Source organism: Callithrix jacchus, chromosome 15 (genome assembly GCF_049354715.1).
Source record: "Callithrix jacchus isolate 240 chromosome 15, calJac240_pri, whole genome shotgun sequence".
NCBI lineage: Eukaryota > Metazoa > Chordata > Mammalia > Primates > Cebidae > Callithrix > Callithrix jacchus.
The window spans coordinates 53,476,019-53,620,197 of NC_133516.1; the positions used below are offsets into that span (position 1 = coordinate 53,476,019).

Consider the following 144,179-nt stretch of genomic DNA (forward strand, 5'->3'; position numbering starts at 1 on the left):
AAATAAGAAAAATATAGTCTAGTCTTACCTTATTGCTGCAAAAGGCTGGAATAAAAATTATCAACTTATAGAAGCAACTTTCACATATATCTGAACATCAAACACAACACACAGTATAAAATCAAAAATAACTAGAACAGAAAAGTTTTCAGTCTGACCTTAAAAATACTGAGCAAATCACTAGATGAAGCCAGATCAAAAGGAAGGGCATTACACCAGCTTGTAGCCAGATGTGAAAGGGTCCCCAACTGCACAGGGCACAGATGGTATAAAATAGGGGGTGGGGGCACAAGCATATCCAAAACATAATCAAACAAACCTGGTTCAACTTACACAGGTAAGACTATTCTAAAGAATTAATAATGTTCAATGCAACTGATAAGATTTTAAATTTGAGACAAATGATGTCAGATGTCTCAAGCCAAAGTGTGCTCACTAGTTTAAAATTTAAAATTCTTTTGTGGAATCACTGAAACAAATTTTCCATGAGAATATATTCAAAGTCATGGTGACTCGTTTTACATGAATACTGAGAAGAGAGTGTTAAACAAAAACAATGGTTATAAGCCACATTATCTGAGAACTTTGGGAATAATTTAATGTATACCCACAAAATTAATACCTCTATTTGAAAACAGAAACCCTATAAGTTTATTAAAATGCTCACAGTCCTTTAATATTCCCCATTCATCATGTAAGGTAAAGTGCTAAAATTAAAATTTTCACCTTAAGCCTTCATTAGAAGTTGCTCCTTCATATGTTAAAAGATGGGAGGTAGCATAAATTTTCTATGGAAAACTCAGAAACACTCAATTTACTTCATGTTCAGTTGTATAATGTAAAGCTGACACTTTAATAAATCCCAAATAAACATTTGTCCCAAAATAAAAGTTCAAGAAAAATTATCTGACTTCAATTATTAGAAACTTAAATTTTCATAAAGAAATCTTGTGTTTCTTTAAATGAGTGGGTAAATTTTTTCAGGCAGCAACCAAAACCAAAACATTTAACACAGATTCTTTCCATCTCATGATTTCTAAAGGACACAAAAACAGAATATCCAAAGGCTCTTGTATTGGATATTCTAATAAGGTACACTCAACACACACATATACAATGTGACTCTAAATTTCAGTAGCAATGATGAACAAAAAAGTATTGACTTCACAATGACTTTTGCTTATCACTCACATAGTTTAGGGCATACTTATTTCTTTGACATTTCTATGTATTAAAGGATCTCTCCAGTTTAGTAACAGCTTTGCTAAGCTATGTTTTGAAAGTGACAATTAATTTTAGTGGAAATTCATTCCCAGGCTGCTTTGATAGTCATTTGAACAGTTTTGTGTTATTTTACATGCAATTTTATAGCTCTATAACGTTCATTTAATCTTGTTCAATGATGCTGAACCCCAGATGCCATAAGACATTATAGAAAGTAGTTACTGCACATATGGAGTAACTACTTTTCTGAACATTAATTTCTTTTCTCTTAACAGGCTGAAATGGTATTAAGAAAAGAGAAAAGCCACCACTCTGTATTAAAGTCTTTATATTATGGATTTCCAGAGATGTGTTTCTATGACTGTTGTGGTCCCAGCCATAAAGTTCTTATTTACGAGCATCATCTACTCAAGTCTCAGTACAAATGGTTTTCTCCAGCCTGCCTTCATAAGATTGTTGGTATGATACATTAGAATTAGGTCACCTGATAGGGGTTAGGGTTGGAAGAATTTCCTCATTTGTCTTCTGTGGGAGTTGTATAAAATCAGGGGTTCTCCAAGAGTGATCTGAGCATCATCAGCATTGGAATCACTAGGGCACTTGTTAAAAATGCAGATATCCTCCCAGACTTCTAGGGCTGGGGTCAAGAAATGTGCATAATAAGTATCTGAGTAATTTTTCTTCATGCTAAGGGGTGAGAAGCACTGGTAGATGATCTCAAAGGTCCCTTCCACTCTAAAATTCTAGGAGTCTCTGAGCTTTCCTTTAAAAATGGATTCATGTCAGCAACATGAAAGAATTTCTAAAACACGAGACAGTGACTTTTGGCCTCAGTGAGTCAACCTAAATAAATATTCTTAGATTTGGATGCATAAGTAAAAATAATAGAAAGTAAAATCAGAACAGTATAATCCGACATGAAAGGAAGCTATCTGGGATTTCTTCTTGGGAGTAGAGGGGCAACCCACTCTAACTGCTATATATGAGCACAGATTCAAAGGGACTTTTCACTGCACCTCAGTTCCTAATTTTTTCCACGTCACCCTCTGACTCCTCCCAGCTGTTGAGATTCAGGCTTTTTATAATCCTGAGTCATCAAACTCTTGAGTAATTTTAACTGATCTCAATATTTTCTTTTCAGAAGTAAACAATTCACAGGCAGTCCTCTACTTTCATTTGTAATGAGTAAAATCTTACAGAAACGTACAATACAGGTAAGGTGAAGGATAGACTTACATTTTTAAAGGGAAGTTCCATATTCAGAGCTAAAAAAATCAACGACTAATTTTCTCTTTGAGCATAATATTTGATGAAATATTTCCCATATTTCCTATATGTGAGTTTATTCTTTTTCTTCCCAACCACTTGGCCCAATGAGAGCCTAGGATTTGAGATATTTTAAGCACATCTGGAGCAATCTAGCTTTGACACATTTTTATTAGGTGCATGAAAGCTAAATGTCTTATTGCCAAGTATCATTTTTACATTTTCTCATCAAATTTTTATAAAAGCATAGGAGCAAAATGCAGTAGGATCTTAAAAGAATTCCACAAACATAGCTGGATAAATTCTGCTGCAGAGCCAGAACTGTTGGCTGGAAGGCAGCGCCACCATGTGATCATTCCAAAGGCTGCCAGTTTTGTCTAAGGACACAAGTTGGGATCCTCTGAGTCAGGCAACTAATAGCAAAAGCCCACCTCCTGTCATAGGAAGGTTATTTTCAAACTCCAAACCCCAGTACCACTTCTGTCTTTGAGAGGGAGAAGGACGAGCTGTTTACAAAGAGGACATCTGATTAAGGAGTCAATTCAGTGGCCAGATTGGATCAGATATTTAGTGCTTGATTAGGGTAGCTAGTGGGAAGGTTAAGGTGGACAGATTCTGAGTACTCTCCATTTAAGGACACCTGCACTGGGATGCAACTTGCAGACTTCAATGCCCAGCTCTGTGGCTGGCTAGCCCTATGTCGTTAACAGGGGACAAGTTTGGTCAAGGCTCAGTTGGTGGACCATATACTATGTCTATAGGTCCCAATTACAACTAAAGCTTCTCAGCTGTAAAGTCTTGTGACTGTGTGTCTGGTGTAGACGTGAGCTAAATTCAAGAAGATGGGTGAGAGAGAGTCAACTTAATCTTATTTGAAGTTTATTAGAGTTCTGTTTTCATGTTTTTGCTTCATAAAGTGTACCATGAATCTAATAGCAGTATTATATTAAATGTATATGTTTCCCCTTATTTAAGAAATATGGAAAAGTTGGGGGGAAAGAGGAAATCTTAAAACTAAGTCAGCAGTGCAGAAAGTGCTTACAAAAGACAGTCGAAATAAAGAGAAGTTACTTTAAATTAGTATTTTTTGTCCTTACTTTCCCAATGTAGGCAACTGCCTATGATACAACAATCTAGGGAATAATGGGAGAAGAAAAAGCATATTAGTTTCAATCAGATTTCCTGGCATGTATCACAGACTCTAAGGAATTACAAAGACAAAAAAGCGAGCTCTTTGGTTTCTATATGGTTCTTTGCAGAGTCCAAGGCTGCACCTGCAAGCACTTGGCTGAAAAGACCGGGATTCTGCTGGAAGTTTGTACTTTCCCCACATCGGCCAAGATGGGTAAACTGCCTTAACACAAAAGTCACATGCCCCACAAAATATTTCCTTCTATCTCAAAAGAGTATTAGCTTCTTTAATCTAAGAAGGTAATGAGAGGTTTTTAAACTGATTAAATCAGCTTAGTTCATACAAAGTCTATTATGACTAAATATTCAATTAAAACAATTTCCAAACCAAAACCTGACAAAATCCTCTCTGAAAGTAATTTAGATGATAGGTTTTTAACATTAGGCAAATTAAATCCTTCTCACAGTTGGTATTTTTAAAGGGTCAGAAACAGTTGCAGAAGTTCACTGGGGCAAAAATCTACTTTGTGTGCTAGTCATGTTCCAAGATCATAAACAACAGAAACTGGAAATATTAACGTGAGCCTAACATTCCTATTTAATTTTATTTTTACTTCAAAGGCTACATACATGCAAAAGTTGAACATGTCATCACAAATACTTTAAATAAAGTTCAAAAAATAAAAATACTTCGAAATCCATTTACTTATGGAAATATATATGACAATATAGTGAAGACAATTATATCCTTTTTTTCTAATCTATCAGAAAAATACTTATATTATAAAAAAGAATTTTAATTCATGTCCAGAATAATTTTTTAAAATCCTTGACTCATAATTTTAAAACAAGTTAACTGATAGTACAACATTTGGAGAAACAAGTCCCAGGTTTTTGCTAATCGGATCTGATATTCTTATACTTCATTTTGAAATCACTAAGGAAACTCAAGTTTAGAAAAAAAGCATTTTTAAAAACGATGATGATAAAGCATTATGGCTGAGGTGGTTACTAACCAAGTGAAGGGCACAACTTTTATAAGCAGATAATGTTGAATCCTTTAAAATGTTTGAGTGGAAAATTTTATCTACAAACACATAGTGGAGGCTTAAAGTAGCCTCGACTCTCTCTGCTGGTCAACACTGCAAGAGGAATTAAAACTCCTGGGTACAGTGAAGATTTTCATCAGTGCACCGCCCTTTTGAAAAATGTGAGCATGCACTAGCTCCCATAACTCCAAAATCAAGCCAACCAGGGAAGTGTCTTCGAATGGCCTGCCCTTTATCAGGCAAAAGCAGCCAGAGGCTTGGCAAAGTCAGGAGAGGGGAATCGCCGTATTCTGAGAAATCTCCATGGTCCAGAGGATGACCATTTCCTTCTAATAAAACCAGTATTTCTTTGGTAGCATAATACAACATATATCAACAATCCCAGTGATTAATATGAGCAGAGTGTGCTCAAAGTTCAACTTTGTAAATGTTCACATTCATCCTGGCAATGAGATTTAACTTCCTGTACCTACACGAAAAAGGGCGGGACAGCTGCCCAGGCTGGAAGACTATCGATGATGAGAATTGACACACAATGTGAGCAGGGAAAGGGATCATTCAACAAAATGTTAGCGTTGACTGGGAAAGCCCTAAGTGGGCAAACATACCTGAATTCTGGAAGGAGCTTAATTCAAACAATTAAAATATCACCTTCTCTTTAAATCAGAAACATCAGGTTTTCTATTGGAAGAAATCCCTCGCTACCACTCTAAGCCTTTTGTTGAAAAGCACACATTGAAATTCGGGTTAGAAATGTTTCCACAGAGGGTCCAAAGACTTAGAGCTTGATTTATATCCTGATACTGAATTGTGACTATAGTTTTCATGTTAGGTAATCCAACTATTATTTTCCTCTTATCGCTAAAAAAAAAAAAGTTTTTAAAAGGAAAATTAAAGATGTGTGTGCTGTCAGTGCAAAATCAGATTAAGTATGGTTTTTCTTTTCCCTGGGACAGGAAACAACAATGCCCAGCTCACAGTACGTAGGAATATGTCACAACAAATAATCAGAAGACGGGTTTCTCCAAGCTAGTGTCCTCCTTGTACAGTGCGGTATTCAAAAGCAGTCTTGTCACGATTATGCATATTCTCATTAACTAGGTACAGCAGAGCTACTTAAAGGGAAACCGATTTCTTGTGCCTCAGTGAAAGGGGAGTGTAGAAAACAATAATTAGGCTGAATAAGGAATTTTAAAGGGCAAAAAAAAAAAAGCAGGGTGAAAAGAACAGAGAATTTAGAAAGCCAAAAAAAAAAAATGTTGTGTGTGTGTTTTTTTAAGCAAGTAATGTGATGGTAGAAACCCACACAATCTCCCCCCACCCCACCTGCCACTTTGAGTCCTAATTGCCCATCTGCAAGGACAGAAACCCACTCTAAATTGACCAGCATCGGCTTCGGCAAGTCTTCTCTTCACTCTCCCTCCTGTTAAGACCGTTTCCAAAACCAATCAGCAAAGGACAAAGAATTCTTTACAGAGTGCAATTAGTGTTTTCCACGTCCACCTTCAAAAGCATGATGCTCTTCATGGGCTAAAGGACAGAAAAAAAACAAAAAAGAAAAAAAGGAAAGAAAACTTTAAGCAAAGGATGGGCCAACCCTCCTCTAGGCATCTCATTCAGCTTCCCCAAATGTTGGCAAGAACTCAAATACCGTTGTTTTTTGTGTTTTTTTTGTTTTGTTTTTTTTGGCCAGTAACTGTTAGCTAAGGCGTGCATTTCCTGAGAAACGTAATAATGAAAATTAAAACAAGGAATAAACAAGCAATGGGCATGCTGCCTGTTTCTTCTTGCTGTGCCTGGGAGGATGAGTCATCTTGACAAGCCGATGAAGAGAGTATGTTGGGCTGCAAGCAAATGCCACAGGGGAAAATGTGCCCCACAAAATGCATTGTGGGGGGATGGGGGGCGCCTGACACAACCCAAGACAGAGCCACTCACAAGCCTATCTTTAAAAATAAACTAAAAATAAAACAAAACAAAGAACCACACCAGGGTGACAGCGATTACATCTAGGTGCCCCTGCTCCCTACCTGTCAACACTCTCCGTGGGGAATGAAGTTTCATAAATTGCTAAGTCTTATTTTTCCAAATCATGTTCCCCACCGCCCCCAATAGATTTTCAGCCCTATCGTCTGGCTTGCAAAATTACTAATTTTAATTAGGAATTATAGAATTTTTGAGATGGAGTTTTGGTCTGTCACCCAGGCTGCAGTGCAGTGGCACAATCTCAGTTCAATGCAACCTCCTCTGCCTCCTGGGTTCAAGCAATTCTCCTTCCTCAGCCTCCAGAGTAGCGGGATTATGGGCGCACGCCAGAATACTCAGCTAATTTTTATATTTTTAGTAGAGACAGCATCTTACCATGTTGGGCAGGCTGCTCTTGAACTGCTGACCTCAAGTGATCGACCCGCCTTGGCCTCTTGAAGTACTGGGATTATAGATGTGAGCCACCATCCCCCAGGCAGAACTCTAGAATTTATTAACTTTTTTGAGACAGTCTTGCTCTGTCACCCAGACTGGACTGCAATGGTGCGATCTTGGATCACCACAGCCTCTGCCTCCCGGATTTAAGTGATTCCCCTGCCTCAGTCTCCCGAATAGCTGGGACTATAGGCACATGCCACGACGCCCAGCTAATTTTTTATATTTTAGTAGAGAAGGGGTTTCACCATGTTGGCCAGGATGGTCTTGATCTCCTGACCTTGTGATCCACCACCTCGGCCTCCCAAAGCGCTGGGATTACAGGTGTGAACCACTGCGCCTGGCCAGAACTCTAGAATTAAAAAATATTATGCTACCAAAAATATTTCCGAAGACTTAACATTGTTTAAAGTAGAAGAGGGCACTGGGAGACCCTACAAAATTCATAACATTTTCTCTAAGGCAAAAAAACTGAGCGTGAGAATCTACCTCCTGCATCTGGTTAACCATCACCAGGAAGCCAGGTCTGATAAAGCTGGGGTGATTCAGGACTCTGAGGGCTTTGTTCCCCAACATGATACCCATACAAGCAATGAATGGGGTTCTAGGGAGGCAGATGGGCTGGCCCATTTCGCCTTTTAAGCCCCTTCCAATTCTGTGTGGTTTGTTAGTTTGCTTTTGTTTTTGAGACAGGGTCTTACTCTGTCACCCAGGCTGGAGTGCAGCAGCATGATCTTGGTTCACTGTAGCCTTGACTTCCTGGGCTCAAGCAATCCTCCCACCTCAGCCTCCTGAGCAGCTAGTATTACAGGTGCGTGCTACCGTACCTGGCCAAGTTTTGTCTTTTTGGTAGAGACGGGGTTTTGCCATGTTGCCCAGGCAAGTCTAGAACTCCTGAGCTCAACTGATCCACCCACCTTGGCCTCCCAAAGTTCTGGGATTACAGGCGTGAACCACTGCACCTGGCCTCTGTGTTTTTCATATGGAATAAATTCTTCAGACTACTGCTAGGGGGTGGGTGGAGCAGGTCTATTTTCTCTTTGACATCATATTGGATGTTCACCCTAACCTGCTCCACACTTGGATAAAATATTGGGAGAGATGCACTTTATACCTCCCAGGTCACCTCAGCTTGGCCACACTCCTAAGGGGGGCCTGAAATCTGAACTGATTTAGTAGAACATTTCTCACAGCTTTAACTTTACAAATATTTCACATTATGTGTGTGTGCGTGTGTGTGTGTGTGTGTGTGTGTGTGTATGTGTTTGTGTTTTCTTTTTAAGAAAGATATTTAGGGAAGACACCAAAGAAAACATGGTTTGATCTGCAAGGAAATTATACTATGCTTCAGGGTCAAGTAGAGATATCATAGAACTACAGTGACCCGGTTTCCAAATAATAAATCCAGATACACAGACTATCCAAAGTTCAGTATTACTTCTAGGTGTGAGGGGCAGTCTGGCGTGGTCACAGTTGCATACTACAATGTTGATGGGTTAAAGAGACAGTAAAACAGAACATTCGGAACTGGGAGTGCCTAATGAACAGAATTCTGTCAGCCTTAGGTTACTTTGGGTAGAAAGGGATTACAAAATTGCTCTAAACCTGGAGTTGGCAAACTTTTTCTGGAAAGGGAAGAGAATAAATATGTGTCTTTATGAACCATGTGGTCTCTGTCCCAATTATTATTATTATCAACTGTTGTGTTGTTGTTTTTGAGATGGAGTTTCTCTCTTGTCACCCAGGCTGAGCACAATGGCCCAGTCTTGGCTCACTGCAACCCTCACCTCCTGGGTTCAAACTATCCTCCTGCCTCAGCCTCCTGAGTAGCTAGGGTTACAGGTGCCTACCACCATGCCCAGCTAACTATTTGTATTTTTTAGTAGAGATAGGGTTTCACCATGTTGGCCAGGGTGGTCTCGAATTCTCAACCTCAGGTGATCCGCCCACCTCGGCCTCCCAAAGTGCTGAGATTACAGGCGTGAGCCACCATGCCCAGCCTCTGTCTCAATCATTAACTGCCATTGTAACACTAAAGCAGCTATAGACAATATGAAAACAAAAAGGTATTGCTCTATGCTAATACAACTATTTATGGACACTAAAATTTGATATTCATATAATTTTCATGTGTCACAAAATATACTTTTTCTTTTGATTTTTTCCAACCATTGAAAAATGTGAAAACCGTTGTCAGCTACACCTATATAGAAATGGGAGAGGGGAGGTGAAGAGAGGGGGCAGATTTGGGTTCCAGCTTCTTGCTCTAAGTATTTCTCACTCCAGAAAAGACCTTTGTCACTCAGCTGTTCTCAAGAACTTAGCAGAATTGGCCAGGGTGGGGCTGGTCGGGGAGTGGAGACTGCATTGTGAGTTTCTCAGTCAAATAATCTGTATCCAAATCAAAGGTAAGTTATCAATGGCCCAATCCCCATCCACCTGCTAGAGGCCATGACTGAACATGCTTGGGTTCTTTCTAAATGGAAAATCTACAGTCCCCTAGCTTCTGTAAACTTGGGAATACTTACACTAGGATCCTATTAACCAAACCAGAGTAAAAGCATGAATTGGCCGTTTCTAACTTAACGTCACCCTGCTGTGAAAAAGATTTCAGCTCGAACCTCATTTTTCCAAATCATTTCTGCAGCAAATGGTGTATGCCCTGCTGAGTAAAGGACTGCCTGCTTTGTTTACAATAAAGAGAACTACTTGTTTTTTCAAATTCAAATTTTTATTTGAACAATCTTTGAGTTTTTAAATGTTAACTTATGCCCTTAAAATATGAATTTCTGCTGAGACCCTTACTTAATTCTGTATGACGTATTTTGCAATGGTCTCTACCTCTGGAGTATCTGTTTGATTCAACTGGCCGAGCTGCAGTTTTCTTTCCCTTCGTTTGGCTTTTTTCTTCCCCGGAGCCATCACAACAGCTAAGCAGTGAATCATCCTGCCCTTTGTCAGTCTTACCTGATTACTGCCATGGCCTTAAAAACTAGCCTAACCACTCTGTGGCCTTATGATTTGATAAAACAGTATCTTATTATCTGTGTTGAGCCTGCTACTAACCAATGTGCTACCTGGAAACTTAATCATAGAATTTTGAAGTAGAAGGAACCTTGGAGATCATCTAAGACCAACCTCCTCCATATTCAGATTAGAAAGTAAAACAATGAAAAGTTGTCACTTGCTCAAGGGCACACTGGTGAAGTGGGACAAAAATCCAAAGTGCCTGACTTAACTATTGCAAATTGGTGTTCACCTCTTTCGAGTCAAGTGTGGAGCTGGTTCAAAGGTAGGAAAAAATGTTTTAGCCCCATACATAAATGCCAATGAAACACACTTCCTTCTGTAGAGTTTCTGCTAGTCTTGTGAAATAAAAAAAGAAAACCCCTTGATGCCTTTTCAGTTAACATCTGGGGTGAAAATACAATGAAAGTATCCCTAAGGAATAAAAATGGCATCAGCAAATTTGCAACTTCTACACTGCACAGCCAATAAGCAACTTCTGCCCTGCCGTTTCTGTGTCTCCTTTATTTAAACTTCCATTTAAAATTCAGAATATCTGCAGTGCCAGATCAGTCCCGCTGCTTAACATTGGAGTCATTCGGCCTGTAATTATATGGTTCCTTACAGGGAGGCCTTAGTGTTAATATCCTCTGTCATACTAGGATACTCACAAAACAAAATTTTCTTTTTTTATCCGTTTTTGGCAAAGAGTTAGACAAAGTGAAGCAATGATGAAACATATTTTAGCAATTGTAAGATGCACTCCTCACCACTACCACACATATATATTTGAAGACCTCTGGTACCGATAATGTGTTACAGTTTAATTGAGAACCTTTTATTTTTCTTTTTTAGTAATACTAAAGTAATGGAGCATCTTATCTTCAAGAGCATCGTAGAGTCAATGAAATACAGCAGTTCAAAAAATGGGTTATTGACTCTAAGAACAGTTTTGATATAGGAAATTTACCATACATGTATAGGGCTGTCATCCTTTTCTCTAACTCATCGTTAAATGTGTAACCTGCAGTTTGGTCTACCAAACATTGGTTTAATAGCACTAAGCTGTTTTCATTATGAAAAAGAAGACTTTTTCAAAAGAGCACACAAAAGCAATGAACATGAATCATGATGGAAACAATGAGTCCACACACCTATTCATACTGTTAACATTTCACCACTAGGCGTGAATTCTCTCTCAGTTCTGTGTCACAGTCATTCATAATGAGGAAGTATTAGCATTTCAGTAGAACATTCAATCATGCCTGTGCTCAGAATGTATTTCTTCTGCAAATACAGATGTTATACATTATAAATTCCTGTTTATGACGGGATGATTGAATATCTACCTGCCAGTTTGTATAATGACATTTTTGTTATTGTTGTTTCCAACACAATGTAATTTTCTTTTTTGAGAATCACAAATTTCAGTTCGGGTACAAATTTTTGAAATAACAAATACAATATTTGTTATTTTCTTTTCTGATCCACATAGGTAGGCAAGAATAAAATCTCATTTTAATTTCTGAGACTAAGCTTTTTTTTTAAAAACACTTAAATGTAGTTTACTGAATTCTTTTCTGAATTATCAAATTTCAAATGAGTCTGCCTTCACCGCATTTGCAAAACGGTTTCTATCGTTAAAAGTATGATAGAGTAAGCTAGATAGAGTAGTAACTGGAAATGAAGCACTTACGTTTATAAAATACTGCTTTAAAAGTTATGTGGGGCAGAAGTTCATAGATCTTTTCTAAAACAGTCGCTTCACCCACTAAAGAGGCATTTACATTCCAGACTTGGACGACGTCTTCTCGATCCCGAACACTGACACTAACTCCTATTACTTCGTCATCTGAGGAGAAGACAGGAAAAAATAAATGAGAGATACGTTCAAGCCAGTCTGGCTGTTTCTAAGAACCTAGTCAGTTTATCTGAAAGTTAAGGATAAGATGGAAAAAAGAAGGTGGCACAAGACAACTGGTAAGAAATAACTGTTTCTATGGGGAATCATTGGAAGAAAGCAAGTTAGTGAACAAAAGCTATAGCAGTCATATCACATTTATCCAGGGAATTACATAAAGTGTTCCAGCCAAATGCATTTTCCAGATAAGTAATTTACCCTTTTTAACATTACCAAAGCGTTGTGACTATTTCTTACTCTGTTTTGACGAGACTTTTTCTAAAATGGGTTGCATAATTCCCTGCCCTCTGAAAGCCAAGTGAACTGAAATGAACTTTTCCTTGATGCCTTGCTGTCTCTGTTAAAGACAGCAAGAATTTCTCCTGGCTTCCTGCCAAGCTTTCAGGGACCCTGGAGTGGTCAGCACTACATGCCCCGGCACTAACTGGACCCAGATTGTCCATTCTCAGCTGCTCAGCTGCTTTCTGTGGTTTACTTGTCTGCTCCTTTCCTGTGAATTCTTCCTGCTCTCTCTGATGCCTCCCTCTAGAAATCCCTTTTCTGGTGTTGGGCATTACACTGTGAGCTAGAGACCCAATGACCATCTGTTAGTACTGTGTACAGAGTGAGAGTAGTCTTCTCTGAGTACAGCTCTGCTATTCTAGGATCGTCCTTCAATGAATGAATGTTAAGGCATTTATCTACATTGATTAAGGTGGGCCTTTTTTTAAAAAACAAAATTCCAGATTAGGGCTGGCTTGTACATAGTGGAGAATGGCAGATGGATAGTAAGGTGTTATACTGTTTTATTCTCCCTTGCAGTCACTTTGTTAACACTAATTTGCAGCAAAATGAAAAGAACACAAACTTTTGATTCCTGGTTTTCCTTTTTCATGACATGGTAATGAAATAGAGTCAACTCTATGGACTTTCATAAGCAGCAACAATAAGTAATATGTGAGAGATAAGCATTATCAATATAAGAAAAGTTTGCTTTAGTTAGTATACTCTGCCTAATTTGCTGGCCTCTATAAATCTAAATATTCATGCCATCAGTTTTTCTAGTTGTCTTCTGGAAGTTCAAACATTTTAGTATTAGGATATAATTTAAATAAAAACATATCCAATTTAGTGCAGTAATTTCTCCATTCTTCCCTTCTCCTTCTCCTCCTCTGTCTTCTTTTCTTTTTTAAAATGAATTTGATCCTGGCTAAATGTGTATGACTTGACATTAAATAAGTCAATTTATATAAATACTCAAAACAGGTCAAATTAGCCTCTGATATTAGAAGTTAGACTGGAGGCTACCTTTGAAGGAAGGAAAGACAGCAGAGGAGATTGCTGGGGGGCTGGTAATGTCCTGCTTGTACATCTAGATGCTAAAGTTATATGCTTACGTTGTGATTATTTATCAAACTATACACATACAACGTGTGTATTTTTCTGTGTATCTGCTACATTTAAACAAAAGAGTCAAAAAAGATAGTACCTTATCACGGCCATTCACAGAAACTTTTTATCCCATCAAGAAAATATTATTAGGTACAGATTCCTTACTTTGTAATTTACATTTTAAAAATAGTCTTGCCAGAGCTCAATGTTATATTTTATATGAAAATAAAAATCATCAAATAAGAAGGGAAGCTTTGCAGTTTACCACTTTCAAGAGTGGCTGTGAAGTCACGAGATCACCCTTTTGGGGAAATGTTCATGTTTCCAGTCTTTTGGCGTTACCTATTTCTACCCTATTGGTCAAAGCGGGATAGAACTGATGGATGCTGAACACACTTAACTGTCAATATTTCAGTTTGGTTTGGCTCTCGGTAACCAGACATAGTTACTAGCACAGCACTTTCACAAATGGCTCAGTTAAAAAAAAAGGCTGCAACTCTTATCCAAAGGCAGATCTATCAGCAAACATGTAATATTCATAAGGAGAATCAACCAGCAAAACCTTGATTATTTTAGGGTACTGGCAACATAAGACATTAGAGCTGGGAGGAGCCACTGCTTAAAGATGAGGGGAGTGAGGCCCAGAGAGATTAGCTGACTTGCTTAAAGTGGCAGAGCTAGTTAACAGAAGAGCTAATGGTTAATAGCTAACGGTGCTCTCATGTCCCAAGTCAACCACAAAACAACTGGTCTTCTCTACTCAATACTGGCTATTCACTACTATCTTAGACTATTTTTCCCTGGTTCTGGAAACAGGAATAATTGATGCAGAAAACCTCCTCTCTCAGGGATTTATGTGTTTATAATTATACACGGGATACATTTTTGGCTGTATATTATCAAGTTGCTAAATACTCCCTATTAAAACAGAAGGAATCTGTACTTACAGACAATTTTATCTTAATCCAGGTCTTTTTTTTTTAAATCAGGGTCTAGCTCTGTCACCGAAGCTGCAGTACAGTAGTGTGATCATAGCTCACTACAGCCTCTACCTCCTGGGCTCAAGTGATCCTCTCACTACAGCCTTCCAAGGTGCTGGGGCTATGGGTGGATGCCACTGTGCCCAGCTAATTTTTGCACATTTTGTAGAGACAAGGGTCTCTCTCTGTTACTTAGGGTAGTTTCGAATTTCTGGCCTCAAGTGATCCTCCCATCTTGGCCTCCCAAAGTGCTGGGATTACAGTCATGAGCTACCAAGCCCAGCCCAGGTTTTGTCTTGAGTGAATAAAAAGTAGTATAACAAGTAAGCAAAACAAAAGTGGACTGATTGGAACTCCTTGTGAGATGAATCTGAACTGTGCCCCAGGACTGGCAAGACCTACAGGGCTCTCAAACATAGCCCCATCTAAGACATCCGAGGGACAACTGATCATTGTCATTAGCTAAAAAGAAAAACTTAAGTGGAAGTTGGGGAGGAAAAATAGTGTTCTAAATGTTACTTCAGGAGCATTCAGAAGGAACTACCCAAAAAGAAAACAAAACTTTAAACAAGCAATTAAATTCTGCTCTTCGAGTGGGTTCATCATAAACACAAAACACTTAAAAATACGCTGGGTATTTGAAAATGGTCTCCAAAAAAAAGCCATGAAGAACTTCTGTCCTATCCTCCACCGTGAAATTGTGCGTAATAATGGTGAGCAGTCCCCACCAACCACTCTAGTCCTCTTTGAGCAGGGGACAGAGAGAACAAGAGGAAGGGGTTGGGATTGAGAAGGACAGAGAGGATTGTGCTTGACCACCTACAAACTTCACTAGACACCAACATTTTCCCCTTCTGGAAGAACTGGAACAGATAAAGGGAATCTACTTTGTGTTAAGAGTCCAGCTAATGTCAGATTTTTCTTTTCTGCCTATTTATTTTGGACAGATGATTACAGATACTATTAAGTTGAGCTAGGAGGGAAAAATATACGTGAATATATACATACATGTATAAATATAATTGCACATATGTAAATATACATATGGACATAGGCATACATATCTAACACTAAACACCACAATCACATGAAAGAAAAATTGAGTAACTTTGTAGTTCCAAAATAAACAACTTCAAAACATGTAAAGCGTCAAACACATGACCACAAACTTATGCAAGAAACAAGCACAAGCCAGGAGCACACGAAGCAGGGCCGGCCAAAGCCGTGGGCTGCTTTACCTGCTGCGGCACAGTCTGTGAACTGTTCCCCGATGGTTGCCAGCAGCAACTCTTTCCAAACTGTGGACTGATGTGGGAAAAGAATAAAAAACAAAACAAACAAAACACACATATTTTTAGATAATTGTCCTCAGGAGCTAAACAAGTTATGTTTTCTTCAACTTCGTATGTACTTTCTGTGCCTATATTTAAAGTCCACAGACACCTCCAAATCCTAGGTGCAAACATTTATTATAGTGGTATCTTTTTCACTGGTTTACAAGTAACTTTACAGATATAAGTAAGCCAAAGTCTGGCAAAAGCTAATCGCTAGTGAAACCCCTGTTGAAATTCAGAAGAATTTCTAGGGAAAATGTATTGCAATGACTTAAAAGTGTCCAATTTCTTTACCTCTCACTGATTCAAAACATAGAAGCTGATTATATGTGGATGCTATTAGTAAAATTTTTCTCTTGAAAATCCTTTTTTTTTTTTTACAATTTATGAGGTACTTCAAAGGTTACACAAGTAAAGAACTCTTAAGGATATTTCTTGTTTATGAAATACTAGAGTCTTGGGAAATTCCATTCACTTGAGGCAGACTGTCTACGGGAGGCAACAGAACTGTATGTAAGAATGTATGTAATTTCCCTGGAAGGTTCAGTGCGCGCTCTGGTCTGCCTCCTACCAATGAGAAACATTGGAGTTTCTTTCTCCTCGTGATCTGCTAGTGCCATCCAACAGATAGCCACATTATTTCCACTCACATTATTTCCTTTGAAAAGTTCTTGGTCCCATTTATCCTCCTTCCTGTGGTTCACAGGCTCCAAATTGCCCCCAAACTGGGTTTAAATCCAGAGAGGCTACTTGCTATCTGAAAACCAGGTGGGTTAACGACCTCTCTGACCATTAGTTTCTTTAGGTGAACAGGAAAATAATAATAGGACTGACCTTCCAGGGCTGCTCTGGGTATAAAATTAGTCAACAAGTGTGCTCAAAGGGCTTAGTACAATGACTGCAATAAAAGGCCTTAACATTTAAGATCCATGCCATAAACAGCTGCGTGTTTGCTGTATTCCAAGTGCTCAATGCATATTAACTATAATAATAGTGTTTATTATTATATCCTGACAAGCTTAAAGTCTTGCTGAATCTTTAACCAAGACCATAGTAGTTAGCAAGAGAAGTGAAAGTGACCTTTCATCCTTTTCTTTTCTCTTTCCTAGCCCGTCCCTTCTAGTCTCCCACCTAGGAAGCATTGCTTCCGTTTTCTAACTGTCCAGCTACAGTCCTTTAAGCTGTTAATGATGAAATTGAGAGTTGGGAGAGGCCATTAGGGGAAAGGAGACTTCACCCTTCTGCTTTGAATTCAGACAAGTTTGGCCCACAAGACTCCCACTGGTTGATGATAAAAAGTAGGCTAAACTGCCTGGCATGAGGGCACTTGCACGTATATGAAAGCATTATTATTTGTGACTCAGTGCAGCCAAGTGAGCTAACAAGGAGAGAGAGGACAAAAGTGCCTTTCAGCTGCTTTTCAAGGAATGCTGACATCATGATTACTTCTGCTAGAGTTCAAAGTCTAGTGTGAATAAATAAAGAACACGGAAAGGCAAAAAGTGTTCATAATGAAATTTTAAGAACACCTTATATTCTCTCATTCTCTTATATTCTCTGCTCCCCTGATATTTTTTATTATGTAGGCCAAATAACAGTAAAACCTTGGAGCTTCACATCTTGACTAATAGTTTGCACCTTTGACAAATAAATCTGGTCATATCTTTAGGTAAGTACTTATAGGAAAATGACTCCAGCTCAAGCATATGGGTCCCTGGAGACATTACAGTTCTTTGAGGTTATCCACATGAAAGAAACCAAGAAAAGGTGAAACTGGGCAGCATTTCCCCTTTGTCCATTTCCAAAGAAGCTTTTTGGTTTTCCAGGGCTTAAGATACCTGATTTTAGTGTTCACATTCATTTCCAGTCAATATGATGAATTAGAGCTCACTCTGGGAAATCTGGGTTTCTGAGACTTGACCACTACAAACCAGTATCCCACCAGGTCATCACACCCTCCAGGTTCTCATCAGCCCCAGAGGGAGATGGAGCAGAGTCTCTCATGAAACCCCAAAGGATGGTGAAATGCCAAGCCTCCCCATTCTCTGCACCATGATCATTCTCAGAACTGCTTTTGCTCCTCCTGTAGAGGAGCGATGAGCCTTTGGAAGGAAAGATCCTGCTTCGGATTTCGTAAAACCAATTTCCCATAAAGACATTCACCCAGCTTTTCTGTGAAGTTCACAGGCATTTACTCCTGCAGACCGCATCATAGAGTCACATACTACACCACGTCTATGGAGAAGCACAATTATATACTTTCAAGGTGACAGTGTAAGGCAGAAAATCATCGAGGTCAGAACAGAATTTCTCACCCTCAGCCTATTTGGGGACTGCGAAGTAAATAGGCTGTCTGCAAAGCACAGAATGCTGATGACAAGCAGTCAACAACCCCAAGCCTCGCTGGTTCTAGACAAGGATCAGAAAGAACCTACCGTGCTGTCCTTGGGGACTTTCATCTTCCATACGCCGCCCTTTGCATTACTCTCCTCTTCCCTGGGCCAAAGACCAATGTTTAAAGTTAGACTCAGGACTAAGTGATTCTACATACATTTAAATATCTCTACATATATTTAGTTTAACAACCGATGACCTTAAAACAAAAATAACTGGGCATTTTTCTTCTTTTTAATTTTAATTTTTTTATTGTGAATACATAATAGTTGTACATATTTAAGGGGTATATCTGAATTTTTTTTTTAAATAGTAGGTCTTATTCTGTCACCCAGGCTGGAGTGCAGCAGCATGATCATAGCTGCCTGTAGCCTTGAACTCCTGGGCTCAAGCAATCCTCCCACCTCAGCCTCCCAAGTAGCTGGGATTGGCACGTGCCATCACACCTGGCTAATTAAAAAAACTTTTTTTAGAGATGAGGTCTCTCTCACTTTGCTGCTCAGACTTGTCTTGAATGTCTGACCTCAAGCAATCCTCCCACCTTGACTTCCCAAAATGCTGGGATTACAGGGCTAAGCCACAACATCTGGCCTACATGTGATATTCTGATACACGCATACAATGTGTGTGTAATGACTGAATCAGGGTATTTATCTATCCATCACCTCAATCCTTTATCATTTCCTTATGTTAGGAACAGTCCAATTCCACTCTTTCAGTTATTTTGAAATCTATAATGAATATTGTTAAGTATACTTACCCTACTATGCTCCAAGATCTCATTCATTCTAACTGTATTTTTATACCCATTAATCATCCCCTCTTTATCACACCCCATCACCTGCAACTTCCAGCCTCTGGTAATTATCATTCTACTATCTTTCTCTGTCAATTAAGGTGTTTTCTTTTTCTCTTAGCTCCTACATATGAATGAGAACATGAGATATTTGTCTTTTCATGCCTGGTTTCTCTCACTAAATATAATGTTCTCCAATTCCATCATGTTGTTGCAAATGGCAGAATTTCATATTTTTGATGGCTGAATAGTATTCCATGCTATACATGTACCACACAGTCTTTATTCATTCATCTGCTGATGGACACTTAGGTTGATTCCGTATCTTGGCTCTTGTGAATGGTACTGCAATAAACATGGGAGTGTAGATATCTCTTCGACATACTGATTTTCCTTTCTTTTGGGTACATACCCAGCAGTGGGACTGCTGGGTCATGTGACAGTTCTTTTAGTCTTCTGAGGAACTGCTCTCCATAGTTGGCTGTGCTAATTTACATTTCCACCAACAGTGTACGAGGGCTCCCCTTTCTCCACACCCTCACCAGCATTCACTACTACCAGTCTTTTGGATAAAAGCCATTTTAACTGGGGTAAGATTAGACATTTTAAAATAAACTCTCCCCCAGTCCTTTTGTGGGAAACAGAAGCAGATGAAAGAAAAGGAAGGACCTAGGGAAAGAAAGGGCAGAAAGTGGCATTCAGTGTCTACATGGGCAGGGAGGGCAATGGGACTTGAGATCCTCATCCTCAAAGGGTTGGTGCAGAGAGCCTCCCTCGACTTTGGGATTGACAATGAATACGGCTGCTTCATACATGTGAAGGCCCTTAGACGTCAATATCACAGTCACAACACTGTCTCATGTGATTCTCCTATCAACCATGTATCAAGGCCTCATGGTAGTCCCTGTAAGGGACATCTGCTCCCTTTCTGGTAAGCACATCCCAGTTTCCCTCTAAAGAGCCACCTGCCCCCTACTCTTCTGTGAGATCCACTCAGGCAGGGTTGATTCCACATCCTGGCTTCAAAGATGGGCTTGTGACACAGGCTAGCCTATGAGAGTACTGCCTCTTCCTAGTCCTTGTGATTGGCCAGAAATGGAAAAGAGACCCAAAGTGGGACAATGAGAGCCAGCCTGGGATTTTATCCCAGCTGCTGAGTGCCGACATTGGTAAAATTGCAGGACGTAAGACTGGAGCATATGAAGGCCACTTTGCCACCTCAGATGGTAGATAATTAAACCAAAAATTAAATCAATGTAGGATAAAGCAAAATAATTCTGGTGGGAAGCATCAGATTCCTGATAAAACTGGAGCTGGATCTGTCAGAAACTGGCCCTACCAGTGAACTTCCCAGTCACAAGTTAAAAACATATTCCTTTTTTTTTTTTTTGGCTCAAATTAGGTTTCTGGTGGCAGGGCGTGGTGGCTCATACATATAATCCCAGTACTTTGGGAGGCTGAGGCAGGCAGATCACTTGAGCCCAGGAGTTCAAGACAAACCTAGGCAACAGGGTGAAACCCCATCTCTACTAAAAATAAAAAATTAGCTGGGAGTGGTGGCATGCATGTATAGTATCAGCTACTTGGGAGGCTGAGGTGGGAGGTTCACCTCAGCCTGGCAGGTCAAGGCTGTGGTGAGCTGTGATGGTGCCACTGCACTCCAGCCTGGGTGACAGAGTGAGACCCTGCCTCGAAACAAAGAAAAAATAAGGCAAACCAATCAACCAAACAAAAAACAGAAAAACAAATTAGGTTTCTGTCATTTGCTACTAATCAAGATGAGACACATTTCCATTTTATTAACGAGTAAATAATTCAGAAAGACTGAATGACGTAAGGATTTATTACTAATTGGAACTCTAGACTGGGCAAACTAACCTACTGTCCATCTTCATCACTATATCAAGCTATTAAAAAAGTAGGACACCTACCCCCCAACCCTGGGCCATGATTGGTATCACAGACTTTCTATGTGGTCCATGTGAGACACATGTCTCAGGTGATATGATCTTTTATGAGGTTCACAAACATTTCCCTCCCACCTTGACCTTAAATTACACAATAGACGCTTACCAGAGTGGTCGTCTCTCTCCTCTCATTAAATGATAACTACATCTCAGAGGCAGGCTAGTCACAGGAGGGATATTATTGTATACACTCCAGAATATCTTTAAAAGAAAAACAAACACTTTGTATAATATACCCAGTGTTGATTTATTATGCTGCTAGCTTATAAAATTAATGCATTGAAGAAACATTTTTATTCTCATTGTTGTATCCATTCAAAATAGATTTTTCTCAGTATCCCTTCTAATTCTCTGTTAGAAAATGTATACGACATTAAACTGGACTTGGTGGCTCATGCCTGTAATCCCGGCACTTTGGGAGGCTGAGGCAAGCAGATCGCTTGAGACCAGGAGTTCAAGACCAGCCTGGGCAATGTGGCGAGAAAGAATGTGGCGAGAAAGAATCAAGGCTGCAGGTGAGCCAAGATTTCACCACTGCATTCCAACCTGGATAACAGGAGTGAGACCCTGCCTCAAAAACAAACAAACACAACAACAGCAAGTAAAGCATGTTCCTTGCTGATGCTGTGCCAAGTTCTATGTTTCAGGAAGCTATGGTTATTAAGCAAACATTCCTATGCAACATGTCCACACATAAAACTAGAAAGCAGTTTAATAACGATTTTTGACAGCTAGATAGTATCTACTAAAGCCTTTAGTACTGAATATATGTACTGAACATATTTGTAACTATTTCATTACAATAGACCGTCTTCTCCCTAAGCCTGGAAGGAGTCAGTGATGCTGGGGCTTGGGGGTTGAGGGGTAAAGGAAATGGCAAAGAGAAACCACCTTAGACACTCTGTTTCCCTCTTATCTCGCCTGCTGCTAAAGCAACATGGAACAGCTTAGGCGTCGAAGCAACAAGCTGCGCAAGATACACAGTGTGACAGACAGCATGTCTGTGTCTTCCCCAAATTTATACGCTGAAACCCTAACTACCAATAGGATGGGGTTAGCAGGTGGGGCCTCTGGGAGGTTATCAGGTCATGAGGGTAAGCACCACCATGATGAGCTTGGTGTTCTTATGAGAAGATGAAGAGAGCCAGCCCTCCCTCTGCCGCGTGAAGATACAAGAAGGTGGCTATGTACAAACCAGAAGAGGCCCTCACCTGGATGTGCCCATGCTCACACCCTGTTCTCAGACTTCCAGACTCCAGAACTGTGAGAAGCAAGGGTTTGTTGCATAAACTGCCCAGTCTATGGTATTCACTTATAGTAGCCTAAACTAAGACAGGGTAACTGGTAAACAGAAATAGATTACACAAAAATAATAAAGTAATAGTAATAAAACAGGAAGAGTCTCAGCAAAGACAAGTGGTCTAGAACTGTCCTCTGTGCCAGGCATTGTTCTATAAACATTTCCACGTTTATGCAACTTATCCTAATGACAGTTTTAGGAGCAGGTGTGATTGTTAGCCTTGTTTTAAAGATAAGGACACCAGGCAAAGACGAACCTGCCCAAGAGTCACTGTTTGGTATGACCATTAGGATTAGGATGAGGACTGAGGCTAAGAAGAAGAAAATGCTTCCCCACTTGTTTGGAGTAGGTCATAGAATTACTATGCTATGAATGCTATGCACAGAATTACTGTGCAAACAAGAAATATTTTTCTGTGTGGTGAGGTAAGCATAGGGTGATCATCTATGTCTCCCAGTGGGTCTGAGGAAATCAGTATGAATAAAAGAGCAATTAGAAAAATCAATCCTGGGGCTCACAAATTGAGTCACATGGGTGGGATGGAATTTTATCTATGCTGAACGATAATCCTGCTGAGATGTTCAAGCCTGTTTTGTGTTAAAAAATAATAAAGCTGAATTAACTGCAAAGGTGGCAATAATGAATTATAAGATCAAATTGAAGGCAAAAAACCTATAGGATGATAGATGTATTAATTGAGAACTCACCTTGGCGCCCTCTACTAACTGGTGCTAGCGTCGGGAGGAGCTGAGCGCTACTGTAAAAACAGTAGTTCCTCAAACACGCATCTGCCTTTATGGCGGTACCTATCCTACAAATGCTTTGCTATCTGTGCCAATAATATTATTCCACTATTTCAGTTTCTGTCTGTGGTGTGAGGGTGGGTAGGCTGGGCTGGAATCTGAACCCAGGCAATTTGACTCCCAAACCTCCGTTCCTAACCACTCAGCTATTTTCTTTGAAGATATTACCATATGTTTTTTGGCACATCTTTCTCCAATCTTAGCAGCCAGGAATCAGATGGCGAAGCCACAGAAAGAGGGACACCTATTGAAGATGTTTTCCTACCAGTTAAGATGCACATAATTCCCGAGAGGCTGGTGGTCAACTCCAGTGTAAGAACCCGCTTACGACGTGGCAATGACCTCTGTAGCATTTAGGCACAGGAGTGAAGTTAAGATGAAAACCCCTCCCTAAGGTAAAACTAAGAGGACTTTGGTGCTGGCAAACTTCAAGTCTCCTTAAAGACATCACAAACCAAAATTCCTGCCATCATATCCCCGTCAAAGTTGTTAAATCTTGACGTTTCTCTTTTTTTGAGATGGAGTCTCGCTCTGTTGCCCTGGCTAACAGTGGTGCAATCTCGGCTCACTGCAACCTCCACCTCTCAGATTCAAGCGATTCTCCTGCCTCAGCCTCCTGAGTAGCTGGGATTATAGGCATGTGCCACCACACAGGCTAATTTTTGTATTTTTAGTAGAGATGGGGTTTCACCATATTGATCAGGCTGGTCTCGAATTCCTGACCTTGTGATATGCCTGCCTTGACCTCCCAAAGTGCTGGGATTACAGGCATGAGCCACTGGGCTCGGCCAAATCTTGACATTTTAACATAGCATTTAAAGCACAATGAAAAAAATAGAACAAAACACTTCTTCCATTTCAAAGATCAGAAAAACACTCTAAGGATCATGCTAAGGACTGGAGCTTTAGAAGCTTCTCTTGAAAACAAAAACAGACAACTGATTGATTCTGTTTGGCAAATTTGACAGGAAGAGATTACAGCCCAAGAAGATCGGGGATAGACTGAACATATTCATTAAAGCAAGTATTTGTACATTTGTGCTGAGCACAAAATAGGAGTGAAATATCCAGTCACACCATTTTTAAAAAACCCTATTTAAAAAGCATGTGCCATGGTCTGTTTCCCTGTTGCAAACCTCATCCAATGTGTAGAATATTTGTGAAGTATGTCTGCTGGTGAAATACCTACAGGAAGGAATCTAGCATTACTCAGCTTCTAAAAACCTCTTCTGCCCTTGCAAAAGTAAAAGGTCTGTTACAGTGGAAGCCTGGTGATTCAAGATTATACTCTCTGGAACACATCTTGAAAATGGAAACACTTAAATTTTACTACATATAAAACCTTACAACTAGATTTCAAAAGCCATTAGGCTTATAATTAATTGTTAGGCCTGCAAATAGAAGATTGCAGTAAAACTAAGCACAATGTTTATTAATGATGGTTAAATACTTTTGTAAAAAGCCTTAATAATCACCCTAGGACTAGAAAAGGTATAAAAGTTGAGCATCATTCATTCAGTCAACATCTGTGACCTTCAGCTGTGAACAGGGCACTGGGATGAGTCCTTGGGGAACTGAGCTGAATGCAGGAGAATCAGCTTTGGACCACAGCAATCCACTCCTTGGTGGGTATGTTCTGGAGCACCAATCTGGCACCTCTCCTTGAGAAACTGAGGCAGGGAAGACACCTGTCCAGTGGAGTCTAATAGCTGGATTTAAGACCTAGGTTCTCAGGACAACCTTCACAGGCCATGCAGTCCTTAAAACCCAAGTTGCCTCCTCTGTATAAGGATACAGCTATTTCAATGGAAAATGTAATGATGAAATGCAAAGTGAAAGCACTTGCTAGGCCTAAGGAAGGAAGCAAAGTATGGTTAGACCCATTAATATGCTGACCACTTGACAAATCCCCAATCTATTAGTACTGATTGGAGCAATTATGCCCCCCCGACAGTCTTCTGCCAAATAGACAATCATTCATCACCAGGAAAGCTGGCAAATTTCCTACTGGAATGTTCTGAAGAAAAAGAATGCACTTGGAAATTCTTCAGAAGAAAAGATGCCATGTGCTGACAGACAACAAAGTGATATGTCTGTTTTGTAAAACAAATAAAAAACAAAACCACTCAGCAAATACACCTCCAAAAAAAAAAAAAAAAATCCAAGATGTATTCCAAGGTTGTGGCATGTGTAGCAGGAGAGTATTCTCAAAAAATAAAACAAGTATTTTTGCTCATTAGGTATTACTGGTTGCCTGGGGCTTCCCACCAACTGAATCAGTGGTATTTATGTACAGGTCCAATGGAGTCTGAACTGAGTAGGCTACTGAAGAGCTTAATGGACGTTTTTAACTCACAGCAGACACAAAAGCTGAAAGTGAAGACCTTCTGATTTACAAGAGCCAGGTACTCAAGAGAGAAATGGGTTTTCCTTTGAATTCCAAAAAGGGCTTGGCTTAAAGAGAGAGCCCAACTGTGGAGTTGTGATCACAGAGTAGACAGATGTGACAGGATGTGAGGGTAATTTCCCACCACATAGAAAGTCAGTTATGAAGAAACAAACTCTTGAGTTTAGGGGTTAAAAGCGTGAAGTGAGAGGAGAGTAGGGTTAAAACCCTGAAAGGATGGGAGAGAGCCCCACCCAAAGTTTGGGGAGCCCTAGAGCAAAACAGTGTGGAACCTGCTTCCTGGTGCAGCCCATGAGGCTCCAACACTCCCAGAGAAGACCCCCATTCCTACAGTGTTGGGCAATATGGCAGCCAGGTCTGAGAACAGCTGTGAAGGCAGGAGCATTATTCTTGCTGGGCGGGCCTACACAACCTTATAAAGTTTCCCTCCTTCTGGTGGGGTAGGGGGAAGGCAGCCAACATTTCCTAAATTCCCAATCTGAAGCTTAAAATAGCTAGAAAGCCTATGGAGAGTAGGGCCTGGGGTCTGGATGTGGGTGTGTACAGTAGGGGGTCTTCATGACATGAGGTTACAACAGGACCAAAGGTGGTGGGCATGGCCCAAGGTCTGGAGGGGCCGGGGTATTTCTGCATATGCCTGCTCATGTGGAGAAGGAAAACAGGGTGGTCATTTTCCCCAAAAGAGACTAAAATTGGAAGAGACTCAGTTTCACAGATGAAGTGACTAAATTACCTTTAATTGACAAGGTCCAATCTCGCCCCCACCCCAATACACACACACAATGGCCCTCCACTGAGAATGTGGAGGAACACAAACAATTTAACTTCAGTTACATTTCTGTATAACTGGGTTGTAGCTATAGATGCTGATCCTATTATGCATATAATGAATAAACTAAATGATGGATAACGAATCTTGTTATACTCGATGTGAAGTCTGTGCTAGACAGAACTATGAGGGGGACCTGGCTGCAGGCCTTTCTCTTTCTCTTTCTTTTCAGTGTTGGGTTTCTTCCTCTCTCCTCTCAGGCCCTTCCCTTCACCCAAGCGGTTCACTCCAGGTCATTCTATTACAGGACACCAGCCGCCATGGGCTGTCCTGTTGTGTCCTGGGCAGCAAGTACTTGGAATCAATCTTTCCATCATCCTCTAGGATCAATAATGACCTATAAAACCTCTTCTTCTGAAGGAAGAGCCCTCATTTCCCAAGGGTTTGGAAAGCAATCTGCTGCCCTAACTTAATGATCCATAACTGCACAACCACAGTCAGGCAGCTTGACCTGCTGATATGAAATGAAGTCTTGATATCATTGACAGTACACGGGATAAATGTGGCATGTGCAGGGGTAACACTTTCTTAATTTTAATAGGTTATATATATTCTTTGTGAAGACTTTCTGTTTATGATAAATGATGCTGAATTTCCACTTATAGAGGAAATAAGAAGTTTGTTTCATGCAAATTTAAATAAAAAGTCAATTTATAAGAAATAATGGGTAGAATGTAGTATAAGTGAGACAAGCGTGGCAAGATCTTGAAGGTGATACATCAAATAACAGATTTGAGACAGAGTGCTGTACAGGAATGAGTTTTCAGGGGTGGAATTTTTAGTCTTGTAGCAGGTCAGACAGAAAGAAACTATGGACAGACAGGGCGTGGTGGCTCACGCCTTTAATCCCAGCACTTTGGGAGGCTGAGGGGGGTGGATCACGAGGTCAACAGATCGAGACCATCCTGGTCAACATGGTGAAACCTCGTCTCTACAAAAAATACAAAAAAAATTGCTGGGCATGGTGGCTCGCGCCTGTCATCCCAGCTACTCAGGAGGCTGAGGCAGGAGAATTGCCTGAACCCAGGAGGCGGAGGTTGCAGTGAGCCGAGATCGCGCCATTGCACTCCAGCCTGGGTAACAAGAGCAAAACTGCGTCACAAAAAAAAAAAAAAAAAAAGAAAAGAAACTATGGACAAAGGAGATTTCTCTTGCAAATCACATCTGGCAGGTAGCTCTTCATTCTTTAACAGGTAAAATAGGGCTTGTTCAAAAGCTGTGTTCTGGTCCCTCCCCCCCAGCCCCCAGAGATGTGGGTCTTGCCATGCTGCCCAGGCTGAACTCGAACTCCTGGGCTCATGCAATCCTCCCGCCTCCGCGTCCCGAGTAGCTGGGATCACAGGCAGGAGCTAAGGCACCCAGCTAAAAGCCATTTTCTATCTTGCACTGCAACCGCTGAGGATGCAAAACCACAAGAGAAATGTGGGAAATTTGGACAGGTTCACAAAAGAGTAAAAGAATAAATAAACACCTGGAAAACACACGTAGAGGTAAAATATAATTTTTCAAGAAAGGCAGGAAAGTAGAAATGAATTTAACTCTACGCAGAGAGAATTACTGTTGAGTGTGATGAAAGTATCCACGTCGAAGGTTTCCAGGTCCAAAGAAGGCTGAGCCTCCTCCATACCTCAATTAGGGGGAGTAAAAGAAAGAGAACTGGACTGGAAGTGGAGAGAGTTCCAGTCCTAGAGACAAGGCATGATTAGCTCTTTCCACTGAATGCTTGAGCCACTTATCTCCAGTCTCAGTCTTCTCAGCTAATAGATGGGGTAACAATTCCTCTCCCAAACCCGTTTACTTTGATTTGCAAAAGGGCCTCAAAGTATAAAAAGACACTTATGTCTTTATATAAGGCAATCATTAATATCACATGATTTTTAGTTTTCATCCAAACACATATGGGAGGAAAACATAAATATGATTGGAGAAGCAGTTTTTTTTTTTTGTTTGTTTGTTTTTTTTTTAGAGATAATGGAGTGAGAGTAAATGAATCAACATACAGGCCAAAGTGATTCATGCTTATAATCCCAGCACTTTGGGAGGTCAAGTTGGTAACACAGCCTGAGACTGGAAATTCTAGACTAGCCCGAGCAACATAGCAAGACCCTATCTCTACAAAAAATAAAATAGTTCAGCTGGGTATGGTGGCACATGGCTGTAGTCCTAGATACTTGGGAGGAGGCTGGGGTGGAAGGATCTCTTAAGACCAGGAGTTTGAGGCTGCAGTGAGCTATGACTGCACCACTGCACTCCTGCCTGAGTGACAGAGTGAGACCTTGTTTCTGGAAAAAAAAAAAAAAAATCAATATACAATCCTAGAATAAAATAAAAAGACAGTGGGACAAAAACATCATCAAATGACTTGCAAGACAGTATCCTGGTCATTTCTTAAATACTAAGGACAATTTATCAGATGTTATGGACACTCACAGGCTGAAATCTCCAAAGTCACTGATATGTTAAATATCTTTACATACAAAGAGGTGTTAGCCGTGGTGCAATCCAGAGTATAATCACTTGACACAAATAATCCAGGAGCAGTGGTATACAGTTTTCTGATATAAAATAGTGCTGAAGAAAGCATGAAAAGATGTCTCAAGAGAAGTAGATAAATGACGGCAGATGACCTTACCATTATTATTGGGTACTTACTGCGGCTCTTTACCTCATTGCATCATTTCATTCTCACAACAGCATGATAAAATCACCATCACAATGACTCCCAACTTATATATGAGTAAACTGAGATTCAGACAGGTTAAGTAACTTGTCCATGCTAGTAACTGTCACCTATGGGACATGAACCAAGGCAGTGTGACGACCCTAGCCCACATCCTAGCCAGATAACTGATGGAGCTGAGGGGCAGAATTCACTAACACTTAAGTAAAAGCTAGCCACATCTGCTAAGAACTATATACCAGCTCATCTAACTTCCACTCAACCTTAGGGAGTAGGCACTATTACGACATCAGTTTTACAGATGAGAAACTGAGGGAGCAGAGACAGCTGAGATAGAAAGGAGCTTCCTGATCCTTAGAGTAGTGTTTATCAGTCATTTTATCACTGTTGCCCTCTTAGCCCCTAAAAGAACCCTTTTTCCTAATTACCTATGATGAAATTTTAATACCACAGAGAAACCATATATATTTATAAACTGTGTGGACATCTATGCTTTGTACATAGCAAGAATGAGATCTGTTCAATGATCCATTCCCCATGCAAAAATCACCCTTTGATCCCACTGAGAATGTGCGGCCTACAGAATCCTTACAGGAGCAGTCTGTTATGACTCAGGAACATGGTTATTTATTTATAGAGTCTTGCTCTGTCGCCAGGCTGGAAGTGCAGTGGTGCAATATCCGCTCACTGCAATCTTTACCTCCCAGGCTCAAGCAATTCTTCTGCCTCAGCCTCCTGAGTAGCTGGGATTACAGGCATGTGCCACTGCATCCAGCTAATTTTTGTATTTTTAGCAGAGACTGGGTTCCAACATGTTGGCCAGTATGGTCTTAATCTCCTGATCTTGTAATCCACATGCCTCGGCCTCCCAAAGTGCTGATTACAGGCATGAGCCACTGCGCCCAGCCCCAAGTAGTTGATTTATTAACTTCTCATTCATTCTTTTTCTGGAAGTGCGTGCATGTGTGATGCGTGTGTGTGTGTGTGTGTGTGTGTCAGAGTCTTGCTCTGTCACCCAGGCTGGAGTTAAGTGGCGTAATCTCAGCTAACTGTAACCTCCACCTCCTGGGTTACAGTGATTCTCCTGCCTCAACCTCCCTAGTAGGTGGGACTATGGGTGCGTGCCACCACTCTAATACAGCTAATTTTTGTATTTTTAGTAGAGACTTGGTTTTACCATGTTGCTCAGGCTGGTCTTGAACTCCTGACCTCAAATGATCCTCCCAAAGTGCTGGGATTACAGGCATATGCCACCACTCTCGGTCTCATTCATTCATTCAATCCTTCAATAGTCATTGAGTGCAAGGGACCAGACACAGTAATATAGTAGTGTATGATTCCATTAATATAAAGTTCAGTAACAGAATGCATGTATGGTGGTAGAAATGAGAACAGTGGTTGCTTTGGGGGATGGAGGTTGAAGGGGCATGAAGAGACTTTTTGGTGTATGGGGAAGTTTTTCATCTTGATATGTGTGACGGTTGTGTGTGCATACCCTCATCAAAAGTTATACTTAAGAAATCTGCATTTACTGCATATAAATTATATCCCAATAAAGTACAGCTTCAAAGAAAGTATTTCCTAATATGTGCTTGCCTGGGTGCTTTAAATTGCTCCCTGATGACCCTAAAATGCTGTAAATTCAGAGGCTCTACCAAATGCCGTGGGTTATCTCATGGGGTCAGAAAAACCAAGCGAATCCCCTCATCCGACTAGTGTCAGCCCTGGAACCGCTTGCATAGTCCTGATGGTCCAATGTCATGTGGGTTGGGAAAAGTCTAATGAGACTCTGGGAGCCTCTACATGAGGACAGACCTTCAAATGAAGAGCTCTGAGGGTTATAAAATGGCTGCTGGAAAGAGGTAACAGAAGTCCCTAAATCCACAGAAGAGGAGATGCTCAGGGAGGCAACTCAGACTCTGAGCACGTTGGTTTCTCTGGATGGTGGCCCTCGAGCTGCCTCGTGGTGCTGCTTGTACTTGGCACTGCATGGTTATTCACAGCGGCACTGCTGCTCTGCTTCCCACACACTTATGTCATTTCCCCAGCTACACCAGAAATGGCCCGCAGTCAGGACTGCGTCTTCACAGCCAGCTCACTGCCCTTGGTAGCCACACGCAGCACCTTACAATCAGATTCCTGGGACTTTGTAACTATGCATGCCAAATTTTTCAACCAGATACTGTGACAACAGCCTGAAAAAAAAAATTGATCTCTGTGCTACTTCTGCATGTAAGAGGCTGCCTAAGAGACACAATCTAGATGCTGATCTATTGGAATTTCCAAGATATTAAAAGATTTAGGGATACAACAGGAAAGCTATTTAAAACCCATCCCTTCTAGAAAATTCATGGACATATGGTCAATGCAACTCTGAAGCAGCCTCAAAAGCCTTACTCTATCCACAGCAGTACATTAAACTAGAAGACAGGAGAAAATGGATAGAATCTGCTTTTGAAGAAAAGAGAAATGGGATCAACTCAATCTATCAGGTTTTTTCTTTTTTGAGACAGTGTCTTGCTCTGTTGTCTAGGCTGAAATGCAGTGGTGTGAATACAGCTCATTTCAGCATTGAACTCCTAGGCTCAAGTGATTGCCATGCCTCAGCCTCCCAAGTAGCTGGGACCATAGGTGTGTGCCACCAGGCCCAGTTAATTTTTAAAGAAATTGTTTGTAGGGATGGGGGTCTATGTTGCCCAGGCTGTTCTGGAAATCCTAGGCTCAGGCAATCCTCCCGCTTTGGCCTCCCAAAGTGCCAGGATTTCAGGCATAAGCCACTGGCCAGTTGTGTTTTTTCAACGTTCACCCTCAGAGTTGGATAGAGAAAGAACTAATAAAACTAAGAGCTTGCATTCATTGAGAATCTGCTATGTATTAGGTATTCCACTAAGTATGGTATAAACATAATCTTATTCAATCCTCACAGTAACCCATGAAGGTAGGTGCTGCCATTATACTAATTGTATAGAAATGAAAGGGGTTTCATGCCTAATTTACAATGATGGAATTGGGAGGTGAAGTAGGAAACCAAGCAGAGATTCTCCACCTTCATGCTCCACACTATCCTGCACTCCCTATGTGACCTCTGAATCTTTAATAACCCTGCAGGGAAGGCACCATTGCCTCTCACTGATGGGGAACAGAGGCACAGAGAGGCAGTGGCAGAGCTAGAGTGTGAACAGGGACACAGAAAAAGGTCTTAAAAACCTGCACTCAACCACAAGGCAGTCTGCCTTTTATGTAGGTCTATGAAAGGTTTGGGTAGTAAATAAAGGTTCAACAGGTTGCCAAGAGAAAAGCGGAGGCCACCTGATTGTGTGCTCAGCTGGCCCTGGGGTGGACTTGGTTAAGGGCAGTTGTGCCAACCTGGACCTGAGCGCCAACTCCAGAGCAGAACCCTGGACAGTGGCTGCCAGCACAACAGATTTTAAGGTGGGTGATTAGGTATCCGACGTGTGCCATGTTAATCCAGTTCATCCCTCTCTTGATCTTACCTGTACTGTATGTACTGTGTAGATTTTCTTCAGATTGGATGCGCACTCAGCTGCCGTGGCACCGGGGAGGGATCTAGGCAAGCAGGAGCAGGACAAAGACACAAACAAAACAGTCAGTGCTCACGAAACAGCCCACAGCAGAATCTTTCAGGTCTTCCTAAAAATCAGGTCTCAAAGCACAGGACTGGACATTTTGGGGATGCTCGTTAGAATGTAAAATGTGAAATTCCTACTTTGTGAAGTCGTATGTTTGTGTCTCCTAAAAATCAGCATATTTATTCTTGGAAATTTAACAACAACAACAACAACAAAACCAGTAAGTATGGATTAATAAGAAAGGGAATGGACACCTTAAGATCACATTTTAAAACATACCAAAATAACCTAGTGCTAACCAAGCATTTTCTCTAGGACTTTAGATGAGAAACTGCCTATTGTACAGATGACAATAAAAATGCAGTGTCCTGACCTAGTGACATGTTTGAAAAGTTGTTGGCAATCTAGTGGTGAATATTCAAGCACTCTTGAGAAACAGAGTGACCATTTGCCTACTTTAAGAAAAGTCAACTCTGATTTCATATGAATTTGCATGTTACCAAAACACTTGCCTTCAGAAAATACTTGCAGTTCTTTTCTCCAGCTGATTTAATCAGCTCAGCTGAACTTTGTGGTCGGACTGCATTAATCTTTAGTTTGCTATATGTTCCACTAGATGGCAACATACTACAGGTTTAGTCACCAGATACACTGCAATTTAACTGGCTTTACCAAGCACCATTGCCTGGGATGGTAAAATGACCTGGTCCCATCAAACCTTAGGAGTTCAAGACTCTCAATTCCTGCCACCTTTTCTTTCTCCCTATATTGAATTAGCAGTTCATGCTCAAAAATGTTGGGGTACAATTATATCAGCTCAAGTTACATATCACCCCCAAAATAATGCTTGAAAGCCCACCTCTGGTTCTTGGTGAGAAACAAGCAGCTTGCTGAGAGGAGAAAGTACCTTAATCACAGCTGACCCCCTAGGATCTGGAATCTATAAAAGCAATGCTCTTTACCAGACACTGACCCCTGAGACATTGTTCCCAAGGACCCTGAGTATGTTGTACTTCCTGGACAGTTGTTAAACCGCTGCTGACTGGAGATGTACACAAAACTCACAGGAGCCCAGAGGTGGAGGCGATGCCAAAGGCCCATGCCCGGGTTGGGGAAAGCTCAGCAAGAACTACAGTCCGTGAACTATGAACCAGTGAATGCTCCCTAGGAGTCAAACCTGAATATCAAAAACGCATTTCTGGCCAGCCACCGTGGCTCATGCCTGTAATCCCAGTACTTTGGGAGGTTGAGGCAGGTGGTCAGTTGAGGACAGGAGTTTGAGACCAGCTTGGCCAACACAGTGAAACCCCACCTCTACTAAAAATATTAATACAAAAATGAGCCAGAAGCAGTGGTGCTTGCCTGTAGTCCCTGCTACTTGGGAGGCTGAGGCACTAGAATCGCCTGAACGCAAGGTTGGGCCACTGCACTCTACTCCAGCCTGGGTGACAGAGCGAGGCTCTGTCTGGAAAAAACAAAAAAATGCATTTCTCAATACAGCTTCCTTATCAGAAGGTCACTAAGGAAGCACAATCACAGACTAGTTTGAGGGAAAACAAGGGACTTCCACTGGGCAGGTGCAGCGCAATAAAGAAATCCACTGTAAAGCACTGAATTTACAACTAAATTTGCTGGACACTGTTTTTAGAAAAGCAAATCCACATTAACCACCATGTGCATTTTGTTGTTGTCAGACTTTAAGCCTAAAATAACTATGTCGAAGAGTGTGGCAAAGAATGAACACTCAATCAATATCTTGCTAATGACAGTTCATGCCTGGGCCCCTGATGAAATACATCAGTTCATGTGGATTGACTGGGCTGTAGTTACTGAAGTATTGAATTGGATAGATATTAATTTATTTAATGTAGGTGTGTACGTCTTCAACTTTATTTTTTAAATGAGGGAAACAACTTAAAAAAATCTTAAACTAGGAGAGTAAACACAAAGGTTCTTCCCTGTGTGTGTGTGCGTGTGTGTGCTTGTGTGTGTGTGTGTGTGTGTGTGTGTGTGTGTGTGTGGTGGGATTCTAGGGCCCAAAAAAGGAAATATACTTTGCATTCTTTTCATTCAAAAAACTGTATATTTCAAAAACTTGTTAACTAATCTTTACTTCAATTTAAAATGGCTTGGAATGAGTATGATTTGAATGTTTGCTTCATACAGTATGGTATCAATTTTAAGCAAACACAATGTGAAGATAATACCATTTAACCTAGACAAAAAAATTACTGATGAGCATTTGTTATACACGGTTCTTTTTAAATGCCTGTGTCTCCACAGTCTGGTCTTTTACCCGTATTCCATTGCAAGAGGTAATGGTACAAAGTTATGTAGGTCCCCTCAGTTTCATTATCCAGGTTTATTGAAGAAATCATGATTCTAGAAGCTCTAAAAAGACTCTAGAATCAAATAACAACTAGGAAGTGCTTATTAGTGTAACACAACAGTGTCAACAACTAACTTGTAGTTACTGCGCCGAATTCTTGCCAGTGTGTTGAGCCTCTGACCTCCATTGCAGTACTGAATCCCTGCAACTCTGTTTATGCAGCTGTCAATGTTATTTATCATCATTTTACAGGTGAGTAGGCTGGTGCCTAGAGAGGTCTGGGAACTTGCCCATGGCCACAGATATGTGATTTGAATACAGATGACCCATCTGTGATTTCCTGCTTTTCACCCCTCACTGCTCAGCTGCACATCCAAGCCATGTATATACTTGCATTTTTAAATGGAGTTTTACAGTTGACTATCTTGGTATGTTCTCAGCAAGGCCACCATTTTTGCTGAATCCCATTTTTTTTGGGGGGGGGGGGGACAAGGTCTCACTCTTGTTGCCCAGGCTGGAGTGCAGTGGCACAATCATAGCTCAATGTATTCTCTCGGTCTCTTGGGCTCAGGCAAACCTTCTGCCTCAGCCTCCCAGCTGAGACTACAGGTGCATGCCACCACAGCCAGCTAATTATTGTATTTTTTCTTTGTAGAGGCAGGGTCTCATGATGTTGCCCAGGCTGGTCTCAGACTCTTGGCCTCAAGTGATCCCACTGTCTTAGCCCCCCAAAGTGCTGAGACTACAGAAGTGGGCCACAACCTCTGGGCCTGAACAGCATTTTCAATGCAAGACTGTATCTATATAATATTCTGAGAAGAAACAATATTAAAATAGTTTTTCCAGTGGAGCAGGGTAGGGAAGATCTTCACAAAAACCAAAAGGATCACACTCGACAACAGCTCTATTTTAACAGACTAACACCTGATGATACTGATGCATTGGGATTTGAAAGGAGATATGGGCCGGGTGTGGTGGCTCATGCCTATTAATCCCTGTACTTTGGGAGGCCAAGGCAGGTGGATTACCTGAGGTCAGGAGTTTGAGACCAGCCTGGCCACCATGACAAAACCCCGTCTCTACTAAAAATACAAAAAATTAGCTGGGCATGGTGGTGTGCACCTGTAATCCCAGCTACTCAGGAGACTGAGGTAGGAGAATCGCTTGAACCTGGGAGACGGAGGTTAGAGTGAGCCAAAATCGCATCATTGCACTTCATCCTGGGCAACAAGGGCAAAACTCCATCTCAAAAATAAAAATAAATATAAATATTAAAAAGAAAGAAAGAAAGGAGAATGTCAGACTCCATGGAAACTCAGTTTCCTAATTTCTTCATGGAGGAGGGTGATTCTATGCTCTTAAAGATTCCTTCCAGCTGCTGGGCACCTTTCTGAATATTCAGGGTTCAAAGGGGCAAAACAGGGTTGTCGGAAGTACTGACGGTAGTAAGTAGTTGGCTTGGCTGGCCAGCAGAAGGCATGGCGTCCGTTTGTGAGCCAAATCTGATTCCAACAGTCACTGAAAAACACCAGTGTGCCTAAACCTCACACCTGAACTTCATACTTGCTTAACAAGCAAAATTGGGCCATATCCACTGAATCAATTTCAAAAGAGCAAATAACCTGAGATTTTTAAACGATCTGCCCTGTAAACAGGTTCGGTCTGTTCGGAACTTGCTGATTCAAAATTGAACCGCAGCTGTATCATCTACAGTTACTGTTTCTTAAAGTAGCAGTGCAAGCTGTTCACGGCAATGCGGCAGCTTTGGCAGCCGGCAGTCACACCCCTCTTCCCTGTCACCCCAGTAGACACTTGTAGCAACTGAAGGTAAATGTTTGTAACGCGTGTCAAGAAAGGAAACATTCATTGGTATCACATATACAGTATATGCTCATAGCTTTAAAAATCTTTATCTTTCATTCATGTTATAAACCTTCCCTTCCCAGCAGAACCCTAGTCCCAACCCTGTCCCTGCGGACCAGAAGTGCTCATCTGACTGAAGGTGATGTTGCTCCCCAGAAGAGATTTGGCAATATCTAAAGACATTTTTGTTGTCACAACTGAGGATGTGCTGCTGGCATGTGGTGGGTGGAAGCCAGCTGAACATCCCACAATATACGGGACAGCCCTCACAACAGAGAATAATTGCCCCAGCCAGGATGTCCACGGTGCCCTCGCACCCTGCTGGCAACATGTAACAAAGAGTCTCAGGGGATTTAAAATGTATTCAATCAACAAAAATGTTTTATACACCTCTTACGGCTGCCGAAGATACAATGATGATCATTCTAGGAAAAGACATTTTCCCAGAGAGTTTATGTTTTAGAACCAACATCCCTCCTCTCGGAAATTCCCCAGGCTCCCAAAGGCAAAGAAACAATGTTCATATCGTCTTTTTATTCTCCTGGGACATAGAAGATGGGAAAGAAAGCTGAGAGAGGAACATACATGCTAATAATGACCATTCCTAGTAGAAGATGAAGCCAGAGCTATGGAAAATCACAGAACCCAGGAATCAGGACCCTGGTTCAGAATTTTCTGAATCATACACCGCCCTCCCACATACAACTAGAGTTGAGAACACAGCAGTGAAACAATAAATGCCCCCCTCGATGGATGAGGTTAATGAATTTGTATTGTTCCATCAGGAGTTTCCTCTTTAATAATATTAATGTAATAATTTCTTCCTTTTATTAAGCATGTATTACATGAAATAGTTTTGCAGATATTATCTCTAATTCTTACAGCGATCCCATCAGGTTGGTTTCATTATCCCCACTTCACAGATTAGGAAACTGAGGCTCAGTGAACTTGTTTTTCAGGAGCAGGTCTGGGTTTTTCTTCTGGTCTATCTGGCTTTAAGGCCCATGACCTTCCCTTTAAACTAGGCTGATTCCTAGTAATAACTGAGCAGTCATGGTCAGCACAGCATCCCATAGTGCCTCTCGTGTCAGATCCCTCCTTGGGCCCCCCTACTCTTCCTGCCTGCCATTCCTGCTTCCCCACCATACATCTAGCAATGCTGCTGGCAAGGCACAGAAGTAGAGATGCAGGAGAAGGCTAGATGCCACTAGAATCCCTGGCAATAAAGACACCCCAAAATGTAATACAAATAACACAATTCAGGAAAAAGTAAAGTGCTTGAAAGCATTTTATCCTGTTTCTTATTCTAGAAATGCTGAGACCCCGATAATTGAAAGACCACATATCATGTTGTACATGCATACACGAGCTCCTTTTATCTTCATCAAAACACCTCAGGTAAATAATAGTTGCAATCTCACTTTAAAAATAGGCAAATTAAGTCTGAAGGTGATAAGGTAACTTGCCCAAATATACACCATCGGTTAGTGGGAGATCTGGGACTTGAACCAAAGGCTACCTGACAACCATGCCCTTAGTCTTTAGTTCAAACAGCTCCTGCATGAACAACATTTGGTCTGGCACTATCATAATCACGTTCTGCACCAAACATGGCCCCAGCTGTCCTGTAGCTTACAATCCTCCATTCAGACTTTCCAAATATGCCTTCCCCATTAAACCCCACCTTTAAAGATGTAATTGCTACAGCCTAAGCTCATTAAGAAAGTTCATGGGGACAGAGGCCTCTGTAAATACCTAAAGAAATTATCTTAAATATTACCTGGCTACCTTTTATCAGGCCATAGAACAACTTAAGATTCATATGTATACCTAGAGATGCTTCTTACAAAGCAAAGAAGCTGAAAAGGTTTCTTCAAATCCTGCCTGCATCTTTGCCACTCAAAGTGCAACCAGGCAATGGGTGGCATCACCTGGGAGCTTGTTAGAGCGGCTGTCTCCAGGTCCCCATGAGACCTGCTAAACCCTAGGTGATTTGTATGTACATTAAGATTTGAGACATGCTGGCCTATATCATCTAAATCAAGTCACCATAAGAAATGCTAGCTTGGAAAGTAAACTCTAATAAACGACAGCATCACAAGACAAATGTAACAATCACCACTGTCACAAATGCATTTGTCAACACCCAAAGACATGAAGAAGAGGTTATCCTTAAATGTGAAGGATAGTTCTGTAAAAGCACTTAAATATGGGTCTTCAGGAAAGGGCTCTCTTCTTACCTCAGCAAATTCTGAAGCAGGGAGTCCTTGGCTTAATCATCTCCCATGAAACTGGCTCTTGGTTTCCTTATTTGTAAAATTAAGTGGTAGACCCAGATAACCTCTTAAGTCCTGTCCGGCTCCGATATTTTAGAATATAAGATATGGGAGAATCGTGTCCCATCCGTGCTAATGTTAACAGGAAAGCAGTGTGCAGTGGGGGTCAGGGACACCAGGACCTGTAGTCATACAGTCCTAATTCAAATCCCGTTTCTGTCCTATATTGCTGTGTGACCTGAGGCAAGTTACTTCTCTGGGCCCCAATTTTCTCATCTGTAAAATGTTGCTGATATAGCCTAATTAAATACTGTGAGAATATTGTGGATAATTATGTACAGTATCCAGTCCAGAGCTTAACACAAAGGAGTAAATCGCAAGTTCATATTAACAAGTTAAAGTGGGAAAAGATGTCTGAAACATTATACAGTACAGTACATCCAATTACTGGATACATATGCCCAATACACAGGCACAATAAATGTTTGCTGAAAAAAACCAACGATGACAATATTCCATCTTATGTGAGAGATAATTTTGTTTCAGACAAGAAAACCCACTTTAAAGAGGAAGACTTAAAAGGCAGAGCCACATCTCCAAAATGCCAGTCTTCCTCTTAGATTTATAACATCGGGCTCAGCTGTCAGAGGGAAAATCTGCACAGCCCAGTTACATGATTGAGTATGCCCCTCCACATATGCCATTCACTCCATTAAAGATGATTTCATTTTAATCACTTTTAGATAGATCTGTGGCTTGCGGCTACAGCAGCTTCCTGTCTGATCAAGTCGCATACAAAAATGGTCCAGGCCCTATTACTGACAGTTAATAATGCATCTACTGAAAATATCTACACCATTTAAAGGTTTTATTTCTGCATGTTTATTTGATTTTGATTTCTTCCTGCTTTCCTGTGGTCACTCCTAGTCTATCTTACAGCTCTTTGACAGTAGCAAGTGGGGATCCTTTCATCTTGAGATATATTAATCCTTTAGTACATGTAGGATGAGTAGAGAAGTACAGCAGTGTTCGAGTTGACAACGAAATGAAGAAAGACCAAGTTTTGAACTATCCGCATGCCAGATTACTAAACTGTTGCCACGTTCCCTGGGTTTGGAAGAAAGTAAATGATCTCTGTAATATTAAAAGCAGAAGTGTTTTTGAGCAGCTAGTACCAGGTAAGGACCAGAAATGTTTCTGAGTGAGGATGTTTAAGGCCCTCATACCTTTCTGCAAGAAGCAACCAGTGACCTGAGGTGGAAGGATGGAAGTACCCTATGTCAGAGCCTTGCCCTGCCAGATGTTCTCAGGGGAACTTCACCCCTTACAAAAATTAAAATCCTGAGCCATTTAGAGTTTATGGGTTCAGGAGGGCAAGAGTGGGAAAAAAGACAAGCAAATTTCAGATGCCAGTCACTCTCTCCCAGCCAGTCATGGCCCTTCCATACAGTCTCCACCCCAGTCTAGTCCCAGTAGGCACTCTACAAATAAGGGTAATTTTGGGGTCACGTTTGTCAAGCTCAGCCCTACCTTCTCATATCAGATTTGTTATTATGGACAACACCAGTGGAATGTATTTTGAAGTACTGCACCCTTTAGATGGGTCCTTCTAGAACTCAACATCTCTCAGAATTCTTCGTCGATACTACTGAAACATTCAGCACGTGCGACATCCCTCCTGTGAGGGCAAGACCCAAGGTATGGTCATCTTTGCAATCTTATAACCTGGAACGGTGACTGGTAAATAATATGCTCAATTGATATGATCAATACATACAGCAGTAACTCTCAAATCTGGATATCTACAGCATTTATTACAAATCTACCTCCTATCCCAGAGGTCTGAATAAGTAGGTCTGGGGGAGGGTGGGGAGCCTGTATTGTAACAAGCACAGCCAGGTGATTCTGATGGGTGGATGAGGGAATACACTTTGGGAAACACAGGCTTGGTGGAGCTAAACCATGATTGGTTGGGGTTGGTGACAGATGTATATGATGGCTCACCTTTCTGATAAAAAATAAAAGTCTGCAAATACTTTTTGAGCACCTATTTTGTACCAGGAGCTGTAATGTGCATTCCCTGGAGTCACAGACATGAAGCAGTTAGATCTATCCAAGGACAAGGCCAGTAGTCTGATGTGACCAGGAAGAGTGGACAGACTGGTGTTGCACAGTTGGGAAGTGGCAGGTGATAAAAGTTAAAGAAGAGGTGGGTTTTGGCCGGACACCTCTAATCCCAGCACTTTGGGAGGCTGAGGTGGGAGAACCCCTTGAGCCCAGGTGTTCAAGACCAGCCTGGGCAACATAGTGAGACCCTGTTTCTACAAAAAATACAAAAATTAGCTGGGTGTGGTGGCACATGCCTGTTGTCCCAGCTACTTGGGAGGCTGAAGTGGAAGGACTGCTTGAGCCCAGGAGGAAGAAACTGCAGTGAGCCATGATTGCGCCATCACACTCCGGCCTGGGCAACAGAGAGCCTTCTCAAAAAAAAAAATAATAATACACACACACATTTATATATATTCATATCTTATAAGAGGTAGATTCCAATTTAAAAAAGCAATACATGAATTTATACCATAATCTGTAAGTCCATAGTTTTCCTTTAGAAAAAAGGAAGAGAATCTTTTATTGAAACTAAAAGGGTCCTTTTATATACATACATATGTATGTATTTGTAGAGACCGGTTCTCACTCTGTCAACTAGGCTGGAGTGTAGTGGTGCATTCATAGCTCCCTGCATCCTCAAATTTAGGCTCAAAGAAACTCCTAGGCTCAAGCCTCAGCCTCAGCCTCCCAAGTAGCTGGGACTACAGGCTCTTGCCACCATATCTGGCTAATTTTTTTTTTTTTAAATAGAGACAAGGTACTGCTTTGTTGCCTAGGCTCAAACTCCTGGTCTCAAGAGATCCTCCCTCCTTAGCCTCCTAAAGTGCTGGGATTGCAGGCATGAACCATCACACCCAGCCTAAAGGGGCCCATTTCTAAAAACAAATCACCCTACCACCACCTCTCAAAGCTGCTCTGGTGGAAGCAGTGGTAGAGATCCAGAATCTCCACTGTGTGGATCACACAACCTTACAACAGAGGCCCTCTTAGGTGGTAAGAGACACAAAGCAAAACTCCGCTGCTATGGAGGGGAGCAGGGAGAAGGAATTTTGGAATGACAAAATAAGACATACGTTTGGAAGGCTAACCATGCCAGCTCAGGTGGGGGATCACTGGAGAGGAGCAGAGCTTGGGAGCAGGCAGGAAGCTAAGAGCAGGCTAGGGCATAACTGGAACTACACATAACCAGAACCTGCAAAGAGAGGACACAGAGAAGAAAATGGCTTAGACTTGGAGCAAGTTTTCCTAGGGGAGTTAACAGTATGAAGTACAGAACTGGATGGAGTAGGATGCTTGAGAGAAAGAAGATTCAAGAATCAAATGGAAATTCCAATTCTGAAAAACTGGAAGTATGGTGGGATGGTTAACCAACACGTGGTCAGCAGAAAAGAAAGAGAAAGGAGAGAAATCAGCTCAATCACTGAAGAATCAGTACTGCATTTGAAGTGCTGTGAACTTCCCCAGCTTTCAGACGTGAGTCCAGAACTCAGAACAGAGCTAAAGGCTGGAGATGGAGATTTGCAAATGATAAGCAGAGTAATGGAGCCACCACAGGAGAAGGTAAAGTCACTGCAGGTGGAATTCAACAACATCCTGGTATTCAGTGCAGGCTGGCTTGCGCTAGGTTCCAACCCAGGAGTGAAGGACAAGGCATCCGGGATGAGAACTCTACCATCATGAAGTTTACATCCTACTGGGAGAAGACCAGCCAGTGGTGGTCATGATATGGGGAAAGTAAAACAGGGTCAGGGGCGCGGGGTGTGTGTGTCAGGATGCTTGTGCCATTTCATAACAGTGGTCAGGGTCATAATATGGTTTTGCTGTGTCTCCACCCAAAATCTCATTTTGAATTATAATCTCCGTTATCCCCATGTATGTCAACGGCAGGAACAGGTGGAGGTAACTGGATTATGGGGGTGGTTTCCCCATGCCATTCTCATGACAGTGAGTGAGTCTCATGAGATCTGATGGTTTTATAAGCATCTGGCATTTTCCCTGCTGGCACTCACTTGGTCCTGCTGCCCTGCGAAGATGCCTGCTTCTCCTTTGCCTTCTATGATGATTCTAAGTTTCCTGAGGCTTCCACAGTAATGTGGAATTGTGAATCAATTAAACTTCTTTCCTTTGTAAGTTACCCAGTCTTAGGTATTTCTTTGTAGCAGTGTGAGAACGGACTAATACGGAAGGTCTGAGAAGCTGACATGTGAGCAGAAGCCTGAAGGTTAGGCAAGAGGAGGGCAAGCACTGATGGAGGAGAGAACACTCCAAGCAGTAGGGCGCATCAGTGGCTAAGGTCTCTGCTTGGGATGATGGAGAAAGAGTAAGGGGACTGATGAGCGGAAGGGTATCGCAGGAGGAAGAGTGACAAGGAGGAATAGGGTCATGGGTGGGGCAGGAAGGGCTGCAAAGCTTTATGGGTTACTGTAAGCCCTTTGGCTTTTGCTCTGGAGGCAGGGGAGGGAGGTGGTTACTCCTAGATTTTTAGGGCAACAGGAAGGATAGGCTTGCTCTTAACTGCTCTTATCTGAGATACAGATGGAAGGAGGCAACTTTGGGAAAGCAGTTGAGGAGGTGGTTCAGCACACACTGAGTCTGATTGTATATTATATTAGATATGCATGGAGGCAAAGGGGAAGAAGCACTGGATATATGAATGTAAGGTTTTGGGAGTCATCAGAATTCAGGTGGACCTAAAAGCACTGTGACTGGATGAGATCCCTGGTGTAAATGGCACTGGGAAGTGAGGACTGAGTCTTGTGCAAAAAAACTCAGAGGGAAGAGGGTCACCATAAGATCAAAAGGAAGCAGTTAGAGACACATAACCCAGAGTGGCTTCCAAGAATCAAGACAGGATAGTTTTAAATGTCCAGAAAAGGGGAGAAAAACTCTTCATCCTATACCCCCCATCTAAAATTACCTTCCTCAAATGCTGAAATCCTTAGCCATACGGTCTAATTTTTTAACCAAATAAGGACTTACTGGAGTTGACTATTAAAAATACTAATAACTTTACCGAGGAGTATTGCAATTCATCCACTGTGGGGAATCAATTTAGGTTTCTGGCTTCCTAACACAGAATTCAGACAAGCTGCTCCAGAGACTGTTCCTGGGGGGTGTGGGTGTGAGGAGGGGTTGGCAGCTAGAGAACATGGTAATGACAATGTTAGTAGTTTACACTTAGGAAGCTCCTTATGACAGGAGGCACCTGTTAGGTGTTGCTCATCATGGCTCTCATTTAATCCTCAGAACAGCCCTGTGAAAGATATCCTAGGACTATCCCATTTTACAATGAAATTGAAGCTTGGGGCAGCTAGGTGGCTTGCTCATCAGCACACAGCAGGCTGGAAGGTAGGACAGGCCAGGAGGTAGGTCACCAAAGGGGAGTTTTAAGTAGCAAGAGGTCTTTGGGTGCTATGGAACTTAAAAACTGATGTCATCTTGGTGGGGAGACATTGGCTATGCTGCAGGGAAGGCTGCCTTGGAGGGCTCTCCTGAGAACCTGATCAGTCTCTAGAATGTTTACCTGAGGGGAGAGTTACTAATGAACTTCTAGAACTCGAGGTCTTCATAACCCCAACGGGGAGGGGGGGGGTGTCCTATATAAAGGTAATGGATTCCCAGAGCAGTAGAAAAAGTTCAATAAAAATTATGAGATGATTGATCAGGCAAAACGAATTCATATGTACAATATTGGAACTCATTATAATTTCTAAATTAATATGGCCATTCTGTTAAAGATCTGGACACTGTGGCAATAATGTATTTCATCTGATGATTGACCTTCAGAGAACAAAAATGTGTAAATCAATAGTAAAATATAGTTTGTGTTTTCACTAAAGTTACTGTAATCTTAAACTACTGGTTGTAAAAGATTGTGTTATTTGTAGTATTGACATATTAGACCACTGTAAACTAATTTTAGACCTGTTTAAAAAGAAACTCTCTTGATACTGTTTCCACCAGTCAGGAGTATCCACAATTTAGAACACAAGTCCAGGTTTAACACCTTAAAAACTGACCAGGTATCAATAGCACAGTCGCAACCACCTATGCAAACAGACACATGATCTCATTCTAAGGTCTGCCAAAACCACTCTCATTATGACAGTATAATGCTCTCTTAGCATCCCATAATGAAAGTGAAAATGTTTTAAAAGAAGGAGACTCACTCCATCTCCCCCACCACCAACATTTTTTAGCCTCCGGCAAAGAAAACAGGAGCAAATGACAATTTTTATAGACGAGTACTATAAGAATCCAAAAAGGATGAGCTTGTCTTCACCAAAAAAGATGAATACCGCTTTTTAAAACAATCTTGCGTTTTATGCAAGGCCTTTTAAAACCAGGTTTGTGTGTACTAAGCAAACTTTTCAGAACACTGTCACACATTTCCTCCTATCACTTAGCCAGATGAGACACGGTTTCATCAAAATTTCCAAATGCTCTTGGGACAACCTTGAGGTGTCATCACTGGGCACCTACTGCAGGGACAGATACTAAGACGGGGCTTTGCATTCATCCATCTATTCATTTGTCAACGATTTCTGGTGTTCTTACTAGGGGCCAGGCACAGTTCTAGGTCCAAAATGTCCAAAAACAAAAAGCCACTGTTCTTTTATCCTTAACTGAGGGAGGTGTTGAGGAGCTAGGGAGACAGAAAGTAAACAAATTCATCTATAATAGATTCCGGCTGCATTAAGCATTAAGAAGAAAAAGAAGGCAGGGCAGGAGAATACAAAACGATGGAGCAACGTTTCTATTCTAGCTACGGTAGTCAGGGGGCCTTTCTGGGAACAGGACACCTGGGTTGTCCCCTGAGAAAGCCAAAATTCTCCCCCTTCCTGACAAGGTGAGGTGATGCTCACTACCGAATCTCCAGCGCGTAGCAGGTGCGTGGCTCCACTGTAGGTGTTCGGGAAATACCTGCCCAGTGGATGAGGAAGAACTGGGAAGAGGAGTCCACGGCAGCAGCGGCAGGGCATGGGGTGTGGGCGCTCGCCGAGTAGTAATTATTGCACCACTGCACACCTCCCAAGGGATGGGCAACTTTTCCGAGCGCTGTCACTGCTGAGGTCTTGTCCTGAGCTCCCAGGCGCCCCGCGGGGTAAGCAGGACAGCCCTCTCCCTGCAGCGGGGACGCGGCCACCCCAGGCTTGCCCACCCTCTCCTACCGCCCAGCCGGCACGCAGCGCTCCGCTCGGAAGGGAACCGGGTGGGGGGGGGGGGCGGCGGGGAAGTGTTGCCGAAACTTTTGGGGCTGCGCTGTCCGCTCCTGGCCCGGAGGCGAGGCAGCCGAACAGCCGCCCGGCGCGGCCCGAAGCTGGCTTCCGACCCGGCGGGGCGAGTCCCGGGCGCGCGGGCGGACGCGCTGGGGGCCGGGGTCCGCGCCGCGGCGGGGCCGGGCTGGGGCGAAGGGCTGCGCCGAGACAAAGCGGCAGTGGCGGTGGCGGTGGCGGCGGGGCCGGGGCCCCCTCACCTGTCGAGCCAGAAGGTCCAGGGCGAGTGCAGCGGGACCCCGCCCGGCTCGGGCCGCAGAGCTGACAGCTGCTGCAGGCCGAGCGGCGGCTCCGGGACGGCGGCGGCGGCGGCGCGAGACCTCGGCGGCTCCCGGGGCCCGGCGGGGGGCGCGGCGGCCGGGGGCAGCGCCATTTTCTCCGCCCCGCCTGCGAGGCCGGCGGACGCGCAGACCGCGGGGCGAGCGCGGCTGAGTCACCCCCGGCCCCCGCCCCGCCCAGCCTCGTGGGCCCCGCCCCGCCCCGGGCCCGCCGCCCACTGTCCTCAGGGCCTGGGAGCAGCGCAGAGGGGCCATGGGAGGCACAGCCGGGCCAGGGCCGCAGAACAAAGACAGGGCCACGGAGGGGTTGGGGGGCCGATCCCGCACAGGCGTGCGCCCCGTGTTGGGGTCCGACGGCCCGGCCTGGAGTGGCGGCCGGGGACGGACTAGAGGGCCCACAGGGGTGAGAGGGACCGGGGAACGGTCTGCAGGCTGGCTCCGCAGCCAGGCAAAAGGGCAGCAGGCTAGGGACAGATGGAGGGATGGATGGGCCAGGGGATGGAGCCCCAGACCCACGTGGTGCGAGGGAAGGAGGGATGGACAGACATACCAGCAGTCAGAAGGTTGGAGGGAAGGCTGGCAGATGGCTGGAGGAGGGAAGGAGAGATGGAGGGCAGATGGAAGCACAGTTGGATGTGACAGATAGATGGAGAGGGGAACCGATGGCCAAATGGATAAAGAGGCTCCAGTGCCCGCAAGTACAGAACAAAGGGCAAGACAGAAGAACAAAGAAGAGAACCATGACTGGGGCATGAGGTTGGAGCAGATGGACTTTGCATTCCTCTTGGTGAGGACATACTACTTAACTCCGCTGATTTGAAGGGGCTGGAGCCCCCAGACCATCCGCCAGAGCCACCCTGTGACCACAGTGAGGGCCTCAAGCCTGGCTTAAAGTGTGGCCAACTTCAGAGGACGTTTCCCCAAATCAGCCAAAGTTCTCCAGATCTGCCCCAAAGCAGCAGCGAGTGGGGAGGAGGAAAGCCAGCAGCTGTGAACACAGAGTGCTCTGCTTCCTGTACCCTTGAGCACCCAGGAAGTCTCTTTGGCTGTGAGATTCCAGAGCCTAAAGTAGGAGGGACCCTCCTAACACAGCTCCTCCCCAGCTCTCTGTCACTTTCTTTTTCAAAAGAAAAGCTGAGGCATGAGGCATGTGAACACACATGCATGCCACAACTGGCACGGACATCGTCTTTACTCTTGCATTTCTAGATAGTTCCTCTGTGGCCTAACGTGTTCTGTTCATGACTTGAGCATTCGCTGGGATGGAAGAGCTGCAAAACAAGATGGGTTCAGGGGCTTCACCGTATCATAATAGGCTGTCATGAATCCAGAGTAGATGCCCTCCCTGAAAGGTAATCAAGGTCACATAAAATGACAATAATAAAAACAAGGCTGCTCTTTGTAACCCCTGGTTTAAAGTTAGCTTCTATACAACATACAATGCTGGAAGGAATGGCAGATGTTATAAAATGCTTTTGGTTAGATGCATTTATCTTGTTGCTTAATATCTCCTTTTATTTTTCCAAGAAACATTGTATATGGCATTGTTTAAACTGTTCTGAGCACTTTACCCTTACTAACTCGTTTAATTCTTAAATCAATGAGGAAGATACGATTAACTCATTTTACAGATGAGGAACAGAGATAAGATTAAGTTAACCCCAAGGTCACAGAGCTAGCAAGTGGGAGAGCTGGGATTTGAACATAGGTATAGACTCCAGAGTCTAGACTTTCAACTGCCAGACTCTCCTGCCTCTCTACATGGAAGATTAACAAGTCCACATGGTAAAAACAAGCTGTGAATAATAGGTCTCCCTCCCAAGACGATCAATCTTCATTCCCAGAGAAAACCGCTAGCAACAGTTTTCTTCCAGAAAAATACAAGTATGCACATATAAGCATATATCTAGATTTATAAGTTATAAATCTATATCTTTCTAATAATCGAAATAGAAGCATTTAATACCAATTCTGTACCTTCTTATTCTACTTAGTATTATATCCTTAAAGATTTTTCTACTTCAAAACATATAGATATACTCTATCTTAAGGGCTGCAACGTAATTCATTGTAAAGAAGTAATATAATTTAATTCACTAGTTTCCAACATTTATGTGGTTTCTAGACATTTTCTTATATAAATAATGCTACCATAAGTATTTTTATATTTATGTCTTTCTTCATCTGCACAAGCTAATCTCAGAATAAGTTTGGAGAAGAATTGTTGGCTGCATTTAAAAATCTGATACATATTGCCAAATTGCTCTGCAAAGTGGTTACATGAGTTTATATATAGCTGATTTATAAATAATGGTTGATTCTGAAAATTCATATTTACTAAGTGACATATCTGTATAAAATTCCAAGGCATGGGTAGAGAGGAAGTTTTGCTTTCTAATGATTAAAACTAGTCAAACTGTCAAGTTTAGCTCCTTCCTTATGTCCTTTAACAGTAACTGCAGCAAAAAAGGGCTATTCAAGAATTTTTATCTGCAGTTTCTATAAAAGGGAATGTGTACCACATGAAAAATATCCCTCCAGAATTTAGAACTAGGAAGAGCCTGGCAGTTTTTCTTTACTGAGTAGCAATTATATACCTTTCTCTCTTTTTGCTTTGGCTTCCAGGCCGCTCATAATTACATTTGGTGTACAATCACCACACCAATATTAGCCAATGAAGAAACATCATTATTTTTATATTTATTCCTATTTCTATTTTAATGACCTAATAGCATATATGCACCTTACACTGTGAACCCCTTAAGTTTATTTTGGAAGTAGGCGGTATATATGAATAGATAAAATTTAAATGACCTTACAATTAATAAAAGAGATAAGACAAAATGGCTAAGGAGGGAACAATGGGTGCAACATTCCCTTCCTGTTTGAAATGTGTAAGAGACTTAATTATTTTTATTCCTCTTAAAATCATTCTTAGAAGATAATATATTAGCAAAATTTCCCTCATCTGGGATCTGTATGGCAGGAATTAGAATTTCAAGGAAGAAAGGGGACTTAGGGATTATCTAAGCAAACCCATCACTTTACAAATGAGGAAACTGAGGCCCAGAGAGGTGAGGTGACTTACCCGAGGCCACAGCTCTAGGAAATGACAGAGGCGGGACTAGAACGTGGGTAGCTTGAGGTCCGGACCAACGTGCTCTCCCACTGCATAACACGCAACACAGACGACTTGGGGTGGCAGAAGAGAGGAAGAGAAGGTGACCCCACAGCCCCTAGCAACGAAAACAACAAGAGGACTTGAGGCACTCATAAATAATTAAGCAATTAGCTGCAGCAGCTACTCCCCTCCCCTCCAGCATCCAGTCACCAAGGCAACTTGGGCAGGGTGCCTGCTGGTTGCCTAGTAACTGTGTGGTCTGCTCCCCTGACATGCTCCCTAGACATCAAAGGATTTGAGAGCTGGAAAGAACCTTAGACAGGGATCACTATTCCAACACCTTCATTTTCCAAATGAGAAGAGAGGCTCAGAGAAGCTGGGTAACCTGCCCAAGGTCACACAGCTATTCAGAGACACAGCCAGGTTCCATTCCCAGTTGCTTTCTATTGCACCAGAGCTGCCTCAGGGGGGGCTGCAGATGGAGGAGAGGGGGAAATCTCTCTACAGTTCCAAGAATGAGAAAGTCAGAGCAAGCAAGCAGGCAAGAAAGAGACAGAGACCTGAGCACTCGTATGCAATTAGCAGGAGCTGGTAATCCCATCAGCCCAACTTTCATCATCACCATGGCAACATGGGTGAGGTGGGTGCTGGTTGCCTAGCAACAAGTGGTCCTCTCTCTTCTACTCACATCCGCTCCGAGAGTCACAGGAACAGTAGAATGATGACGTTGGAAGGGAAGGCTGGGGTACTAACCCAGTCTCCTCTTTTGCCAACAAGGAACCTGAGGTTCAGGGACACTGGAAGTCACACAGCCACAGAGTTATCTAGTGGCATTCCCTTCATTGATGGCCTCTGTCTCAACACTTTGGGAAGGTAGCCTTCCACTCCAAAAAGGCAGAACATGGGAGGCAACTAGCCAGTGATTTTCTTGAAAGAAGATACTTCTACCACTTGTCTAAATGGTGGGGATGCCACAGACAAAACTTGGCAGTGGATGTGCATAGGAGGTGCTATGCTCAGTGGTCACACACATGCTCTCTAATGTCAGAAAACCTGGGTCAAAGCCAGTTCTCCCTAAACCTGACAAGCTTCCTATCCTCTCTGTGCCTCAGTCTCCGCATCTGAGGACTGGATGATCTAATGATCTCTACCTCTTGAGTTATCAGGATTAAATGAGAAAATGTGCATGCCAAGTGCCTGGGATATAGTAAAGATACTGTAATTATCAGGCATTCATTCATTCCACATTCAATAAATATTTGTTGCGTGTCTGCTATGCAAATGTCACTGTTCCAAGGTCTGCGGGTTCATTAGCAATATAGACAAAAGAAATTTTTGTCCCAGGGGGCTTACATCCGGGGGGGGGGGGGAGAGAGAGAGAGAGAGAGAGAGAGAGAGAGAGAGAGAGAGAGAGAGAGAGAGAGAGAGAGAGAGAGAGAGAGAAAGGGTAAGTGTATTTAAATGTTTGTTGAATGGGTGGGGGAACTCACTGGCAATATGCTGTTTATGTTGCTGGGCTCCTTCTCTAAGACTGAGAAGTTTCCTGTTTACAGGGTGTGATTCTATAAATATGCAGGCCTGTCTTTTATGTGGGAACTCCGTTTTCCTTTCTTTTAACAGGAAAAGAAAAAGGAAGGCAATGGCCACTAGATGGCAGTCTTCAGTCCCTGTAGGTACAGGGCAGAGGCTCTGACTGACGCTTCCAGCAAAGGTAAGTGTTGGCAGCTCGTCAGTCCTAGAGCAATGGCTTGGAGATGGAGGGGAGACTTGAAACTATTCTGGGACATTCGCGTGTCAGGGAAGGCTGCAGTGTGGTTCAAGACTGATTGCTTCGGAGACTTACCCTGCTCTAACCAAGATCCTGCCATGGGTAAACCCTGTGACCTTGCTGAGCTCCAGATTCCTCATCTGGGATACAGAGGTGATAACAAGAGTGCCCTCAAGGGGCTGCTTTGAGCCATGTTATAAGAAAACATCATCTAATGCACCTTGCATTAGGACATTAGGACCTTGCAGGTTGCACATAGGAAAAGCTCAACCAGTGTTATTTATCTAGATTCCAAAAGACCTCTGAAGGTTTTTGAGGGGCCAGGCCAGGCCTCTCTTGTTCACAGCTGCTGATGGAAGAGAAAGGGATAAAGGAAATGGTATGCTTTAGGCATCTGCAGTGAGGACACTGACGTCCATGTGGTCACTGAACCTGGAAAACGTGGCCTTGAGGTTTGTTGTCCAGCTCTCTACATCTGCAGACACTGAGTTCTTGTCCTGATCTGCCTGCACTCCCTGTGTTGGTCTTCCTTCTTTTTATTATCATCATTGTTTATTTATTTAGAGACAGAGTCTTGCTCTATCACCCAAGCTGGAGTAGAGTGGCACAGTTTTGGCTCACTGCAGCCTCAACCTCCCAGGCTCAAGTAATCATCCCATCTCAGCCTTTCGAGTAGCTACAGCCACACGCTACCATGCCCTGCTAGTTTTTTCTTTTTTTGAGATGGAGTCTTGCTCTGTCGCCCACGCTGAAGTGCAGTGGTGCAATCTTGGCTCACTGCAACCTCTGCCTCCCAGGTTCAAGCAATTCCCTTTTCTCAGCCTCCCAAATAGCTGGGGTTACAGGTGCCCACCACCATGCCTGGTTAATTTTTGTATTCTTAGTAAAGACAGGGTTGGCCAGGCTGGTCTTGAACTCCTGACCTCATGATCCACCCACCTCGGCCTCCCAAAGTGCTGGGATTACAGGCGTGAGCCACCATGCCCAGCCACCCCTGCTAATTTTAAAGTTTCTTTGTAGAGACAGGGTTTTACCATGTTGCTCAGGCTGGTCTTGAACTCCTGGGCTCAAGTGATCCTCCCACATCAGCCTCCCAAAGTGCTGGAATTATAGGCATGAGCCACCATGCCTGGCCTGTTCTTATTTCCACTGGTGCCATCTGCTCCCAGTCCTCACTCCTGAGTCAGCCAAGCATGGCCTGGAGGACTACAAAAGCCCCTCTGCTTCTAACACCTGACCCTCTCATCTGCTGCCAGACAGCAGCTTGAACAATAGTTCTCAAACACTGATTTGCTTCCGCCTGCTCTCAGAAAAAAAATCCCAGACTCTTACTGGTGACCAATAGTACTTGGCACCTTCTGGAACCTTCCTGTCTTTCCAAATGCATGGCTGAGCTCTCCCCTGCCTGAAAGCTTCCCTGTGGCCACAGGGCATCTGCACATGCTGTTCTTTCTCCAGAACTGCCAGTCCCTCTGCTTGGCATGGCTGACTCCTCCTGCCTTAGGCCTCCACTCTAAAGCAGGTCTTCTCCGCTTCCTCATTATTTTTTTTCAGGGCACATGTCAGCTGCATACATCTACTGCCCACCTTCCGAACCAGAATATCCAGTCCAAGTGGGGAGGGCCAGAACTCTCTTGTCCACCTTTGTAAAATGCTCAGTGCCTAGTGCAGGCCCTGTCCACAGCTGGCACGCCAGCAGTATTTATTAAGGAAACAAACTGGGTATACAGCAGATATTGGTTGAAAGGAAGAGTGTGTGACTTTGTCTCCAAATTTCTTGTCTTTCTCCTCTGCCAGTGTATCCTTCTTATGGATGGCATGTTAGTCTTCCTAAAAAGCACTTTGTCCTATTACTTCTTTGCTCAGAAGCCCTAAAGGGCTGCCTGTTTCTCACAGGATGGTCTGAAATCTGAAATCTAGCCTCTGAAATTGTCTACATGACCCACCTTTCCAAAAGCATTTGCAAGTATATTTCCAAATATATTTAGAGAGATATAATTATACACCTATATTTACATATACTTGGAATATATATGTTAAATCTATATATTTGGAGATACAGCTATATATGGAAAGACATATATTCCAAACAGATTTGCCCCTATTTCTTGGTGCGTTTTCAGCTCTGCCACAACATGAGCTCCCGAAGACAGGCCTGGGCCCACCTCCCCCACCACTGTCTTCCTGGTTCACAGCATGGTGTCTGGCACATGGGAGACCCAGCTTTACTGAATCAATGATGGGCTTACTCCCCACTTGGTAAACACACCGAATGTACACATATCGCCACACTTTTGCCTGAGACCTTTCTTTTCTCCTCTGACCATCCGAATTGTCTAACCATCCTTCAAGGGTGAGGCCAAGTTCCCTGACAGGAAATCAATCACCAAACATACCCCAGATTGGGACAGGAGATTCACAGAGTCCCAGAGACATAGCTGGGCAGTGCCCAAACTACTTTCCCAGGAAGAAATCCCTTATCCTGGCAAAAGCAGCACTTGGAAGTAACCAAGCTCTTCCCTGATTTTAAAAAAAGTCCCAGTGATTTCAGATACATAGGTTTTGTGGCCAGTCTAAGAACTCTGATTAAAGGACCTTTGCTGTGGCCACACAGAATTCCACTGATTGGAGGAGTAATGATTCATACAACCAACTCCTCCTGTTGGACACTTATATTCTTACCAATGATTGTGGCTATCATGTGCAACCCTGTAATAAACACTCTGTCAATCACTGGCTTCTTATCAAAGAGTAGTTCTGAACATTCCTGGCCAGCCAATCAATCAGAGATACAGAGATGGTTCACATCAGAAACTGGACTGAAGGGGAGAGCCAGCAGGCCTCAAATTGGTCTTCAGCAATTTTTAAAAGAGAGGAAACAAGGAGCAGTAGGGAGGCAATGTGATCAGAGGGAAGTCCAAAAACATGTGCTTTGGGACAAATTGGTGAACCTCTTTGAGTCTTTTTTTTCTCAGATAAAAAATGAGTGAGCCAATAACACCTGCTTTGCATTGCTGCCTGAAGGATTGTGAAATCAGGAACATTTGGTGAGGCTTTCCATAAGCCAAAAAAAAGTTATGCAAGTGTTGACTCTTGTTTCCTTATCACGGTTCCTGGAGGGGATAAACCTTATATCTTCTCTGCTCTTTGAACACGAGTGTCCTGCTTTCTATGCTCCTTGGGGATCTAGAGACAGGTGGAATGAACAATTGTCCCAATTTGCCTAGGACTGTTCCAATTTGAGGACTGAAAGTCCCGAGTCCTGGAAAACCTGAATGGTGGATAGGCAAGGAGCAGGTCCTGTAGCACTGCCTGTTCCAGAGGATTCCCAGCAACCATCCAGGAGGCCTCTAATCCCCACTGTGAGCTGATAACTGCTCGCCTGGTGGAATAAATCAGCGGCAAGCAAGTCACTTCTTTACATCTAAGAAGCTGCTTTAGGATAAGATTTTGTTTGGGGCTTTCAGTTATGGTTCATAGATCATTTAGGGGAACATTTTGTAAGCCAGTTCTCTAAGGAAGTGTATTGTGCTTCCAAAGCTTTATTTTTAAGCAGAAGTAATCATGTTTATGACATAAGAAATGCTAATACTGAAAATATAAGCTGACTTGGCAAATATTAGGAGGTGAAGAGTCAGGCTGCAAAAGGATCACCTGCACCATCTTTCCCTGTACCATATTTAGCCCGAGCTTCCTGAGGGGTGGGGAGCTCACCTCTGAGGTCCTCGGAGATTATTATAAAGTACTGTTCATGTGCTGGAAACTCAATACATATCTGAATAATGAATCCTTCTGTGATTAAAAAACATTCGTTAAAAGTGTAGATCAAAATATTTTATAAGTCATTTACTTCTTAAGAACTGAGTATACTAAAGTTTTGGAAACCATTATCAATTGATGAGCAATTTAGTAAAGAAAAATGAAGCAATTTCAAAAATGAAGTTGTATTATTTGTTTTCTAAAAAAAAAAATCATAATTACATGACATTTTTAGAACTGTAACTACTGTGCAAAACGCTCCGTTAGGAAACATGAGGATACTTGCAGTGTTTAGGCCAATAAGACCCCTTTAGTTACTCAATCTCTTTTCTTTTACCATCAGCAGGAATTCCATACTCAGAATACAGAAAGATCCTCTTAATTTTTCACTCTTTTCCTGTTCATTCTTATTTGTTACTTGTATTACTTGTATTTGTTATTTGTATTATTCACATAATGGCAGGTTGCACCTTACGGTATTTGCTTCAAATTTTCTTAGTGTTTGTGGTAAGATAGTATCTTATTCCCAGGCTAAAAATATGCACATATTGATCATACTAGGTCATCATTACAAAAGATGAGCTATCATGGAGGCTCTGATGAACATGGTACCCCCCAGATGGCTTTATACAAATACTTGATGTCACAAATATATATACTGCGCTTAACAATGATCTTGGAGACAGTGGAGTCACTTTTGCCCTTTCAAAACCTACCAGGTCACTCAGAAATACACTGTGAATTATCCTAAATTTGGGATGAGTCCCTATCATTCCTAAAATACGTAAGGGTCATGTCCGCTTGCCTTATTGGACTAAAATATTTTATAACACATGAAACATAAATTTGTCAATTAAATGCAGTATTGTATTTTTCATAGTTTGCAAAAGCACGGTTAATGATGCAAATAATTTCCTATTTTTCATTCTGAGGGAAAATCATTAATAAAACCATACTCCTTATAAGAATTGAAATTCAGCAGTAAGAGGGCACAAACCACCCATAAAGGCAAGCTATAAATTAGCAGTGAAAAAAACAAGTTCACTGATTATAATGTCCAGATGGAAATAAATAACTGAATCATTCTTTGTCAAATCAAATAGCATCTTAATAAGTTGTTGCATCATCTCTTGATTCAATTTAACTGGAAGATATCCGAAAATGACTATGACCTGCACAAGTATCTTCATTTCCCATGCTCATCAGTATTTGGCCTATGAGTCCTCTCCTTTTATTCTGAAGGTGAATTCACCTCTAAAATGGTTTTTAGGTTTCTAATCCTCAACATTATCCCATGTTAAAAGAAAACTGGCCCCAAGCTGGAATGAAATTATTGGAATAAGAAAACTGGGGCTTCAATGTTGGGTCAAATCTTTTATCAAAGAAAGAATTCGAGCACTTCTTTTACCAGGCAAGCTGGTAAGTACAAGTTGTCATGGAAACAGGATGTATTCAAATTATATGAAGAATGACGTTCCTCATCTAACTAGGTGTTCATCTCGTCTAAATGGGGAGAAATTGGTGTAGCTGAAATCCATTATATTTCTTTCAAATCTGCATTAAAAACAATCATTTCCTTTATTTTATATAGGAGTACACAGGCACAGAGCCTCACTCTCATAAAACGAAGAATTAAAATTACTTGCAAAAGAATTGGGGCATAAACAAAAAGACATAAAATGAAAATGAATCCTGTGATATAAATCTATTGATGCATAATGAAGGGTGGGAGAATGGAAATCAGATAATATAATACCTCCATCTATCGTGGGACATATTTTTCTTCAATAGCATTAGTAACTAGTTTTTCTTTATATATATATATAGATAGATAGATAGATAGATAATTATACTTTAAGTTCTGGGGTACATGTGCAGATCTTGCAGGATAGAATGGCAATCATTAAAAAACCTGGAGACAACAGATGCTGGAGAGGATGTGGAGAAACAGGAACACTTTTATGCTGTTGTTGGGAGTGTAAATTAGTTCAACCATTGTGGAAAACAGTGTGGCAATTCCTCAAGGATCTAGAAACAGAAATACCATTTGACCCAGCAATCCCATTACTGGGTATATACCCAAAGGATTATGAATTGTTCTATTATAAAGACACATGCATACATATGTTCATTGTGGCACTGTTTACAATAGCAAAGACCTGGAACCAACCCAAATGCCCATCAGTGATAGAATGGATAAAGCAAATGTGGCACATATACACCATGGAATACTATGTAGCCATAAAAAAAGATGAGTTCATGTCCTTTGCAGGGATATGGACAAATCTGGAAACCATCATTCTCAGCAAACTGACACAAGAACAGAAAACCAAACACTGCATGTTTTCACTTATAGGTGGGTGCTGAACAATGAGTAACTAGTTTTTCTATAGAATGATCCAGGCCAGAGCAGTTCTCTGGAAGCTGAGGAGACTTGCTAATAGGTGTAATGTCACCACCCTGATAACAGCAGAACAACTTGTAAATCCACTGATTCCTAATAAAGAAAGGCAATACTGTGCTAAGCAGATACTTCCTGCTCCTTAATAAGGCAATTGTTGAAAAACACATGGCACAAACTAATATTGTGGGGAAGGTGTTATAGCATGGAGGGCCCATGAAGTCACAGCGCTACTTAACAGCTCTACGAAGAGGCAGGCTGAAGTTCTTTCTGGATCAAAGTAATCTAGGAGAAGGTCTTTTCATTTTTTTTTTCAAGTGAAAATCATTTCTCTACCTCCCTCCAAAAAATTAGAAGAAAACATTTTCATGTTTTCCTGGTTAAAATACTGACGCCTCCATGAAACTCTTGTCCAAGCACTTAAGATAATAATAATTCAAATAAAAATACCTATAGCTCCAAGATCTAAAAAGAAATCTTTAAACTCAACAATAAGAAAATGACACTGTATTTTAAAATTAGAGGAAAGACCTGAGCAAACATCTTGCTGATGATATACAGATGGCAAATCAGTACCATGAAAAGATACTTAATATCATATGTCACTGGGGAATGCAAATTAAAACAACAATGAGATACCACTATATACCTATTAGAATGTCTGAATCCCAAAACGTTGGCAACACCAAGTGCTGGTGAGGATGTGGAGCAACAGGAACTCTCACTCATTGCTAGTGGGAATGCAAAATGGTACAGCCACTTTGAAAGACAGTCTGGCAGTTTATTACAAGACTAAATATACTCTTACCATATGATCCAGCAAGTATACTCCTTGATATTTACTCAAATGAGTTGAAAACTTATGTCCATACAAAAACCCACACAAAGATGTTTATGGCAGCTACATTCCTAAGTGTCATAACTTGAAAGGAGACAAGACATCCTATAGTAGTGAGTAGATGAGTAAACTGTGGTACATTCAGACAATGGAATAATATTATTCACTGCTAAAAAGCAATGAGCTATTATGCCCTGAAAAGGGATGGGGGAAACTTTAATGCATATTACTAAGTGAAAGAAGCCAATCTGAAAAGCTACATACTGTATGATTCTAACTAATACAACATTGTAGAAAAGGCAAAATCTGTAGAGACAGTTAAAGAATCAGTGGTTGTCAGGGGTTCAGGTGTAGAAGAGGAAGGAATGAATAGGCAGGGCACAGATTTTTATGAAAATAAAACTATTCTGAATGATACTATAAACAGTTTAGAACCTGAAAACTATCAGAGTTCAACTACAAATTAACAGCAGTGTAATTTTTACCATAAGGTTGGTTGAGTCACCTGCTTTTGGAGAGTGACTGTTTAAGAGGAATAAACCCTTGGATTCAAGAATCTCAATGAATTCCAATCACAAAAAACATGACTATCACACCAAGGCAGGGTATAATAAAATTGCTCCAGTGCATAAAAAAAGACACATTATATACAGAGTAGCAAAATAAGAATTAGGCTGGGTTTGGTGGCTCACATCTGTAAACCCAGCACTTTGGGAGGCTAAGGCAAGGGGATTGCTTGAGGCCAGGAGTTCAACACCAGCCTGGGTAGCATAGCGAGAACTCCCATCTCTACAAAAACAAAAACAAACACAGTTAGAAAACATTTTATTTTCCATAAGAAACAATACAAGCAAGAACAATCTCTTTACTGAAAGAAGAAAACCTGTCAACCTAGAATTCTATACTCAGTGAAATATCTATTAAAAAATGATGGAGAAAATTCTCTGCCAGAAAGATAGAATAGACATGCTCTCTCAATTCCTCCCAAGTACAGTGAGAAACCCTGAACATTATGTAAAAAAAACACAAGGAAAATTCTGAAAGAGGCCAAAAGGTGGCATACCAGTTAGGTACCTCAGCAGTTAAGGAACAACACAGCAGTAAGTTCCCCGGGTTTTCTTTTTGCCTCATATATCTCAGAGTCAGAGCTGGAGAAGCTGGCAACCTGAAAATGCAAATGAGCACAGACAAGAAAAGTCTGGTTTCTCTAGCCAAAGGAGCAGCCTTGCAAGACAGAAAACTCTCAGACATAAATATGCCAGCCAAATGCAACAGAAAAAACTGTGATCCTCCCCGTACCTAAGGCAGCAAGGCCAAGTGAGAAGCCTAATTAGACTTTTAACTTCACCAGGTAGAATGGATTAAACAACAAGCAAATACACGACAGCAAAAAAACCATGACGCCACAAAATGCTGTCTATAAAAAACTCACTTCAAATACAACCATGTAGGTGGGGTGAAAGCGAAAAAAATGAAAAAGATATATCTTGTAACAATACCCAACAAAGTTAAGAGTAGCTATATTAATATCAAATAAAGGAGATTTTAGAGCAAAATTAACCAGAGACAGAGGAGATTACATAATTATAAAATAATCAAGCCACCAGAAAGACATAATGATCCTACATATGTGTGTACCAAAGTCCCAAAATAAATGAAGTGAAACTTGATAGACCTAAAAGGAAATAGGCAACAGAAAATTATAGCCGGGAACTTCAACACCCCACTCTCAGCAATGGGTAGAACTGCAAGATAGAACATGACAAGGGTATACAAGAAATGAACAACAAAATCACAATCAGCCAACAGGATCTATTTATCATATGTAGCACTTTAGCAGAGCACAAGTTTTTTCCCAAGAGTTCATGGAATATTCACCAAAGTAGATTACATTCTGGACCATAAAACAAACCTTAAAAAATGTAAAATAAATCAATGCCAGAAAAAAACACAGAAAATGTACGAATGCCTGAAAATTAAACTATACACACACACACACGCACACACGTATGTATATACACACATACGTGTGCGTGTGTGTGTGTGTGTATATATACAGTTAAGGAACAACAGAGCAGTAAGTTCCCTGGGTTTTCTTTTTGTCTCATATATCTCAAACTCAGAGCTAGAGAAGCTGGCAACCTGAAGATGCTAATGAGCACAGACAAGAAAAGTCTGGTTTTCTGTGTATGTACATATGTATGTACATATATACGTACATATATGTACATATGTGTGTGTGTATATATATATATATGGGTTAAAAAGGAAGTCTCAAAGAAAATTCAAAGATACATAGATGCAAATGAAAATGAAAACATATTAAAGCATTTCAGAGGCAGCTGAAGCACTACTGAGAGGGAAATTTACCACACTAAATGCTTACATTAGAAAAGAGGAAAGGTCTCAAATCAACAACCTAAATTCCTACATTAAGAAACTAGGAAAAGAAGAGCAAAGTATAGCCAAAGCAAGCATAAGGAAGAGAAAAATAAAGGGCAGAAATTAATAAGATTGAAGCAGAAAAGCAATGGAGAAAATCAAACAAAAAAAAGAGAAATAGGTGTTTTCAGATATACAAGAGCTAAAAGTATCTACTATAAGCAAATCAACACTACAAGAAATGTCAGAGGCTGGGTGTAGTGGCTTATGCCTGTAATCCCAGGACTTTGGGAGGCCAAGGCAAGAGGATCACCTGAGGCCATGAGCTCCAGAACAGCCTGGGCAACGTGGTGAAACCCTGTCTCTACCAAAAATTTAAAAAATTAGCCAGGCATAGTGGCACATGGCTGTAGTCCCAGCTACTCAAGAGGCTGAGGTGAAAGAATCACCTGAGCCTGGGAAGCTGAGGCTGCATTGAGCCATGATTGCACCAGTACACTCTAGCCTGGGTGAAAGAATGAGACTCTGTCTCAAAAAAAAAAAAAAAAAAAAAAAAAAGAAATGTCATGGGAAGTCCTTCAAGAAGAAGGACTATGATGCCAGAAGAGAACGCAGATTTACAGAAAGAAATAAAGGGCACTGGAAATGATAACCACATGGGTAAAACATAAGAGAATTTTATTATTTTTGAAATCCCTTGAAAAAATAATGGACTGTCTAAATGAAAATATTAACAATGTACTACGAGCTTTATAATATGAATAAAAGAAAAATCTATGACGATAATAGCACAAAAGTTGGGAGAAAGAAATGAGAATATGCCATTGTAAATTGTTATACTATATGTGGAGAGGTATAATATCACTTGAAGGTAGCCTGGTAAGTTAAAAATGTACACTACAAATCCTAAATAAAGCACTAAAATAACAAAACAAAGAATTATAGCTAATAATCCAACAAAAGAGATTAAAAGAAATCATAAGTAATATTTAATTGATTTTTTAAAAAGCATAAAAATAGGAAAAAAGAAACAGCAGGTAAGACAAATGGAAAACAAAGAGCAAGATGACAGATTTAAATCTTACCATATTAATATTCACCTTAAATGTATGGTTTAAATATTCCCAATTGAATTTCAGCCATTATTTGGTTAAATATAAAAGCAAGAACCAACAATAATGCTGCCTACAAGAAATGCGCTTTAAATATAAATGCAACAACAGATTAAAAGTAAAGGACAGGGTGTCTGTTTTTCTTTCTGCATGTAGTAGACACAAACATTCCCTTTAACAAATATTGGCTGGGTGTGGTGTCACCCACATGTAATCCCAGCATTTTGGGAGAGCGAGGCAGGCAGACTGCTTGAGCCCAGGAGTTTGCAGCCAGCCTGGGCAAGATGGCAAAACACCATCTCCACAAAAAATACAAAAATCATCCAGGCATGGTAGTGCGCACCTGTAGTCTCAGCTACTTGGGAGGCTGAGGTGGGAGGATTACCTGAGTCCAGGAGGCAGAGGTTACAATGAGTGGAGATGGTGCCACTGCACTCCAGCCGGGGCAACAGAGCGAGACCCTGTCCCAAAAAACAACAAAACAAAACAAAACCAAAAAATATGTACTGAGCACCTACTATTGGCCAGGAACATATGAGAAAACCTGTTAAAGGAACAAAAGAATTGTAAGAATTCATTAATTCATGCACATGTGCATGTGTGTGTGCGTGCACACACGCATGCATGCACACACATACATACACACACACAATCCTGGAATCCCAGGCACAGATTGTAACCACAATTAGAAGTTACATTGATCCTTAGCTTGATGTTATGAGCATAGTCTACAATAAAATAATTTTTAAAGTAAAAAAAGATACATTGTGTTAATTCTAATCAAAAGAAAGCTGGAGAGGTTATATTAATATCACACTAAGTAAATTCCAGAGCAGAGAACATTACTTGGAATGAAGAAGGTCAATTAGTAATATAAATGAATCAATTCGTCAAGAGGACATAATAATTCTAAACACTTTTTGCTCCTAATAACAGAGCCCCAAGATACATGAAACAAAAACTGTTAGAAAGGCAAGGAGAAATATAATCCAGATTTATAGTCAGAGATTTCAGAACTCATCTCTCAATTGTTGCTAGAATGAGTAGACAGAAAATTATTAAGAATATAAAAGATGTTAACAACACTATCAGCCATCTTGACCCAAGTGACATTTATAAAACATTCCACCCAACAACCATATAGAACACAACTCTTTACAAGGGTGCACAGAATGTTTACCAAAATAGACCATATTCTGGGTCACAAAAGTCTCAATAAACTTAACAGAATTAAAATCATACAAGTTCTCTGATACAGTGGAATTAAATTAGAAATTAATAATAACAAGATATCTGGGAATCCTCCAAATACCTATAAACTAAATAACACACTTACCTATATCTCATGGATCAAAAAAGAAATCAAAAGGAACATTAGGAAGTATTCTGAAATGAATGAATATTTTTAAAAAGCTATATAATTCATGGAATTCTACCAAAACAGTTCTTAGGGGAACATTTGTAACATGAATGCCTGAATAAAGATCTCAAATATTAGAACTCAGTTTCTACATTAAGAAACTATAAATAAAAGCAAATAGGACACACGTAGAACAAAGGAGATAATAAATATTGGAGCAGAAACCAATGAATAGAAAAACAGTAGAGAACATCAATGAAAATAAAAATCTGGTTCTTTGAGACTGAAAAAGGTGATAAACTTCTAGCAGGACTGTTCAGGGGAAAATGTACCAATATCAGAAATGACAAAGAAGATATCAATACCAATTTTATATTATAGCTATGTAGAAGGTAACAAGGGAATGTTATTAACAACTTATGCCAATGAATTGGTAACACAGATCAGATGAACAAATTCCTTAAAAGACATAAACTAACAAAATGTACTTGGTAAAATACATAACTTGAATAGCCATATATATAAAAAATAAATGAAATGTATAGTTAAAAACCTTTCCCCAAAGAAAACTCCATGCTCGAATAGTTTTACTAGTGAATTCTACCAAACACTGAAGAAAAAAATTCTACATAAACTTTTAAAAAGCAATTGAAAAGGCGAGAATACATTCCAAGTCATTCTATTAGATCAGCTTCATCCTGAAGCAAAAACTAGACAAAGTTAGTACAAGAAAAAAAAGAAAAGCAGCTGACAATCAATAACCCTCATGAATACAGATGTAAAAATTAAAAAAAAAATTCACAAGTATAATACAAGAATATACAAAAAGGATTGTAGTTCATGAATGAGTCACATTTAAAGAATGCAAGGTTGGCTTAATATGTGAAAGTCAATCAATATAATTCATCACTTAACAAACTAAAAATGTAAATCAGTGTGGTTATCTCAATAGATGCATGGAAAGCATTTGTCAAAATCCAACATTCACAGCTGATTTTAAAACAAGCAAACAAACAAACACCTCTCAACAAAGTAGGAATGGACGGGAACTTCTAATCTATAGGCACCTATAAAAATCCACAGCTAACATCACACTTAACAGTGAAAGACTGAATGCTTTCCTTTTAATATGAGAGAAGAGACCAATAAGGTCAGCTCTTGTCACTTCTATTTAACATTGTCTTAAAGGTTCTAGCCAGGTGCAACAAGGCAAAAATAAGTAAATAAATAAATAAGCATCCAGACTGAAAAAAGTAACATTATCTATTCCAGACAAGATACTATGTAGAAAACCTGATGGAATTCACCCCCAAAACTGAAATAGCGAGTTTAGCAAAATTTCAAAATATGAGGTCAATATACAAAAATCAATTATATTATTTGTGGTAGAAATGAACAATTAAAAATTAAAAATACCATTTATAAAAGTATCAAAAATATAAAATGCTGGTAGATAATTCTGACACCAGATATACAAGAACTATACAATGGGAAGTATAAAAGACTGCTGAGAGAAATGAAAGAAGAACTAAAAATGAAGAGATAAACCTTGTTTGTATCTCTTGCATGTAGGAAGATGCAGTATTATTAAGATGTCACTTCTCCCCAGATTGATCTAGACACAACCCTAGTTAATACCCCAGTAGGCTTCATTGTAGAATTAGATAACTTGACTCTAAAACACATAAGTAAATGCTAATGACTGAGAACAGCCAAAACAACTAGAAAAAGAACAATTTGGAGGAATAACATTCCCTGATTTTAAGGCTTATTATAAAGCCACAATACTGAATACAGTGTGGTACCAAGATAGACAAATATAAAAATTCAACAGAAAAAAAGAGTCCAGGAAAAGGCCCATACATATATGAACAATTTGATTTTGACAAAGGTGCAATAAGTTTTTCAACAAGGGGTGCTGGAGCCGTTGAATATCTATATGTTAAAAGAGTTAATTTCAATCTATTGGCATTCAATCTACCTCACACTATTTACAATATCAACTAAATATGGAACATAAAACTAACTGAAAACATAACACCATAAAAATTCTAGAAGAAAACACAGGAGAAAATTTTCATGACCATGGTATAGGCAAGGATTTCTCAGATATGACTGAAAAGCTTTATTCATAAAATAATTCAAATTGATAAATTGGACTTCATTCAAAATCAAAATCTCTGCTCTTTCAAAGACACTATTAAAAGAATAAAAAGACAAGCCACAAACCAGGGGAAAATAGAATTTCTAAATCTTATATCTGAAAAAAAAAACCCCTTTTTTCCAGGATGCATAAGGAACTCCCAAAAGTCAGTAATAAGAAAATGTCTTATTGAAAAAATATGGGCAAAAGTTTGAACAGATTCATCAATAAAGAAGATAGATGGATGGCAAATAAACACATGAAAAAACATGTTTAATATCATTTATCATAATTGCCAACCGAGTAGAATTCTATTCCCAGCCAAACTATCAAGTATGAAGAAGGTAAAGTAAGAATATTTTCAGATATGTAAAAAATCTTAAAATATTTACCTCCAAATCAACTTTCTCGGGAAGCTATTAATGTATTACACCACCTGAAAATAAAAAGAATAAAACAAGAAAGAGAAAGATGTGATTTGTTCCTGGAAATAGGAAGTCTCACAGTGTAGGAGAAGAGCATGCTTTGGAAGGCAGTGCCAGGGCCACAGCATGGGAACTGTCCAGACTAGACAAAGTAAGAGAATGAAGGAACGGGGGGAGCAGGAGTTTTTCTGAAAAATGCAGCTGTGTATCCAAAATGTTTGAGATATGAAAATCAGACCACTGTGAGTTCACATGGAAGTCTAAAAAGAAACAAACCCAAGTTGTACTTTTTACATAGTTTATCATAAAAATTTGTCTGCCTTATCTCTAAGGTTTATTTTTATAAATGCTTTCTTCAACAACTGTCATAATTCTGCAAATGAGAATTATGAGGTCTCTACCTCATTTATAAAAAATCCAATGCAAAGCTTAGTGCTGGGGGGGCCAGATAAGAAGAATTTACATGTGTGTGTGAGAGGTGGGAGGTGTATGTATTTAGAGGGTGGGCATTTAAAGGAGCTAAACTTTCATATTTTATTACAAGGAAGTCGTTGCATAATAGGTAAACTACCAATTCAAGAAACAGTAGGTACATCCTTAAAGATGTGTCTTACAGGCCCCTGCTCCATAGTTCAGAAAATTTTATATGGATGTACCCCCAACATCTCCACCTTAGAAAGTATATTTACTATAATTCTCTAGAGTAGAAAGTATCAATAATCAAGGCACGATTTGATTTTCGATGAAATAAGAGAGAAAAGAGACGAAAGCAAGGATTATAGCAATAGTAGTATTAATATACAATATTTATACCATTACTCCAACCACATGAAAAGAATGCTTAAGGAATAGGTTTGATCCTGTAATCTTCAGCACTCCCAATAGCACCCTAGTCCCAGTGGCTGCATTGAGTCTTTCAATGCAAAATTTAGGATCACAACATGACTTAACCACTAGAGGGAGTTTAAACAGCTAGTAACTATCATGGAAAATAGAGGGGCCACATTTTTTTTAAAGGCCCCTTTTCTCTCTTGGAGTGGTTGCTATAACTTGCTTTAAAAAGCCTAATAGAAATATTAATTATGGTATTTTAAATAGTGATAACATGTTAGTGTAGACTCCTTGTTTGTTTCTTTTCGATATTGAAAGTGTTTATTTTCAAGTGGTTAAAATACTGCCACCTATGCCGTTACCATAATGGTTTTTCTTGATTCTGTACTAGCAGATACAACCCCAGTTTAACACTAATATCATCCTAGTAGGTTTTCCTTCAATTACATATTAGTTGACAAAGCCCTCTGTACATATTAAGAATTCAGGCTTTTGGTCCAGACAGACTGGAATTTTACCTTGCTCTTGTACTTTGTGCTGTACAACCACAGACTATGGTTAACTGCTTTGAAACTCAAGGCTCCTCATCTGTAAAGCTGGGGTATGGGGTTTTGTAGGAGTAAATCAGATCATGTAGGCAAAATAGCTTAGTGCATTTTTGAATCTAAAAAATGACAGCTTTTCTAGTGGCTATGCTGCTAGATATATAAAGCTATTGATTGAATAAAATTTTCTTAATCTCTTATTTACTTCAACATCAAAGCCCCAAAGCAGGCAAATGCCAAGGCCCACCAAAGGGGCAATCCTTGTGCACCTGATCATATGGCAAGGCATGACTTATTTCTATGGCCAGCCTCAGGGAAGAGCACAAGAAATCACACCTCAAGAATCTGCATTTACTCAGAAAGTGGTAACCAGGAGTCCATGTTACTTGTCAGACTCTTAACCATCTTTTAATAAGGACACCTCCAAAGGCCACAGAAGTCACCTCACTTTCCTAAGAATTTTTTAAATAATTCTGTTTTCTTAGGACATCTACAGAGTGGTGGAACTATCACTATTACCCAATTTTAGAACATTTTCATCACCCCCCAACCCTCAAAAAACTCTGGACCCATTAGCAGTCACTCTCCAATCCATGCCCCCAGCTTCCAGCAACTACTAAACAACTTTCCATCACTATGGATTTGCCAGTCCTGGGCATTTCAATATACATGGATTTGTGCAATACATGGTCTTTGTGTTTGGCTTCTTTCATTAAGCACGGTGTTTTCAAGGGTCATCCATGTTGGAGCATCATGTACCAATACTTGCTTTTATGAACGAATAATATTCCACTGTAGGGATATATGACATTTCATTTATCCATCCATTCATTCATGGACCCTTGTGTTGCTCTCTCCTTTTGGATATTAGCAATGATGCTGTTATAAACATTTGTATATGAGTTTTCATTTCTCTCAGGTAAATGCCTAGGAACGAAATGGCTAGGCCATAAGTTAACTCTATGTTTACCTTTTTGAGGAGCTGCCAAATGATTTTTCCAAAGGAGCTGTATCATTTTCCATCCCCACCAGCATCATTTGATGGTTCCAATTCCTCTATGTCATCACCAACATCTGTTATCATCTACATTATTGATAATAGCCACCATAGTAGATGTGCAGTGGTATCTCAGATGGTTTGAAACGAATTGTCCTACTGATTAATGATGCAAAGTATCTTTCCATGTACTTACTGACCATTTACCTATCTTTTTAGAGAAATGCCTATATAAACCCTTTGCCAAGGGAGAGATCCAAGATGGCTGATCATTAGCAGCTTGGGATTGTGGCTCCCAGTGAAAGCTCAGAAAATGAGAGGACGCCACACTTTTAGACGAATTTTTGTTGCTCACAGCCCAGGAGATTCCCAGCAGAGGAGTCCCATGGGTCGCCAGCACGACTCTTGTGGCTGGTGCAGTGGTTTGGCCAGTGCCTTGGCACGGCAGTTCTTGGTGCAGAGTCAGAAAAGCACCATCAGTCTTAACACCACTGTTTTGGCCAGCACAGTGGGTTGGTCAGATTCTGGCACTGGGAATCAATAAATTGGACGTCCACTCAGAAACCTAATTAGAAAGATGGTAATTACAAACACGACACATGGATAAATTTATAATGAAGGGAAGAAACCAGCCTAAAAAGGCTGAGAATACCCAAAATCAGAAGCCTCTCCCTCTACAGGGGATCACAGTTCCTCATCAGCAACAGAACAAGGCCATGGAGAAAAACTGTGTTCCATTAACAGAGGCAGGCTTCAGAAGGTGGATGATAAGAAACTTCTGGGAGTTGAAGGAAATTCTTCTAACCCAATGCAAAGAAACTAAGAACTTTGAAAAAAGGTTTGATGAAATGCTAACAACAATAGATAATATAGAGAGGAATATAAGTGAATTAACGGAGTTGAAAAACATGACACAAGAACTTCGCGAAGTATGCACAAGTTTTAACAGCCGAATTGATCAAGCAGAAGAAAGGATATCAGAGGTTGAAGACCAACTTAATGAAATAAAACGAGAAGACAAGATTAGAGAAAAAAGGATAAAAAGGAATGAGCAAAGTCTCCAAGAAATATGGGACTATATGAAAAGACCTAATCTACGTTTGATAGGTGTACCTGAATGCGACAAAGAGAATGAATCCAAGCTGGAAAATACTCTTCAGGATATTATTAAGGAAAACTTTCCCAACCTAGCAAGACAGGACAATATTCAACTCCAGGTAATACAGAGAACACCACAAAAATATTCCTCAAGAAGAGCAACCCCAAGGCACATAATCGTTAGATTCACCAGGGTTGAAATGAGGGAGAAAATACTAAGGGCAGCCAGAGAGAAAGGTCAGGTTGCCCACAAAGGGAAGCCCATCAGACTCACAGCAGATCTCCCAGCAGAAACCCTACAAGCCAGAAGAGAGTGGGGGCCAATATTTAACATCCTTAAGGAAAAGAACTTTCAACCCAGAATTTCATATCCAGCCAAACTAAGCTTTACAATCGAAGGAAAAATAAAATCTTTTGTGAATAAGCAAGTACTCAGAGATTTCATTACCACCAGACCTGCTTTACAAGAGCTTCTGAAAGAAGCATTACACATAGAAAGGAAAAACCAGTATTAGCCTTTCTAAAAATATACCAAAAAGTAAACAGCATCAACATAATGAAGAATTTACATCAGCTAATGGGCAAAATAGCCAGCTAACATCAAATGGCAGTAATCCTAAATTTAAACTGACGAAATCCCCCAATCAGAAGACACCGCCAAAACCCATCAGTATGTTGCATCCAGACCCATCTTACATGCAAGGTTACATAAAGAGTCAAAACAAAGGGATGGAGAAAGATTTGTCAACCAAATGGAGAGCAAAAATAAATAAAAAGCAGAAGTTGCAATTCTCGCCTCTGATGGAATGGATTTTAAAGCAACAAATATAAAAAGAGCACATAATGGTAAAAGGATCAACGCAACAAAAGAGCTGATGATCCTGGATGTGTACGCACCCAATACAGGATACATAAGACTTGTAAAGAGACTTGGACTCCCATACAGTAGTAGTGGGAGATTTCAACATCAATATTAGATAGATCAATGAGACAGAAAATTAATAAGGATATCCAGGACTTGAACTCAGATCCGGAACAAGTAAATCTAATAAACATTTATAGAACTCTCCACTTTAAACACACAAGATATGCACTCTTATCAGTACCACATCACACCTACTCACAGGTTTAACTGAAATATTGGTTGGCCATTATTAAGCACGACTGATGGTATAAGGGAGGTTTTCAATACCCATTTTTAGACTGCATTCTAGCCTGGGCAACTAAACAACACTCCCGTTCTCTCTTCCTCCTCCTCTTCCTCTTTTTTCCTCTTCTTCATTCCTTTTTTTTCCTCTTTTTCTTTTTTCTTTTTTAAATTAAAAAAAATAAATAAACCCTTTGCCCATTTTTAAAATTGGGTTGTCTTTTTGAGTTATGAGTTCTTTACATATTCTGGATACAAGTCCCCCATTAGACATATTACCTGAAAACATTTTCTCCCATTCAGTAGGTGGGCCTTTCATTTTCTTGATGGTGTCCACTGAAGCACAAATTTAAAATTTTAATGAAATCGAATTTATATATTTTTTCTTTTGTCACCGTCCTTTTGGGAACATATTCAAGAAATCACTTCCTAACATCATGAAAATTTACTCCTATATTTTCTTCATAGAGTTGTTACAGTTTTAGCACTTACTTTTAGGTATATCAACCATTTCTAATTTTTAAAAATATATGGTGTTAGGTCAGGGCACAACTTTATTCTCTTACATGTGGAGAAAGAAAACTGTTAAAGAGTTTTCACTAAACACATTTTGCTTAAATGAAGTGACAACATGTTATACATATACACATAAAGATATTCGGTTATTCATTCAAGAAATACAGACAGCAAGCACAATATTTTGAGATATGCGGTAATAATTTTTCTTCCTCTATTTCTCCCTTTCCTTCCCAACATTCAAGCGGACAGCGGGCTCTGGGCTTCCTTGCCTAAGAGATGTTTATGTCAAGGTGGCTTCCTGGCTTTTATTTTTTCCAAACACCTGAATTTGGGGACCACAGCTTCCCAGGGAAATTGATTCCAGTAGACCCTTAAACAACATGGGTTTGAACAGCATGAGTTGGTTTATATGTGAATTTTTTTTTCAATGAAAATAGGATGGAAAGTATAGTATTTGAGAGATGTGAAACCTGCATATAGGAAGAGCTGACTTTTCAGATATGTGGCTTCTGCAGGGCTGACTATGGGACTTGAGTATGGTAGATTCAGGTGCACAGGGAGGCCCTGCACAAGTTCTCTGTTTATACTGAGGGATGACAGTAATTACACTGTCCGGAAGAACAAGGAAGAACTGGGTTTTCACCCTCTTCCAGAGCAGATAGGGAATCCCTGGAGATGAAGGTAAGAGGAAGAGAAGAGGGTACTGAGAGAGAGGGGAGCTGCACCCAGTTTCTCAGACATACTGCTGAGAAAAATGGCTGTGGATGCATCTAAAATCAAATGCATCCTCAGCCTAGATTCTCTCACCACAAGTCTGGCACAAGGCAGCCTTTAAAAGTCACCAAACCACAATGGCTTGGAACAAGAGGAACAATATGGCAACAACTGATGAAACATCAGAGGGGATACCCCATACACACAGGCAAGCACTAACCGGAAGGACCATATACTAGGCAATTTAGGCACTTTGCCTGAAATTACAGTGTATTCCAAGAAAGCAAGGACCCATGATGAAACCCAAGATGCACTAAAGCTACCTTTTTTCCCTCACCAGCAAGACAAAATGGTAACACAGAGTCAGAAATGAGGTTTCTAGGAAGCAGCTGCACTTCTTGTACTCTTGATTACATGGACTGACACTCATACTTGCCACACACATATTGAGAGCCTACTGTGCACAGGGCATCCTGCTAGGTTACGATGAGGTAGGAAATATAAAAGTCAATTAAACTATGGTTAGCTGAGACATACAGTCAGGTAAGAGCAAATATGCATAAGTGTAGTTACCGTTTATTGCACACTACCTGTGTGCACACCTTGTGCTACACTCTTTGTAAATGAATCTCATTTAATTGAATCTTCCCCACAATGAGTTTTTGATACACAGATGTTCACAGTAGGCAAGAGACTTGCCCAGTGAGCCAAAGTCTAGGCTCTTTGCAGTTAGGTCTACTCTGGTTCATGTACAACTACCATCAATGCACAGCTAGTCATTGGTGGAACATGTACATGAACCAGAGTGGACCTCACCACAAAGCCCATTTTCATTGTCAAAGTTACGACTTTATCCCGTGGAGAGATCAACCTGAGGGCTGCCCTTTGATAGTCCAACATTCACCGGGCCTAGACTTTGGCTCATTTTTTCTAAGAGTTGGGATGGAGTTAATTCAAACCAACTTTCTCTAACTTGATGTTTAATCTACCTATTGGCAGGTGACTGGCTAGAAACCTGAGGTTAAACTGGAGACACTGGCCGGACTGGGCCTCATGATGAAGGAACCCATGACCTTGACTATATCTGCCAAAGGGTGCCAACCAGTTCCTCTGAACAGTGAGGATTTTTAGTACCATTCACACCATCTATATGTATATCCAAGAAGTGACATAACTGATTTGGAGAGTGGGGGATGAGAAATACCCACATTTCTATGTGCAGAAGGAAGAACTTGGTTACACAAGCATAATGAAAATTTTTCTTATAGGAAAAAATCTCGTAGAGCTCTTTTGCTTTGAGATGAAGGCATGCAATTTGGTGCCTAAGAAAATATTTAAAATTCTTGCCTGCAGCTTCCTAGAAACAGTAAAATACGTTGATCCTGGCCAATGAAATGTTAATCATTTTTCCTTAAGTATTAATCTATTGAAAAAATGTTGATAATGAAAGAAGTGAAAGAGCCATGATTTATATATTTTCTGCTGCTGCTTCTGCTATTTGAGCCTGGGAAAATGACTAAAGCAAATCTCAAGTCCCAAAGAGCTGCATTTTGAGCAGTAGATAGAAACAGAAAACACAGGAAAATTTAAATTATAAGGAACTAATAATGTCTCTTCTTTTGTGTCCTTTTCTGAAGAATAAATCTCTCCCCATTTGGGAGACACAATCACTTAACTTCCATTTCCTCATACCTAAACTCATTCAGAGCCCAGGACCCTCAGACATAATTTGGTCCAATGTCCCATTTCATAAACAGACAAATTTGAGATTCCAGGAGGTTAAATGACTTGTCCAACATCACGTGCACATTAGAACAAAAATATGAAGATTTTAACTAAGTGGAAGGTAGAAACCTAGGAGTGAGAGGACCTGGATTCTCCCTCCCACTCAGCTATTCGTGAGCTTCTCTGTTTGTAAAATTCAAGTGTTAGGATTAGGTGGTTTTGAAAAATCCTTTCCCTCTTGGAAGGGGTTACAATTCTGTGCACAGGAGTAGCAGTAGTTTGTGTACATTAGATCACTGCTTTTATAGACATAAAAGCTTTCTTCGCAGTTATAATGAGGAGGCAGTGTTTGTGGAGATCATGAGGATGGACTCTAAACACACTTCCTCAGCTGGGTGTGGTGGCTCATGCCTATACTCCCAGCACTTTGGGAGGTTGAGGTGGAAGGATCACTTGAGCCCAGGAGTTCTAGACCAGCCTGGGCAACATAAGGAGACATAATTATGTTTTAAAAAACATAATTTTTTAAAAATTAGCTGGGCATGTTGGTATAAGCCTGTGGTCCCAGCTACTGAGGAGGCAAAGGTAGGAGGATTGCCTGAGCCTGGGAGATTGAGGCTGTAGTGAGCCATAATGTCACCACTGACTCCAGCCTAGGTGACGTAGTGAGACCCTGTCTCTAAATAAATAAATAAAGTCAGACTTCCAGCTCTTACACTTACTTGGAAGTAAGTGTAAAGTAAGTGTAAGTGGTGAAAGCCTGAATAAATTAATCCTCTGTGCCTCTGCAAAATGAAGATAGTAAGAGTACGTACCACATCTGGCCATTACAATGATTACCTTAAATAACACGTCAAGAATTTAGCACAATGCTTGGCACATAGCAAGTGCTCGGTAAAAGGTGGCTGCCAATAGTATTACCACAAAGTAACCAGAGTTGGTGAATTTGTTTGGGTTACTAAGAAGGCATTCCCTCCTCTGGGCAGAGGCAGCCCAAGTGTTAAGGTCCCCAACAAAGCCAGATCAAATTCTCTACAGCTGTGGGTCTAACTTGAAACAAAGAAATAAAGAAACCATTTCCTACCCTCCTTTATTCAAGTGCTCACTCTCAAGTGATAGCCAATGATATGTCTAAGTGTTTGGTTATAATATAGGCCTTCTAGAAAGCTCTTCTTTGGAGGGGGCCTACTTAGGTGGCCAGAATATTTCTGCTTTTTCCCTTTTCTTCTTTTTGCCTGGAATGAAGAGGCAATGATTGTGGTGTTGGCAGCCTACTGTGATCATGAGAGAAGGGCTAAAAGGCTTTCAAAGATTCAGTCCTTAAGTCAATAAATCAATGTGAGCAACCGCTGACCTCCAGACTTCTTTTTCATGAGGAAAATAAGCTCATGTACACGTTTTTGCTACTAAATCAATTTGCAATTCCTAACCCATACACCCTCCAAAATCTATTTTCTATCAACATACATTTGCAGATGTGCCTGGTCAGCCACTTGCTGCTGGCTGCTTAAAAGTCCCAAGTCGGGTGCTCAATAGCTGATTTTCTTGAAAAATCACTTAGATTTAAAAATATATATATACAAACTGTCCCCAAGGGCCTTGCTATTCAAAGTAAGGTCAGCAGACCAACAGCATTAGTCTCACCCAGGAGCTTGTTAGAAATGCAGACTCTTTGGCCCCATTCCAGATTTACTGAATCAGAATCTTCATTTTAACAGGGTCACCAGTGATTTCTGCACAGAGCAAAGTTTGAGGCTCTGGACTAGGTTTCCCAGCTCTGCTGTCATCCCTCCTAAATACTGCTGCCAGAATAATGTTCCTGAAACCCACCTAGTTGTATCACTGCCCTTCTCAAAAGCTTTCAAGGGCTCCCGACTGCCTGTAGACTAAAGTTTAGACTCCTTAGCCTGATCCTCAAGGCCCTCTATGATCTTGCACTATCCTGAAAATGCCCATCAAGGTGCCTGCCTTGCATTTAATCAATCAGAAGGCAAAAACTAATTTTCTGCACAGAAGAAAAAAATTATAAGTGTGCATGAGAAACAATGCAGTTTAATTTTTTTACCATGCTAGGCACTGGGGATACAGTGGTACCAAAAACCAGGCATGATCCCTTGCCTTCAAAGAGCTTAGAGACTAATTAGAAGAGCAAGATTTTAAAAAGGAAATGGAAGTATATAATGACCAATTATAAGTGCTAAGAAGGAAATGAATAGAGGGCAGGTATGTAGAGTAAGACAGACTGGTCAGAAGGAGGCCCTGAGGAGAGGGAGCCTGTTGTGGGGCTGGTCCAGCCAGAGGGACCAGCAAGCGCAGTCCTGCTAGACAAATGCGGTGTGTGAAAGAATCAGAACAGGGGCTGTCCTTTCAGGCTTACCCAGAAAATAGATATCCTGGGAAGAAGGTAGCGTAGGGTTCACCTTCCAAGTCACTTAAAGACGAAATGCTGAATTTCTCTTTTCCCTGATATAGGTCCTTCACTGGGATCACTGATGAGTTAGCGAGCAGGGGATGCTGCAAAGTCGCTGTGAGTCCAGCCCTGGAAATCAGACCAAGCGAAATTCGAATCCCAGATCCGCCACTTCCCGGCTGTCAACTCCCTCGACCTCCAAGCCTCTGCTTCCTGAGGTATAAAATGGGGCTAAGGATGGAGCCAACTTCGTGATTACTGTTGAGGGAGATAATATTGCACCACCAGCACACTGCTACACATATCAGTGCGCACCTGAGCATCAGCGGTTTTAGGATTATGGTGACTATTACCACCGTAAATTACTCCTAGCTTTCAGGCAGAAGGCTCATCCCAGATACTCCTGTCCCCTCTGAAGCCTCCCGACCCTGCCAGCCCAGGCTACCTCCCCCGCGCACTGCCACCGTGACCCCAGCGTGGGCGCCGCCGCCGGACCCCCGTTACCTGGGGCCAAACGCGACTTGTCGCCACCTTGCGTCCTGGGCCCTGCCTCCCTCCCGGCCGCCTCCCGACCCCGCGGCTGCCGCGGCGGCGCCCCCAGCCCAGCCGTGCCCGGGCGGTGCGGGATGCCTCGGCGGGGCTGGCGGCAGCGGCGGCCGCGCTGCGCGCTCCGGCGGAGGGGAGGGGGCTCCGCGGCGGCGGCGGCGGCGGCGGCGGCGGGCCCGGCGGGGGGCAGAGCCAAGAGGCGCGGCGGCGGCGGCAGCGGAGGAGGAGGAGGAGACGGAGGAGGATGCAGGGGGCTGCGGGCGGCGGCGCGGCCCTGTCCGCAGTGAAGCCCGCGGCGCCCAGGGCGCAGGGAGTGGCCGCCTCCTCCTGCGCGCACCATTCCTGAGATGGCGGCAGCGGCTCAGCGGCGGCTCAGGGAGCCCAAGAGGGGCCGGCCGGGCGCGGGCTGAGCCCCGCAGGACCAGGAGCTCGCCTAGGGCCGGCGCAGCGGAGGAGCGCGGGGCCGGGCGGCCTGCGGGAGCGGCGAGGCCGGGGACGGCCCCGGGGCGGAGCGCACGGCCTGGGGAGGCCGCGATGGCGAACTCGAGCGAGCCGAGCAGCAGCGGCGGCGAGGCGGCCGCCCTGGGCCTCAAGCTGGCCACGCTCAGCCTGCTGTTGTGCGTGAGCCTGGCGGGCAACGTGCTTTTCGCGCTGCTGATCGTGCGGGAGCGCAGCCTGCACCGCGCCCCGTACTACCTGCTGCTCGACCTGTGCCTGGCCGACGGGCTGCGCGCGCTCGCCTGCCTCCCGGCCGTCATGCTGGCTGCGCGGCGTGCGGCGGCCGCGGCGGGGGCGCCGCCGGGCGCGCTGGGCTGCAAGCTGCTCGCCTTCCTGGCCGCGCTCTTCTGCTTCCACGCCGCCTTCCTGCTGCTGGGCGTGGGCGTAACCCGCTACCTGGCCATCGCGCACCACCGCTTCTACGCCGAGCGCCTGGCCGGCTGGCCGTGCGCCGCCATGCTGGTGTGCGCCGCCTGGGCGCTGGCGCTGGCTGCGGCCTTCCCGCCGGTGCTGGATGGCGGCGGAGGCGACGACGAGGACGCGCCGTGCGCCCTGGAGCAGCGGCCCGACGGCGCCCCCGGTGCGCTGGGCTTCCTGCTGCTGCTGGCCGTTGTGGTGGGCGCCACGCACCTCGTCTACCTCCGCCTGCTCTTTTTCATCCACGACCGCCGCAAGATGCGGCCCGCGCGCCTGGTGCCCGCCGTCAGCCACGACTGGACCTTCCACGGCCCAGGCGCCACCGGCCAGGCGGCCGCCAACTGGACGGCGGGCTTCGGCCGCGGGCCCACGCCGCCCGCGCTTGTGGGCATCCGGCCCGCGGGGCCGGGCCGCGGCGCGCGCCGCCTCCTCGTGCTGGAAGAATTCAAGACGGAGAAGAGGCTGTGCAAGATGTTCTACGCCGTCACGCTGCTCTTCCTGCTCCTCTGGGGGCCCTACGTCGTGGCCAGCTACCTGCGGGTCCTGGTGCGGCCCGGCGCGGTCCCCCAGGCCTACCTGACGGCCTCCGTGTGGCTGACCTTCGCGCAGGCCGGCATCAACCCCGTCGTGTGCTTCCTCTTCAACAGGGAGCTGAGGGACTGCTTCAGGGCCCAGTTCCCTTGCTGCCAGAGCCCCCGGACCACCCAGGCGACCCATCCCTGCGACCTGAAAGGCATTGGTTTATGAGGGAGGCCCCGCCGCATAGACCCCCATCCCAGCCTTCCCCTTTGGCTTGGACGGTGACGTCGTTTCTTTCCCTTCTGGCCCCTGTTTTAATTTTCTAAGCTGCCTTCAAAATGACTCGAAGTGGACAGACACTCGGATTGTACTGACTCTTTTGGGGGTGGGGTGGGTGAGGAGTAGGATGCTCAGCCCGCTCCAGCTGCGCACATTCGTCCTGCTAACTCGACTTTCTTCCTGACAGTAGGCCCTGAAGTCTTTTTGTACCGGTACTGATGTCTTTTATTCCATGCGTGGTTACTTTTTTTCTTTTTCTATAAAGGCTATACTAATTTTCTTCATGCAACGTTTCCTAAAGACCATGGCCAGTTTTCTACAGAAGCTATTTTTGACAACCTCAAGTGGCATTACATTTTGCAGTGAAGTAGAAGGAACCTAGGGGGATTTCTTCACAAGTTAGATTTCTTGAGGATCTTCTGTTGGAAGCAGGAGAAAGTGGGGGGAAAGTTGTCTGAAATGCCCTCTGAATTGCCGGCTGCGGGGTCCTTGTGCTACGCCGGTTGTTTGAAAGTGTCAGCATTGATATTGAACTTAAAGAGCAGAGATGGAGGTCAGTAGCAAGTCAGTCATTTTTTTTAAAGCAGTGAAGTAACAAGTAAGATTTGGTTCCCGGTTTACTTTCTACTGCTAAAAACCATGTCAGTGACAACTGCTCTCTGTATTATACCAATCTCGAATGGAAACATTTCTGTCAAGTTGTAAGTTTTAAAAGAGTAAAGTGTTTTGGTTAGTAATGGTGTGGAGAAAAATACAGTATTGCATGTGTTTGTATGTACAGATTGTGATTCGAGGATTGGGAGGGCTCTGAGAAGCCGAGTACTACATCAAAATTGTTTAAGTATTTTTTGCCAATAAAAAATTAATTTTATGGAAATGGCTTGTGCTTTGAGAAGCCCAGTTTTATTCTGTCTTATGAAACTAATTTCCACTTTGAAAATTGTTCTTCTGTTGTTCATGGTGTAAACGAATGGAATATAATGATACCCTCTTTCTAGGAAACAAAGCATTTCCTTAAACTGTTTGCTAGGTTAAGCTGTGCTGTTCTACTGATGGTTGTTTTAAATTAATAATGAGAACTATAATTTAAGTAATATTTCTTTGTTAGACATTATGTTAAACTGAAAGACTAAATTCTGCAAGTACTATATAATATTTTTTGCTTATAATGCTACATTTTTATTAATGTACTTTCCGTTTTGAGGATTTATATCTGTATTTCTCTTTGCATTATACAAATATACCAGTATTTTCATTCTGGAGTGGTTGTTTTGTTGTGGTGGTGGTGTTTGAGGCTGGAGTGATACATGCGTCTTAAGCATGTTACATGCCTCTAAGTATGTTATCTAAGGATAACATGTTCTGTGATCCATTTAGCGCATGTTCTTAGTTACAGGTTTCATAGTTTGACCCTCAGCATATCCAAGACATGTGGAGGCTTAATTTAAAATGCAAGATAAAAATCTGCGAGTCTTTAAAGGGAAGAAGCAGTTGACATATACTGCTTTTAAACTGTTTTATTTGGATGACATTTTAATGACTTCATTAAATGACATAAAAAAGCTTTTAAATAAACATTTCAAACTCGAGTACAACAATCATTTTTGATAAAAGTGCTAGGTAAAATGGAGGTGGTAGGTATTTTGAAACTTAGTTGAGTGTAATATGAACTATTAAATGTTCAGTCCAGTGGGGATAAGTTATGAAAAGAGAGTATGGCCAATTTAATTGATCTCTGGTAAATAGGCTACATGATTTGATTTTGTTGTGGAAATTAATCAGTCTGTGAAGACAGTCTCATATGAGACAGTTACCCTATTTCTCCCCACATTATGGGTCCAGGTTGGCTTCAATCATCCAAAGGCCAGTGATCAGAAACCTCAGCCAACCTAAAGACAGAGGAGCCTAGGAAGTACATCTCTTCTCATGTAACCCTCCATCTGCCCAGGTGATCTCAGTCAGAAAAATAGAGGTTGGACCAGACTGTGATGGCTCAAGTCTAAACTCTGGGAGGCCGGGCAGGAGGATTGCTTGAGGCCAAGAGTTTGAGGCCAGCCTGAGCAACCTAGCCAGACCTCGTCTCTACAGAAAATTAGCTGAGTATGGTAACGTGCACCTGCGGTCACAGCTATTGGGGAGGCTGAGGTGGAGGCTGCAGTGACTCATGACTGTGCCACTGTACTGTAGCCTGGATAACGGAGTTCTTGAGGCCCTGTCTCAAGCCCCCCAAGCAGAGATCACCAAGTTTCTGTGATTTTCACACCTGGCAAGCCACAGGAACCAGCCCATCACTTCTGACTCCTGAGCCACTCTAGCTTTGGGCAGCAGCTCAGCTGCACCAGGGATGACTCGTTGGCGTGGCATAGCCTTGAATTCAAGGGATATTTTTTCATATGAGAATGTATAAGCTAGAGATTCTAAAATTCTAACATTCATACAAAGTACCTTAAGTGTTTGCATGATCCAGAGTCTTAGGAGGATGTCTTGAGTCCTGAGGAAAAGCATTTCAACAAGTTCCTCAGGTGGTTGGAGACAGACCTCTAGGACTTCATTCAGACATGATTTACTTCAGACATGGTGCGTTCAAACTTGGCTACCTGGGTTTTCTGCTTTTACATTTTAAAGTTCTGATTAGATGGGGGAAAGCACAATTTCTAGTGAGAGTTCAGGTGACAGTAGCAAGAAATAATAGCCAACTGTAAAGGAAACAAGAACCAAAAGACACAGAGAAACAAGCTATCTAGGAGAAGGTGAAGAGGTGCAAAAGGCCATCCCAGATAGCATTTAGGATTGGCGAGTCTATTAATGTGGGCTTTGATTGTTAATTACATTAATAAAAAATTATCGAAAAAAGGTTAGTTGTGTCCAGAGTACTCCACTTATTGTACCAGCACAGGTACCAAGTATTTAGAGAAGATTAAAATTGCTCATTTTAATTATTTGGGAAATTAATTTAGCACAGCTTCCCCACCTGCCCATGCAGTTGTCACTATACTTGAAGCAATAGAAAACAGGCTTCTCATACATACATCTTGGTATGTTCTAGCATGGAATTACTGGGTCAAAACAAGCATTTTTAGGACTTTTGATATCAAATAGTTTTGTAGAAGGATGATATGTCTATATAACTGTTTAAATGTACACCTAACATATTCTTTTTTTTTTTTTTTTTTTTTGAGACAGAGTCTTGCTCTGTTGCCCAGGCTGGAGGGCAGTGGCATGATCTCAGCTCACTGCAACCTCTCTTTGTGTTCAAGTAGAATTACAGCTCAGCCTCCCGAGTAGCTGGGATTACAGGCACCTGCCACCATGCCCAACTAATTTTTGTATTTTTAGCAGAGACCGGGTTTTGCCATGTTGGCCAGGCTGGTCACCAACTCTTGGCCTCAAGTGGTTCACCTACCTTGGCCTCCCAAAGTGCTGGGATTACAGGTGTGACATATTCATTTTTTAAATGAAATATCTTAAGCAAAGTGGGGAAGCGTGTAATAAATCAGTAACAATAATGATAATCCCTGTCCACTATTCAGCCTTACCAAATGTCATATTGGCTTCTACTGTTCGGTTTCTCTTTTCCCTTCCTTCCTTCTCTCCTTATTTCTTAAGAAATAAAATCACATAATTATTTCTCCTAAATCTTTGGTCTCACCATTAGCCCTCTACATTCTCAAATGCCTTGCTCCTTAACAGGTGAAGGGCCCCAGGTCCTGGGGCTGACTCAGAAGCCAATTTCTGTGTTGAACAGTACAGAAGGACACAGGGATGAGGAAGGGGCAGCACTCTTACTAAAGAGATAGCAGGTGTGGTGACTCATGCCTGTAATCCCAACACTTTGGGAGGTCAAGGCAGGCAGATCACCTGAAGCCAGAAGTTTGAGACCAACTTGGCCAAGATGGCAAAGCCCTGTCTCTACTAGAAATACAAAAATTAGCCAGCATGGTGATGCATGCCTGTAGTCCCAGCCACTCAGGAGGCTGACGTGGGAGGATCAATTAAGCCCAGGAGGTGGAGGTTGCAGTAAGCTAAGATCACGCCACTGTACTCTGGCCTGGGGGACAGCTCGAGACTCCATCTAAAAAAAAAAAAAAAAAAAAAAAGTTAGCAGGCTAATTGGGAAAACTTGGCAAATGTACCCAAAACCACAAAGCAAGGCAGAACACGGGGTAGATGCCAAAAGAGGGATCTAGATAAAGAGCTCGGGAATACTGAAGAGATCAGGTATCATCATCGATTGTCTGGAAAGGAGGGAAAAAGAAACCCCGAAGACTGAAACAGAAATTGTCCAGGTTCCATCTCTCTCTCCTCCTGGGTTCTTACATTTCTTTCTGACTCCTGCACTTTCTGCACTCTGGAATCCATTTTCCAAAATACATTTCTCTAAGCAAAATAAAACCACATAATTCCCTCTTCAAAGGTTTTTCTTCCAATTCTATCCAAATAGTCAAGTGCTGGTAAGGAATGTGGTCATTTTAGTGGAGGATGTTTTTTACATAAAACCATGCTGTGAAGAGAGCCAGCGAAGACGCCATTGACCAGAAATGTCAGAACTGAATAGAACTCAAACAGGTAGCCCTGAAAAGTGCCACTTCAGCACCCTCTGAAAGGAGGGGAAGGGGAAACGGCAGGTTTACACCACAGAGAAGGGTATTTCGTGCTTTCATTTAGGAAAAAAGAGGGCAGGGAAAAGGCTCAGTAGGTACCCTACCAACTCTGTATTCTAGTTGAAGCATTTAAGATAAATAAGCAGCTCAAACTTTATACCTGAAAGCCTGAAGTTTTGAAGTCATTTTAAATTACACAGAGAAATCATGCAAAAACATTTTAAGCTGCAACATCAAGGCATAAATGCAACATTTGTATTTCTCAGTTACATATAGGAGACAAATAAATTGGCTATCACTACTTGGCTTCTAGGAGAAATAATTTAGTCATTTATAAATTAAGTTTTAAGTGGCCAGTCCAATCTAGGTGAAAAGCATGTAAACTATTGGAAAAGTGTATATTTAAACATTTCCCTGATAAATGTATATTATCTGAACTATGCCAATCTGCATAGCTTTCTGGGATGGAAATCTTATTTTCTGCCAGAAAATAATATCCAAGAAGCATACATTCTTTTTCCTTTTTTTTTTTTTTGAGATGGAATGTCACTCTGTTGCCCAGCCTAGAGTGCAATGGTATGGTCTCAGCTCACTGCAACCTCCACCTCCCGGGTTCAAGTAATTCTCCTGCCTTAGCCTCCCAAGTAGCTGGGACTACAGGTACGCACCACCATGCCCAGCTAATTTTTGTGTTTTTAGTAGAGATGGGGTTTCACCATGTAGGCCAGGATGGTCTTGATCTCTTGACCTCGTGATCCACCTGCCTCAGCCTCCCAAAGTGCTGGGATTCCAGGCATGAACCACTGCACCAGGCCACATACATTGATTTTTGGTTTGAACCTGGAGGAAACAGTAAATAGTTTCATTTTCTTGAAGATATAGATGTGCTGTGATTTTGAAAGGCTTTGAAAAAGTATTTACCTTTCAATGCCATCTGATATATGTCCTATTAAAAAATTCTATAGGAATCATTAAGCTTAAAATGCATGAGGTGAAACTTTTTCTTGTCTTTTCACTTAACAGATTTATTTTTCCCTTTTATTCCTTATAAATTCCCCATATATTTCCAGAATATCGACCAATGTGCATGGCAAAGTGCTACATAGAAGAGAAAGACAGAGAAGAGATAGGAAAAGCCTGTCACAGGAACTCATTCTGCAAAGTGACAAAAGGAGCATAAATGTACAGTGTGTAATTCTTTTAACCCACAGTCACAATCAGTTTAATTTGCATATCTGTCTTGAGGAATTATGGGATACCCAGAGCTATTTCTAGAATTTAATTTGCATAATTGTTCTAATCCTTTATGAGTATAGTGACACGTGGTCTCACAAAGGATTTTTTTTTAAATTTGTAAGTTACTTCATAAGTTTTATAACTATATTAGAATTTAATACTTTTGGATATACATTTAATGACTTTCTTCTATTGAAAGAAACACAATTATATAAAGACATGATTAGTTTTCTGTTAATTGTATACTACTTTGCTTTTGCTAGTTTGAAAAGCAGCTTTGTTCTCTCTTAAGTTTGTCATTTAATGTTTGATCTTTTCTTTTTTCTGGTATCTTTTGGCCAGATTAAAATTCATTTCAACAACATAAGAAAATGTACAGTTGTAATGGGCCTCAGTGACTTTTCCTTGTCTCTAAAATGTCTTAATCCATGGGCAGGTGACAGCTTTGAGTTTAAAATACTGGCTGCAAGAAGATGGATTTACATATTTTCTTAGGGTTTGGAATATGGAGCTCTCGTGACCAAAATTTTTAAGTAAGTTTAACCATTTGAAAATTCATTCTTTATCTGATTAGCAGGTTCTCATTAAGATATCAGGACTATAGTTAAGAGTAAAACTCAGTTTTGACATTTGACACTGACAGCTCTCAAACCCCATCATTCTCTCTTTCTCTTTCTCTCATTATATCTTTGCTCTACATCTGAGCTAGCCAACCCTGGTAAGAACTCTCAGCCTGGCTCTGCTTCCTGATCATAATAAAACCAAAAATCAACCTCAGTGCCTTGCCATTGCCACCTGGGCCAACCTGTGTTTGCTCTCACCAGAACATTCCATTATGTGAGTAATAAGTGTTGTCACATCCTCCTGTCATCAGTCCCAACATCCAAAGCAGTTTTGGGTGGGTGGGTGTGGTGACTGATCCCACTCTCTGCATGGCAACCACTGAACAAGAACACAAAAACAACGTTTAAAACATAATGAAATGAAGTATAAATTATAACACCATGATGCACTTTTGAAGACAATGATTCCACTTATTGGTTAGGGTAGAGGTGGGAGTGCTTCAACAAAGCCACACAGTGGCATGATGGTTCCTCCCTGATAATGGGGTGACTGGTTCTGGAGGTTATCCACGGACCCACATTGGTGGGTCAGCTCTACCATTTTCCCCAATTGCCTTCACTCTCTGCAAAGCAGACAGATTCATTATTGCATCTCCTCATTAGAGAGGAAGTGGAATTTTCTTTTAAGTAAGAGAGGCAGATCACTTCTGTTCACATTTCATCACTAAGAATTTATGTCACATGGCCACACCTGGGCAGCTGGTAAATGCAGTCTCCAGTCTCTAGATGTCTAGATAGATGGTCATGTACCCTGCTAAAACAGAGAGAGAACATGAGAAGTAATGAATAAATGTGAGAATGAATGAACTGTGGAAGACAATTAAGAGTCTACCAATCATATTAATATTTTCCTTGTAGAAATTTTTTCTCTTCTAACCACATTCAAAAAAATATAGAATATTCACATTTGCTGTCCAAAGGACTAATAATTTCAGACACCATTCCACTCCTATAAACCAATCACAGCACCACAGCTAGACACATACTTTTCTCTAAGTCTCTTACATTTTGAGCCACAAAATATTTTCTTTTAAATTTCTATACAGGAGCAAACATTCACCCACATACACATTTTGAGCCTGAAATATTTTGCTCCTCCATTTCAAACTCCTACTTTGGATTTCAAAAATATATCTCAAGAGCAAATATTTAGGAGTACAGGTTGAACAGTGAGATTACCTTAGAGCCACGCTGTCTTTTCCAAATGAAATAGTGACCAGTGGACCTTGTCAAGAAAGAACAAAACAGATTTGCTTCAACACAATACAGAAGGGGTGGAGGTAGGTGGGGAGGTAGAGGTAGAAGAAGCTTGGCATCTAGATGATAAATGCTGATGAGACACGAGATGATGGACATACGAGACTTCTTTACACTTCCTTTCCTTTATGTTTAAAAATTTCAATAATACAAAGTTTTTGTTGATTTGCTTGTTTTTAAGAATGAACCAAATGCACTCCTGCCAGCCTCAATCTTGTTTGGAGGGAAACTCTATTTGAGAACTTCTCAGCAGTTAGTCAACTGTTTAACTTAATAAAGCACAATGTTCCCCAATTTTGCTTGTAAAGCTTTCATATTTGTGCAAAAAAAAAACATTTTTCATAAGTTATATCACATTTTAATCAAGATTACTAAAATTTAAACAATATGGAAATGTGTTAGAAGTGTACTCCAAAGATGTGAAGTTGGCTGGGTGTGGTGGCTCCCACCTGTAATCCCAGCACTTTGGGAGGCCAAGGTAGGAGGATCACTTGAGCTTCAGGAGTTCAAGTCAAGACCAGCCTGGGTGACAGTGAGACCCATTTCCTTAAAAAAAAAAAAGGAAAGAAAGAAAAGAAAAAAAAAAGATGCAGTATCATTCATCTAATTTGTCTCTGATGGAATTTATCTGAGCCCTTCATCTTAAACTTTATTTTTAAGAGTGACTATAAAAATTTCTTCCTTGAAACACAATAAACCATAGAGCTGACAGACTTTTTTTAATTGAATATGTAAACTATATCCAATGTTTGCTATTCCACTACTATTTTTCTTGTTTTTGAGACAGAGTCTTGCTCTGTCACCCAAGCTGGAGTGCAGTGGCTTGATCTTGGCTCAAGGCAACCTCCACCTCTTGAGTTCAACAATTCTTGTCCCTAAGCCTTCTGAGTAGCTGGGATTATAGGCATGCGCCAGCTACCTGTTTTGCCATGTTGGCCAAGCTGTTCTTGAACTCCTGGCCTCAAGTGATCAGTCTCCCAAAGTGCTGAAATTACAGGTGTGAGCCACCAGTATCCCCGGCCCCATTCCACTATTTCGAAAACAAAAATATTTTGTTCATTTTTTTAAGATTCTGATTTTGCAATGTCACATTTGGAGGTTTAACTTTTTAAATACCATCTTTTCAACTTTCTGTACTGGAATAAAAACACATGATCATTAAATGAAGCCAAGAAGACACAAAATAGCTTTACACTAAAGCAGCAGTTTTCAAAGGGGCATAATTTATCTCCACCTGCAACCTGCAGAGGGCACTTGGAAGTGTCTAGAGACATTTTTGGTTTTCAAAACCTGGGGGGTGTTACTGGGAACTAGTAGCCAGGGCTGCTGCTAAACATCGTGCAATGCACAGGAGAGTCCTCCACAACAATAAATTACGTGGCCCCGGGCCAGGAGCAGCGCTGACACCTGTAATTCCAGCACTTTGGGAGGTTGAGGTGGGCAGATCCCTTGAGGCCAGGAGTTCAAGACCAGCCATGGCCAATATGGTGAAACACTATCTCTACTAAAACACAAAACTTAGCCAGGCATGGTTTTGCACTTTGGTAATCCCAGCTACTCAGGAGGCTGAGGCAGGAGAATCACTTGAACTCAGGAGGCAGAGGTTGTAGTGAGCAGAGATCACGCCACTTCCCTCCAGCCTGGGTGACAGAGCAAGAGTCTGTCTAAAAAAAAAAAAAAAAAAAATTGTGGCCCAGAAAGTCAGTAGTGCACTAGTGTTGAGATTGAGAAACTCAGGTCTGGAGTAATGTGAGAGTGCCTGGAACTATTCACCAAGGTTGTCACTCCATGGAAAAGGCCGTCGTTTTACCCAGCTGGCACAACGGGTGCAACTGCATGAGTCAGTGTTCCAGGCTTTATGATGAGGGAATCCCTACAGGGGCATAAGAATGCATACTCAGTATGCACGTAACATGCATTAGCCTTTGCATTTTGTTGCCAGCAATCATGTTGCCTATACCACAATTTTCTACTTTTTTGCTTTTAATCTTTTGTGACAAATATGTATTTTATTGAAATGCTTACCAGTCTGATTTATTGAGTGTAGTGCAATATTGGGCTTTCTAAAGAACTTAGATGATTTATGGACCCAGTAAAACAGAATGGAATCCTGAGATGTATGGGGAAGGGGCTGGGAGAGGGGAGTGCCTGTTGGGGAGTTCAGAAGCTGGGTCAACCAGGAGGGTGCACTAGAGGATATGAGAGCTCATGAAACCCAGGGAGCTGTGAAGCCAGCCAGGTTGGATGGGGTCTGCTTCCCTAATCTAATTCTAGGGAATTTCACATGAATTCTTCAAATGGGCTAGGTAACTGCTGCTGGGAATTCTCCAGTGGAACCCCTTTGTGTGTCTCCCTCTAGAATGAAAGGAAACCAATGCTGAAGACCACAGGAACTTTTGAGGGTGGCAAGAAAATCAAAGACTCTCAGCTACTATCCTCATTACTAATTCATCTAGAAAGGTGTCTCATCAAATAGTGTCACTGGGTACCAGTAATCTTTCTATAGGAGTACAGTCCTCTTATTGATTCTCAGTGGCTCTCGACTGTGGATACACCTTACAATTAAATCAGGGAGCTTAAAAGAATCCCAACACTTAGGCCTCATCGTATAAAAATGAAATCAGAATTTTTGAGATTGGTGGGTGACAGAAAAAAATGGGAACCATGCTTGAAGAACAGAATCACAATTGCATCTCTAATTTTGGGAAATGTGTACTCTGAAAGTGCCCTAAAAATATATGCATATGTGTGTGTGTGTGTGTGTGTGTGTGTATGATAAAGTTTATTTAAAGATCATGCTGTTAAAGACCATCATCTTTGAAATAAAAAATTTAAAAATCCTGGAATGAAGATCCATTATACGACACAGTGACTATAGTTAATACTTTATACTTGAAAGTCACTGAGAGATGTTAACTGTTCTCATCACAAAAAAATAATGTGTGAGGTAGTCCATACATTAATTAGCTCAATTTAGCATTCTACAACATATCCATATTTCAAAACATCATGTTGCATACCATAAATACAGTTTTTGTCAATTAAAATTTGTGAAAATGCTGGAGGAAACAGTTCTCTTCAACACAAAAGGGAGTACTAAGAATTAACAACTTTGGGGAAATGAGAGGATGAAATATTAATTTTGAGGATGTTATCAGAATGACATGGAAACATGAAGATGGAAACACCATAAAAGGTTGCTGTGAATTTCACAGGGACCCTTAGTGAATACCAAAAATGTCCAGTTTTTAAAATTAAAATGGCCCCCAGCTTTAACCTTCTAAAAATGAAGCTAGAAAAGGGTAGGATGAGATTTCTAATATTGAAACCAATGAAGAGGAAAATTGGGTTATGTATTTGACCTATCACTGGACAGACTTTGTAAAAGGCTCTAACAAAAGAACTACATTGAAATACTGAGAAGAATGAAGGTCCTCAGTGAGCTAAGAGGGTTTATAGGAAATAGTTTTGACATAAACATTTTTATGGTTTAAAAAAATGTTGCTTTTGATAAAAGGCAAAACAGTCAGAAATGATAGTTTTCATGAAAGTCAATGTTTGCAAAGAAATCAGAAGGTCCAGTAGAGTTTGGGCATCATCTTCTGGCATAAGATTTTTTTCTACCTTAGAATGAAGGGTATTTTCATTCATGGTATTTTCAAAGTAGACTACGGACTTAGTTTTTTTGATAGAAATTTTCATTTTGCCTTACCTTGTGGAAATTCTGGTATATGAAGTCCCAGCATGTGTGTAAGACGATCCTAGGAACTGGAAAAAATATCATAGCTTTTTTCTTTTTCTTTTTTTGATACAGGGTCTTGCTCTGTCGCCCAGGCTGGAGTGCAGTAGTAATACAATATCACAGCTCACTGCAGCCTTGACCTCCCAGGTTTCAGTGATTCTCCCACCTCAGCCTCCTGGGTAGCTGGGACTAATGGTGCATGCCACTGTGCCCAGCTAATTTTTCTTTTCTTTTAGAAATGAGGTTTCTCCATGTTGCCCAGGCTGGTCTCAAACTCCTGAGCTCAAATGATCCTCCTGCCTTGGCCTCCCAAAGTGCTGGGATTACAGGTGTGAGCCACTGCACCGCATCAACATAGACTTTAAAGTCATGGACATTATATGAAAACAAACAACAAAATCGCCAAAATGCCTGTTTCTTTACTCATAATTCCACTTGTTGAACTTGAACTTTCTTCAGCAAACTCGCAGAGGAATGTAATCAGGAACACGAACTAAACAACCGAAAATAATATTTTTCTGCCCAAGCTTGGTAATCAACACAGCAAACTCCCATACACTTATGGGACACATTAGCCCAAGGGGTAAAATTACAATGTGCAATCGTAAGCCCAAGCTGAGTCAATAACTACAAAATCGACAGTTTCTGTGTTTGGAAATTGTTGGTGGGTTGGCATGGGCAAGTTTAGTCAGTTAAACACATTTCTTCAGTTGTTTATTTGCGACGTTGAAACCATTTACAATACTTGATGGGTTTTCAAGGCAAGCCCACGTTGGCATCACTGTGTGGTAGCACCGAGCACCCTGCCTAACCACCCGGGACACACTCCCATCACTATCTGCCAAGTCAATACACTTCAGTCCCATGAGTCCTTTCCTGATTACAATCAATTTTGCATGACAACATTCTACTTCATGCTCCAAGATCTCGCTGATTTACACATTATTTTTTGAACCACCTTAAAATCCATGCAACAGATTTTATTATTTAACAGAGTACATACAGAACTCTGCTGTATGTAAAACAAAAATGCACATCATCTTTGGGACTATTTTACCAACTTTGGGGTCTTTATCCATGTTGAAATGCAGCATACTTAGAAATATGCAGATAATAAAAACTGACAACAATTGTGACAAAAATAAGGATATAATATTAAAATAAATGATATACAGTACTGTCATTATTCTGATACAGAATTTTTACACAGCAATATTGATACAGGTACAAACGGCAATCCATTACAATCGACCTTTCAGTTACAAACAAGGTTTAAGTTACAACTTAATACCAATTTAAAAATGGTAATTAGTGTTATGCCAGATTAAAATAAATACTTCCTCTTCCAGTGACATTTTCTAGAATATCTCTAAGTAGGAGACTTAAAAAAAAAAAAACTTTATAAAAAGAAAAAGAAGTTAATGTAATCTTTTATTTTTAGAAAAATCCAAATCTAGAAATCTGGACAAAATTAATTTGGCTTTCTATTCCCTCTGTCCACACACTAGCCCAGGAACCGAGGTGAAGTCCTCTTGGAGTGACAGGTTTAGGAAGGTTCCAGCAGCACTCCCAGCGTCTGCTGCACGAAAGGAGTTTGGAGTGTCAAGTTCAAATATACATTTTTTTCACTATTTAAATAGCAGGCAAAAAGCTGGATTCCCATCAGTGTTTCTGCCATCAAACTCAAGGAGATAAACCCTCCACTTTAAAATGCAAGAGGAGAGGAGAGAAATGGAGAAAAATAAAGTAAGGACCTTGAAATTCTTTGAGGTGGAAGAGGCAAGAGACCAAAAGTTGTATGTGTGTATGTGTGGTGGGGCACAAATGGGGCTTGGAGTGGCGAGAAAACAAAGTTTCTTTAACAAAATGTCAAATTCTTATTTTCCTAATTTTTGTGAAAATAAGTACATTTTTGACATTAAAAAAAAAAGTCAAAGCCAACCAAAACACAAACAGGGAAATGAGAACCAGTTCCATAATGCCTTACACTTTATATTTCCATCCAAAATTAAAATTCCCTTTGGATTAAAAGAAATCATTTAAAAATCAAAGATAAAAATGTTACTTGGAAAGTTGAGGAAGCAAGAGCATTTCTTTCTGGCATATTCTTTGTTTGGCACGATCACAAATAAGACTTTACAGATAAGATGTGACTATTCACATTTGGTTTCTACTCTAGAGTGATTACTTTCGGGCTAAACAAATAAATCGGTTAAAGGAAGTCCGTAAACAGGCCAAGCCTGGCAGACATGGGCAAGTGTGATGCATCCTCCGCCCCAAAAATGGAACCTAAATAAAAGAGAAAATGGAGTCAGAGCTGGAAATGTTTCAAAAACAAACAAACCCAACCATTCTTGAGATAGCTCTTTAAATAACAATAACTAGTGTTTATTGAGTGTTAGCTACCCATTAGGCATATACTCAGTACTTTTTACTTACTTATTATCTATTATGTATTTTTAAGGTAGAGTCTCAAAAATGCCGGCTCTGTCACCCAGGCTGGAGTGCAGTGGTACAATCTTGGGTCACTGCAACCTCCGCCTCCCGTGTTCAAGTGGTTCTCCTGCCTCAGGTTCCCGAGTAGCTGGGATTACAGGTGTGCACCACCATACCCAGATAATTTGTGTAGTTTTAGTAGACATGGGGTTTCACCATGTTGGCCAGACGGGTCTTAAACTCCCAACCTCAAGTGATTGGCCTGCCTCGGCCTCTCGAACTGCTGGGATTACAGGCATGAGTTACCACATCCGTCCTGCTCAGTACTTTTTATATGTTTTTCCCATTCTGATAATCACCCTGTAAAGATGGCAAGCACTTTATGCCCATTTTACAGATGAGAGGATGAGGCAGAGACTGGTATATTGCCCAAGGTCACTTATCTAAAACTTAAAGCTTGGCTAGCAGTGGACCTGAGAGACCAAGCTTTTAGTCCTCAAGCTGTACTACCTTCTACTTTTTATCATTTATGTCTTTTTATGGTATCCTATCATTGGAGCTCCTTAAGCTTGAACCTGGAATCATGGGCATGACCATGTCTATGCAATGAACAAATATAAACTCACCATCATTGAGTAATATTTAAATTCATACATTTGCACACAGATGCCAGGAGTCAAAGTGCTCGGAAAAAGACTTTAAAACGAACCGAGGAAAATCAGGAAGGAGGCAAGCTCAGTCTGCATAAATGGAACAAACCATGCAGCAGGGAAAGGTCTGCTTCACTGGAGAGTCACTCTAAGAGCCCAGCCCATGTCACCAGCCAAGCTGGGTTGACGAGGGTCAACCAACAGCGAGCGTGGTGGTTCTCTGTGCAAGTGGCAAATAGTGTACACTCCAAATATGTATGCTTTCTAGAATAAAGACAGAAAATATGATTTTCCCTCCCCTAAGGCATAACACATTCCTGAGAATATGCCTGTGTTACAGGTAATATGGAGAAAGTTTAACCCTAGGCCTGGAGCATCTGTGAAACTGGATGGCAAGTGACTCTGATTCAGGTTACAGTGAGAGAGATGAGTGACTACAGGCTCATGTCTCTGAGATGTTTCCATAGCTTACACATGGCAGAGGATGTGTTCTTCTTGCTCCCAAACTCAAATGCTTTACTCAACGTCATTCTAGTGTATGTCTCATTCTGTTCCACCAAAAGAGGCCATCCCACGTCAAGGATCTGTCCTCATGAGAAAATCTGAAATGCATCTTTTAGATGCCTTCCAAATAGATTTCTTTGTATGTTTCATGTAGCTATCAATACAGATGACCAAATCTGTCTACAGACAGTGACAGAACCATTCTAACCTTATTTTGGGGCTGAACTGATAGGACACACCCAACTCTGTGGTAGTTCAACAATGTAAAGGCTAATTCTTCTGGGCATGTCTTTCGGTGGTAACACACTCACATTCTTCTTACCTCCTTTTTCCTTTTCCTTCTCTTCCTCTTTCTTCTTTCCTGCCTTCCATTCTCAAAATTGTTCTGGAAGGGCCAGGGAGATGATTGAGATCAATAAATACAAAGGGAAGAAAAAGAGGCAATGGGAGAGCAGGGTGTGTATGTAGTGAACTGACAGAGCAAGATCTGGCCAAGCCATTCCAGTTCCTCTGCCTTTTTGCTATGTCATTACTTCCCAGGTTCTAATGACAGCATCTATATGCAGGCATGTTGACCACTGGATTAATATAGACTTGTGCTCAGAATGGTTCTGTCACTGTGTGAGTCAAAGGGAACTCTCGGGGCCAGCTCTTTTGCTGCCACCAAGAACACATCAGAGGAGGTGAGTACAGCTGGACTGGCTTAGACATTTATAAGTGGATAGCATGAGAAGTGATAATCAATGATCTTTATAGCCTACTCTGACCCTGAGACCTTAAGTTTCCTTTTTGCCAAGCCTAAAGTTGCTACATGGGCCAGTGATTCTCAACTAGGGATGACTGTGTTATGAGGGGACCTTTAGCAATGTCTACAAATGTTTTTTGTTTGTCGCAACTAAGGGCAGGAAGCAGGGTGCTATAGGCATCTAGTGAGTTGAGGCCAGGGATGCTGCTAAACATTTCACAATGCACAGGACAATCCCCACGACAAAGAATTATCTGGCCCAAGACATTAATAGTGCTGAGGTTGAGAAAAATAGACACAGAGAGCAATATCCAAGTGAAAGGAGCCCGAAGTGTGTCAGTGAAATACACCTATAATGAGCATGTCAGACTGCTATAAACAGAGACCACCAAGTATGTTTCTTTTATTCAGTCATTCAACAAATACTGAGTGCCGCCTACATACCAGGCCCTATCTTAAGTGCTGAGCATATAGCGATGAATAAGACAGGCGAGGCTGCGCATCACCATGGAGCTTCCCTCTTAATGATACAAGACAGACCACCAGTAAAATTGTTTCAGCTGCTTGCTGGTCAGTGCCCTCGTGCTGCCCACAGCCTGGTACTTTCTGCATCATGACCCTATGCTTATTCTCTGGCCTGTTGCATGGAGTGGGCAGTGCCTTGGGCCCAGTAGAAAAGACAAATCTCATGGATTGTGTGCCTCGAGTCAGCTCTCAGAAGGCATCCCAAACCTCAGCACCAGATTTCTGCTTTGTCTGCGACAGAGGTAAGTGGCTTCCTTCTGGGGTGGAGCAGAAGTCCTGGACTGAGGTTACTCAGCTGGAAGGGGAAAGTGCTCACAGTCAAACACGATCCTGCTTTCTTCCAGATTTTGCTCTCTTCTCAAACACCTCCAAGCCTAGACCCCCAACTCTCTAAAGAGGGGACCATATCCGTTTTACTTGTGAGCATATAGCTCTTAGCTTGGTACACAGAAAACACTCAGCAAATATTTGCTGTGTGCCAATCACATGTCCCAAAACGCCCCACAGAGTCTAGGAATTCCTCAAAGGGCAGCAGTGGGATGACCACCTGAAATCCCAAGGCTCCTCTCACTCTGCCCTGTTCAGCTCTGAGCAGGCCCAACATAACTCACACCACCAAAGTCAGAGATGGACTCACCACGAAGCCCAAGAGGCCGAAGCCCCTCTCATGCAGGGGTTCCTAGTCCAAGACCTAGGAGGGACCCCAGTAGTGTGTTCACAAGGTCATCTGCTTATGTAGAACTTTTAAAAATATCTTTATACTCTTTCTTTAAATCAAGGACATTAAGATTGTGTGAACATCACTCTGGATCTGCTTCGACTGACCCTAACATCATGATTACACTGAACTGCACGGCCCTTAATACCTAGGTGCTTTTTTCTCATTCAAACTCAGTTCACTCAGATCTGTGAGCTCCTAATGACAAGAACCATGATTTCCTTTTTTTTCTTTTCTTTTCTCTCTTCTCTTTGAGACAGTCTTGCTCTGTCACCCAGGCTGGAGTGCAGTGGCATGATCTTGGCTCATTGCAGCCTCTGCCTCCCAGGTTCAACTGATTCTCTCACCTCAGCTTCCCTAGTAGCTGGGAGTACAGGCACATGCCATGATGCCCGGCTAATTTTTGTATTTTCAGCTGAGACAGGGTTTTACCATGTTGCCCAGGCCTGTCTTGAACTCCTGGTGATCTGCCCACCTTGGCCTCCCAGTGTTGGGATTACAGGCGTGAGCTGCTGTGCCTAGCCAAAAGTCATAATTTCTGATATTATACACTTAGTAGATGCTTATTAATTTCTTGACTGGCCCACTCACTTCTGTATCTATGGACACCATGTGACAAAGCTAACAGGCGTCTCATAATCACAAATGCCATGAGAAAGTGCTTACAGAAGATGCACACTGGAATCACTTAGTCCAAACCCATGGTTTACTTTAGACTCAAGCAACGCTCAATCCTAAGTTTCCAATAGCCTAGAATTCCAAACAGCAAATTCTAGAAGTTACTGAGACAGAACATCTATTACTTTGAGAAAGCATGATTCTTATTCTTTTGCAGCACTTTTAAAGAGAAATTAGCACTTATAAAAGGGCAACATGAGGACCCTTATAGTAATGGAAATGTTCTGTGCCTGAACTGTATCAGTGTCAATATCCTGCTTGTAATATTGTAGTATAGTTCTGCAAGATGTCACCATTGGGAGAAACTGGGCAAAGCATATGTAATACCAAGGTTGAGAAAACCTGTATTACACTAAAGCATATTTCTGTCTTATAAGTCTTTTTGCTGAATTGAATCTGTAACCACAGCTATGATGCTATCCCAAAAAATAAACATAGATGCTGGTTCTCAATGTTGTGATAGGAAAGATGAGAAAATTAGCATATTATGCTTTCCTCCCCATCTTTTGCTAAAGTTTTAGTTATATTAGTTATATTTTATCAGTATTTAAAAAATGTTTTAACTTTAAAAAGATTAAAATTTTAATAAGTTCACATTCTGAAATTATAATTGTTTACATGATTTTATCATAGGTTGGTTCTAAAATAGAAAACACTAATAATTTTAAAAATATTAATTAAAAAAAAACAAGTCCCAGGTTTTTAATCTGAATTTTTTTTCCTTCAGAAAAGAAAAATATATTGGTCAACTTTCTTTTTTTTTTGAGATGAAGTCTCACTCTTGTCACCCAGGTGGGGGAACAGTGGCACAATTTCAGCTCACAGCAACCTCTGCCTCCAAGGTTCAAGCAATTCTCCTGCCTCAGCCTCCTGAATAGCCGGGATTACAGGTGCCCGTCACCACGTCTGGCTAATTTTTGTATTTGTATTAGAGCCTGCCTCAGACTCCCAAATTGCTGGGATTACAGTGTGAGCCACTATGCTTAGCCAAAAACAAAGGAGAAAGTTAAGAGTAAATGTTTCAGAGACAATAACTTAAGTGTACCAAAGACAGCTCATAATTCAACAGGGGTATTGAATATAATGAGATCAATACTAAAGGCAGCTGGGCCTCTTCTTGGGAAGTTTGGCATTGAGACACACAACTAACAGTTTAAACCCCTTCTGTCCAAGAATAAACAATGTATGTCGTGTTTTCAAATGACAGTGCAGTCTTGCATGGTAAAACCACGGGAGGGATGGTTTAAATGTAACAGGAAGCATTTCACAAGGCAACCACCGGAAAGGCAAAAGCAAATTCAGTCTTTAGATAGGCCCAAACAACTGGAATCCATATTACAGCTTGCACAGCTAAACCTGGGCCAAGGGGCCACTATTTATTTCATTCCGTGCACTGTGAGGAGGTGAAAACATTAACTGTTCTCTGGGACTGTGGAGTATAGGAAAGATGTTTGGCTCTAGTATATTTTTAAACCCTAAATCACATGTGAAAAAATAAGACAAAAAATAAAATTTGCTTTGCTTTGAAAACATTCTACTTGTTTGTAAAAGAAAGCATACAATGTGTAGAAAGAACGAACACTCTAGAGAGACTGAGCTCTGCCTCCCGCAGGCCACCTGGCCTAGGACTTGTTGCAGTGCCTCTAGGGGCACTTTACCGATGGGAAAAATATGGAGGTGGGACCAGAGGAAGGCAATGCAAGCTGGCATTCCTGGGGGGCTCTGTTGAGACCACACTGTGTTTCAAAAGTCTTCAATCAGAAGGCCAAGAACTCTCTAGCTCCACACACCTTCTGCCTCCCACCCACCCGCTTCCACATATGATATAAACCTTCCTGACCCCTGTAGACAGGTGGGTCTGCAACCCTTGGGGACACAACCTCTCAAGCCCTGTCCAATCCTGCCATCCTATGATCATGCCACTACCGTTAATAACTTTTCAAAAGTGCTGTTTAGGTCACTATGATATTGAGATACCAGATAACATAGTAAATTGGAAAACTGAATATCAATCAATCCCTAAAACTATGAACACTGTACCCTGTAGGTGTTTTACATACAAGAGTAATTGCATAATCAATTTTCTTAAAAAACCCAAAACGCAGAGCTTATTTACTTCTGCCTTATCAGTAGATCTAATATTAAAAGCAATCTTTTCAATAACTTCTGTACTATGATTTCTGCAAAGGGGCATACTAGGGCATAATACTTTTTTGTTCTTAATAACTTTTAAGCAAATTCATGTATTGGAAATTATATTGGCAATATGCTTCTAACACCATGAGAGCAATAACATGAAAATTATCACTGGAACAAGAAAGGTAGATGATACAATTGTTTGAGATGAAAGGGGAGAGGAGAGGGGTATTTTCCACTGTTATCTTCGCTAATCTCCAATATTCATTTTGTTTGTCAAGTACATTACTTGGTCCTTCAGGTCATACAGACCTTGCTTAGAGTTATCACAACAGAACCACCATGAATACAAATATATATACTAACTTTACGAGTCAGTGGATGGCAGCTGTCTCCCAGTTTGCCCATAGGTGTGCAAATCCTTATGCTCTTAACCCAGATACTGACAGCACAGCACATGCCTCCACCACACTGGGAGTCCTTGTCACAAGCCTGAAATGTAATAAACAAACAGATAAATATAGATAACAGGAAAGACTCAGGCTAAGGAAATCTAAAATTAGCAGTGAAAATGCGCTTTCAATATCCAAACACTTCAACTTTAATAATCAGATATATTTTTAAAAAATGATAACCTTCATTTGCTTGTGTATATCTACGATAAAATCTGATCAGAATAGATATTTCTCATTTTTTGATATTAGATTAAATTCTAGCCACTGGATTATGAAAATCTTAAATAAACAAGATTTAAAAAATGAAATCAGCTCTCCTTTTCCAGGATTTTATGGCTGAATTGGCTTTGAACTTGAAGAACAAGACCATCTTAGTCTACACTACACATGGCCATTAGGAACTACATAAATCAAATCACAAGATTTTATGACTATTAACTGCAGAATACATTGGGCCCAATTTTAAAAAGAGATTTAAATAGTCTCTAAATCTCGCAAGAAATACTCCAGACCCATAAAGGCACTGATGTAAATTTTAGAAGTGCTCATTTTCCCTTTCAAATATTTGCATTTTGGTTCACGAGACTTGACGTTTCTCACACCACTGACTTGCTTTTTCACCATTTTCTCTTTAAAGAAATCTCATAGGTTGAGAATGGACAGACCAAGATGCTTGCCTTATATTACTCTTCCTTCAGGTGAATAAGCTGCAAAGAGCAAATGACTGGCTTCGGATAAACGACAAACACATTACAGAATCAGCTGAAGGATCCTGGAAGATCCATCAGATTAAGAAATGCAAGCGACAGGTGCAATTGTCAACAGTAATTACTCAAGGCACCTGCTTTCAATATAGAAAGTTGTAAATACATACGAAGAATCCACTATACAGGAATTTCCATACTCTCCTAAATAGAAATAAATAATGTAGTCTAAATTTATTTGCATGAAAATGGATCTGAAGAACTTTTATTATTTCCTAGAACCAAGAAAAAATAGATTGCTTTTGTTTCAACCATGGGCAGTAATCTGTTTTGCTAGTGATAAGATAAAAACATCCTGTACTATATACATAAGAAACTAAAACCTCTATAATTCAGGCACAAATTTAAATGTAAACTTAGTGGAAACAACTAAAACTGTCTTTCAAATTTCTCAGTTTTGAGGACAGTCAGAACTTCTCAGGACATAAAAATATGGACACATTAACATTATTTATCATTAAAAGTAACCAACTACTTTCCTTTAAAGTTCATTTACTTCCCTCATTAGAATTTCTCAATCTATTTAAAACAAGTATCTGGATAAAAGCTAAAAATTTCACTTTGAGGTATTTGGATTTTATAAGACAATATATAAATGTTTCCATCTTCCAATTTTTATCTGCATGCCAGAAAATATGTATATGTAGCCATTACATTCCATAAATAAGTCGTCTAGTCAATGATTTTTTACAATATAGTTTTAACAAATCTATATGGGCATATAAATCAATTTCAAAATACCTACATACATTACCCAAAAAAACTGTAGATGTGAGGCGGAAGTTTTAGCCAGTATTTTATTTCAACAGATGCTCAATACCCCAGATTTTGAGGCCCCATGAACTTTTTTTTAATGAGACAATCAAAAATCCAGTCAAAAACTTTAAAAATTCAATCACCTGGATGTTTAACATGCTATACACAATATACCTTGATAAGTCACTGAGTTTTTCATCTGAATCCAGATGGTTCCTGTCATGAAGACATAACTACATTTTATTGCCCTATTGCTTTAGAGACAGTTAAAAAATTCTCTTTTTGTAACACTGAGTTAAAATAACAACAAAAACAGCACACAAAACTATATAAGTCCAGTCTAAGCCTCTCTAACAGATAGACAGCCAATGTGATAAAATTTTATACTGTAACAAAAGCTTCAGTTCTTGGAAAATTTACAAGGAGTTGCATAGGTTTATATATTTTTAATTAGACAGCTGTTTCCTAATGCCCTTCATCCTTAACCCATTGCAACTCTATTCAGATACTGTTGTCCTGTGAATGGAACAAAAAGATACTTATATTGCAAGGGGATCTTGGGCTCAGAGGATTAGGAGAAACTTTAAATGAGCCAGCAGGGGAAGAGGGAGAAAAAAATCCAATCATGTTTCCATTCTCATGTATTAGAAAGACCTGTAAAAACTGTTTTTCAACCACATGGACTGGCAAAGCTATGCAAGTAATTTTTTTAAAAGAATCTCTTTTCTAATAAATACCACAGAGCTTACAGTTAAATATCTGTCGGATATACACAAATGCTGTCATATCATAAGAACCTGCAAAATGCTATAAACCTAATAACTAATATAGAGAAAATAGAGCTTTATTTTCTCAAGACAATGACATTTCCTTTCAAGTTAAATGTTATTTTATTATCTATGTATCAAGATTTCAAACACAGCCGTTTTATTTAAATCCTACTATGTGCACTTAAATATTTGAAGTAATATAATGAAGGTGTGAAATAATTCCTCACTTAAAAAACAGTAAAGCTGCCTGTGTGCCTGCAGGCAGCAGTAAAGCAGGACATGATAGCAATTTTGTCTTGGTAATGTAAACTAGACATTTCAGTATTGTACTGCAAACCCATTCTTCAGAAACACACAAAATTGTTAGGAGTGGGAGAGAACTGAACTAGTTCCTACTTACAAAAAAGATGAAGACGTCTTCTCTAAGTTTAAACATCTACACAGCAACCTACTCCACCATTATACCAGAGCGCTGGAGGTGCTTTGCCAGGAATTAGAAATTTAAAACTTTATGAGGAGACCTCAAGACACTGGGGGGAAAAGCCCCGGAACCCAGAAGGAAGCGCTCACAATTGCTTTTCAAAGTGCGCACATGGCCCTAGACCAAGCGATTTCAAAGGGTTTCTGCGGAGGACGCAAAGGGGAGCAAACTTTGAATGTAGGATTAAGACTCCGAGCACTTAGGGATTCGTCTTGCTCCTTTGCATTTAAGGAAGGGGCCGTCAAATTTTAAGGTTCGAGGCTGGAGCGCCTCCAAAAGTACTTGAGAAGACTTGGAGAGAAACTTCTTTCAGTTTAACAGAAGGAAAACGTGAGGAGTGAGGCTGTGCGTAATAAGGAAGAAGGGGCAGAAAATGATGATAAAGGTAGTGGGCGACACCCTTGTCACTTTTCTTCCAGGACGCGCCCAGTGTCCCCAGCCGTCTGCTGCTTTTGGATATGGGCACTGTCCCAAGTGTGCCAAAGGTCAACTAGGGCAGGTGTCCCCTCCCAGGGCGACCCTCCCTTTACCTCTAGCCTGCCCTTCAGGACTCCATCCCAAACTCCCAGGCGCGCATCGGGGCGGACAGGTGTGCCCGGGCAGCTTACCCCGGTGATCACGGCGGCGTCCCCAGCACGGGGGGTGAGCAGCAGCGGAGGCAGCAGCAGCAGGAACAGGAGTGGGGTGCAGTGTGGGCTCCTCATGGTGCCCTCGGGACTGGACGGCCACCGGAGGCGGTTAGGGGCGCGCGGGCCGGGGCGCGCTGGGTGGAGCGCAGAGCGGCGGACTGGCAGGCTCGGCGGCTCCCGCGAGCCTCCAGGCCGTTATAAAGGCAAGCGCCGCTGTGACTCACGCCGGTGCCCGCCCGGCAGCACACACGGGGGGCACGGCGCAGCACACACCCCACGCCCCACGCGCACACGCGTGCCCGCCCTGGCCCGGCCGGCTCCCAGACGAGCACGTGCTGCGCCCCCCCCCCGCGCCCCCGCCCCGGGCGCCACGCAGGCAGCGCTCCCCACGGGGCGCCCCGCTCCGCGTCGTTCCCTTCGCCGTCGCCTCACCGCCGCCTTTCGCACGCGCCGGAATCGCTTTTGTGGTCTGAGACACTCATTTGCTGTCCTGGTTTCCAAAGCTCCACGTGCTCAGCGCCGAAAACTTGCACATCATTTGCTCTACAGATGTTTACCGGGTGCCTACTACGTGCCAGGCGTTGTGGAAACATAGCAGGCGGGGAGGGGGGGTGAGGGGGTGGAAGCAGCCCCTGAATCCGTTCGTTTGCTCAGCAGGTCTATACCCGGCGCCCACTGCGTGCCAGGTACTGCCACCGGCTGTGTCCTTATGGTGGAATAACTTAACAGAGAAGACAGACATCAATCAAATGCCCTGGAAACGTGGAAGGCAGGGGGGAAGAACAAAGGGAGAGCAAAATCGCCCCAATCCCACACCCTCGACAACATGGAAGGATTTGTCCTTCCAGCTGCGGGAGTCCTGTTTGTTTCTTTCATGTCAGATGCCTTCCCTTTATGCCCACATCTGTTCCCGACCCTCTCCTCTGACTTTCCTCACATGTAATTTCCTCCCCTCTCCAGCCCCGCGCCAGCTCCAGGCCCAGTGGTTCAGGGTGATGCCAAAGGGAAATGAGAATGCCTGCTTTTGAGTGCCAGCCTGAGGCCCCTTAAGCCCTAGGGCAGCTCTCTTCTTAACTTTCCAGCCCAGGAAGATCACCCTTTGGTCTTACACATGTAGTAGGGCGTTACTGTGATTCGTTCATTCATGTAAACATGAAATGAGTTTCTAGTGGGTTCCAGGCACACCAGGAAAGGACAAATGACAGATTTGCCCTCCACCTCTGACCCTGGGCTGGCTCCAAGAATTCTAGCCCGTTTCCCTCAACAAAAATTCTATCAAGAATACCTAGATGTGACTACACCAAACTTGCTTGCCCGTTTTGGGAAACCCAACTTTCTTCCTGAATAAGCAGAACCTCTGGCTTTCCTGGTCTCCTAAGAACCACAAACTGCCGAAAAGCAGATGCATCTTTCAGCCTCTATATTAAATGCAGTAAGGAGAGCTGAGACAGAGTTACTTTCAGACTGTGGGGCTCCCCCATGCCAAAGCATTCAGACGACATGTGGGGGTTGGGGGGTGGGGCAAAGGCAAGCAACCATCTGAATGTTAAACATCTGAATACGTGGAAACCCCAATCTTTGGCTGATTTTTGAAAACCTTTTTCACACATGTTCCCATGTTTAAGAAACACCCCAAACAGAAAACACAAAAGGAGACAAAGCCTTTTTTCAACTTAAAAAAAAAAATGTTAAAATTGGACTCACAGTGGAATAAGTAGAAACAGTAGCAAGTGACAGACTTGTGGAAAGTTTCCTTTTCCAGTATCCATGCCAACGTTAGCTTGGGAACGCTGCCGGCTAAATGTAAAAACCAGTCAACATGGATTTTAACATTCCTATGACTTTTTTTAATGGTCTATTTCATATTCGCTACTATTGAATGCCAGCTTGGGTATTCCCTGCTTCTTCAAGCATAGAAAATATGATATGTCTACATAGGAAAAATCAGATTTCAAGTGGCTGGCTTCTTACGCAGCTGTTTGGGAAACAGTCCTCATAAAGCTGTTTTGAAACAAGGCTGAAAAAAAAAGAAACAAGTTTGGAAACACTTAAAAATAGGGTTGGTTTAGTTTCATGTTGTTTCTTTTGGAAATTTTAATTGTTTTAATGCTTTAGAGAAGAAATGAAGGCTCTTGATATGTCATCTTTGTGTCTGAGGCCAAGTTGAACATTGAAGTCTGGCTTCAATTGTTACAAAGGAAAAAATGAGAAAAATGAGTTTGGATTAGTCCATTAAAAAAGGTAGGCGGTGCAATTTAGCAACGACAAATAGAAATGGAAGAGTAGTTTATTGATTCTGTTCTATTACTGTGACCTGTTGATCTTGCCACATGATCAATTCTGCCCAGGCATAACTGTATCAGGTGAAATGAGCCTGTGTGTATAAAGTGTAGCCTACCATATTCCAGCAGACTATCCAGGCTCCGCTTAAATGAAAACACAATCTAGGAGGGTCTATAGAACCCTATGTTTGTGAGACAGGCTGTCCTGGATTGGAATCCTGTGTGACCACTGGGCAAGTTACATAACCTTTTGAAGCCTCTGTTTCCTCTCCTACAAAATGGGTATAAAATACCAACCTCATAGGCTACAACCCCTGTGGAATTTAATAATACCTGCAAAATGCTTATCACAGTGTCTAGAACAGACTGGGAGCTCTGTCAGGGTTACTTCTAATTAAGCCTTATTATTTGGTCTCCCCTGACAATTTCAGCCAATGCTGTGCTGATATAGATCTTTTCTGTCTTGCCCGCTATATTAGATTGTATACTTTTTGTGATTAGGATCCTTGTTTCTAATTTTGTATGCATCCCTCTTGGCACATAGCATGATAATAGGCATATGGCAGGCATTCAGTAAGTAGTGACCAACAACAGGAACATATCCCAGGAAGGACAGTCCAGAGATAGTTACAAGATGATGATATACAGTATAGACTCATGTCATTCATATGAATCCATTAAAGGTAGTCACCAAAAAGCAAGAGAGATGGAAGCTACCTGGTACAGGTGATTCAGCCTACCCCTCTACCTGGGGGCCATGTGACTGGAAAGAGGTGAGCTGGGAGACACAGATCTATCTCCTGGCAGTCAGTCTGGGACTCAGGCTGACTAATAAGGCTCCATTTTTAACACGTGCTTCATGATTGCCAGTGTAGTGGCCTGTATTGTGTCCCCCCTAGAAAGCTGTTTTCAAGGCCTAAGTCCTGGTGCCTGTGAATGTGACCTTATTTGAAAATCGGGTCTTTGCAGATGTAATCAACTTAAGATAAGGCCATGTTTTATTAGGGTGGGTTCTGAATTCAGTGACTGGTGTCTTCATAAGGGAAAAGAGAGGGACAGTTGGATACAGAGACATAGAAGAGACTACCCCGCAACACAGAGGAGAACACCAAGTGAAGGTAGGGGCAGAGATTTGATTGATGTTTCTACAAGGCAAGAAACACCACGGGTTGCCAGCAGCCACCAGGATCTGAAAGATCAAGGAAGGATTCTTCCCCAGATTCTTCACAGGGAGCACTGCCTTGTCCACTCATTGATTTTTGGACTTCTAGTCTCCAGAATCACGAGAGAATCAGTTTCTATTGTTTTAAGCTACCCAGTTGTGGTAATTTATTATGACAGCCATGGGAAACTAACATAGTTGGGTGCAGCCAGAGGGCTGTACACCAGCTTTCTCTGCCTGGAATTGATGCCTATCACTTTTGTTCACTTTTTAGTGACCAAAACAAGCCACATGACAGTCTTTCTTCAAGAGGACAGACAGTGCAACTCTGTCACTGGTTTTGGAAGACAACAAGGTATCAGGTGAGCCGTGCTATATTCTACAGGAAATGAATCGTTCATGGCTTGGACTCCTTAATGAGCATAATGAACTTTGAATGATATTAGTAATTGCTATTATAAATAATAATGCATAATTTCCTTTGTATTTTTTTCTAGTTCAGTATTCTTTATACCAGAATTATACAAAGACTCTGAAAGTGAGTAAATGTGTAAGCTAATACTTTCTTTTAGGTGAGTAGTAAACCACAATTTATTCATTCAACAGGTATTAACTAAGACGTACTGTATTCCAGATGTTGTGTGCAGCATAGGGGGTACAAGGGAGAGCATATGAGGAACGCTGAAGCTTTCCTTAAAGCACTGGAATCTGAGATTAGAGCTGAAGCTTATGCAGAATTTAACTGAGATGAAGAATAAAACAGTGCTGGTGCAGTGGCTCATACCGGTAATCCCAACACTTTGGAAGGCCCAGAGAGGAGGATTGCTTGAGCCCAGGAGTTCTAGACCAGCCTGGACAAAACAGGAAGACCCCCATCTCTACAAAAAATTTTTAAAAATTAGCTGGGAGTAGTGATGGGCAGCTATAATCCCAGCTATGTGAAGAATCAAGGTGGGAGGATCACTTGAGCCCAGGAGGTCAACACTGCAGCGAACTGTTATTGTACCACTGCACTCTAGCCTGGGTGACGAGACCCTGTCTCAAAAAAATATAAAAATACAAACTAAAACAACAGACTTGGAGGATGGCTGGGCATTCCAGGCAGTGCTGACAAAAGGGTAGCCAATGTGGCCCAAGGAATGAGCCTAAAGGGAAGTGGGGAACAAATACGGAGCCAGAGAGATGGCAGGGACCCTTTGCAGGGTCCTATGTAGGCCACACAAAAGATCTTGCTTTGCCTGGTCAGTTGAAAAGGAGAAAAATGTAAGAATGGGGCAAGTGTGACATGAGCAGCTTTCCTAAGGAAGACCTCACTGCAGTGTGACTCAGCCGGTCCACAGCCCAACACCTTCCGGCACCCTCCAAACCCCTTTGGTTGAAGGCAACTCTATGCTTCCAAAGATGGCCTTGGAATCATCTTTAACCCCTCTTTTTCTCACACCTAAGGTCCATCTGTCTGGAAATCTTGTTGCCTTTTGAAGGCAAACCTACTTTGCCTTCAATATGATATTGTAGATTATCATATTAGTGATAATATATTTTATAATAAAACATAAATACAAAATAAAATAGAATATATTCTAATAAAATATATCCAGCCACTTTACCCTCTGTCATGCTACCTTTCTTGTTCTGAGTCCCTGTCACCTCCAGCCTGGATTACTGTCACTGTCATTACCGCAAGACTGGCCTCCCAGGTTCATCCTTGCCCTCTATATTCTATTATCAACGCAGTTGCCACACCTTTTTTTTTTTTTAAAGTAAGTCAGACTCTTTGCCCCAAACCCTGTGGTGGTTTCTCGTTTCTCTCACAGAGACCTTCTGATCCTTGACTTCATATACTACTCCTACCCCTTGTCTTCCTGCCAGCTCTGCTCCTGCCACACGGGCCCCCTGGAGGTTTCTAGAACACACAGGGTATGCTCCCACTTTGGGATCTTTGTTCTAGATCTTCTTGTCAGGTTGCTCTTTCCCTAAATAGACAGGCACATGGCTGACTCCCTCGTCCCTTTTGAATGTTTGCTCAAATCTCACCTTTGCAAGGAGGCCTATCCTAACCATCCTTATTTACATTTGCAACTGCCCCAGCACTCCAGATGCCCTTTACTCCTTTTATATTTCACTTTTCCCTAGCACTAAGGCCTTCTAGCATATTCTATTATATATTATGTTTTCTGTTTGTTGCCTTACTGCCCCTACCTCCCTACACATATACCAGAATCTAAGTTCCACAGGATAAGGGATATTCAAAAACTTTGGTCCTTTCACTAATTTATTTCCAGTACCTAGAAAGATGCCTGGCACATAGTAGGCACTCAGTAAATATTTGTTGAACAAATGGCAAAAAATATAGAGAAGAGACTGGAGAGTGGCTGAGAGCAGGCCTGACGGGAGGCTACAGCAGCGGTTCAGGTGGCTTCTGCTACCGGTATTGGCAGCAAAGAGGGAGAGAAGTGAACTGATTCACTTAAAAAGTAGAACAGGTGGAGAGCTGGACATGGTGGCTCATGCCTGTAATCCCAGAACTTTGGGAGGCCAAGGTGGGCAAATCAGTTGAGGTCAGGAGTTCGAGACCAGCCTGGCCAGAATGGTGAAACCCCACCTGTACTAAAAATACAAAACAGCCTGGCACAGTGGCTCATGCCTGTAATCCCATCTACTCAGGAGGCTAAGGCAGGAGAATCACTTGAACCTGGGGGGTTGCAGTGAGCTGAGATAGAGCCACTACATTCCAGCCTGGGTGACAGAGCAAGACTGCATCTCAAAAAAAAAAAAAAAAAAAAAAGTAGAACAAGTAGAGTTTACCATTGGTTAAGATAAAGGCTGGAAATGTCAAGATTCACCTTGTATAACTGATTGACAGTGCAGATGGATGCTGGGTAGCTAGAGCTAAAACTCCAGCAATTTTCCCCTTAAAATTTTTAGATTCCATATAATGTAGCCATAGTGGTAAAAATTGAAGTCAGGGGCTGACAAACTGAGATCTACTGCCTGTTCCTGTAAAGAGTTTGAGTGGGACACCGCCGGGTGCGGTGGCTACACTTGCCAATGTTTTGTCTAAAGCTGCCTTCACGCCACAAGGGCTGAGTGGAGTATTTGGAAGAGAGACTATATGACCTGCAAAGTTGAAAATATTGACTCCCTGGCTCTTTACAGAAAGTTTGCTGATTTATGGTGTTAGATCATAAAGAGCCTGGAGTTTCATTATTGCCCCTCCAGTAAATTGTTTCCCATCTCTTTTTCTTGGGTTTGTTCTGGGCTGTCCTTTTGAGGCTCTCTCTGTTTACTGGTGGAATTCATCTGCTTTCTGAATTGTGGGAATCTGCCCAAAGTTCTGGCTCGCTGGTGGACTCCCTGCATGTTCCCCTTGTTATATGTACTTCCATCTCAATTTCCAGTTGTATAGTAGGTGTTCAATAAGTAGTTGTTGGTGGAATTGGCGAAAGGCAGCGAATGTGTGTTCCATCTGCCGTCTTGCAATGAAAGCCTGACACAGTCTCAACTACATAAAGGAAGAGAACTTCTGCTACCCTTTTACATAAAGCTGTAGTTTTATTTTTAATTTTTAAAAATTATTTATTTATTTTGAGACAAGGTCTTTCTCTGTCACCCAGGCTGGAATGCAGTGGCACCACCACAGCTCACCGCAGCTTCTTCCTCCCAGGTTTAAGCAATCCACCCACCTCAGCATCCCAAGTAGTTGGGACTACAGGTATGCACCACCATGTCTGGCAAATTTTTAAAGATTGTTTTATAGAGATGGGTCTGTTACCCAGGCTGGTCTCAAACTCCTGAGTTCAAGCAATTTTCCCACCATGACCTCCCAAAGTGCTGGGATTATACGCATGAGCCACTGTGCCTGGCCAGTTCTCGTTTTAAAAGTGACTCCAGCTTGTGTGAGGGCTTACTTTGCATGTGTCTTCTTCATATGACTTCTAATTATTTTCACCTAATAGGTGGGCCTGGTAATTTCCTAGCTAGGTCCCATTTGTCTTTGTGTAAATGATTTTTCATTTAGAAGGGTTCCAAAAAAGTAAAATATTCTCCTTATTTTTTTCACCCTTCGTCTTTTATCACGGTACTATGACACAGTGGCTTTTCTTGTTAACAAACCCATAATATCAGTCTGAAATATCTTTAAAAATAATAACTGTGCTTTAAATGTGACATGAAAAATGAATTGCTTTTATAATTCTAAATAAGACATCTATTTTAATCTTCTCAATACGGATGATTTCTCTTTATATTTAAAAATAAATCACCAAGATTCCATTTGAAAGCCAATTGTCTATGGAGGCACTAAAAATTATTTGGTCTATTCAAGTGATAATGTATAATAAAGTTTACCTATTTTTAAATAGTTGAAATATTAATTCAAGAGAAAGATGTTTTTTAAAAAATAATTAGTACAAAATGCATTTGAAATAATATGAGGGATCAGGATGAGCAGTTGGTACTAAAAGATTTAGGTTTTATTCATTACAATGCTGACTGTATTTAGTATTTATTTTTAGCATTGAAGATGAGCCTTAAGGCTAAGTCTTATGTGTCATGTACTTCATTAAAAGAAAGATATTGTTATGCAAATCTGTAGCATATTTGTTAACTTTCCAGAGAGAAGGTCTCATATAGAAAATAATTTTCTGGCCGGGTGCAGTGGCTCACCTGTAATCCCAGTACTTTGGAAGGCCAAGGTGGGTGGTTCACCTGAGATCAGGAGTTCAGTCCCTACTAAAGCTTGGTCTCTACTAAAAATACGAAAAAAAAAAAGAAAAAGAAATAAAAAGAAAATAATTTACTTAAGAGGATAAACCAGGGCTAGGTAATTACTTCTTTGTTATTTTAGGTCAACATTTATTAGCTAGCCCACACAAATTTTATTTAGTAATTTTTTTCCTACCCTAAATTTGAGTGCTCTCTCTCTCTCTCTCTCTCTCTGTGTGTATATATATATATGTATATCTATCTATATAATCTATATATCGATATATATGTATATCTATCTATATAATCTATATATATTTTTTTCCTGAAGGAAAGGGCTTGGAAGAAATAATAAGACATCTGGGTATAGGAATTTATAGGCACAAACCAATTACAAAAACCTCCATTTCTAAATGTAAAGGCTGCCTCTTTCTATGCATTGCATATGGCAAGTACTCAATAAATCTCAATACATCTCATATAATACCTCCAGTTACCCTAGGGGGTAGCTACTAGCACAATTCCTATTTTACAAAAAAGGAAGTAAGATTTGCAGAGATTAACTGGGTTATACAGAATCACAGTAACTTTTAAATAGTGGAGCTGAGTTTCGACCCAGGTTGGTCTTATGCTAAATACTTGACTATTATAGCTTCTCTTTGAATTTATATGCTTTATTTAAATATTGCCATAAAAAATTTAGATAGCCAATAATGAAAAGGAAGAAACAATGACTATGATGTGAATTTTTCTCAAACTTATCTTAAAACCTGCCTCTCTCTCACCCCTCTTCTCTCTCTGTTGCTCTTTCTTTTCCTTTGTTCTCGCTCTCTTTACAACTCAGGGATCAAGCCTTAAAAACAAAATGGCAGAGAACAGGTACAATTCTACACATGTGACTTTTTGTTTGGAGGTATGTTTACCCCCAGAGGAACCTCCTGAAGAACAAGTTCAGAAGAGATGCTATTTTTGTGAGTGGTGAGAAAGTGGGCCATCCTTGTTTCTGCTCTGCAGGATCATTTGTCAGAGTTCTAAGTGGGGACTGGGTGCCTTTGCTCTCATAACGTGAGTCGTCTTTCAAAGGCATCCTGCCTGCTTTTTTAGGTGGCAGGATCAACAGAGTGAGCCTAACACTGGAGGTTGAGGGCTCCAGTACAGCATCTGCCAGGGATTGTTTCCTCTTAGAAAAATAGTGATTTTTATGATCAGATAGTGACTTCTTACAAACCATAATTTATATTAACACATTAACAACCCCGAAAGGTTCTGCAAAAGGAAACCAGTTGTACCAACTTGGTACAACTCAGGATTTCCAAAATATTTGGTTACAGAGTACTTTTTGCATGTGTCGGGGATAAAACGATAGGTAAATCTTGATCCCTTATCTTGACCACATCCAAGCCTTAACAAACAAACCCACTAAATTGAGAGGAACTGGCTATATTTTGAATATGTAGTAAGTAGCGAATGAGCTCATTAACAGAGCACAGAAAATATTGGGATAATCTAATTCATCTAACTTGCTTTACAGATGAGGAAACTGAGAATCCAAAAGATTTAACCTCATAGAAACCAGAGACAGAGCAGGGAAGAAGCCACCGGTCTCCTGCCTCAAAGTTCTAGATTTTTTCCGACCATACTAGCGTCTCTTTGGGGTGTGGGGACTCCTCTACAAAACAGTTATAAACACACTTTCCGAAACACAGGAGACTACTTTTAGGAAGGTCTCTGCCATATATATGAAGCCACTGTGATCCCTTACTCCACTGTCCTCACGGTTAGAAACGACCATGGAGTTGTGTGGTTGTTAAAGCATCTCTTTCACTGAAGCCATTTGTTGTTGTTTTTTCACGCAGTTTGGCAGTTTGAGTTCGCTAAATGTATACGTAAGTATTATCAACCTTTGGCTCATGAATTAGCAAAAAGGATATTGTAGGTTTGAGTGGGAGGGAGGGTTAGAAAATTACTTTTGGTGGGATAAACTTTCACTTAGAGAATCCTAAGTGGCAGATTGCTAACTCTTTTCATTCGTTTACTTCCAAAATGTTTTCGAGCTGATGGATGCAATTCGCCATAATGAAAGTATTTCTAAGCCCTAGCCAATGATCCATAGTAATTGCACTTTTATGATCTTATTACAGCATTCTCCTTTCCATTTTCTTGTGTGTTTGTTTAATAGGCCCCCATCATAATAGCTGGAGGTGGAGGAGTAGAGAGAGGGAGAGTGGTCAGGAGATGGGTTTGCTGAGGTGCTTCAATAGAACTGTTTTCCTTGCTGAGAGAATAAGGCTCAAAAACTCCGCATTGACTGTAGGGTGCAGTCTTCCTAAAGGCTAATGTAAATCCCCCAAATTCTATCTCCACTTCAACTGATTCTAGTTAATCAGTTATTTTAAGATGAATCAATCGCTAGTCTGATTTGTAATTGATCTCTTTTACATCTAGTTTGTGTGAGCCAATAGATTTCAAACTTTTTATTTTTCTGGTCGAACATCCAAATTTTAATGAGTCCTGTCCAATAAAATGCTCCCTGACCAGGCACAGTGGCTCACCTCTATAAACCCAACACTTTGGAAGGTCCAAGCAGGCAGATCACTTGAGGCCAGTAGTACGAGACCAGCTTGGCCAACATGGCGAAACCTCATCTCTACAAAAAATACAAAAGTTAGCCAGGCATAGTGGTGGGTACCTGTAATCCCAGCTACTTCGGGGGCTGAGGCAGGAGAATCACTTGAACCTGAGAAGCATAGGTTGCAGTGAGCCGAGATTGTGCCACTGCACTCCAGCCTGGGTGACAGAGCAAGAATCTGTCTCAAAACCAAACCAAAACAAAACAAAGCAACTCGTCCTGATTTCCTTTCATTTGTGGTTCTTTCACATGTAGGAAGGAGAGGAGGAGCTGTGAAGGAAGAACACATGCAATTTAATTCACCAGAGATGTAACGCCTATTGCTGCTGTGTGCCTGCAGGCACTGTGCAGTAGGTGCGGTGAGAATAGGGCAAGAGCTGCACTGTACCCCGCAAGTTGCTACCAGATGGCTCTTTTTAGAGCAACAATTTCACCATTACCATGTTCAAAGTCTCAACCTGATTTCCTAAACTGGCAGCTCAGCTCATTAAGTCCACACCCCCCTGAAGAGTATTCATGGTTCTGTGTGACTGTTGATTGCTGAAAGATTACTCTAATTATAATAAGCCGTGACAGCAAGTGAGCTCTTGAAGCATAAAATGTACGACCACCCTGTAGTACACTTTTCCTTTTGAGCACTATTTTTATCTTTCTCAAGCATTAAGATAAATTTACTGGCCGGGCGTGGTAGCTCACGCCTGTAATCCCAGCACTTTGGGAGGCCGAGGTGGGTGGATTACGAGGTCAAGAGATCGAGACCATCCTGATCAACATGGTGAAACCCCGTCTCTATTAAAAATACAAAAAATTAGCTGGGCACGGTGGCGCACCCCTGTAATCCCAGCTACTCAGGAGGCTGAAGCAGGAGAATTGCCTGAATCCAGGAGGTGGAGGTTGCGGTGAGCCAAGATCATGCCATTGCACTCCAGCCTAGGTAACAAGAGCGAAACTCCGTCTCAAAAAAAAAAAAGATAAATTTACTAAGCATTGGAGCAAATTTTTGCTTTAGCAATGCATCATCAGAATTTGCAGGTTATAGCCCACTATTCCCCCTTCCCCTTCCCAGGGAAGGTGCAGGTTTAACATACACTGAATCAACCTGGCGACATAGGCTGAAAATGCAAACAGGCAGAAAAGCATTTTGGCCTGGCGTTCGAGGTCTGCTTGTTAAAGTCTTTCACATCCATTCATATTTAGAGAGTGCTACTCTGGAGTCAGATTTGGTAGAGTCCAGTCCCAGCTCTGCCATTTATGGTCTGTCTAGCCTTAGAAAAGATATTTAATTTCTCAGAGCTTCAGCCTTCTCAATAAAATGGAGTGAATAATAATAGTACCTACAGTGTAGGATTGTTGTGAGAATGAAACAAAGATAGTATGTCTGACACATATAATACGTAAAGACCCAATAACACATTTGCCATTATCAAAGGAAAAGGCTATGGTACCAGCGCCAATGTTCTGGTTTTGACAACATACTCTAGGTAGGTAAGATGCTATTGTGATGGAAACTGGGAGGAAAGTACTGAGGGATTCTTGGTATTATTTTTGCAATGTCTTGTGAGTATAAAATTATTTTAAAATTGAAAAAGCGGTGTAAGGAAGAAAGAAAGAAGGGAAGTCCCAGTAGTACAGCTTGGCAATGCTCACCACCATCAGCCCAGCTGAACTCTAGCCCAGGATGTGCCTATCTGGCTCCAGGGACAGTTAGGTCCCTCTTGATGCTGGGGAATAGCACATTCAAAACACACAAACCACTATGGCCTGGTTCCGACTCACTGCAGCCCTTTGATTACACAAGGACTTCTGGTGACCTTGCCAGTGGGGAGAGGTCACAGGAGCCAGCGACCTGAATGCTCTGAGAGTCCTTGGGCAGTGATAGTAGTAAGGGCTTTCAGGGTAAATAAACAGATTGACATTCTGATTCATGATCCAAATGGAGGAGGCCTCTGGAGGTGCTGACATGTCAGGCTCTGACATGTGAGTCTGCAAGGCTGAGAGAGACCCTGGATTATTGTCACTGGGTCAAGGCGAAGCCACCTTGTGAGGCCTCTTGGGAGACAGCCAGGAACCCCTGCCAAGATATGCATCTCCTCTCTAACCCCCAACATAAAGGACTCTGCTTTTCTGATTCTGGTTTTAATTGCTCCCCAGCATAGCACAGTGCAGCCCAATAGAACTTTCCGTAGTGACGGATATACTCTGTGGCCATGCAGTCCATAACAGCATGGCTAGTCATGAGTGGCTCTGGAGCACTTGCAATGTGGCTAGTGTGACGATGAATGAAAATTTCATTTTAATTAATTTAAATTTAAATAGGTCCCTGTCGCTAGTGACTGTTATACTGTACTATACAGATATAAATCAAAATTCTGCTGTACTACTGTGAAGATTCTTAAAATGTAAGGTGATTAAGAGCCTGAATGGTAGAAGGAAAAAGTTTAACCCACAAAGAAATGTTGTGAAAGGCCTGCTTTTATGGAAGATATGTTGGCCAGGAAAACACACTAACCAGTTCTGATAAAACCATACTATTAATAGCAAACATTAAAATAAGCCTTTCATGGATGATAGAAATTGGGCTAAGTATTTAATATCCATTATCTTATGTAATCTTCCCAACATCCCCAAACAGTTATGATTATAATAACCTCAAGCATCCATGGAGCACTTGCCCTGGCAAGTATCTGGCACGTTTTGGCATCCTGGCATGCTTTGCCTCATTTAATCTTTACAACCTGGTGAAATGAATACTAACACTGACTCGTTTATAAGTTCTGTGATTTTTGTGAAAGTTTCTTAACCTCAGAGATATTGAAATATATAATGTTAGCCTTAAAATATAAGATGTATATGTACATAAAAAATAACAATAGGCTTGGTGTGGTAGCTCGTGCCTATAATCTTACAGCTTTAGGAGGCTAAGGTGGGAGGACCACTTGAGGCCAGGAGTTTGAGACAAGCCTGGGCAACATACTGAGACTTGTCTCTACAAAAATAAAAAACAATAGCCAGGTATGGTGGTACACACTTGCAGTCCTAGATACTCGGAAGGCTAAAATGGGAGGATCAGTTGAGCCCAGGAGTTTGATGTTACAGCAAGTTAATTGTGTCTCTGCACTCCAGCCTGGGAAACTGAGTGAGACCCTGGCTCTAAAACTAATAATAAAAAAAAGTGCCTGGTGGCAAATACCCAGCTTTGGCATTTGAACACTGGCAGGGCTTTGGAAGTCCCTGTGTGCCCCTCCCCAAATATGCATCTTTGCTTCACCCCAGAGCTAAGCACTTTTCTGAGGGCTTTTGTGTGTTAACCATTTTCTGGTTTGTTCCTCATAGTTTTGCCAGCTATGTGCAGGTCCCTGAAAGAAACATGGGTTCTTCTTACTTAACTGCACACACATCTCTGGGCTGTTAACACTTCTCTAGGCTCTTGCAGAACTTGACTTTTTTGACTTCCTCTTTCAACGGCAAGTAATGAAAAACCCAGCTCGAACTGGCTTAAGCAAAGGGAAAGGATGTACAGCCTTTAGAACCCCAAAGGTCCAGGGGTAGGTCCAAACTGGTTTTCCCTCGTGGTTTGTGTTGGCTGAGGTTGGTCTCTGTTTCGTCCTCCTGTGAGGTAGTCCTCATAGCTCAGGCAGACACCCTGGCTGTTTCTTACTTATTGGAAGGAGGGCTCTAACCTCTCCCCTTCTCCCAATCAGTTCAGCAGAAATCCCAGGATTGAGTCTCTGTGGACCATTTTGGGTTAGGTGTTCATTCTGGAATGAATCACTCTGTCCACAGGGTGATTCAACAGCATCCAATATGTTGATTGGATGGGCTTCCAACGTGGAGGTGTCTGCCGATCCTATACATATGTGGGTAGCTCCTCTCTGACCACCTGAATTGAGGGTAAGTGGGGTGGTTTTCCTAAGGAAAATAAGGGTTAACAAAGGAAGAGAGGTGGATGCTGCAGAGGCAAAGGCAAGAGCCGTGTGTTCCATTTCTGAGAAAAGCAGAGTTACTCTGTAGCACCTATCAGCTACCAATACACCCTTTACATCTCTCCAGGACTCAAGAAGCAACATAACTCCCCATAAGAGGGGCTTCTCAACCTCTTAGGAAAACACATAGTGTCTTAAACATGAACTATTCTCTTTCCCAAGGAAAATATTACTGAGGACTTTATCTGTGGGTTTTCATTTTTTGCACCATCCTCTTTGACTCTATAAATGTACTTTATATGCTGAAACTGGATAGTTATGTATCTAACTTCCTACTTGATGACTACATATATTCTCTGTATACCAGAACGAGATAAAAAAGAAATTAGTAGGTGCTGTTTCAAAGACGTGTGGCACAGAGATCAGCAGAAAAAAAGCTAGAAACAAACAAAAAGCAACCCATGATTACTCATAATAAAGATCACCACTGAACAATGATATTTTATGGGACTAAAATTATGAAATATTTATAGAACAGTTTATTTTGTTTGCCATAGCAAACTAGTTTTTATTTTTCACATTTCTCTCTATGCTTCTATTAGAAGCCATGGAAACAATTCTCTCTGTTTTTTTCCTATGCAAATTGATTCACCTCAGCATTTACTGACCTTTTCTTGGCATCTTCTCTTTGACTGTGGGCATGTCAGTTGTAAAAGAATGCAAACAAGCTGATAATGAACGCTTTCGGAAGATAACAATGTAAAAACTGACCTTGAATCAATGATAGCACAATTATTTTGTAGCATTTTTTAATCAAAGATGATTTTCCTACCGTAAAATAACTATATTCTTCAACAGACCTCTGGAAGAAAAACCATAGTAGGCCTTATTCTTTTTTTTTTTTTTAAATGGAGTCTCACTCTGTTGCCCAGGCTGGAGTGCAGTGGCGTGATCTCGGCTCACCGCAACCTCCACCACCCGGGTTCAAGAGATTCTCTTGCCTCAGCCTCCCAAGTAGCTGGGACTACAGGTGCACACCCACCATACCCTGCTAAATTTTTTGTATTATTAGTAGAGATGGGGTTTCACTGTGTTGGTCAGGCTGGTCTTGAACTTTTGATCTGAAATAATCCATCCACCTCAACTTCTTGAAGGGCTGGGATTACAGCCATGAGCCACCGCACCTGGCCAGTTGTGCCTCTTTCTATAGACCTATTTTCCCCATATTTGCATGTAAGTCAGATTTTTGTAAACGGAATCATAATTTAAGGTCCAGCATAATGCAAAGTTCTACAGTGAATCATGGAATAATTTTAAAAGAGAAAGAAACTTCTGAGCTCTCTTGCATAAGCGTCTCTGTTTACAGATGTGGAAACTATGGACGTATAGTGGGAAATGACTTAGCTAACGTGCACTTATGGTGAACTTGTCCTGTGATTGATATTACTATACATTCTTTCTAGTTGCCGATTTTTGTTTTCAATGTTTAATTAAATAAAGGTGGTAGAACTGTAGAACCAAAAGATGATCTTTTTTTGTTCAGCTTCCTTACAGTTTAGATATAATTTGTCAATAATTATAAAGTTTGTAGATACTTAAAATAACACTTGTGTTTTTCCCTTGGTTGCTTGATAGAATGTGTTTTTAAAAATTAGCTAAACTACAAATATAGTAGTATAGCTTGCTGTCAATTTTATGTCAATTAATAATTATTTATTAAATTGACAAGTAAAAAGTATATATATCATATTCAGCATGTTGTTTTGAAATATGTATACACTGTAGAATGGCTAAACTGAGTGAATTACCATATGCATTATCTCATATATTTTTGTTTGTTTTTATGTTTTTTGAGACAGTCTTGCTCTGTCACCCAGGCTAGAGTGGAGTGGCCCAATCTCAGCTCACCACACCCTCCGCCTCTTGGGTTCAAGCAATTCTCCTGCCTCAGCCTCCCGAGTAGCTGGGATCACAGGCATGCGTCACCAGGCCCAGCCAAATTTTTTTTTTTTTTTTTTAATAGAGACAGGGTTTCCCCATGTTGGCCAGGCTAGTCTTGAATTCCTGAGCTCAGGTGATCCACCCACTGTGGCCTCCCAGAGTGCTGGGATTATAGGTGTGAGCCATGGCACCCGGCCATTGTTATTAACTATAGTCACCATGTTGTACAATAGATCCCTTGAACTTATTTTTCCTATCTAACTGAAATGTTCTCCATAACCAATATCTCCCTCACTCCCTCATTCCTTCTCCCAACCAAAAAAACAACAGAAAAAAAAAAAAACCCTTCTAGGTTTTAAATATCTTTTGGAGAGAAAAAGTTCACAGATTAAACCAGTGGTTTGCAACTGGGGGCGATGTTGTCCCCCAGGGGACATCTGGCAATGTCTGGAGACATTTTTGTTTATCATACTTGGGGGGAGGTACTACTGTGGGTAGAGGCCAGGATGCTGCTAAACACCCCACACTACACAGGACAGCCCCCTACAGCAAAGGATTAGCCATCCCAAACAACCATAGTGTCGAGGTTGAGAAGCCCTGGGCTAAATGAACTCGCTTTCTGCAGTTGAAGACTCCCACAGAGATCCTAAACCACGCCATTTCACTTATTGTGTTGAGTGCTTCTTTATTAAAGTGTCATAATTATCTCTACCTCTATTAAAAAGCTAGTGTGAGAAGCTTCTTCCCTACTTTTACATTTACCCTCTGCTGCTTCTTCCTGCCAAATTGAACAAGTGCTCTCACTTCTCTAAGGCCAACACTCCTCCAAGGCTAGGAGGCCAGTTAGGATTAAGTCCAGCTGCATGAAAAAGAAAAATCTAACGTCCTTTGGCTTTTTACCACGGATTTTGTTTTCCTCACATAAAAGCAGTCTGGAGGCAGCTGTCCAGGGCTGGTGCCCTGGCTCCGTGATGCCATCAGAGGCAGGGGCTTCTTCCACCTTCCCACCCAGCCATCCTTGGAATGTTCATCCTCAAATACAGCCCCTGTGGGGGCATGGTGGCTGCTCCATCACCAGCCGGGGCCTATGTCTAGCTGGGGGGTCAGGGGAAGGGCAGAGGTCAAAGAGTGCTTGCAGGTTGAGAATGTCTGCCTCTTCCCAAATAGGTACTTACAAAATTGCACTTTGTTTATTTCCTATGTGGCATTTATTGCATTTAATAATGGTGGATACGATGGTTAATTTTATGTGTCAACCTAACTGACAGGAGGGATGCCCAGATAGCTGGTAAAACATTAATTTTTTTTTTTTGAAAAGGAGTTTCGCTCTTGTTACCCAGGCTGGAGTGCAATGGCGCGATCTCGGCTCACAGCAACCTCCGCCTCCTGGGTTCAGGCAATTCTCCTGCCTCAGCCTCCTGAGCAGCTGGGATTACAGGCACGCACCATCATGCTCAGCTTATTTTTTGTATTTTTAGTAGAGACGGGTTTTCAACATGTTGACCAGGATGGTCTTGATCTCTTGACCTCGTGATCCACCTGCCTCGGCCTCCCAAAGTGCTGGGATTACACGCTTGAGCCACCGCACCTGGCCAAAACATTAATATTTTTTAAAGGCAGAGTCTCCCTCTGTCACCCACGCTGGAGTGTAGTGACATCTCAGCTCACTGCAACCTCTGCCTCCCAGGTTCAAGAGATTCTCATGCCTCAGCCTCCTAGGTAGCTGGGATTACAGGCATCTGCCACCATGCCCAGCTAATTTTTTTTTGCATTTTTAGTAGAGATGGGGTTTCATTACAGTGGCCAGGCTGGTCTCGAACTCCTGACCTCAAGTGATCCACCCACCTCTACCTCCCAAAGTGCTGAGATTACAGGCATGAGCATCCTGCCCCTGACTATTACCATCTTTTAGGGACCTTGTAGCAGCCACTGCTGATGCTCATCTCAGAAGCCCTCACATCCCTTTACCACTTCCATACTCTCCTCCTTTGGCTGCTGTGTTCTTTTGCTGTTGTCAGTGGGACCTGCAACAGAACTGTTCTCAGGCTGCTGGAGGGGATCTGCTCTGCTGGTGCAGAGGGCCGGAAAAACCTGAGTGCTTTTATCCCTTGGGGTAGCCTGTAGCCAATGACTGGCTAACACAACGGAATAAAAGCCCAGCTCCCTTATCCTGAGTCAGGAAAATCTCTGAGATGCAGTTAACCCTCTGGAACTCCCTGCAGGATCAGGTGAAGTCAGCCTTTGGTTTGAGATCACCATTCTGGTAGGCTTCTTCCTCTTGCTTCGCCCTGTTCCCCTACTCTTCCTTTGCCCAGTGTTCCCAGGGGACACTGCCTTCATAAGTCATTTTCACAGAAATCTTTATCTTGGAGTGTTTCCAGGGACCAGACTATTCCTTTTTAATTTACCCAATGTCTAGCATAGTGCCTGACACATAGTGGGTGCTTGAAAACTTCTTCAATACTGGTTGAAAAATATGTAATATTAAACTCAATTAAACAGTCCTATTGAAAAGACACTTTTGAAGCCAGTCAAATTCATATGATTCAGTAACAAATTAGTAACATAGGTTTGATTCTTTTTTTTTTTTGAAATGGAGTCTCACTCTGTTGCCAGGCTGGAGTGCAATGGTGCTATCTCAGCTCACTGCAGCCTCCAACTCCCTGGTTCAATGATTCTTCTGTCTCAGCCTCCCAAGTAGCTGGGATTACAGGCACACACAACCACACCCAGCTAATTTTTGTATTTTTAGTAGAGACAGGATTTCACCATGTTGGCCAGGATGGTCTCGATCTCCTGACCTTGTGATTCATCCACCTGGGCCTCCCAAACTGCTGGGACTATAGGCTTGAGCCACCAAATCCTGCCAAACCCTTCTTTTTTGTAAAGAGGTTTCCCACACTGGTTTCCCAGAAGCAAAGCAACAGGTAACATTAACTTCAATTACTGCAAATGATAGCTGGAGGTCCGGGGAGAGGGACTGATCATACTGGGCACCTACATCTGTGGAAATCTCTACTGGGGACTCAGTGCTTGTGCAGTTTGCTGTATATACCCCTGGTTTGAGTGGACCCTCCCTAGCTTGTAGGCTGCTCTTCGTCACCCTGGGTGCTCTCAAGCAGTGATTCCACTGTGGGGCATGGTGCCTGACCCTTGGAGCAATGCCTCCTCCAGGCCCCAGAGAGCTCTCCCCTGAAAAGTTAAAGCTTGAAAGAAGAGAGCCTGCAATTGGTTGAGAACTGGGGCTGAATTTCAGTTAGCTTCTTAACTCAAATTTCTATTACTTCCTTAGAGCCAAGTGAATATTTTACTGTCGTAACCCACTGGAGGGTTTGGATCTGTGTCCCCACCCAAATCTCATGTTGAATTGTAATCCCCAGTGCTGGAGGTGGGGCCTGTAGCAGGAGATTGGATCACGTAGGCAGGTTTCTCATGAATGGTTTAGTACATTGGTACAGCATAGTGAGTGAGTTCTCACAAAATCTGGTTGTTTAAAACTGTGTGGCGCCTCCCCCATCTCGCTCTTCCTCCTGATGTGGCCATGTAAGAAACATACCTGCTTCCCCTTCACATGCTGCCATGACTGTACGTTTCCTGAGGCCACCCCAAAAGCAGAAGCCACTATGTTTCCTGTAAAGCCTGAGGAATCATGAGTCAATTAAACCTCTTTCTTTAAAAATCACCCAGTCTCAGGTATTTCTTTATAGTAGTGCAAGAACAGACTAATACACCTACTCTTGGCTTTGGAGTTAGATTAGACTTCTCAAGGTCAAATTGCGACTCTACCACATTCAAGCTGTGCAACCTTGGGCAACTCACTCAGTCCCTCTCAGCCACGGTTTCCTATTTCTCAAACATAGTTTCCATGAGGGGAGGGGGTCTTGGTCTTTTCCTGCTGTTGCTATATTCCCAGTGATAAGACAGTGCCTGCAGTATGGTAGGGGCTTAATAAGTATTTTCTGATGAAATAAATGAGGGTATTTGTGAAGGCTGAAGGAAATACTGGACAGAAAGGACTTAGCATAGTATCTGGCACAAAACAATCACTCAATAAGTGCTAGCTATAAATATATAAAATATGCATATGAAGATGTTACATCTGGTAACATAGTTTCTAACCACAATGTAATGTGTTAGAATTCATCCTCTCTCACTCCTGTAATCCCAGCACTGTGTGAGGCTGAGGCAGAAGAGCTGTTTGACCCAGAAGCTGGAGGCTGCAGTAAGCTCTCATCATGCCATGGCACTCTTGCCTGGGCAATTGCAAGAGACCCTTTTTCTCAAAACAAACAAAACAAACAATTATTTCAAAAAATTTAAAACTTAAAAAAAATTAAAAATTGAGACTTTTTTAAAATAGGAAAAAAGAGGCATCTCCTTATTTTCTGACAGCAATGGTACCTGTGGTAAACTCTACTGATTGCCCAGTCTCTATTCACTTGTGTCTTTCTCCCTAACAGAACTCAGATTCTGACCAAGTATTAATTGTCCTATGACTTAGAAGAATGTGACCCAAGACTCTAGCAGCGAATCTTAAGGAGACTATCAGCATGTACTATTCTCCCCTCACTTGTCTCCATGACTTATTGGTTCTGTGACTAGGACTGGTTAATCAGAATGAAGGAAAGTTATATTACACACTTGGATGTGTTTTTTTTTTTTTCATTTTTCACCAGGTAGTTGAGAACAAAGAAACATGTAGCTCCAGTTGCCACTGACAACCCTGAGGCACTTGGAAATGAGGCTTACACCATCGTGAGAAAGATGAAGTGGAGAGATGGAGAAAGCTAGGCATCTGATGACATCTTTCAGCTACTGATGGTTTCACTCCTTCCAGTTAGGTAAGATAATACATTTCCTTACTGGCATATTTATTTATTTATTTTTGAGACAAGGCCTTGCTCTGTCACTCAGGCTGGAGTGCAGTGGTGTGATCTGAGTTCACTGCAGCCTTGACCTCCCAGGATCAAGTGATCCTCTTACCTCAGCCTCCTGAGTAGCTGGGACTACAGATGTGTGCTACCACATCTGGCTAATTTTTAAAGTTTTTTGTAGAGATGGGGTTTCACCATGTTTCCCATGCTAATCTCGAGCTCCTGGCCTCAAGCGACCTACCCTCCTTGGCCTCCCAAAGTGCTGGGATTACAGGTATGAGCCACTGAGCCTGGCCACTTCATTATTATTATGATTATTATTATTGAGACAGGGTCTTGCTTTGTTGCCTAGGCTGGACTGCAGTGGCACTAACAGGGCTCACTGCAGCCTTGACCTCCCATGCTCAAATGATCCTCCTGCCTCAGCCGCCCATGTAGCTGGGACTACAGGCATGTGCCACCACACCTGGCTAATGTTTGTACTTTTCTTTATAGATGGTATTTCACTATGTTGCCCAGGCTGGTCTCCAACTCCTGAATTTAAGCCACCCACCTGCCTCGGCCTCCCCAAGTGCTGGGATTATAGGCATGAGCCACCATGCCTGGCCTCCTTATTGTTTATGTCATTTAGGATGGGATTTTCCAAACCTTACAGCCAGAAATATCCTACCTAGTGGACCACAATATTATTTAGGAGGTGAAACTGAAAGTGTCCTCTTCAAATAATAACAGTAATGGTAGCCAATGCCTTCTTCATCACCGTGTCAATACATGTGCCAAGCCCTTCAGCTATATTACCTACTTACTCTCTCAACAATCCTATGAGGTGGAGACCATTATTTACTTCATTTTTTGCATGAAGAAACCAGGTATATGTCAAGTTACACACATAAACACACACTAAACCCAAAATGAGGTCAGTGCTGGAATTTGAACATCAAAGTCTAGTTTTGGAACTGGACTGATACCTACCCATTAAGCCTAATCATGTCCATCAACAGATGAATGGATAAAGAAAAGTGGTATGTATATAAAATGGAATACTACTCAGACATGAAAAAGAATGAAGTCGTATCTTCTGCAGCAACATGGATGGAACTGGAGGTCGTCAGCTTAAGTGAAACAACTCATAGAAAAATAAATACCACATGTTTTCTCTTACAAGTGGGAACTACATAATGTGTACACATGGCACAGAGTGTGGAAAGACATTGGAGATTTGGAAGGATGGGGTGAAAAGGAGTGGATGATGACAAATTTCTTATTGGGCATAATTTAAGTTCATGGATACCCTAGGAGCCCCAACTTCACTGGTATGAAATCTATGCAAGTAACAAAATTACACTTGTACCCCATAAATTTTTACAAACAAACAACAAAACCCTACCCATTAAACTGTACTTTACATTATTTACTTCTATGAAGATTTATAGTGAGAAGGAAAAAAACCAGAATATAATATGCTTCAGGTTTTTTTTAAAAGTACACTAAAGCTTTCATAGGCAATCATTGAACACTTGCTTAGTTTTCTTGCTCGTGTACTTTTTCCAGGGAATTTGTTTCCTTTGGAAAACATATATTCATTTATCCAACTATTCATCAAATATTTATTGGGCCCTACGTGTCAGGCATTGAAGCAGGTTCCAGAGTACATAGTGAATAACTTCCTGCCTGGTGGAGAAGACAAACAAGGAAACAAGAGGGATAAACCCTTTTCCAAGAAAGCCCAGTGTGCCATGGGGTATCTAAATGTGGTACCTGAACCAGTTTGATGCAACAGTCCTGTAAAACAAAAGCTTTCCAGATAAGACCTAAGATTTCCCCAGGAGAGAAGTGAGAGATCAGGTGCAAAGGCCTAAACGACGAAAGAGAGAATGTGGCACATCTGTGGCCCTGCAGAGGGAGATAGCCAGGAAAGGATTCAGTACATGAAAAGAGATATAGTCAGTGACCTGGGCAGCGGCCAGGAAGTTCATCCCTTATCTAAGCCCAGGTCCTCCAGAAAGTGGAGCCTGAGTCAGAAACTAAAGTGCTAACAATCTGGGAGGTGCAAGTCCAAAGTTTAAAAGGTAAGTTAAGAAGGGAAGTATGGCAAATAAAAAAGCCAAGCATAGTGAGGAAACTGTAACACATCGCTGTGGGGCCACCAGCTTACATGGAGCTGAAAAGAGGGATAGCAGGTGGCTCAACAGGTGAGTCTGCCAGGGATGTGCGACTGCTCTGGAGAGGCTGTGGGAAGAAACCCTGTCTTGTAGTAAGTCACGAAAATAGAGAGGAGGAGGAGTCAACCTGCCCAGCTACATTCTACGTCCTGTTTTCCCTTATTCAGGGAGCATCCATGGTGAGTTAATTTCCCCACACTTGTGGGTTGCAGCATCTGGTGCTTGGAGGCTGCCCAAGAAGCCAGATGTCATGCACCATCCTGCGACATTTCATCCCATTCTGGAAGTGGAGGGATGACTCAAAGCAGAGGTTGGTGTATAGACGTGACAGGCCCACAGCCTCAACTTGGTCCCCATCCAGCGTGGGGTGTTCATCCACAGCCAAGCTGAGCTTCCTCAGAAAGGAAGAAATTTAAAGAATCTGCAATGGTCAATGTCCGATAGTCTTTTTCCCTGAGAGAAGCTATAAAGAGCTTCAAGCCTAGGACAGCCCCAATCAGGTGAAGAGCTCAGATGATTCATCCTGGCTGCAGGGTAGGGGGTGGATTGAAATGAGAAAATGTGAGAGTGTGTCTGTCACCCTATGGCCTGGTCCAAGGGACTAAGAATGAGAACGTAGCCAGGTGGATGGATCTGAGCAGTATTAAGGAAGTCAGTTTCACTGTATTTCGTCATTAAGAAGATGAGAAGGGTGAGGGAGAAGACGGCACCTACTTTCTGGCTTAGGTAGCTGAGGAGTAGATAGTGGTGCAACTTTCTGTGATGGGGAATGGTCGGGTGGGGTACGTGGGGACAAAGTGGGATGCTGAGCTCAGTGTTGAATCTACTGAATGTCAGAAACCCAAGGGACATCCAAGGAGAAGTACCCTAAGACAGTTGGTGGCACAAGTCTGGAGTTTAGGAGCAATGCTTCAGCTGGAGACATGAATTTTTGAGTCACTGGAGTACAGGTGGGGTAATGAAGCAGGTATGGGGGTGCATAAAATGCCTGAAGGTGAATATTTTTAAACAAGGAGGAAAAGGGTGAAGGACCCGGCCCTCCCAGGCTCCTCAGTGTGAATGCGTAGTGAGTACACTACCAGATGAAGGGAAGGTTCCAGAGGATGCAGAGAAAACATGGCCAGAGGTGACCCCAGGGCAGGAGCAATTTTCTAGGGAGTGAGCAACAGTGAGAGATGCACAAAGGAGTCAACTTAGGAAAAGTGTGAGAGATGTTCAGTGAACTTAGAGACAAGGAGGCCTTTGGTTTCCTCAGGAAGGGCAGCATCAGTGGTGGGCTGGAATTTGGGGTGGGTGGAAGCAAAATGTACATAAACCATTAACGTTTGGGGATTACTTATAATTCAAAGCAGTTACTATAATTCAGAATGATGTAAAGGTAAATAAACTATAGAGCAAATAAACATTCCAGTAGGTTTTGGCCCCTTCTCCTACTTTACATTTCTGCATAGCATATTGACAACATGAAGTGATTCTATCTGTGCCACTGGTTGCTGTCTGTCTCCCCGACAGAAGGAAGAACCATGATGGCTGCAGGTTTGTCTTGTTCACTCCTGCAGCCACAGTGCTTGGCCCAAGGTGGCCATTCGATAAATGTTGCTTGAATAAATGATAGAGAGAATCTGATGAAAATACATAAATTTTAAAAAATCACAATTTGAACTATGTAAATATATGTACAGGCTATTTACAAAAATAATTGTAGATAAATGTTCAAGTAAAAAAGAGGAAGCTGTGAAGATGACTATAGGACATCTCTTGTTGTCAGCCTCCCAGACTTTCTGGTAATTTAAGTGGAAATTGATAATATTAAAAGATTGTGATGAATTTCAAAAAGGCTTTTCTAATCTACAACCCCCCTGTAGACTTTTATAAAAAGTTTTTTTTTTTGTCAATTAGATGCTAGACTGGAAAGTAATCAACTTAGGGAAAAATATATAAATATAAGTATGTGCGTATTTCTTTTTTCATGATTTTAATCAACGAAGAGAGAGAAATAGAGTTTTTACATTAATTTTGAAGGTTGCATATTTAGAATCTTGCATTTTATTAAAGGCAATATAATACTTAACACATATGCCAGAGACCAGCTTGGTTGTATTATATGAGGAGAGGCATGCTTTTTACAGCATCATTTTTAGGGGAAGTGGACATTGAAATGACAATCCCAAGAAAAATGCTTTCCTTTGCCTAATTTGTTTTTACCCCTTTTTTAAAAGCTTCTTTATGTTATCATGCTTTAGCAGAAATCAATTAATCATATATGTTTAAATAAAATGTTTCATAATTTACCAAGACCATTTCTGTCAGTAGCACAGTATCTAGATGTGTATTTAATTTAGATGATTGTGAATCCTGATCTCTAAACCTTATGGCTTCAGTGATAAGGATGGAATGTGCAAACATGGAACAAGGAATACCTTTTTTTTTTTGAGATGGAGTCTTCCTCTGTCACCCAGCCTGGAGTGCAGTGGCACGATCTCAGCTCACTGCAACCTCTACCTCCAGGATTCATGTGATTCTCCTGTCTCAGGCTCCCAAGTAGTTGGGACTACAGGTGCACATCACCATGCCTGGCTAATTTTTGTACTTTTTTGTAGAGACAGGGTTTCACCATATTGGTCAGGCTGGTCTTGAACTCCTGACCTTAGGTGATGCACCTGCCTTGGCCTCCCAAAGTGCTGGGATTATAGGCATGAGCCACCGCGCCCAGTGGAATATCTTTTTAAAAAGTTAAGGAGCAGTCTTCTTCATGATTTCAGTGGAAGTTAAGAAGGAAAGGGTACCACTTAAAGTATCTTAACAGTGGAAGGAGAAAAGCAAAATCCACAGAATCAGAAACATTCAGGGAAATTCATTTGTCCTTGAATAGGTTTCACAAATGTAGATGTGAAATGGTTTAGTAGCAACATTCCAGTTTTGGGTAAGTTAGGCTGCAGAAACAAATATAACCCCAAGTCTTAATGGCTTTTAACCATAAGTTTATTTTGGCCAGGCACGGTGGCTCACACCTGTAATCCCAGCACTTTGGGAGGCCGAGGCAGGTGGATCATGAGGTCAAGAGATCGAGACCATCCTGGTCAACATGGTGAAACCCGGTCTCTACTAAAAATAAAAAAAATTGGCTGAGCATGGTGGTGCATGCCTGTAATCCCAGCTACTCAGGAGGCTGAGGCAGGAGAATTGCCTGAACCCAGGAGGCGGAGGTTGCGGTGAGCCGAGATCACGCCATTGCACTCCAGCCTGGGTAACAAGAGCGAAACTCCATCTCAAAAAAAAAAAAAGTTTATTTTTAGTTCTTATTATATGCCTGAACTGGCTTTAAAATTTCACTTCACTGTGACAGAGCAGATTTCTAAGAGCCTGGCCTGTTTGTAGGCAACAGCTCTGAACTCCAAACAAAATACTCTGTAGAGTAAGCAGAACCAGGCAGATTTTGGGAAGGAGTCAAAACATGGAAGAGGGATCATCAGAGGGTGAGTTTCCCATTTTCATGACTTCAGTCTGAGATTGGGCTGCAGACAGCATGGATGGGCAAAACCCACTAGAAAATCTGCTCTCTCTGGCCTGAAGAACCAAAGTTTCTGGGGCAACTGCTGCTGCTGGAAAGTGATGAGAGAATCCCAGAAATGAGAGACAGGGCAGAGGAGCCTCAAAAGCCTTCTGTGTGTAATTTCTGCCCCAGTTCCTAACTCCTGAATGATCTGTGCATGGGGCAGACTCAAATCAGCTTGTAGGTCAGGCTTGGAGAACAGAATTGAGCTGAGCTGCAAGACAGAATGCCTAGTTTGAGTCTAAGTTAATTGCCTGCTAAAATAAAACCATCAACATTCTTTGTAAGAATATAACAGAATCAAGAATTTCTACAACATAACCACAAAGAAGGCAGAAAGGAAAAACAGAGGAACGAAAGATGGTGGGATGGAGGGTCAGGGACAGAAAAAATACCAAATAATGTCACTAACCAAAATCATGGCTATTTACCTTAAATATTAATATTACTTCTATCACGGCAGAGGGAGAGGAGCTGCAAGGAAAGAGATGATGACCCTTAAGGCCTCTGTTGATAAGTAACAATTGTTTTCACTAGCATTTCCTCAAGTCCCACATCTTGACTTGACTTGCAGTCATGAGGCAGGAAATGATCATTGCTTCACAGGGTAGGGGCAGCAAATATTTTTGAATAAATAATACAATCTACCAAATGATGGCAGTTTCACTATTAGGAAAGAGTGAGTACTTATAGAGTCACTGACTTCTGCATAATGAGAACATTTTTAGAGAATATGTGCTCTCCTGACAAAATGTAACCACAGCTAGCTCAGTAGCCAATTGCCTGCCTGATTCATAGCCCTTCTCAGAGATTCTGTCTCTTGCTAAGTGGATGGCGCAAACCACTTCTGTGGCCACAGCTAATTGGACCATGGGGGTGGATGCCTGACCCATGTTGGGCCATTTAGATTTTCAAAGCTCATCAATCCCATCGGGTACCTACACTGAGAGGCCAAGCAAAGCCAGGGTTGAGATGAAGGTGTCTGGTCTTATAAAGGTGAAGAGAAGAAGCCAACTGCGGAGAAAACCTCCTTGTTCTTGAGATAACCCTATAAGCTTTTGTTAATTTAATAGCTGAAATTAATTTCAGAGGATTTGCAGCACTCCAAAGGGCACCATTCACATGGCAGTCTATAAAAGTGACACTAGGAATTCACTTAAACTACAATGTGAATATTGCTTCTAGAGTTGTGCAATGCTGTGATGCTGGTTTTCTGTCCCTAGAACAGAAGTCTTCCCTTCTGCTATTTCAGATAGAGAGCTCATGGAAGATACAGAGGAGAAAGAGACAGAAACATCATTCTTTCGGTAATAGGCAATGGCAGTAGTAATTTTGCTGAGCACACTGAAAGAGAATAAACTTCCAAATTGCTTCTTGGATCTGTGTAACACCAAATTTGGAACAGGAATAGCTAGAATTATGGAAATACCATAGATAGAGAGGAAACAAATTATGAACTTTGACTAATCACGGACAGGACTTTTTTGCAACAGGTATAAGCATCCCTTGCTATAAGAGTTGATTCTGATGTAGCAATATACCATTTATAGTTATTTGATAATGCCTTTCTAATTTCAAACATGAGAGTATAATGCATTATATATTTTATGTATACATGGACTTTTTATTGACTAATTTGTCTTCATGTCTTATTCCTGGATGGAAATTCCACATCAAATAGCTTTACTTCTTTGATTTACCTTCCAACATTGCACAAACACAGCCCTTCTATTAATTTCATTTTACAAACATCTCTTTCTATAGTGAAATATCTAAGTTTTACAGCCCCATACATTTTCAGAGTTGTTGCCTTCCTTTGTCACATAATGTTAAAATATGCCATACCATCCTAACACATACAATTCAAAACAGTCATACAAAATGTATAGACAAATGCTTTCCTGCTGTTTTAAACACCATTTAGCAAGTTTTATAGTTGAAGCATTTGCCAACATAACTATTACTTTCTTACATGGTGAGTATATGAATATTTTTTATAGAAAGATGCTTCTATAGCCTGGCACAGCATGGACCATTCAAAAGCCAAAGCCAAGTCCTTTGCTTGCTCTTAACGCCTTTGCAGTATTTTTTTGAAGCCTTGTATTTAACAGTACAGAAAACTTTCAATTTCCTAGACTCCCAGAGAGAAAGAGCAAAGAAAATTCTCTAGGCATTTTCTACTCATTGGTTTTCATATTCATACTCAGAATGTGCATGTGAATTAAGTTTTTTTCTACAATATTAAGTATTCTCTACGCATTTATTATCAAGTAGATATTTTGTGTCTGTGATGACTAAATCTCAGATAACAAAAGTATCTTTAGATCATGTCATCGTCACCCAGATTCAGCTTAGGAAAAAAAGACATTGACAGCACTTCTTAGCCTGTCTTTCTTCATAATATTTTAGCTTGTTGTCTTAGACTACCAGTTGAAAATTATAGCATGATACAACAAAGCAGATCAGTTGATAAATGAACTTGACCATTCTTTGCAAAGTTAAAAGCTCCATACCAATTTAAAGTGTTGTTATTGCCAATAATTAAAGAGACAAATATCACCAGTTGAGGCTAAATTCAATCTGTTACCCAGTGGCACAGATTGTAAAAATATTCCCTCAAAGCTCTTTTGAACTCTTATTTTTGAAATAGCTTTGCACATAAAAGGAAATTGTGAATGCTAATTAATTTGGGTTTGCCCAATGGTTCTAGGACTGGTTTAAATGTGCTTGGCAAACCCTCAGATAAGCTTCATTCAATAGTCACAGTTATTTACTGGAAGAAGCCTGATTGGATTTGCTAATTCCATATGCACAGTGATAGGAAGGAGATGTCTTCAAAGTCCATTTGTAAACAGCTACTTCTCCCAACTAACTCAAAAGAGATTTATTTTCCTCAAAAACCACCACTGGTCATGATACCTTGGCTAATTTCACTCTAAGATGTTAAATTGCTCCCTTCTACCATGTAGCCCTTGTAGCAGAGGACTGGGTGGTCTCCATGTTCTTTGCTGTCTACTTAGCTTCTGTCTGATGTATTGCAGATAGCTTTGCTGAAGCAGGTCCACGGTTCAGCCCAGGCAAGAATGACAATTAGAAGTGGTCAGCTGGGTGTGGTAGCTCATGCCTATAATCCCAGTACTTTGGAAGGCCGAGGTGGGAGAATTGCTTGAGCCTTGGAGTTTGAGATCAGCCTGGGCAAATAGTGAGACATGAGTATCTACTTAAAAACAACAAACTGCCAGGCGTGGTTCCATTCCTGTAGTCCTAGCTATTCAGGAGGCTGAGGCACAGGATGTTGAGGCTGCAGTGAGCTATGATCATGCCATTGCACTCCTGCCTGGGTGAGAGGGCAAGACACTATCTTAAAAAAAAAAAGAAAAGAAAAGAAAAAAGAAAGAGAGAGAGAAAAAAAAAAGCAGGCAAAAGTTGTTTGGCACATAGTATCTCTCAGTAGCCTGAAAACATTTTAAAAATAGCCACATAAATATTTCTACATCACCTGGCATTGAGGGCATACTGAAGACAGATTACTCCACTCAAAACCTTTGAAGACCAAATTAAACAAGGACATCATTTACTTGGATGGGAAAAGTGAGGGAGGCACTTGAGGCTGAATGACCTGGGGCAAAGAAGTCACTGGCTTTTCTTTGGTTCTGTTTCTTCTTTGTACAATGGTGGTAATAGGGATTTTCTGAAGAATAAGTAAGATCTCATTTGAAGTGTTAAACAGTAGGTAGAATGGGCTCAATAAACACTAGCTGCCATTATCCCACAGTGTATTAGTTAGGTTCTCCAGGGAAATGGAACCAGTAGGATGTGTATACATATATACCCATATGTGAGTGTGTGTTCATGGAACATAGATATATTTCTCTGTATCAATAAGTAACTCTTAGCTCCTCTTACTTATGGATGAATACAGTTACATCTCTCTCTTATATGAGTATACACACATCTGTACATACATAGATGTGTATGACAGAGAGAAATAAAAAGGTGAGAGAGATGGAGATTTTAAAGAATTGGCTCATGCAATAGTAGAGGCTGCTAAATCCAAAATCTGCAGGGTGGCCCAGAAGGCTGGAGACCTTAGAGAGGAGTTGGTACTGCAGTTTGAAGACAGTCTCCTGGCAGAATCCCCTCCTCCGTGGGGAGGTCAGTTCTTTCACTCTCAAGGCCTTCAACTTATTGGGTGAGGCCCACTCATGTGATTGAGGGTAACCTACTTGACTCAGTCTACTGACTTAAATGTGAATCTTGTTTAAAAACACCTTCACAGAAATACCTAGGATAAGGTTGGAGCAAATATCTCAGTGCCGTGGCCTCGTGAAGAGGACACATGACATCAACCATCACACAAAGCGATGAGAATCTAGTGCTTTGTTCACCACCTTTGACAGTGAAAAACAAAAACAACAACAAAGAAGAGAATATAGTGCTCTGTGGATGGCAGGCGCTGTGCAAGACATGTTCTACATATTAATTCTCCATCTCCCTCACCACAACTGTTTCAGGTAGGTGCTATTATGTTCATTGCTTTGTTTTTATTTTTTGAGACAAAGTCTTGCTCTTCTGCCCAGGCTGAAGTGCAGTGGTGCAGTCTTGGCTCTCTGCAGCCTCTGCCTCCTGAATTCAAGTGATTCTCCTGCCTCAGCCTTCCGAGTAGCTGGGATTACAGGCACCCAATACCACGCCTGGCTAATTCTTGTATTTTTAGTAAAGATGGGGTTTCACCATGTTGGCCAGCTGGTGTCCAACTCCTGATCTCCTGATCCACCTGCCTTGGCTTTCCAAAGTGCTGGGATTACAGATTTGAGCCACCATGACTGGCCACTATTATGCCCATTGTAAAAATGAGAAAAGTAAGCACCAAGAGGACGAATCACCTGCTCAAGGTCATACTGCCAGGGACTTGTGCTCCTGACTGCTAGGATAAACTGTCAGCTCCATCAGGACAGAGCCCATACATGTGGTACCTGCAGTGCCTAGCCCAAGGCTATACTAAATATTTGTTAAATGGATATCCAAACAGCTAATTCATTCAACCTCTTGGTTTCTTTCAGACAATGAGATATTTTTTCTGAATCAATTAGCTGTTTTGTTTTTGGTTTTGTCTTGTAGATGAAGCCTCAATGTAAGATATACTTTGTGTGTCGGAAATACTCCCAGACCATTAGTGACAATGTGCCATGGGAATAAATTTAGATGTCATAGTGAACAAAGTCATGCACACTTCATTTAAGTGTGAATACAGGTTTCAAGGAGATGAGATAAGTTTCCAAGTTGATTTGCTCATCCCATGGAAATGGCCCAGGCAGGGAGAAAACTGGAGTTATTATAAAATATGAAAGTACAAAATTCCCATCAGTATAAAATTTTTGATTAAGCATTCTTAATATTTGCATGTGTATTTATAAATTACATAATGGGCCGGGCTCAGTGGCTCACACCTATAATCTCAGAACTTTGGGAAGCCAAGGCAGGTGGATCACCTGAGGTCAGGAGTTTGAGACCAGCCTGGTCAATATGGCAAAACCCCATCTCTACTAAATATACAAAAATTAGCCAGGCATAGCGGTACACACCTATAGTCCCAGCTACTTGGGAGGCTGAGGTTGGAGGATTGCTTAAACCCAGGAGGCAGAGGTTGCAGTGAGCTAGGATTGTGCCACTGTGCTCTAGCCTGGGTGCCAGAGGGAGACCGTGTTTCAAATAAAAAATATAAATATAAACATAAATTACATAATGCACAATAGCAATGATGCATAAACGTTTCATAACATATACACAAAGAATACATTTTGAGAAGGATAAGAGATAAATGTTACTTGAAATTCCACATTCTTTTTGATTTTCACACTTTAGTAGTTCTTCCGGTGCCCTTTCCACTTTGGTTTTAATTGACCTAATCTTGGGTAATTGGAAGCTTTTCCCACCATACGACTTATTGAGAAATGAATTGTCTTGCCCCATTGACACCATGTATTTAATGAGATAATGAAGTTCAGCAGAAGAGCACAGTGAGAATTAAATAAAATAATATGGGTGGGCTGGGCGCGGTGGCTCAAGCCTGTAATCCCAGCACTTTGGGAGGCCGAGGAGGGTGGATCACGAGGTCAACAGATCGAGACCATCCTGGTCAACATGGTGAAACCTGGTCTCTACTAAAAATACAAAAAATTAGCTGGGCATGGTGGCGCGCGCCCATAATGCCAGCTACTTGGGAGGCTGAGGCAGGAGAATTGCCTGAACCCAGGAGGCAGAGGTTGCGGTGAGCCGAGATCGCGCCATTGCACTCCAGCCTGGGTAACAAGAGCGAAACTCCGTCTCAGAAAAAAAAAAAAAAAAAAAGATAATATGGGTGGCACTTGTTGTTATTACAAGAAATGCATTATTGTAGAGTTGTTAAAGAGCACAGACTCCAGAGGTTAACGCATGGGTACGCATCCCAGCTTCACCAAGTACTAGCTGTAATCTATTAAATTAGGTTATTGTGTGGATTCAATGAATTAAAAACAATAAGCAAATAAGCAAGTAACACTCTTACGACACCTGGCACGTACTAAACACTGCATAAATGTTATTGGGTGTACCATAAGCACCCAGAAATGTGAACTGTTTTTTTTTTTTTTTTTTTCGAGACAGAGTCTTGCTTTGTTGCCAGGTGCCAGGCTGGAGTGCAGTGGCACGATCTTGGCTCACTGCAACCTCCGCCTCCTGGGTTCAAGTAATTCTCCTGCCTCAGCCTCTGAGTAGCTGGGACTACAGGAGCACACCACCACGCCCAACTAATTTTTGTATTTTGTTAATAGAGATGGGGTTTCACCATGTTGGCCAGGATGGTCTTGGTCTCTTGACCTCGTCATCCGCCCGCCTCAGCCTCCCAAAGTGCTGGGATTACAGGCGTGAGCCACTGCGCCTGGCCGTTAACTGTTATTAAATGTAATGACATATGCTGAGGTCATTTGACCTCCATCCTTTTTGCTTTGTTCGCCCCCAGGGCTATACGATAAAAATGTTCAGAATGATGGCTCTGAAGTACTGCCACAGGATTCCATTCATTTGGGTACCAGTCACAGTTTTTGCTACAGCTGAGTACCACCTGTACTATCATTAATATTTGTCTTTAAATCAAGTTGGGCTTAACACCAAGATCTATTTCATATTTTTGAGGGCAGTGATATTGGTGAAATCATGTCTTTGATGTGCTAGTAACCTTTATTTTCCTAAAAATATATGGGAATAAACATATAACCATTAAAACATTTCCCAAAGGAAATCCTCCATTATACAATGCTTAAGTTGTGAATGTTTCAATTTTATTTATTCTACTTAATGAGATAGAATGATATAACAACACATGTTTTATATTTAATCAGGTTTCCTTCAGGACACTCTAGTTCCCTAGAAGTTGAACAAATTGGCATTCTAATGGTTTAATTTTTGATACTTGATCGTTAATGTATTTTGGATGAAAAGAATTTCAGCTTATTTTTCCCCACTGGGCTATTTCATAATAATTAGATTTCATTTAAATAAATAGGGCCTATATAAAAAGTTTGATCATTGTTATCATAGGGGAACTACAAGTGTCAAGTTAAATTATCAAATTAACCAGCTTCCCTATGCATACATATGAGAGGCAGATTAGAGAAAAAGCTAACCTAAGTCTAGAATGCCAAAAGAGAAATTCTACCATATTTGAATTAAGCTGATTCCTATCAAAAGTGTGCAGTTTCTACCTTGAAGCAGACTGTAAATAATGTTCCAAGCAATTCTGGGCTAAAATGAATCAGATTTTTTTTTAAGAGACAGGGTCTCCCTCTGTCACCCAGGCTGCAGTGCAGTGGTGAGTTCATAGCTAAATGTAACCCTGAACACTTAGGCTCAAGCCTCATGAATAGCTGGGGCTATAGGCAAGTGCCACCAGGCCAGGCTATTTTTAAAGACAATTGTAATTAGTTCAGCCACTGTGAAAAGTAGTTTGGAGATTTCTCAAAGAACAAAAAAGAGAACTACCATTCAATCCAGCAATTCCATTACTGGGTATATACCCAAAGGAAAACAAATTGTTCTACCAAAAAGACATCTGCACTTGTATGTTTGATGCAGCGGTGTTCACAACAGCAAATATATGGAATGAACGTAGCTGTGGATTGAATTTTAAAAATGTGTTATATATACACCAAAAAAGTACCATAAAGTCATAGAAAAGAACAAAACCACATCCTTTGCAGCAACATGGATGCAGCTGGAGGTCATTATCCTAAGTGAATTAATGCAGGAACAGAAAACCAAATATTGCATCTTCTCAGTTATAAGTGGGAGCTAATCCTTTGGTACATATTGACATAAAAATGGGAACAGTGAATGCTGGGGACTCCAAAAGGAGGGAGGGACTAGGGAGTGAGGGGGCAAGGGCTCAAAAACTTCCTACTGGGTATCATGCTGGATGATGGGACCGACTGAAGCCCAAATCTCAGCATCATGCAATATACCCTTGTAACAAACCTACACATGTACCGTCTAATGTAAAAAAAAAATTATTTTTGGTAAAGAGAAGGTCTTACTATTTTGCCCAGGCTACTGTGAAGCTCCTGGCCTCAAGCGATCCTCCCACCTCAGCCTCCCAAAATGCTGGGATTACAAGCATGAGTCACCATGCCCCGCCTGAATCAGAGCTTTTTATCTTCCCATTGTTTGCCTTCATTCCTGACTCTGGCCATAGACCTGTTGGCTACTGACTCTTCTCATCTAAATTGGAATCCTGAAACAGATTTCTTTCGAATATGTTCAACCAATTTGCTAACACATTGAAAGCTATTAGCTAATCAGATGCTTTTTGTTTAAAATGAGAGGGGTATCTCCTGGAAGATAATGTAAATGATTGAACAAACTTAAGTCATCTATACTAGCACTCAACCCTATCGTCTTTATTGCAGATGCCAAAGTCACTATCTCTATAACTGTTAGGGGAAAAAAATCACCTGAGCCAGAGCCATTCCTTTACGTGGTCTTGCTCTAAACCTATGTAACAAGACAGATCGTGATCTCATTTTAGAAAACATGGAATGAAATGGAGCATTCTTGGAATGAGACACATAAACACAGTTCAGGGTTTCTCAGTCTCAGTACCGTCGACATCTTGGCTGAGTACTTCTTTGCTGTGGGTGTCTGTCCTGTGCATTGCAGGGTGTTTAGTAGCGTCCCTGGCTTCTACCCACTAGATGCAGGTGGCACTGTCCTTCCCTCTCCCCCTAGCTGTGACAACCAAAAATGTTTCCAGGCACTGCCAAAATCCTCCGCACCCTCATTGAGAACCACTAACACAAATCAAGAAGAAAGCTTTGCCATTGTATTTTCTAAATGCCACTACAAAGTTTGGGGTGGGGGGAAGTTGATTTCTTTATGGGAGTTTTTTTGTGTGCAGCTGTTTTACAAAATCCAAACTATAAATAACAGATGTGAGAAAAGACTGAATGTTTATTACCCAAGGCCATATAAATTCAATAATAAATAATGGCTTTCTCTAAAAATATGAGAAGTCTTTTCAAAGTCATTAGTTCTAATCATAAATGAATTTAGCAGCATTTCTTTAAATTTTACCCTGTTGTAATGAACTCTGATACATTCATGGAACTGGTTGTTAAATAAAGAGACAGAAAGGTCTAATTTGCTGGTTCATTAAGCTAGCTTATTTCAAGACACCATGCATATTGCTCTGAATTTCATATTTCCGAGCAGTGGAGACAATAGTAGTATCCATCTCTAATGTAGTGTGGCAGACAATTAGGAGCTCAAATGTATAAAATCTCATTTCATCAGAGATATACACAGCGAGTATTATATTATTGCCAAATACTGTCATCATCACATCTCTTCAACAGCTATTGTGATACCTGATTCACATGCTTAAATTTGCATTAAACACTGTGCTAACAACAGTAATAATTTGGGCTGTGTTTTCTTATGTGACATTATTCTGTTCTTTTGTGTGTGTTCACCCAAAGCTAGTTTCAAGGGTGCAAAGTTTTACACCCACTTGATACAGGAGAGGCAGCTATAGCACTGAGGAAAGGCCATGATTTTGGGGTCAAAAACAGGCACTCCAGTCCTAATGTTGCCTCTTTCAAGTAAGGTAATATTGGGAGGGACACTTAACTTAAAATAGAACTAGAAGAAAGAATCTTCCTTTATTGTTTTACATATTCTTTGTCAGATTCTTAAAATTGCAAAAACATTGCTTTTTGAAACAAATGAAATTATACAACAAAAAGGCTAATTATTCATTCTTCCATCTTCCTTGACTATCCCTATAGCCTGTTTCTCTTCAAGTAAGTAATATTAGTGATTTAGTATATGTCTATCTTTCACTACCTCCCATGAACCCCTACAAGTAATTTAACCTAAATAAAATGTGGTCTTTCCTTTCTTTTTCGATCTCAGCTCACTGCAACCTCCGACTCCTGGTTCAGGTGATTCTCCTGCTTCAGCCTCCCCAGTAGCTGGGATTACAGGCACGTGCAATCATGCCCAGCTACTTTTTGTATTTTTAGTACAGACGGGGTTTCAGCACGTTGGCCAGGATGGTCTCAATCTCCTGACCTGGTGATTCAACCACCTCAACCTCCCAAAGTGCTGGGATTACAGGCGTGAGCCACCATGCCCGGCCTCACACCCTTTTGATTGAAAATGATAGAAACTCAATTCAACTTAGCGTAATCAAAAAGAAAAGGTACTGGCTCATGTCAGCTGAAAGTGCAGCTGTGGCTGGATCCAGGGCTTTCACAGAATCCTCTGGATTCTCTCTCTCCAACACCTCTCAACTCCACTTCTCTCTGTGTGTTGGACTGATTTTATGTAGACAGGCTCTCTAAGTGGGAGTGTTGGGGGGTTGGGGATAGGGAGGTGGGAAATGACTGCTGACATTACAAGAACTAACTGCTTACAATTTATTGAGAGAGAAAGAAAGGAGAGAGAGAAAGACCGAGAGTCCTGGTAAGCCACACTTTTTACCCCAGTTTGGAAATTTCTTAGAAAAGATACCAGGATGCCAACTGGAACTGGAACAGCCACAGGGATGATGAGTGGTCCAACCCAGTCATGGTACAGTCCAGCACACGGGAGAACAGGAATATGAGTGTGTGTGGGTTGGGGGCTGGGGGGAGTTGGGTACTGTGGTTGACAGCTCCACTAGAACTTGGAATGAAAAGGAGTTTCTCATGAAAATAACATTAGACAAAAGTGAGAGCTGTACACAACCGAGGGACCTGAGAAAAAGCTACCGAGAGGGTGGGTGTAACTTTGGCCCAATCTAGAATCCACTGAGATACAGATGCAAGAACACCAGATTTGGATCTGGAAGTCTGTGGTGTTGATACCAACACTGACACAAGCTGTGTTATCTTGGACACATTGCCAAACCACGCTGAACCTGTTTCTTCAGCTTTCAAATGAAGATGATTATATCCATTTTCTAGGGTTATGGTGATGATAAAATGGTATAACTATCTACAAGCTTTTGCTAACTTCATATTTTGCTATTCAAGTTGTTCAAAACAGATGGGACATTAGCAGCTGACTGCACTTCATTGTACAGAGATCTTGGTTGCACTGCGGTTGTAAGGCTTTATTCTTCTGCAATAAATATTTAATCACTTGGGCTAAGAATGATATTGAACAAAAATACTTGCAAAATATAATGCATACTTAATTGTTATTTCATTTTTGATGCATTTCCATCAATGCCTTTTTGTGGTGGCAGTCAATCTTTTTAATAAATGTTCATCTTCATTTGAGAGCAAGAGTGGATTCACTGGTTTCCAATATTACATTTTTTAAAAGGGCATATGTTTAAGCGCCAGTGATTTTTTAAAGTCTCTTTTACACTCTTGAAACATTGTTATTTTCAACTGGAATTAAAGAACATTTCTGACATATTTCAAACCGTTTCTCTGAAGAAGGATGCAAACAAAGGCATTACATTAAGGAAAACACAAATGGGAAAGTGCTTTTTTTGAACAACAGGTAATGATATTTCAAGGACGACACAGAACTATTCATTTCCGATATTCTCATTACCATTCCTAGCAACAGGCATATACATCTCTCAATTCCTGCGTAGTTCTGCTAATCTCTCTACACAATATTCAATTTTCTTACAACAATTCAGCTGATTTATTATTTCCCCCTTGCGCTTTAACTGCTAAAGATGCAATGTAACCCCATAAATTTGTTTCAGGCTCTCAGCTTCCATACCCAAGGTCATTAATACCCCCCAAATATTCTGTGCTTACATCATTTCTTTAAATGTGCTCTTTCTTGCCCAATGAGTTGTACATAATTACATGGTGCCAGTAACAATATCATCTTGTTTTTATAGTTTTATGATTAAGGGTATAAAAATAACTGAATTGAAGTAAATGTTAAAAGATATTTGCAAACTATAAGAGATTGCTACCATAGTTTATCACAGGTAAATGATAGAGTATGTATATATTTAAAATGGGATTTTCTTACTATATGGTTTAAAACTCTGTTAGAGTAAAATGCATTATCTTAATTTGTTACCTGATGATTCTATACACACAAATTATGTCTTCCCTGGTGAAAGTTAAAAATAATTATGAAAGATTTATTTTTGCTACCCACCCCCTCATGATAACCAAAACATTTCTTTTTTTTTTTTTTGAGACGGAGTTTCGCTCTTGTTACCCAGGCTGGAGTGCAATGGCACGATCTTGGCTCATAGCAACCTCGGCCTCCTGGGTTCAGGCAATTCTCCTGCCTCGTTGAGTAGCTGGGATTACAGGCATGTGTCACCATGCCCAGCTAATTTTTTGTATTTTTAATAGAGACGGGGTTTCATCACGGTGACCAGAATTGTCTCGATCTCTTGACCTCGTGATCCACCCGCCTCGGCCTCCCAAAGTGCTGGGATTACAGGCGTGAGCCACCGCGCCCGGCCCTATGACCAAAACATTTCTATCACATATTTGCATTTAAAGTTGTAGTGCTCAAGAAGGGAAAAAATTTTAAAAATAGGACTAGTTCTTATACCACACAATGCTCAGCCTCTTTACAGCTTAAAGCAAACCGAAGAGTAATTAGAGTGATGGACTGTCTCAGTTTGCCAGAGACAGAGGGGGTTTCTAGGATGTGAGACTTCAGGTTTTTTTTTTGTTTTTTTTTGAGACAGAGTCTGGCTCTGCTGCCCAGGTTGGAGTGCAGTGGGGCAGTCTTGGCTATGCCTCCCATGTTCAAGCAATTCTCTGCCTCAGCCTCCCGAGTAGTTGGGATTACAGGGGCTCACTTCCACACCTGGCTAATTTTTAAAAACATTTTTAGTAGAGACTGGATTTCACCATCTTGGTCAGGCTGGTCTTGAACTCCTGACCTCTTGATCCACCGACCTCTGTCTCTCAGAGTGCTGGGATTACAGGTATGAGCCATCGCGCCTGGCTGAAACTTCAGTTCTAAAACGAGGGGGAACTATAGACAAACTTGGACAAGTTGGTCCCCTCATGGATAGTTTGGCCTCAATTATTCCCCCATGCCCTGCATCTACATCTTTGCAATGGCTTCACTGTGGGCAAAGTGTACCTATATGCCCCTTGTCTTTGGGCTTGGCCAGGTGACTTGTCTTGGCAAAAATATATGGTTAGAAGTGATAGTGTGCCTCTTTCAAGATTTAAGAAGTCCCGTACATTTCTGGTTTCTCTCTTATAGCTCTGCCACAGAAATGCCCTGTCCTGGGGCCTGCCACCTCACTGGCCCAAGGAGAGTGAGACACAGGGAGTGGAGCCATCCTAGCTGACACACAGATCCGCACTGAGAAGCAGAGTTACCCAGATGGGCCCAGCCTAGATCAGCAGAATCCCAGGCAACCTGCATATGTGTGTAGAAAATGCTGTTACAAAGCCACTGAGATTTTGTTGTTACTGGTTATACGGCATTATTGCAACAAAAACTAATTGAAGTAGTTGTTAACAAATACTCATCCAATCAACATATATTGAGGTCTTATTGTGTGCTAGCCACTGAAGATGCAATGACAAGAAAGACGGATACAATTATTACTCTCATGGAATTTACCGTTGATTTTTGTGGTCCCTGAGGCCCTTTTGGGAAGGGCTGCAATGTTAAAATTGTTTTCAGTGTAGTACTAAAACATTCTTTTTCTTTTTCTTTTTTTTTTCCACTGTGTTGACATTTGCACCAGTGGAACAAAGGCAATTACATACTTAGCTGCTGAAATTTTGACACGAATCATTGCAGGGGAACCAAAACGTAGGAGTAGTCGTATTTACTATCACGGTGTACTTACAGTTTAAAAAATACCAGTTTCATTGATGAATGTCCTCAATGAGGTGGTAAAATGATTGATTTAATTAAATCTCCACTCTGAGGTTAATATCTTTCTAATAATCTGTATGCCACAATGGGAAGCACCCGTGAAGTACTTCCGCTGCCACTGAAATATGATGGAGCAGTCCACAGAGGATTGAAACTGGTTACCCATTTCAATGCAAAAGTCCAATTTCTACCTTTCACCGTAACTAAAAACCATACTCTGCTCATAGTACAGATTTAAATACAAATGAAAACAAAAAACAAATGGAAGAAAATACAGAAAGATTTTTAAAATCATTGTGATTTGGACAGTTTTCTCCAAACATGCACAAAGGCCAAAAAACACAGGGACCTTCAGTTTTTCCTATATGTACTTCAGAATTATTCTAATTGCTGTGAGAGTTTTTCATAATAAAACCCCATTAAGTAAACAAAACAAGTCTATGCGTGCATTCTTTGTAACAAATGGCAACACAGATTTCATTGATGTCATATGAAGAATGAGCACGTTTTAAGCACAATCATTGCACATCTGATCACAGCTGAATGGTCAATTTTGTCAGAAAACAAGTATGGACAAACCAAGACTCTCCACACCATTTGTCATTCATGGTCAGCATTTTATCCACTTTAGAGTAATAGCCTATTATCAAAATGATACCATTTCCCTACATATTCCAGAGAGCTAGGAATTTTAAATGCCTATGACACAATCAAAGGGGTAAGCGCAATTCTGT

General features: G+C 41.5%; 3 protein-coding genes across 5 annotated transcripts; 1 reads left to right on the forward strand and 2 right to left on the reverse strand.

Annotated features, from left to right (window-relative positions):
- Positions 1–2,643: 2,643 nt before the first annotated feature.
- EIF4E3 (eukaryotic translation initiation factor 4E family member 3) lies at positions 2,644–76,567 on the reverse strand. Of its 2 annotated transcripts, XM_035274651.3 has the most exons (8): positions 76,400–76,567; positions 75,863–76,024; positions 32,374–32,446; positions 20,967–21,061; positions 18,139–18,199; positions 15,608–15,674; positions 11,794–11,949; positions 4,196–6,200 (listed from the first exon to the last, which is right to left on the reverse strand). In XM_035274651.3, exons 4-8 carry the CDS (start codon positions 20,990–20,992, stop codon positions 6,154–6,156), a joined length of 357 nt encoding a protein of 118 aa, XP_035130542.1. In that variant the 5' UTR covers positions 20,993–21,061; positions 32,374–32,446; positions 75,863–76,024; positions 76,400–76,567; the 3' UTR covers positions 4,196–6,153. The 2 variants fall into 2 exon arrangements, with proteins under 2 accessions (XP_035130543.1, XP_035130542.1); XM_035274652.3 differs by lacking the exons at positions 75,863–76,024; positions 76,400–76,567 and adding an exon at positions 46,523–46,730 and having other exon boundaries at positions 2,644–6,200.
- GPR27 (G protein-coupled receptor 27) lies at positions 76,432–79,416 on the forward strand. Its single transcript, XM_002758550.7, has one exon. The coding sequence runs from the start codon at positions 76,976–76,978 to the stop codon at positions 78,101–78,103; it is 1,128 nt and encodes a 375-aa protein (XP_002758596.1). The 5' UTR covers positions 76,432–76,975; the 3' UTR covers positions 78,104–79,416.
- Positions 79,417–90,307: 10,891 nt separating this feature from the next.
- Positions 90,308–102,032, reverse strand: PROK2 (prokineticin 2). Of its 2 annotated transcripts, XM_002758554.6 has the most exons (4): positions 101,840–102,032; positions 98,372–98,497; positions 93,526–93,588; positions 90,308–91,902 (listed from the first exon to the last, which is right to left on the reverse strand). In XM_002758554.6, exons 1-4 carry the CDS (start codon positions 101,933–101,935, stop codon positions 91,798–91,800), a joined length of 390 nt encoding a protein of 129 aa, XP_002758600.1. In that variant the 5' UTR covers positions 101,936–102,032; the 3' UTR covers positions 90,308–91,797. The 2 variants fall into 2 exon arrangements, with proteins under 2 accessions (XP_002758600.1, XP_008980275.1); XM_008982027.5 differs by lacking the exon at positions 93,526–93,588.
- Between the last annotated feature and the right edge of the window lie 42,147 nt (positions 102,033–144,179).

Excerpts from the sequence above, each read along its gene's own strand:
- EIF4E3 (XM_035274652.3), bottom strand. The coding sequence starts at position 46,695 with ATGGCGCTGCCCCCGGCCGCCGCGCCCCCCGCCGGGCCCCGGGAGCCG. Across the intron at positions 21,062-32,373 it reads ACACAGTACATACAGTACAG|ATATTCTGGAGTGTATACAA; the intron begins GTAAGATCAAGA and ends TTTCTTTTAAAG. Across the intron at positions 15,675-18,138 it reads AAGTCCCCAAGGACAGCACG|TCCACAGTTTGGAAAGAGTT; the intron begins GTAGGTTCTTTC and ends TTCCCACATCAG.
- GPR27 (XM_002758550.7), top strand. The coding sequence starts at position 76,976 with ATGGCGAACTCGAGCGAGCCGAGCAGCAGCGGCGGCGAGGCGGCCGCC.
- PROK2 (XM_002758554.6), bottom strand. The coding sequence starts at position 101,935 with ATGAGGAGCCCACACTGCACCCCACTCCTGTTCCTGCTGCTGCTGCCT. Across the intron at positions 93,589-98,371 it reads GCCATCCACTGACTCGTAAA|AACAATTTTGAGAATGGAAG; the intron begins GTTAGTATATAT and ends TGGCCCTTCCAG. Across the intron at positions 91,903-93,525 it reads GAAGGAAAAGGAAAAAGGAG|GTTCCATTTTTGGGGCGGAG; the intron begins GTAAGAAGAATG and ends TCTTTTATTTAG.